The sequence below is a fragment of the Saccopteryx leptura genome, chromosome 1, assembly GCF_036850995.1.
Source record: "Saccopteryx leptura isolate mSacLep1 chromosome 1, mSacLep1_pri_phased_curated, whole genome shotgun sequence".
Classification (NCBI taxonomy): Eukaryota; Metazoa; Chordata; class Mammalia; order Chiroptera; family Emballonuridae; genus Saccopteryx; species Saccopteryx leptura.
In genome coordinates this window covers 197,867,334-198,010,873 of record NC_089503.1, presented here as the reverse complement: position 1 = coordinate 198,010,873, position 143,540 = coordinate 197,867,334, and the positions used below count along the sequence as shown (strand labels likewise).

At 48.4% G+C, this 143,540-nt stretch overlaps 1 protein-coding gene across 3 annotated transcripts; it reads left to right on the top strand.

Moving 5' to 3' along the window:
- Window positions 1-38,457: 38,457 nt before the first annotated feature.
- PDE5A (phosphodiesterase 5A) lies at window positions 38,458-143,289 on the top strand. 3 transcript variants are annotated; one of them, XM_066384430.1, is made up of 21 exons: window positions 38,458-39,303; window positions 58,427-59,015; window positions 66,352-66,441; window positions 78,899-78,970; window positions 80,645-80,734; window positions 92,734-92,871; window positions 94,853-94,920; window positions 99,851-99,959; window positions 100,900-100,987; window positions 106,705-106,880; window positions 109,147-109,206; window positions 117,940-118,086; window positions 119,959-120,084; window positions 122,295-122,389; window positions 123,023-123,110; window positions 129,218-129,318; window positions 130,610-130,687; window positions 132,499-132,562; window positions 134,994-135,068; window positions 136,852-136,935; window positions 139,312-143,289. In XM_066384430.1, the coding sequence occupies exons 1-21, from the start codon at window positions 38,744-38,746 to the stop codon at window positions 139,447-139,449; spliced, it is 3,036 nt and encodes a 1,011-aa protein (XP_066240527.1). In that variant the 5' UTR covers window positions 38,458-38,743; the 3' UTR covers window positions 139,450-143,289. The 3 variants fall into 3 exon arrangements, with proteins under 3 accessions (XP_066240527.1, XP_066240546.1, XP_066240536.1); XM_066384449.1 differs by lacking the exon at window positions 38,458-39,303 and adding an exon at window positions 39,329-39,826; XM_066384439.1 differs by lacking the exon at window positions 38,458-39,303 and adding an exon at window positions 40,172-40,554.
- Window positions 143,290-143,540: the final 251 nt, after the last annotated feature.

Sequence of the window (143,540 nt, the reverse complement as noted above, 5' to 3'; positions counted from 1 at the left end):
CTTTTTGGTGAACTGATTATGGATAATACCTAGTGCTGGCTTATGAATAAGGCAAGATAGTTTATAAGGGATGGAGTCTTCTATGTATGAGTGTGTGTGTGTGTGTCCCCGTGCCTGCGTGCATGCATAAACTGTTTATGATGGAAATGTATCCAGTATAAAGATACAATTACTGGTTGAATTCTTAAGTGACTGAAACTGTTGCTTCAGAGCCTTGGGAAAACTATTGCCAGAGGCTGCCAGGGTTCCAAGAAATCAACCAAGAAGTCTAAGAGAAAAATGTGGGGAAATTTTAATTAATTTCACTATCTAACCTAGGGTGATTTGCATACGTCTATAGATGTTTATGAGATTTTATCACATATCATTAAGGTTCATAAAACACATCATCAAACACACAATAACCACAGAGGAGCTGAACTTATCCCTTTCAAGTTACCATCTAGCTAAAATTGTCACTTACCTTGATGTGGTCCATTGCTCCAGATTATTCTGGATGGAAAAGACTAGCCATTGGGACAGTAGCTACACAATCAAGCTCCTGACCTTCATTCTCTCTCCCTAAGAATCATTTAACAGGACTTACTGTTCCAGACAGGTGTGATGCTGGCTTATATCTATTTTCATTTATATAAAGTATTGAGACCTTAAAATCTGAAAGATCGTGTTGGTCTTTCAAAAAAGAAGGAAAGTGTGGAGCAAAAAGCATTTCTCACATGTGCGCTTTAATCCATTACTTTTGCTACCCCACCTTTGGGAATAGAAGGTGAGGGTCTGTGGAGACGGAGGTTCATCTCACCTCACATACTCCCGAAGTCCCTCCCAATCCTGTGAAGTCTGCAATTCCCTGAGCCCTTGCACAGACCCTGGCCAGAGCAAAGTCCCATCACAAGACACCCTTCAGATAACTCCTGCATGCTATCTGACTTTTCAGGAACTCCTGCATGCTATCTGACTTTTACTCATCAACAGAACACAGGGTGTGAAAGTTTCCAAGGTCCCGCTCTATACTTTGTTGTCCACGATGAACCAACATTCCACATACCTTTAAAGTAAGTCTTTCTTCTTAAGTTGTGGGAAAGTTGAACTGATCCCACCCTGAACATCAACCGCTATCAACCGCTGTCTAGGTGCAATCGATGAGCTGTTAGGTTGCTCAAACCCATCGCCATGTGCTTGGGCACTTCTTGGTCACCTGTGTCAGATGCTTCTATCCAAAGAGATCAATGAAAGAGAGAGAGAGAGAGAGAGAGAGAGAGAGAGATCTTTGAAAAAGCAAATTCACTGATGATCCCCATTAGTTTGGCAGTTCTAATGAGGACAACCATTTGTGGTGTGACCGTGGGCATGTCAGCAACACCGTGAGCCACTCAGCTGGCATTCCAGCATAGAGAAAACCAAATCTGCGGCGTGTTTATCATTGCACAGGTCAACCCTGATAGAAAAAAAAATGCTAATAAGTATCTACATTTAAAATCACACAGGGAGACACACTCTGTCACTTTACCTTTATTTCTGGCGTGATTCCCATTCTGAGTTCTGGTGCGTTCCACCCAGGGGGCTGGGGGGACAAACAAGCGCCCACGTGAGGCCGTGGCTGAAGCCACGGGAAGAGCACAGCCCCGCCGGCCTGCTGATAGGCCTTGGATACGCTAAGAATGGAAAGCAAGGCAGCAAACGATGGTTTGTGCACAAACAGCGGATGTGCACGCGGACCGGGCAAAAGAGGGAGCCCGCAGGATGTGCACATGGACTGGGCAGCAGTGAGCCCGCGGGATGTGCACGCAGACTGGGTAGGAGTGAGCCCGCGGGATGTGCACGCAGACTGGGTAGGAGTGAGCCCGCGGGATGTGCACGCAGACTGGGTAGGAGTGAGCCCGCGGGATGTGCACGCGGACCCGGGCAGGAGGCCCACACCGTCGGGGTCATGGTCAAACTGCGCCTCCTGTCACCTGGCTGACCCTCCACGTCACCCAGAGCCCTCTGCGTCCTCCAGGCCAGCCCGGAGCAGACGCCCCCCAGCCGCACCGGGCTCCTGCCCCTCCTGCGGGTCCCTCTGACACCCCAGGGGTTTGCCACGTGGGCTCTGTCCTCCCCGGACCGCGGCCACCTGCCCTGCCGCGCCCTTCTTGCCAGAACCGCCTGTCCCTGCCAGGTTCCCGTCCCGCCTGTGCGACGGCCCCCGGGGCTGCAGGGAGGCCAGGCTGCAGGGTCCATCTACCTGGACAGGTGAGCCGCCAGGGACGACCCACAGCAGGCCCTCTGCGTGCGACCCTGCAAGGCCCGAAACTCGCCTCGCTGACACCTCTCTGTTTCCAGTGGGACAACGAAGACCAGGCAACACGCTCTCGGCTCTCAGGCCTAAGGCCTCACACTACTGCGCACGCGCAGTCCCACCCTGGCCCTGCGGCTGGTGCGCAACAGGGCCTCTTCTTGTCTGGGCCAGCTCCCTGACCCCGCAACCTCAGCTGCTGCCCGGGATGTAGACAGCCAGGCCGCCCGTGTGCACGTGCACTCGCGCCCAACAGGTTCCGCCAATGGCGAGTGTCCTTACAACCCGATGAGGCGCCTGGACCCCAGTCTCACGTGCTCCCCGCGTGCACATGGGGTTCTCGCGGGGCTCAGGCTCCTCCCACACCCCCGCAGACGTGTGCAGGAGAGCTGAACAGCCGCCTCTACTGCCCCGTCCAGGGTGGGTGCCTGGCTGAGAGTGGCCCCTGCATAGGCAGTGCCCCCCATGCTGCCGGGACAGGCTCCCGCCCCAGGACCTGCGCCGGCATCGTCCGTTGCAAAATCAAGATCTCACTTGCTTTTCATCGTCTTTCTAAAACGTCTGTGTGGTTCCCATTTATTTGCATCTTTCAACTTGGAAGGGTTTGGGGGTCTCTTTGGAGAAGTTGGGTGATACGTTTGCGACCACAGATGTGCCTTGGGGCCCTAACTCTCATTCCTGTCGATCAGCCTCTGGGCAAGGGGGTTTGCTTGCACATCTTGTCACTTGAAGTCACAGTTTCCAGGAACACGTGGGTGATGTTAAGGGAGGACTTGCAGCATACATGGTTTTTGTGCATGTATTTATATACATATATGAAGGATTTTTACAGTGCCTGGGCATCTCCCCCTATTGGACCCCCGTCCACCCATCCGTGGTCCACGGAAAGCAGCTAGGGACCAGGGCAGGGGAGAACCGGGAATCTCTCGCTGGGTGACAGGAGGGGGAGGTAGAGAACTTGACATTCCCACCGTCCATGCCCTGGAGAATCGAGGTCAGCCGATGAGCCATGTGCCACCTCCAGGGCTGGGGGACAGGAAGCGGGTAACCCAGCACAGCTGGGCTCGCTGATAAGTGCTAGCTTGGGTAGGGCGGAAGCTGGTTTCCACATGAAGGATGACTTCTGTCTGCTCAATTCATTGACACACTCAATGTTTAGACTTGTTTAGACGTCCCTTCCTGCATTTCAGTGGGAACTACTTCCAGGGAGAAAGCCCAGGCATAGGTAGCTAGCTCTACCTAATATGTTTTCCCCCCAGGATCACTGCCCTGTGCTGCCTACCATCAAGTATTTTAAATTGTTATTTCCTAAACTTTGTCCACTTTTCCAGCTGCTTATAAAGAAAGGGTAATTCCATATCCTTATCATAGTTCCTGGCTAAGTTATAACATAACTTAGAATGGAGTTTGGTTTTAGAAAATCCTGTGGTTTAGTACCTTCAAAATACAATAGACTTGAAATGTACATTTAACTATATAAAAAAAAAAAAAAAGTAGGTGTCTTTATTATTTAACCTCACATATCCTCTGCAGCCTGATTCCTTCTACTAGCAGGAAAAAATAAAATAAATTTGGCCTAATAAAATGAACTCAGCTTCTTTTGATTTTAAAATGTTGGGGGGGGGGGAGTCAAGTCAATTAAAGGTTAGTCACAACCGTTTCTCCCTCTTATGGAAACTTCTCTAATGCTCCTTCCTCGACACTAGATTCTGGGGGAGTTGTAGGGCCCTAAAAGAGAGTATGACCTCTATTCATATGCTACCTTATGTGTTAAAGCACATACTCTCTTCACTGTAAAAAGGAGATAAATCTTGAACTTTTAAGTAATAAGCGTTGAGAAATAGAAGGCATTTCTTTTCTTTCTTTAAAACATATTTTTCAAAGCCATTCTCATTGACCTCACTGCACAGTCTGTGTAATAGGAAGATAGAGGTTTCAGATTAGAAAGTGTATGCCTAGCTCTAACATTGGCTCGTAAAATTCCCTAAGTTGCATTTTGTGACTGTTGTCAGATGGGTCATTGAAATGGCAGTAGGAGCTTAATCACATATTGTGTTAGCACTTAGGGTGAAATCATTCCAAGGAATATGTATGAATAAATTCTTAGGCATTTTATCTGAAACCCATTCTATAATAATAGTAGGTATGCCCTCACATTTCTCCTAAATGTCCAAATACAAATAAACTACTGAGGTTTCAACGGGGCAAAATAACTGTCTCAAGTCATTCAAAAAAGGGCAAAATTTTGGGGTGGGGCTAGTCTTCTTTCACATAATGAACAACCAACCCTAATCAACCGACTAAGTTAAGGAAAGAAAAACGTGGACCAGAGAGTTTCCCTTCCCATTTCCTCCTGTGAGTAGCAGACACTGAATTCTAACACAGATATATTTTCTTTACATTGTTTAAAGGAGATCAATGTCATCTGTCAGACTTAAATCATCAGATGATTATGAAGCCATTCTGATTTGTATAATCAATGTATTTGGGGGGTTGTTTTTGTTTTTGTTTACAGGGACAGAGAGAGAGTCAGAGAGAGGGATTGACAGGGACAGACAGACAGGAACAGAGAGATGAGAAGCATCAATCATCAGTTTTTTGTTGCGACACCTTAGTTGTTCATTGATTGCTCTCTCATATGTGCCTTGACCGGGGGGCTACAGCAGACCGAGTGATGCCTTGCTCGAGCCAGCGACCTTGGGTCCAAGCTGGTGAGCTTTTTCCTTAAGCCAGATGAGCCCGCCCTCAAGCTGGCGACCTCGGGGTCTCAAACCTGGGTTCTCTGCATCCCAGTCCCACGCTCTATCCATTGCGCCACCACCTAGTCAGGCTGTTCTTTTTGGTTTTTTTAGTGAGAGAGAGAGAGACACCAAGGTTGCTGGCTTGAGCAAGGGGTCACTCGGTCTGCTATAGCCCCCTACCCCCCCCCCATCAAGGCACATATGAGAAAGCAATCAATGAACAACTAAGTTGCTGCAAGGAAGAACTGATGTATCATCAATTTTTTACATATTTTCACAAGTCTAATAAAAAAAGAGAAGAGACAGCATTCAGAAAAACCAAACAAACAAAAAAAGATGGGTGAGACATTCCACAGTTTACCAGTTGAAAGGAACAAGCGCTTCTTTTTCTCATGACACTGAGAGCTCCCGGATTAGAATGTGTCTCTCCCTCCGGCACAGCCATTGTGTCACTGTTCCCAGCAGCCATTGTGTCACTGTTCCCAGCAGCCGGCTGGGTCAGTCAGCTGCCTCAGGGCACCCAGCTGACCACCAGGTTATTATATTCCCAAGACTAGAAACTCCTCCTCCCTTCCTTGCACTTCATGCCTCATTCCTCTCTGCAGAGAGTGGCTCCAGCCCCTCCCGGTCCAGAGGTTGGCTCTGTCCAACGGCAGGGTGGTCTTACTTACTTCCTCTAAGCCTGGAGAGTTTGTGACAGGAGATGTGGAATTCCTGGTGACCCTTTGACCTCCGTTTTCTCAGGCTATAGAATGGGCAGTTGAAATTTTTCCACTGGAAAAAAAAATTAAAAAGAATAACTGCACGGTTATTGTATTTTTTAGCTTTATTTCCAGAAGATAAGCATTCCGTTGGCTGGAAAAATTGCGGGTGACATTGGGGAATCAGGGACTCATTAACCAGGAATTAGGTCACTAACCTAGTTTATTTTCCATACCATACATTCTACAAAAAAAAAAAACAAAACAAAACATTCTGCCCCAGCTCACACAGGGGTGGATGGAAGTGAATATGGGGAGGGATTCTGTTTCCCAGCTGGCACTCCGGAGGGAGGTGCTTGTGGCCTGCGGGGCCAGGGGTGGGAGGATGAGTGGAGAAATGCAGCAAAAGGTACATCGATGTCTAAATCCCATCTATTGCTTATAAGCAAAAATACCGGTAGCGTGAGCTGTGGTAAGGGCAGTGGAAGAGAGAGAACGTTTGGAGAAAAATACTCACCCCACCGTTTGACGTTGACATGGAGCTGATCAAACAAAATAAGGTCGTGAGCCATTTTGCTCTAAGGAAGAAGAAAGGATGTTTACATTCCTTCCTGTTTCTTTTCATCCACAGCCAAGCTTGAGGAGTCCAAGAGCCCAAGGCCAGGTCTGCCTCTGGTTCTCCTGCAGAGAGGCCTTAGGGGAGGGGTTCAGAAAAGCCTGTTAGGGAAAGGCCGCGTTCTGATGGGGACGCAGGAGGCCTGCGAGCATGGGGATGAGGCTGTGAACAATCAAGTCCTCGGGGGAAGTACCTCAGACAACTTGAACATGCTCTGTGGTTCCTGACCAGGCTCAGGGGGCGGAATGACCCCTGGAGCCCTTCCCTAGCGCAGCCGACCTCGCCGCCGCCCTCAGCTTTCCAAGTCAGAGACCCCAGAAGTGGGACCCAGGCCGGGGGGCTTTCCAAGTGTCCCACCAGTGACTCGAAGCACACTTCAGCTTCAGAGCGACCTTTCTGGTGTGCCCCGTGTTGTCCCCAGATGCACAGCACGGGGCTGAAGGCATGCCCCCCGGGGTTTTCTGCCTGCCATCCCTCACTGGGGAACTCTTGTGCCCGGGGAGAGAGAGCCCTGAGACTCTTCTCACAGCCTGTCTCCTTCAGGGTTCGGGTGACTCCCAGGGACCCATGTAGAAGAGATAGCACACTTCCACCCACACCCCCTCCACCTCTGTCTCCGGACGCCCTCCTCTTAGGGAACACTTTCCTACTATGCGGGCTACTTCATCCAAATAGCCCCTTCCAGCTGTACCTGAATATCTGTATCAAGCACACCCCAAAAGTTCCAAATCCCCCCGTAGGTGGGGATGAGATCCCTATTACGCTAGCACCTTGTTTACGACAATGCCCTGACCCCAAGTTCCCTAGAGTCACAAGATGTTAGATCCAGTCAGTCTATAGCACCTGAGAAAATGCAAACCCAGGCATTGCCTGGATTGCTACATGGGTAAGGTGGAGAGGGCGTCTGGTAGAAAACGGACTCTCAGATCTCCAGTCCTAAACATTACTTGAGGAAGTGGCTTATGTCACGTCAACACACGTCACAGTGTCGTTGCTCCCTGCCTCACTGCCACCTCCCAACGCTTCCTATCTGAGATGATCATCCTGGCACATGGCCCCACTTGCTCGTTAATCCAAAGACTGTGGCCTTCTCTTCCCTCTCTTTCCTTTCTTCCTCCTCTTTCCTCTCACCCCCACAATGGAGCCATCGCTCAGTCCCGCAGGTTCCTCACTCTAAATTTCTATCGATTCTATTGGCCCCTCTTCTGCGTCCCCATGGTCTCTGCTCAGAGTGACATCACGACTGGAGGAAACTAAGGTGACAAGCCACAGCTGACTTTCCGCACACCCACTTTTATAAACTGAAATGTGTTTCCTGTGGTCCAGTCAAGAGTAGTTTTCTTTTTATATATAAATGTCTTCTTCCCCTCTCTTAAAAGCCTTTCTAAACCCTCTGAGTGTCAGGGTCTTCAACTATATCAACTGAGGATAACGATTTCTACCCTGAAGGCTACCGTAAGAATTTGAGACAATACAAAAATATGTGCGTAAATACAAAACTTCCCATAACATTGGCACATGTACGAAGTTCTTCTGTTTTTCTCTCTAAGGGAAGTGAGATCATTAGACTAAGTGGAAGAAGAGAAGTCCATTCCAGCCCCACAAGCCGATGCTGGACGTTGCTAAGCTAAGCTGGGGTGCACCTAAAATCTAAACTCGATGCTGTACCCTTCAGGTGTTCTGTTGGTAATAAGACATCGAAGCAGATGGACACAAATATGACCCACACGAGGCAATGTCAGAGGTGACAAAAATCACTCATCCACACACTGCACGTTGCCAGCCCCAGCTCTGTCAGCTCAGGGATCGCTGACGGACTGCGCAGGCTGCGCGGCCCAAGGAGCAGAGTCAGACGTCCACGTAGGACGGGCTCTCAGTTTGACAGGATGGAAGGTTCTGTGGAAGCAGCACCGATCTTCTCTTAGCCTCCAAGGCACAGGGGAGGAGGGAAGGGTTTCCCAAGGTGGAAGTGATGATGGGTTATGTTTCTCAAGGTGACCAGGAACAAGGGAGAAAGAAACAACCAGAGAAGAACATAACAGGTGGTCTTCTGGGAGAGGTAAGATGTTTTCTTCGAACTGAGATAAACCAAACTCAAGGAACACTCCCAGGCTCTCCATGGGAACCTGAGGCTCAAGGCCCTGCGGAGTGCGAGTTGTGGTATTCCCTTGGGCTCCTGGAGCTATTTCATGGTGTGTGTGTGTGAGAGAGAGAGAGAGAGAGAGAGACAGACAGACAGACAGACAGACAGGCTGGCTCCTCAGTGTGGGGTGACAACTGGGAAAGGGAGACAGATAAAGAATACATCATACAGCCTGACCAGGCAGTGGCGCAGTGGATAGAGCATCGGACTGGGACATGGAGGACCCAGGTTCAAGACCCCGAGGTCGCCAGCTTGAGCACGGGCTCATCTGGTTTGAGCAGAGCTCACCAGCTTGATCCCAAGGTCACTGGCTTGAGCAATGGGTTACTCAGTCTGCTGTAGCCCCCGGTCAAGGCACATATGAGAAAACAATCAATGAACAACTAAGGAACCACAACAAAGAATTGATGTTTCTCATCTCTCTCCCTTCCTGTCTGTCTGTCCCTATCTGTCCTTCTCTCTGACTATCTCTGCCACAAAAAAAAAAGAATACATCATACAGAATGAAAACGCCCTATGATGCAAAATGAAGATGTGAAATGTACACCTATGTCTGTCCCCACCGTGCCTTCTCCCAGCTGCATGAGACCAGACTCCGTTCGTTCGCTGATCCCCTTTTCCAGATTCTAAACCCCTCCTGCACCATTGCATCCTTAAAAGGAATCCCTTGGATTAGTGACTGATCACATACTCAGTCATCCTTAGAGCTTCTGCCGACATGGGAATGGCACCATTTCCTTTTCAATCTGTAGTTGATAAATATATCTTTCTCAATGAGAGAAGCATGTGTTTATTTGCTTAAGATAAATAAATAAGTGAATGAATGAAGTTTGAGAACACCCCACAAAGTTGGTTTTCACAGCTTGAATCTAAGCGTCTTCGTCAGCACACTGTGGATAGAATGTCTATCTTGTTGGTTGTTACAAGGAACAGAGAGTTATCAATGAAAAGCCTTGTTTTCTGTTGGCACGAAGTTGGCAATTATCTTTCCCTTTTATATAGCTCGGTGATATCTCAAATTTGGAAATTAAAATTACAGGACAAGCATATCTTTAGGACACGCACCATAAGGATTTTTCAAATAGTTAGTAGCTCATAGTCCCAATATACCATGTTTAAAGATGTCAGATAATGGAGAAGGCCCATTAGAATTCCAGGGATCTATTTGGCTTTCTATAATAAATTTCAACACTTGAAAACTTCAGGGGAAAGTCTTCTGCAATAGGGTCTGTCAAACACAAGCTCTGTTTTTTGTTTATTTGTACTAACTAGCCTCCAACTGCCAGTCCACTTGCTGTGCAAGATTTATTTACAAAGTCTTCATCCAGAGATACAGTTCCGTGAGTTCTGAGTATATGTGAACTTTCCTCCAGAAAATTATTTGGGGTGAGTTTTTCTGATGTGACTTTGCTTTTAGTGTGTTTGTCCACTTAGGTTTCGAAATACATAATTATGAACATTTTTCTCCCAGTGAGAGTTATTTTTGATTAAGAGTATACTAGTTAGGCAAAAAAGAAAACTAAATATATTGACTATATTTTGACATAGGTTATAAATTACATTTGTAGACAGTGACATGATCCTGATTATCTAAGCAAGTCAGAAAGTTATATAATTTTCTAACGTTTAATAAGTTCGATTGATCCATATGTTGAAGAGTCTTCAATCCTTTTTTCCTCATGGAATAATATGAATCACACATACACCCACATTGACCTAACTCTCTTCTCTTTTAAAATGTAGAAAAACTTAGGTTCCTTTTCCCAAGTAAATCACATGTGATTCTTTAAGATAATTGTCATGCAACTGCTTCAGTTGGCCAAACTTATGTTCTCACCGATATATATTATTATTTGACAAGGGATTGTTTTTATAGATGGTTTGGGGAAGGAGTTTCTAAAAGTACAAAATTTTTCTCATCCGGATCTTTTAAGCACAAATAGTTACAAATGTCAACAAATTCTTTGGATTGGTCAAAATGCCAAAAAAAGAAAAAGAAAAAAAAAACTAAATTCATATCTCAAATAACATTTACTAGCATTTACTAATAAGAAAATAGAGCATTTTACCAGAAGAAATAAAGATATGTTTTGAACAAATAGGTCAGAAAAGTGTGGTGTGTTCTGTTTGTTTTTGTTTGTTTCAACGTAAAAATGCATTTAACACAACTACTATCCATTTCATCTAATTCACTCTTAAATGTATCACCACATCCATAGCTTGAATGGGCTCCACGGGGCACTGGCCGGGCACCACCAAGTTTTGGGCCTGAGGCCTGACATACATGTTCAAGCTAGATAAAGAGTTCAGCAAGAAGGAGCCAAAATCCAGAAAGGGAAGAAAGGGTGGGTACCACTGTTCTTTTTTTTTTTTTTTTTTTTTTTTTTCTTTCAGGGACAGAGAGAGAGTCAGAGAGAGGGATAGATAGGGACAGGCAGGAATGGAGAGAGATGAGAAGTATCAATCATCAGTTTTTTGTTGCAACACCTTAGTTGTTCATTGATTGCTTTCTCATATGTGCCTTGACCACGGGCCTTCAGCGGACTGAGTAACTTCTTGCTCGAGACAGCGACCTTGGGTCTAAGGTGGTGAGCTTTTTCCTTAAGCCAGATGAGCCCGCGCTCAAGCTGGCGACCTTGGGGGTCTCAAACCTGGGTCCTCTGCATCCCAGACTGATGCTCTATCCACTGTGCCACTGCCTGGTCAGGCGGTACCACTGTTCTTAAAGCAGCATAAGGAGTCCTTGTTGCTGGGGAGGCCAGGTGTGAATGACAGGACCACAGCCCAGCGCAGGGCTGACCATGAGAGGCTGATCCAAGGGATGGCAAACGGGCCCACTGCACTAGGCTGGGGACACGTGGGAAGTCCGGGTTCCTGGCTGCCCAGTGGGGGTGGGAGTTGGATGTCCTCGTGGGTCAGCTGATCCGGAGGCACAGGCGGCAGGCCTTACTGAACAGTGCATGTTGGGAAAGACAGATGAAATAGATCAAGTTCTGTTGGTCTTCACTACCTGTCTGGTTTTGGTCACAGTGGTTAAAAATGCAATCCTATGGGGAGATTTATTTTCTTACCCGGAATGCTTTCGTTGTCGTCATACAATGGCTGATGTCTCCTTGATTGGAGATATTGTTCAAACTAAGTTTTTGGGAATCAGATTTACTGTTTAATGTTTATAAGTGATTAGAATGATTATTAAATATATACACTCCAGATAAAATTACTGACATGTTATTTTGAAAAGGATGAAACTTGAATCCTTTATCTTACTGGGTAAGAAGATTGAACGTGTTATGTAAAAACCTTGGGCCCAGCCGCCACCGTGAGTGGCACATGGTAGATACTAAATGGTGTGTTCCTTGGGTGTGAAATGTTTCAGATCTGTGGCCATTTGGGGGTGACTCCTTTAATAGTCTTATCACAGCACTGTTAGGAAGTAAAAACATTACTGCAAATCAATATGACATATTTTCTGTTCTCACAGTTATCTAGATGTGATAATATGGTTCCGGTAAAGGCATTTGAATTCTGATTTTAACTATATATATGTATAGAGAGAGATGGTGTTTTTTTTTTAACTAAGTATACTGATTGTTCCCCCTTTTGGCCTTCATAAAGGGTTCTTCTGCCTCATGGTAGTCTGGATTTGTAATGCATGCATTTTCTTGAAAAACATTCTGAGACATTTTTGCGTCTTCTGAGATTCAGGGAAATAAGCCTCCACTAGGGGATGTTGATTGAGGCCAGAAAAATTAAACAGTGACACTGCAGCTCAACGACACGTTTGCCAAATGAACATCTTTATCGACTCTGAGTGAATCTGTCTGATCCACAAAACCAAACTCCGGAACCAGGTTTTGGAAGAGAAACCAGAGAGCATGCAGAAGGAACGGAATATGCTAAGGCCTCAAGGGAAAGTTCAGGAATAAAGGATAACAAAAACCCCCACAAAAGTTATACTCTACAACAGTTTGTCACCAATGTGTGTCTCCAATTAAATAATTTGAAATCGCCTCGTATTCAAAGACAAGCATGTAGATGAAAAAGTACAAGTTCCCATACGGGTACCAACAGAGAAAATTCATTTTCTTTCTCTTCCCCAGACTCCTGCCCCACGGGAGGAGGCTGGCTCTTCTCCCTATTGGCCCAGAGACATCGGACCTCGCTGCAGAGGTTGGCCTTAGTGGGCCGGAAACGAATCTTCAGGGAGCCACGTGGCAGTCATGAGTCTCTTGATACTCGCACCTCCAGTGTGTTGGTTTGCTTCCTTCAGCTGCTATTTTTCTATGCACTGCCAACCTGTGGGGCTTCCTCCCCGACTCCAGGGCGGCAGCGGCGTGGCCACTGTAGACACCAGACGTTGGGGGCGGGGCGGTGGAGGGGGGAGATGGTGATGTGCGTTCAACTAACACCTGATCATCCAGGTCGGGTTTGTGAGCGGGTTTCGGGAGCTGGCTCGCTCTCCTGTACCCGGAACGATCCATGTGCTGCACTCTGAGATGCTGTGCATTAACTTTAATGGGAACTGAATGTTCACCGTGTTTCTGTGTATGGGGCTGGGTGTTTCCTTCTCTCCTGAGAGGCTGTTGAAAGGTACGCATACGTAGACTCTCACACACACTCAGCACAGAGGCAGAAAGACCAGTTTGGTTGTAGAGGTATGCTCAGTGTCGTCCTCAACCCAGAGAGAGAGCAGGACCATCCATAAAAACAGCAACAACAACCGATCTTCAGAGTGAGGAGACTTGGAATCACACCCGGACCTAAGGTTTCCTAGGTGGCAGCCCTGCAGATACTCTGGGAGAGTCTCCTGAAGTTTCCAACTTGCAGCAGGGGCAGTGATGTGAACGGCTAGCTCTTGGCCTCCGTCCCCCGCCCCCTGCCACCACACCCCCTCACACCCTCTCATACAACCGTGCTCGTGAACAGGGGCTGTTTCTCCCGGGTGGAGGCCCCCGCTCCCACACCTCCTTGCCTTCCCCGGGCGCTGTCCTCAGACCCCCGTGTCAGGGTCTGCGCGTGTGTACACAGGAACACACAGGCAACCTCCTAAAATGTTCATTTGGCCAGCAGTCCAGCAAATTCCAGTCCGCTAAGGATTAGACATGTCACTTTATTTCTGTTGGAAGGCTCTGCTGGAACCGAAGCCCAATACTCTGTTTATCTTCCCGGGAACGCGCTGCTATGCTCTCATCATGACAAAGGACCTGTTGTAGACGCACACTTAAAGACTGGGAGACACCGAGGACCTCTTGGACGAAGACAAATTATTGTCCAATTTAAAAAAAAATTTATTTTTTTTTTGCGCATTTTTTTTTCTGAAGCTGGAGACAGGGAGAGACAGTCAGACAGACTCCCGCATGCGCCTGACCGGGATCCACCCGGCACGCCCACCATGGGGGGCGACGCTCTGCCCACCAGGGGACAATGCTCTGCCCATCCTGGGCGTCACCATGTTGCGACCAGAGCCACTCTAGCGCCTGAGGCAGAGGCCACAGAGCCATCCCCAGCGTCCAGGCCATCTTTGCTCCAATGGAGCCTTGGCTGCGGGAGGGGAAGAGAGAGACAGAGAGGAAGGCGCGGCGGAGGGGTGGAGAAGCAAATGGGCGCTTCTCCTGTGTGCCCTGGCCGGGAATCGAACCCGGGTCCTCCGCACGCTAGGCTGACGCTCTACCGCTAAGCCAACCGGCCAGGGCAAATTTTTTTTTTTTGATCCTTGGTTGTTGTGGTCAACCTATAAGATGCAAGAGATTTTAAACAACTTTTTAGTAGTGTTTCTAGCCTTTGTTAAGTGGATATTTGAAACCTAGAAACAAATTTTATTGATTACTGGTTTCGGCCTCCTCCTCCTCCTGCAACAACAGTGTTTTGGGGGGAACTGCTACCACATAGTAAAAGAGAGATTTGTATTTCAGACCCCTTTATTTCTCATAAATAATGCAAAGATTCCCTGGCAGGGAGCCAAAAACAGAATGAAGGAAAGCAAAGATGGAGATTACAAACAATTCCACAAATTATCCCAGGAAACTTTGAATGACTCAGAATGAAGTCTCAGTGAGCTCATTTCTTGTTTGTTTGTTTGTTTGTTTCTTTGTTTCAATTCTTGACTAGAGTGGGTCTCATGATTGAACAGCGGCTCTATCAACACGCTCAAGGCCCTGTTTCTTCCCTAAATGGATGTCAACCAGAGACCCATTGAAAGTAACACATCATTGAGAAAAGAAATTAAGTTGTTTCTTCTTTAAATATATTTTCATGACAGCAAATTGGAAAACAGGGCACTCAGGGGACTTTACTGTTTTGTCTCAATGGCTTGGTTTTTGACATTTACATGTAAACAAATAACTCGAATGGGAAGGCAGACACATTATATCAATAGCAATCAAAATATATCTGCTTCACCCCCTTTTTTTTTTTTGACCTACAGTTTATTCAATTAACAATATTCAACAACTATTTACTGGGTACACATCTGCCGGTTAGTAACATTTTTTAACGATGCCAACCATGATTTCAAATCCTCTTTTCAACCAAGGATTATGAAGTATACAGGGATAAATGGAGAGAGCCTTGGGAAAATGAGAGGGAGACAGAATCCAGAAACCTGGCGGGGACCACAGGTGTGCTGGTCAATGTTTTACAGCTGGCTCTCCAGGAATTAAAAAAACAAAGAAAGGAAGCCTGATTTATAGCATATGCTAACTCATGTGGTATAAACACAGCTACCATGTTTGACTCCAAGCTACCAGCTCGACATCGCTGAACGTGAACCTGGGAAGACATGCATGCAACCATTCTCCTGACCCACAAGAGCCCACTCTGGCACATTGCTGGCCGTGCCCAGTAGACGATGGCTCTCCAGGGTGACCCTGAGAGCCCAGGTATGAATGACTACACTGCAGCCAGAACTGGGAGGCTAAGTCCTTCTGCAGGGTGGCTCGTGAATGCCCCTTGATGGATTTCTAGGTGCCCATGGTTTTTAGCGTTTTTCTTCTCTTGACTGTAGAGTGTCCACTCTCCTCTGCTCTCTCTCTCTTGAGCCCTCCGTTAGCCGGGTGTGTGGCCTCTGCCCCCACAGAGATGAGAACAGCTTCTGCCACTATCTAAAGCTGGCAAGAACTTGGAGCTGCCCCCCCCACACACATGTTTCACCATGCCATCACACCATCTTAAAGAGATGTGTGCTCGGGGACGAAATTTAATAAAATTAATACATGTTCCTGCTTCATCAAGGAAATCCATAGGTCAACAGAATGAACGTCCAAACCTGTAAGGATGTTCATGAGTTTATTGGAGCCAAACTTGATGATAGTTGGCCGGGGAAGCAAAATCTCAAGTGATCGGGCAAAACAGCAGTTTTACTGCTTATTTAATATGCCAGACTCAAAGGAGAAGACGGGAAGGGGGTTATGATAGTATTTCAGGGCATCTTAAATCATTTTGGTGACTTCCTTTGAACTGAGTGAGCCTGAGTTCTATGAACTGTTCCTATGTTGCTTGGTGATGAAAAGTGAAAGTTTTCAGTTAAATGTTTAAACTTCTGGTTTAAAATGTCTCAGCTACATTTTGAAGCATGTGAGAGATTGTTTCCTTTTTCCATTTCCTGCCGTATTGCTCTCAAAGCTAGAGTTTGTTTTAAAAAGACAAAGGTTAAACACTGCAGTGAATTATGGCTGCATTCATGTGCAAACACCGTCTCATGTCTGCTTGTCTTCATGGATTTTTAGAAATGTGATATTTATTTCATTGCATTTGGGCGGGGGGAAAAAGACAGGTTAAAATGCAGCTTGCAAAAGGGAAGATGGTCACCATGAGAGATCTAATGACCCAATGGAACCAGGTCAGTGAGGAGTGAGGGACGATTGTATTCATCGTGGAAACAGGCACTTTGCTAGGACATTTAAATAGCTGACACTGCGCCATTGCCTTGGAAACCCACTTGGATGGGATCAGCCACTTTTTGATCAGGTTTGAGGAAGGAATCCAGATGGGAAAGTTCACAGCAGGCAGTGGGTATCGAGAGGAGCTCGTGTGCCCTCAAAAACTGGACTTGGGGACATTCCTCTGAGGGGCTGCTTGCACAAGACGAAAAGCTCTGAGCGTCCTGGTCTTGCAAGTGTGGGTGCAGCACGGACACATGCCGCGGCGGTCAGATAACATTGCTGTTGAATGGCTTGATGCTGACCCGTGTCCCTTCATACTCGCTGTTTCTAACTTCTTTTTCTAGTTACGCTATTTGATTTTAGGCTGAGCGCCCAGCTGATGAGCTGCAGAGCACTCCATGGTTCTACGATTCTTCCAGGACATTTTTCTCACCAAAATCTGCAAGATTAAAGGACTCACCCACGGTCCTTCTGTTGCCTCACAGGCCAGCGGGGCGAGTCACGCATCCTGCTGCCTCCTGACCTCTGTCCCTGTCCACGTTTTCCCTGTTCACGTTCTCCCTGTCCATGCTCTCTCTGTCCACGCTGTCCCTCCCTGTCCACACTCTCCCCGTCCATGAGGGTCTTTCTCCAAGCGAGAGTCCAGGGCAGGCGAGGCTTCCCGGTCAGGCCCAGCTGCATTGGTGGGGGAGCATGAATCTTGGCTGGTGTGAGAACTTGGAGGATGTGATGGAAAAGAAGAAATCTCCAGCAAAAGTGAGGCTTGTAAATTAATCCTACGACCGTCACCCATCCATGTGATAAATTCTCTTTTTTCTGCATGACAGCACTGTCTGGTGGAACCTTCTGGAATGATGGAGATGGTCTGGCCTGTGCTGTTTGACGTGATCACTGTGCGACCACTGAGGAACTGAGTTCTTCATCATATTTCCTCGTCATTGTTTCGGGTGTGAGTAGCCACATGTAGCTCGTAGCCAGTGATCTCCTCCCAATGCGCCATTCTAGTCATCACACTGAATTACGCCCTTTAGTGATGGAGCTGAGACTCGAACCTCAGTCAGGCACGAAAACCCGTTTCCCCACTGTTACCTCTATGGGTTTTGGGGGGAGCTGTTCTCTGGATTCTTCACAGTACCTACCCCAGGACCATGTACCCAGTAACCCAGTGGTTCTCAAACTTTCTAAGTCGGGGCGCATTTAAAATTCTACAAATAAGCCCTGGCCAGTTGGCTCAGCGGTAGAGCATCGGCCTGGCGTGCAGGGGACCCGGGTTCGATTCCCGGCCAGGGCACATAGGAGAAGCGTCCATTTGCTTCTCCACCCCCCCCTCTTCTTCCTCTCTCTCTCTTCCCCTCCCGCAGCCAAGGCTCCATTGGAGCAAAGATGGCCTGGGCGCTGGGGATGGCTCCTTGGCCTCTGCCCCAGGCGCTAGAGTGGCTCTGGTCGCGGCAGAGCGATGCCCCGGAGGGGCAGAGCATTGCCCCCTGGTGGGCAGAGCATCGCCCCTGGTGGGCGTGCTGGGTGGATCCCGGTCGGGGGCATGCGGGAGTCTGTCTGACTGTCTCTCCCTGTTTCCAGCTTCAGAAAAAAATACAAAAAACAAAACAAAAAAAAAAAAATTCTACAAATAATTGTAGGTGCACTATATACAAATTTCTGAAAAATATGTTATAATAATTAAATAAAATATTAAAGAAAAATAATATAAAGTCCAAGCGTGCTTTTATGGTAATTAAATGAAATAAATATGACAAAATTAAATTTATTCTAACATTAAAAAATATTTTTGTTACATTTTTTGTTATGCTTTTTAGAATTTGTAAAAAAGAGGGGTTAAAAAATAAAAAAATTGACAAAAAAGTTATCTTTTTATATGTATAGATACATTCTTAGTAAGATTTAGTAAATTCGGCAGGTCCTGGCATAAATGTGTTAAGTTTTTTCATTCTTGTGTTTATGAGAAACATGAGTCTGATGTGTCCTAGCGATTTCTTCAATGTCTGGGCATATATTTGAAAGGCAAACTCTCATTTCCTCGTCAATACATTGAAGAATTCCTCTCTTTTACTCTTAATTGTGTTGAGTGCAGAAAACCCCCACCATACATATCATCTTAACTTTACAACAAACAAAGGATAGAAGAAAGACTTGCCTCCAGTCTTTCTGGGGAACATGGGGGGTAGTGTAAATAATCCAGCACCACAGCTTACTAGCCTTTTGCAACCTAATCAGGCAAGTGAGGTGGGGGGTTGGGCAGACTGTCAGTTTACAGCCAATTCCCCACACCTCTGTCCCCCAAAAATCTAAACTCCAAAAACCCTGTTGGTGTTTTGGTCCCCAACAGGCACATATTTCTCTGGAATACCATAAGGCACACCTGGAAATCTTCTAGGGCGCACACTTTGAGACCCACTGCAATAATCACTCAGGAGGTAAGCAGAGAATGAATGAACTGTGCCTCAGGTAATAACAGCGATACAGCAGGTGCTGTCTACAGAAGAGTGATGATTACTTTTAGGTGAAATACACCAGTTCCCCCGGAAGCCAAAGGAAGAAATGAAAAGCTGTAAATCAGCTGCGTGCCGAGTAAAACGCAGATGGCAGTGTCTACACTCTGACATCCTTCACCCTGAAGAACGGACCGGTAAGAAGAGGAGTATTGGAAACTATCAGTCTAAAATAGAAGACACTACCAAACTGAAGACCAAAACTAACATGACAATAACCAGGAGGCCTTCCCACGGACCGATCATTTTCCGTGGGATTAAGAAAAGCACTAGCTAAAAAATAAAAAAATGAAAAGAAAAAAGAAAAGCACTAGCTCCGGGAGGGGTTATTTTCTGATAGAAGCCCGCACACAGGAACTCCAGGCGCCCCGGGAAGCACGGTAACGTTGGAGATCCTTCACAACTTTTGTGTCTTGGGATAGATTCACTCAACAGAGAAACGCGGAGGAGTCCAAGGTCGTCAGTGATGCCCCTGCGCGGTCTCAACGCGCCTCCGCGCACACGGAGGAGGAAACGCCCCCACCGTCCACGCCAGGGTGACAGTGTTGGAGAACAAGGCAGCTTTCTCGCCAGTGTGGACGGGACTGCTGCCATGTCTCTCTCTTGTCTGAGTGGATTAATCCACAAGAACAACCACTGCCGGTCCCGGGCTGCGGAGGGGACCTATATCCAACCTATCTGCCCACAGGCAGCAGTCCGGCGGGATGGGCGCCCCACAGAGCGGGCTGTAGGGGTGCTTGTGACAGCGTGTGACAGCACAGGGAAGGACTTCCCGAGGAGACAGTGGGTGAGGGCTAGGCCCGCCTTCTCACCCGCTCAGGAGTCTCCTTTTACAGACGTGAGCGCAACCCGCCTGCCTCCGCGCGCCTGCTGGAAGTGGATCGTGGGAGCGGAAATAGATTCGGTATCTAGCTCGCAGTTCAGGCCTGTTTCTTCGGTCAACTGAATGTAAACAGCTGTTTTTTATGGGGAAGTAATGCCTAGCAGGTATTTTGAAAGGATTTATAGTCCGTCTAAATATTGTTACATAAAAAGCAAGCCATTTTTGGATAAAACAAATAGCACAGTGCTATCGCATTGTCTGACTTGTAAAATCACCTGGAATAATTTGCTTCATTTTCAGCATCTGAATTCTCCAGCTTGTGAAAAGAGCAACAGTATAAGTCATCTATTTCTCATGTCACCAGGAAAGCTATTTTGCACAAATGGTGTAAAACATCACTTTGGAATGACTCAAGCCTGGAATGCCTGGATGTGGGCATGGGCTGACAAGTGTGGGCCTTCTAGGTAGCCGCTCGGGAGCCAAGGTCAAAGCCTCGTTCTTCTGGCTGCTCTTGTCTATCCTGTCCTCTGGTTTCATTATTTAGCTCTTTTAAGATCCATCCATCCATCCATCCATTATCCATCTGTCTGTCGGTCTATCTATCTATCTAGAGAGATATCTTATTATATGTGTAGTAAGATACCTGCCCCAAACCCTTTTGGAATAAAGTAAGGGTATAAATAATCAAACTATAATGAAAGAGTATAATCATTAGTTGGATATATATATTTTTTAGCATACAGTGGGAAATTATGGAGAAACATACAAAAATCCTAGTGCCTTACTTAGGAACACCAACTCGTCACACATGTAAAAAGCATACATCTCGTACAAACTAGGAAGACTCTCCTGAGCATTTGGGAGAAGCTGTATAATGACAAGAATGCCAGAAGTGGAAATAATTATTGGTGGATACACGCACACGCAGCACGCTACGGGCCAGACCTGTCGTGGCTGCTCTACACGTACAATGCGTGTTCTGTTGTTTCTGTCCCCTTTTCAGATGAGGCGGCTGAGGACCCGAGTGGTTGATCCCCTGCATAAAGTCCCACTGGTCAGCAGTGGTGGTTTGGGGTGTGAAGCCAGGTGGGCGGCTGTGGGGTCTGCAGGACCGTTCGTGGTAGGGGTTCTGCAGACAGCAGAGGCAGGGAGCACGCTGCTCTGTGACTCAACACCCAGAAAATTCTGCTGCAGCACCTTGGGAGCAGGAAGCGGGAGAGATGAAAGACACATGCTGGTCTGGGTCCCACTAGGGAATCAGCATGAGTGTTTTCTCAAAGGCACTGGGTTGAGAAGCATGGAGACAGATGGACCGCTGAAGTCGGTCTGTCCATTAAGGAGCAGCAGGACTTTGAGGGGATGCTCTGTGTTCTGGGCAGGTTCTTCTTCCAAGGCCCAGGAATAGAAGGACAGTTAAATGGATGTAGCGTCACAATCACAAAACAGCCGCGAGAATGATCGTGACCCCAAGGAACCAGCCAGCGATGGGCCCCATGCTGTCACTCTCCCTTCAACAAGGCACCGCGGTGGCAGCGGTCAGGAGTGACGGTCACATTCAAGAAGTCGGAAACGTAAGTCCAGAGGTGGCGGAAGGCAGATGCAGCACAAGCAGGTCATATGCTACATTGATGGGAACGGAAAGGAAGCCCCACTGTGGATGGCCACCCACCTGCTCAGCTTCAAGTGCCGCTGCTGACGCGGTCCTTACCACGTGACAAAGAATGTCCTCTGTAGCCTGTGCCTTATGCTCGGAAACATGCAAACCATCTTTAACCACCTGACTTTGCAACAGAAGGCCGCAGGGATGGGAGGCTCATGCACTGAGTTAATATACTCTTGGGCTCAAAAACAACAATTTGGAAGAGAGATGGCAAGAGGAAAAGAGAAGACAGAGGTGACATGAAGAAGAATGCTGAGTCACATTATTACCGAGAAATAAATTAACACGAGCTGTTGTGGACCATAAATGGCAAAAAGCCATTATAGATTTGAGGCTTAGCAAAAGGCTAAGTTCTCCCCCCTCCATCTCCATATTTGGCTTTGATGCTGAGTATTTGCACCCACTCCACTTGCTTCCTTGGGTTGCTGGAAGCAATATACATGCCCTTCCTCTGACTTTTGGTTTGTTTCAAATGTTTGTAGATTTCACTAATGTATCCTGTTTTTGCCTTGGGAGCATTCCTGTCTTAGCCTTTGTATCAGGGTCCTTGATTTGCATATGTCTATATAATAAAGCGAACTGGGGCTATGAGGCACTCAGATACTGCCAGGCAGTTTGAAGAGTCCTCCCGGTCCCATTGTTTTTGTTTTGACAAGTGTGTTTCCTTAATTCCGCACCCTTATTTGGAGCCACGCTGGTCTGTGGCAATGAGCGAATTTTCCACCGAAGGGACGATTCATTGTCCAGGTCTCAACAGAGTTTATCCAAATTTGTGAGACTTTGAAATAAGAACCAAAAATATAAAATAAAGTCCCAGCTACACTAGTTCTCTCTATTCCTTTAAAATAGTAGATCAAATACTCAAATATCTTCTTTCCTTATTTTTCTTGGGGGGTGGGGAGAGACAGACAGGAAGGGACAGAGATGTGAATATTTGTGGCATCTTAGTTGTTAATTGATTGCTTTCTCATATATGCCTTGACTGGGGGCTACAGCAGACCGAGTAACCCCTTGCTCAAGCCAGTGACCTTAGGTTCAAGCCAGCGACCTTGGACTTCAAGCCAGTCAAGCCAGCAACCTTTGGGCTAAGCCAACAACCACGTGCTCAAGCTGGTGAGCCAGTGCTCAGGCCAGTAACCTTGGGATTTCAAACCTGGGTCCTCAGCGTCCCAGGCTGATGCTCTATCCACCACCTGGTCATACTCTTCTTTTCCATTAAAGGAATTTTACAAACATCAGTATTTCTTATCCCATTTAGGATACAGCTTTCATATGGAAAATTCAAAAGGAAAAAAAGAGAGAGAGAGAGAAAAGAGAAAACTGTAGGAAAAGACACGTGGATCCCACAGGTGCTCATGAAATCAATGAACACCCAGAGCCCGTTGCCTCCAAAGACAGATCGTTGTAAGACTACAAACTACTGCAAAGACATACTTTTGCCTAAGAAGGAAAAGAAGAGAAAAAGAATGTTTCATCTTTTGAACATCTCGATGTGCTAAATATTATGGTGGAAGCATTTATCTATGTCATTGAAATCCTTGCAACAGTTTTATGATGCAGATGGTTTTATTCCCCTGTTTATGGAGAAGTCACTGGGAGTTCAGAGAGACTGAACACCTGCTCAGTGACTCACTGTCGGTAAGATCCGTGTGCTGATCCCAGAACACATGTCTCTCCCAGACCGTTCCCACATGTGCTGCCATGGTGACATGGTGGTAGCAGTGGCTCATGTGAGGTCGTGATGACAGGTCTCTTTTCACTTCTGACGGAATGAGCCCCCCCCCAATCTATGCTTGAGCTTGAGGTCACAAGCCTCACAGGAAGTCCGTGTCCCATCCTGCTTAGGGGCCTGTTGTTTCCTACACGCTCAATGCAATGAGGTCACAGGTCAGGCCCATGGAGACCGGTCTCTGTTTAATGTTTGACAGTGCCTTCGTCTTTGGGTCCAATAGGATTATGACCAGCACTTTATGGAGACATAAAAATCAAATGGAAAAGTAACAAAGCACAAGGTTGGATCAGATGTCAAAAAAACCCAAGCAAACCCCAAAAACATGCAGAACAGATCTGACGTAGAACCTAGGGACAAAAAAACACAGGGATAAAAATGTATTTTACAAGCGTCATAAAAACTTGCTTAAAACACAGATTTCAAGAAAATTCTTGCTTCTTTGCTACAGAGAAAAATACTAAGTGACAGATGACATTAAAAACAGAGAGGCTTGGCCCTGGCAGGTTGGCTCAGCAGTAGAGCGTCTGCCTGGCGTGCGGGGGACCCGGGTTCGATTCCCGGCCAGGGCACATAAGGAGAAGCGCCCATTTGCTTCTCCACCCCCCACCCCCCTCCTTCCTCTCTGTCTCTCTCTTCCCCTCCCGCAGCCAAGGCTCCATTGGAGCAAAGATGGCCCGGGTGCTGGGGATGGCTCCTTGGCCTCTGCCCCAGGCGCTAGAGTGGCTCTGGTCGCGGCAGAGTGACGCCCCGGAGGGGCAGAGTATCTCCCCCTGGTGGGCAGAGCGTGGCCCCTGGTGGGCGTGCTGGGTGGATCCCGGTCGGGCGCATGCGGGAGTCTGTCTGACTGTCTATCCCCGTTTCCAGCTTCAGAAAAATACAAAAAAAAAAAAAGAAATACAAAAAAAAAAACAAAACCAAAAAAACAGAGAGGCTTGAAATAATTCTACTCCTGCATATGTTTGGTTTTTTTTGTTTGTTTTGGTTTGTTTTTCTGAAGTTGGAAATGGGGAGGCAGTCAGACAGACTCCCGCATGCGCCAGACCGGGATCCACCCGGCACACCCACCGGGGGCTATGCTCTGCCCATCTGGGGCATCGCTCTGTTGCAACCAGAGCCATTCTAGCGCCTGAGGCAGAGGTCACAGAGCCATCCTCAGCGCCCGGGCCAACTTCGCTCCAATGGAGCCTTGGCTGCGGGAGGGGAAGAGAAAGACAGAGAGGAAGGAGAGGGGGAGGGGTGGAGAAGCAGATGGGCACTTCTCCTGTGTGCCCTGGCCAGGAATCAAACCGGGGACTCCTGCATGCCAGGCCGATGCTCTACCACTGAGCCAACCAGCCAGGGCTCCTGCATATGTTTTATTTTATTTATTTTTTTAAGTCAAAAACAGGGAAGACATATAAGAAAGTGCTTGCTTTAGCCCACACATACATGGGTATACACCTCACTGAGCCTTCATCAAAGGAATACACCTCGGTCACCTCCCAGCCCACATATACGTTTCTTGCCAGTAACATGAATCCACCTCACATATTATATGTTTTACAGGAAATCTTGAGACATTTGGAAATTCATCTTTAAAAATTCAAGCTGAACTGTATGAAAATGAGGTCATTTTAATTCATAGTTAACCTTGCCAAGAGAGACACTATTTCTTTTTTTTTTTTTTTTACTTTTTTTTTTTTGTATTTTTCTGAAGCTGGAAACGGGGAGGCAGACAGACTCCCGCATGTGCCTGACCAGGATCCACCCGGCACGCCCACCAGGGGGCAATGCTCTGCCCATCCAGGGCGTCACTCTGTTGTGACCAGAGCCCCTCTTGCGCCTGGGGCAGAGGCCAAGGAGCCATCCTCAGCGCCCTGGCCAACTTTGCTCCAATGGAGCCTTGGCTGCAGGAGGGGAAGAGAGAGACAGAGAGGAAGGAAAGGGGGAGGGGTGGAGAAGCAGATGGGCGCCTCTCCTGTGTGCCCTGGCTGGGAATCAAACCCGGGACTTCCACACGCCAGGCCGACGCTCTACCACTGAGCCAAGACGCTATTTCTTAGCATAAAAAAAAGGAATAAAGCTGGAATTAATTTTTTGGTATACTTTTGGGGAGAAAATGAGACAATAGCATAATACACAAACATCATTTGAGATTTGGCTTTTAGAGCAAGATCATAATCTTTTGATATTTAGTCCTTTTTTTTTTTCTTTTGGAAGAACATCACCTTGAACCGTCCGCTGATTCTCTGCCTCAGTAAACCACTCTCAACCCCCAGAGCCTCCGCTGCTAATGTCTTAATGTCTTTGCCCGTGTGATCTGAGCATCATCCTGGCGTGTTTCTTCATCAGCTTCACAAGAGCTGCCTCTCCTCCCAAGTCTGCGAGGATGATCTGTCGCCGCCCTTCACAGTGCTGGGTGTTTGCCACAGTCCCCGGACAGGGAGGGACTGAGCCCTTGGCTCGCGCGCCGGCATTGCTGGCATGCAGATGCAAGTGACATTTGTTCACTTGGCGATCATTCTACACGCGGTCGATTTATTCGTGAGCAGTTCTCATGGCTTTTACGTTCCTCTTAACCACCAGGGCCCTCAGTCCGTGGACACCGAGTCCGAGGTCTCCCTGACTCACTTCAGTGTGTGGTTCAGGAAGCGGAAGGGGGGACTGTCTGGGAGGCACGTGGGCCGGGACCGAGAATACACGAGTCAAGTGCAGGTCTCAGTGGTGTTAGCGTCATCGGTGTACACACGTTCCCCAGCAATGACAGTTTGAAGGGACGGCCAGGGAGGTCTTCGAGGAGATAATGTTTTCATCGTAATGCATAATAATGGGAGTTGCAGGCACACCACTATGGACCTGGATGAATAAACTGTGAATGAGGAAAGCATTTAATCAATGACGAGGCTAAAAGCCTCAAAAAAACCAACCAACCAATTAGCCAACCAACCAAACAAACTCAGAGAAACGGTGAGAGTGTGTGAGCAACAACACCGGGCGAGGGTTTACACAAGCCTGGAAGAGCAGAGCCACCACACGCCGGAATACAGCTGGACATGTCAACAGAACTCTCTCCAAAGCCCCAACTCTGCAGACAACGGCCCGCGGCATCTGGCCAGATCTAATCAGCCTCAGGAATCCATCTGGGCAGTTCACCATCATCACTTTTGTGTGTGTGTGTGTGTGTGTGTGTGTGAACTAGAATAAACCTCTCCTTACTAGAGGCCAGAGTGCCGGCCACAATCACAGGGCCCTCGTTCGAAAGGTTCAACCAGGGGGATGCGCGTGTGATGGTACAAACAGCCCCTCTCACAAAAAGCTGCCCCTCCTTGCCACGTGTTCAAATAAATCATCCACTTTCTAAAGCCCACGATCTATGATGCCGGACAGCAGGAAGGAATATATAGTATGTTTATTTATTAAAGTCCTCAAGTAGTGCTAAGTAGGCTGGGTAAAGTGCAGACAAAAACACAGTAATAGGAAAACTGGTTAAGAACAAATAAGACAAAACAAAAGTCTAAAGCATCCCAAGGGGTGGCAAATTCAATGAATTATCCCTGTCCCTAGCCCCAGACTGTCATATAATGTTTACAACAGAGGATGGATAGGAAGATGGGCACCAGACACTATTTTTCTCTCAAAATGAACATGCATCAAATCTTAATTAAGAGCTTTGTATTTGGGAGACTTCTATTGCCTGAAAGATTGGAAGCAGGAGAGAACCTTGGAAGAAACTTAAGAATAAGAAATAAAGTATTCTAACTCCCATGAAACATTAAAGGTGTTTAGATAAAACAAACAAAAAAGAATAGTTCTGTATTATGAGAGGCTTACTTTCTGTTTATTTCAGAGTGATATAAAACAAAATGCCTGTTTACTGATTCTAGATAGAATGGAGATCTTTATCAGCCTTTTCTGAGAGGGCGGTATCAGACTCTGTTTAACCACAGGGACGGGCCACTTCCTACACACTGGGAAGTGTGATCAAACGGAGAGACGAGAACCAGTGCCGACAGGGACGTAGAGGAGTTGGAACTCTCGTACACAGATTGTGGGAATGTAACATTGTGCAGTCCCTTTAGAAGACAGTTTGGAAGTTCCTTAAGGTAAACATGGTTGCGACCCAGTAATTCTGCTCCTTATAGCCCGAAGAGAATTGAAAACATTTGTCCACACACAAAAAATTATACATGAATGTCCGTCAGAAGCATTATTCATAATAGCCAAAAGGTAGGAAAACTCTGACATCCATCAATGGAAGAATGCACAAATAAATATTGTATATGTAGACAATGAAACGTTAGCGACTCTTAAAAAAGAATGACACAGACTATGGCGTGAATGAACCTTGAGAACATTGTGCTGAGTGAAACAAGCCAGACCTAGAGGCTACACAGTGTGTTACTCCATTTATAGCACATGCAGGATAGGCCGCGCTAGAGAGGCAGAGAGTAGATTATCTTCCCCAGAGAGGCGGAGAGTAGATTATTTTCCCTAGAGAGGCGGAGAGTAGATTATCTTCCCCAGAGAGGCGGTGGGAATGGGGGGTGACAGCTAACAGGTCAGAGCTTTTGGGGGGAATCATGAACATATTCCAGAATCACACAGTGATGACGTGCACAATTTGGTGACGAGAACAAAAACAAGCAGATTGTACACTAGCAGAGGGTTTGCATCGTGACAGAGATTCCATTTTAATTTTCCATAAACCTGAATGTGAGTAACTGATGTTATGAAAATAGCCATTATATTTTATAAAATCTTTTTTTGTTTGTTTGTTTTATAATCTAAACTTTGGTAGTTTAAGAAAGATAGTGCATATCAGCTGCCCTCTCTTCTTTATAAAAAGATGAAATAAAAACAACAGGTCTGAAATTATGAGATGAATAAGCCAGGGTCTCTGCTAGTGTGGATTCCCTATCCAGTGGAATGGACAGACGTACAGACAACTCATCCCACTACTTGAAATACGTGGAAAGAAATAAAGAGGTCTATCACGCAAGGTATCACGGCAGAGGAGAGGAGGTCTAATTCCAGGCGGCGTGGGGGCTTGAGCTGTACTATGTGAGTGCTTTTTATGCAAAGAGGGTGTACGTGGGTGTGAATCTTGACAGAAGAGTGCCCAGACACAGCGGGTGTGACAACCCATGCAGCGACAGAGAAGCCGGCCCAAGCACCTGCACCACGCACCTGCACACCATGGCCTGAACGCACCGTGGCCATTCTGTGGGGCCAGAGCCTCAGAGGGTTTGCTGAAGGGCTGATGGGGCCAAAAAGGTTCTGTTCTTCCAGGGAATGAGTCCACGAGCTTTACTCCGTAGGCAGTTGGAGGGCCACCAGAGGCACTCTTCAAGGAAATGACATACTCAGATTTCAATTCAAGGAGCTCGTGCTGGCAGCTGTGTGAGCGAGGACTGGAGGAAGACAAATGCAGAGGCCAAGAGGTCCTGAGAGAGGGAACAGCGAAGGCAACAAAATATGGGGGGGGGGGGCACTGTTGACAGGGCAGAGATACCATGGCCAGCTGCTGAGATACTGAGAAAGGCACCGTGACCTCAGCGGGGAACTTCAGGATTGCACATGACTCCTCTGCGACTTGGGAAGAGCCTCAAGTTTGGGGTTTTTGTGTTTCTAAGAAAATTGTGTTTAAATCATAATGTTGAACTTGAAGTGTTTGTTCCAGGTTTAGAAATCTATTTCACAGAATTTCTTTATTTTTTTGGTGAGAGGAGAGGAGATAGTAAGGCAGAATCCCACATGCACCCCCACCAGGATTCAATCAGCCACCTCCATCTAGGGCTGATGCTGGAGTATCAAGCTATTTTTAGTGCCTGAGGCTGATGTGTTCCAACAGAGCTACCCTGAGTGCCTGAGCCATGTTCGAACCAATCAAGCTACTGGCTGTAAGAGGGGAAGAAGGAAAGAAGGGGGAGGAGGGGAGAAGCAGATGGTTGCTTCTGTGTGCCCTGACTGGGAATTAAATCCAGGATGTCCACACACCAGGCTGAGTCTCTATCCACTGAGCCACTGCCAGGGCCAAGTTCATAAAATTTTGAGCTTGCAGCTTGTGGGAGAAAGTCTGGGCTGGAGGTATAGATAAGTGAGGGGTCATTCCAACATGCCTGCAATAACGGGAATGGGTTCAACTGATCAAGAAAAGCCAATAGAAAAAGAAAAGACAGAAAAGGCCAGAAACCATTAGAAGCCTTGGTCATGGGTTAGAGAGCACAGAGCCAGGCACATGATGCTCAGGAGGTATCAGTCACATGATGAACAAGTGACCTTCATGTTCGGTCCCAGGAGAGCAGGAAGGAGGAGGGGACGGAAATGGCATCGAGAGAGAGAGAGAGAGAGAGAGAAAGAGAAAGAGAGAGGTCACAGATTCATCTCTGCCAGGAGTCAGTCTTGTTCTACAATGGCAGGGTGGCAGGGCATAGGATCTGGAAGGCTGTCGACTCAGAGATGAGATCGCTGAGGAGTTGAGGATGAACAGGGAAGGGGCTGTAGATGGAGGGAGGTCTCATCAGGAAGGGGAGGTGGACCTGAGAAGGGAGAAGGGAGGGCAGAGAAGATGCCTTGGAAACCCAACGGAGAGAACAGAGAAGGTGGTGGTCACCTGCTCTTGTCAACGCCACCGACAGGTCGAGTACTATGAGGACTGAGCGTTTCACCCTGGGAACCCTGGGAATGGCAGTGAGGCGTCAGCTGTGACCTCAGCACGCGCTCATCTCTGGAGTGGACAGGGGAGCACGCCTCCCTGCCGTGGGTTCCAGAGCAAGGGCTGTGGAAGAGAGAAAGAAGTGGCCTCCGGGGCAAGACCCGGGCAGACAACAAGGACGTGAAGGGCACAGGGGCAGATACAGAGTTGCGAACGGGCAGAGCGCGAGTGGGGCGCAGACTCAGGAGAGGGCCACTCCTGGTGAGCTGGGAGACACTCAGCTCCGCATGCGCATGCGTGTGCTGATGAGATTTCCCCCCAGTGCAGAGAGAAAGAGCAACGCGGGGGGAGTAGGCAGAGACTGGGGGCACCAGGACAACAGGACCTGGTGCACAGTGCAAGGGGAGCAGCCCTGCTCCTGCAGGGAAGGCAGGATGTGGGCCCTGCTGAAAGAATGGCGGTAGAGTTGGTGGTGGGATTTAATTTTGCAGATTGGGGGGGGGGTAATAAATAACTTCCCAAGATCCAGGAAGCCAGGGTAGTTTATTTCATTTCTGTCTCAAAATTATTGGGACGTAGGCTAAATGTTGGCCTGAGTGAGACCTAGCATCATTACTCTAAAAAGAATAAATAGTGTCTTAATAAGTGTAAGGCTAAAATTCTATTAAAGTCTGACTATAGGAGGTAGTTGGTTTTTACATATCAAATAATTTGAAAGCAACTACATTGGAAGAAATATAAAGCCATATTTAACAGGACTGGAAGGTTTCTAGGGTCACCAGACCAGCATGACATTAAACAGGAAGCCATCAATAGCGATATTCACTTGAGAAAGACATGTCCAAATCAAACAAGCTCAGAGGGGTACATTTCCTTATAAAATAAACAGAAAATAAATGGGCTAATAGCTGTCTTTCCAGTAATGGTATATTTTCATAAAATACTTTTAAATGACTACAATTTTAATTTTATATAGCAGGCATTCAGAAATCCTTTGTCAGCCAGTACCTGAATGGATGAGGGACCCTCAACGAATCATTGAGGGGCTTTCTGTATCCTCTGAATAGATGATTGTTCTTCTATGCACGACTTACCTCCCCTACTAGAACATTGCTTGTTTGGGTCCTAAAGAAAAAAGAAAAATTTTATAAGCTCTAAAGCAGTTAGTTTTAGTAGAAAAAAAGTAATATAATGGATACATTTATCTGGGACAAAAAGAAGGTGTGAGCAGTCAAGGTGACAAAGATTTCAAAAGGCAAGGAGATATTACTGCATTTTCTAAACTCAACACTCAGTGAACGTTGGCTATGATCATTAACACCATGTTTTCAGTAACTTGGCTTGCAACTACAGTTTCTCTGTAATTAGTGATTGGATTTTCTTGACTATAAATTAAGCAATTGGGATACTGTCTCCATTTTCTGAGGTGGTGACGTGACTTAAACAACCTGAATTTTTCTGTCCAGGAGAGAAAATAATAGTATTTCAATATAGTCCTTTGCAAATATTAAATGATATTAAGTGATATTAAATAAATATTTATTAATTTGGTTTAAAGACTATAGCTGTTTCACATGAAGTGATCAATCTTCAACATTATAAACTATCCGTCCAAGGAGTTGGAAAAGTCACTTTAAGATCAATTAGGGACAACATTATGATTACATATGAGTAAATTCCAACCAACAGAATAATTGTTTCATTGATGTTAGAGAGAGAGAGAGAGAGAGAGAGAGAGAGAGAAGAATTCATTTCTTGTTCCACTTATTCATGCATTCACTGGTTGATTCTTCTAAGTGTCCTGCCTGGGGACTGAACCTGCAAACCTGGCGTTTGAGGACAACACTAACGAACTGAGTTACCCAGCCAAGGTTACTTAATCAATTTTTAAAAAGCAATAGAACTATTGTTTTTTTTGAAAAATACAGAAAAAGTCTCGTAGGGCTTCCAAAAGTCAATTTTGTAGCTTATGTAAAAGTGGGATTGGTTTCCACTCTTCTACTTCAAATAAAAGTGCCATAAATGCTATTTAAGAAGGAAAAGCAAACAAACAAGAAATCATCTTTCTTTCTTTTTTTTTGTTTTTGTTTTTTTTTTTTTTTTGGGGGGGGGGGTTTGTATTTTTCTGAAGCTGGAAGCGGGGAGAGACAGTCAGACTCCCGCATGCGCCAGACCGGGATCCACCCGGCACGCCCACCAGGGGCGATGCTATGCCCCTCCAGGGGTCGCTCTGCCGCGACCAGAGCCACTCTAGCGCCTGGGGCAGAAGCCAAGGAGCCATCCCCAGCGCCTGGGCCATCTTTGCTCCAATGGAGCTTTGGCTGTGGGAGGGGAAGAGAGAGACAGAGAGGAAGGGAGGAGGGGTGGAGAAGCAAATGGGCGCTTCTCCTATGTGCCCTGGCCGGGAATCGAACCCGCGTCCCCCGCACGCCAGGCCGACGCTCTACCGCTGAGCCAACCGGCCAGGGCCGAAATCATCTTTCTTTACATAAAGAGTAAATGCTTTTAAAAAAATCAGTTAATAATCTGGTTATAGACCATAAATATTCACTTACCAGATAAAACCATTAAAATTTTTAAAGTAAATTTTGGTCTTTTTTTTTTTTTTACTTAAGCCATGAATGTACTTTGGGAATTTTAACATGAGATGGTAATTCATAAGTGGCTCATTAATCTCCCCTGCTAAACCTTTAAACAAAAACGGACATTATGTTGCAGAGATTGCTTGAACCGTCTCCATCTGAAGCCCCATACTGATTGTTCTGTATGGTTTCAACTCAGAATGCTTTCTCACAGTTCAGTCTCTTCCTGATTCTTAAGAGGGAGACCTGAAGGCAGCCTTGGGTGGGAGGTGGGGTCCCCCGGGCGCCTGAGACTGTGAGTTTCCTGAAGCACCTGCTCTCTAAATTAAACCTAGAGGAAACGGTAGGAGTTAGCCAGAAGCCAGTAAGACGACACATTTCAGCCCCACCCAAAGTCCTGGACACGCAGGGCGTGCTGCACCTGAAAGAGGGGGGCACTCATGCCTCTGCAGGAAACCGGGTTCACACGGAAAGGGCTGCCAGCTCCTGCAGAGATTACCCTTTGTCCAGAGGACAACGGGGAGCCAGCCAAGTGCTTTAAGAGGGAGGTGACTCCACAGGGCTCTTACTTGAGAGAGATCCCTGACATGGCACCACGAAGAGTCCTGGGGTTCAAAAGCAAAGATGAGAAGGAGGAGGGGAAAGGGGGTGGGGTTAAGAGTCATGAGGTGAGGTCAGGCTTCAAGGACCCCACAATTGGTCGACTGGTCGGAAGGAAGGAGGGTCACAAAGTGAACCATCTGCACCAAAGAGAGAACGCTGACTTCAGAGCATGGGTGTGGAGTCAGTCCTGAGGGACGTGCTGGGTTGGAGTAGTCTGGTGGGAGGGAAAGGGCTGGACGTCCCTGCAGATCACTGGTCCCCAGGGAAGGACTCCCTGGCTCTTTGCGTGGGGGTGCTGGTTCTTTGGTGACCGCTGTGCGGTGAGCCACTGTACAGGGTCACAGCAAAGAAACTGAGGCAATGGGAGGCTGAGCAAATCACCCCTGGTCATGGCACTGGCAACGGGAACGGATGACACAGACTGTTTTCCAATCCAGAGAACAGAAACCAGCTCCCTCTTACAGAACATGTATCCCACTTCACAAAAACAAGCAAGCAAGCCAAAACAACTGTCACTTCTGAAGAGACGCAAAAAGATGACGGCAGACCCCGAAAGCATCCCAGCAGTCTCCTGAGGAGCTCGCACGCAGCGACTGCACAGTTTATAACAGCTCTGGGCTTCCAAGGGGACGACCGCCAAGGAAAAATCACTCACCTTCATTCACGTCGACGTCTTTTTCTTCAGACATTATTGAAAAACATTTTTTCAGTGTTCCAGCCCTAAGAGGCAAACGCGTTGCAGGCTTCACTCCATCACTCACAGGAACAGGTGTGTCACCAAGCAGAAGGGAAACAAAGGGACTAGGTGGGGGGCGCTCTATGGACAGAGTACCCTCTGCTGCTCATGTCCTGATTCCCCTTCTTGGAAGGAAGAACTCTCACTGACGGTGCCATTTTCTGGAAGCACAGCCAGCAATGTCGCCCTGGAACTTCTAGATGGGCATGGCGTCAAACTGTCCCCTCTCTGTGTCTGTGGTTCACGTCCCCATGAGGAAGGAACAGGGACAGCAAGTCGCTGTGACTGTGTGTATGAAAGGACTGCACTTCTAGCTCTGTCTACAGAACCAGACAACCCTTGTTTATTTGTTTACTTATTTTTTAAAAATGCAGTATTTTCTTTTTTTATATTTATTTATTTATTTATTATTTTTGCATTTTTCTGAAGTGAGAAGCGAGGAAGCAGACAGACTCCTGCATGCACCCACCAGGAGTCATGCTCTGCCCATCTGGGGCGATGCTCCACTGCTACCGGAGCCATTCTAGTGCCTGAGGTGGAGGCCATGGAGCCATCCCCAGTGCCCGGGCCAACTTCGTTGCCATGGAGCCTTGGCTGCAGAAGGGGAAGAGAGAGACAAAGAGAAAGGAGAGGGGGCGGGGTGGAGAAGCAGATGGGTGCTTCTCCTGTGTGCCCTGGCCGGGAATTGAACCCAGGATTTCTACACCAGGCCGACACTCTACCACTGAGCCAACCAGACAGGGCCAAAAATTCAGTATTTTCAAAGCATGTCTCACAGTTGAGTGAAAGTATCTGTACAGTGTCCTAGGGTCCCTAACCTGGGGGGTCTTGCTCGAGCTTTCATGAGTTTTATTAAATTGTCAGGTGCTGATTTCTCCTATTTTCAGAGAAAGGGTTCAAAGTAGTCTATATTCAAAGGCTACTTTGCAAAAGATGAAATGTATTCCTGGCCACGCGGGTCTCTCTTTTTTCTGGGATGATGGTGAAGTGACACGTTTGCTTCCATGCCGGGGAGGAGGCCGCTTTCGCAGTGCCGTGGGTGCCATCCTCGGCGGCCTGCAGCATGCGCCTCCACGCGGCAACCAGGACGTGTTTATTCCCAGTGTCCAAAGGGCAGGCCGGCGGCTCTCTAGACGAGAAGCTAGAGCAATAGGCCTTTGCTTCTTCTCTTGATTCTTTTTAAAATTCACATTTCTGTTCCTGCCGTCTTTAAGAGCCTATCTTTAATGACCTACTTTTCAGCTGGTGTTTTAAGTTAAGCACGTCGCACCTGGATGCAGTTCACTTAAGAGTGTTTTGTTTCTCGAGATTTCTTTCTCAACCAGTTACTTTATTTTTCGTCATTCTGATGGGCCAGGGTTCCTTCCTCCGGGAATGATGGAGAAAGTGCAGAACAGCGGACGAGGAGGGAATGTGTTGGTGTACTCTGGATCAGAGCGTGGTTTTACGTTATTTCACGTTTCTGTGAGTGGTGAGTAGTGTTTATCAAGGAAAAACTACAGAATTCCCCCTGATGAACACATTCCCCACATGCAGGTGAAAGGGCGGGGGCCCCAGGGGCAGACCTGCGTCTGAGACAGGACTGCGGAGTGTTATCCACACAGATGGCTGTCCACCCCATTCGCAGGCATCTCCAGGGAAAATTCCACCGTTGCTGGTCCTCACCAATCCACCTGCAATGCACCCTCTGTTGGGAAACTACATCTAGTATCGGTCCTGACTTCCCCCGGCACCCCATCATCATGTCAGTCCCTTTCCTCAGTGTGTGACCTGGGGTGACACAAAGAACAGCTGGTCATCATCCTCTGGGGGATGTCTCCTCCCAGGGACCGGCCGTTGTGCATTAGGCTGGATTCTCAGGCGGAACGTCCCACGCTCGGCTGGGGAAAGCCAAGGCTTCATACCGACTGGAGCTGCTGCACTCGGACGGGGTTCTGTTATTCATGACTCGGCTCTGACTTTGAAGTCGGGAAGTAGGATGAGAGCCCGATTCGCCCATTTAAAGTATCGAGCTGATCCAGACTGCGTAACAGCCTGAAACGGGCCCTCTGACGCCTTCCTCGGCAAACGGCCAGTTCACAGGCACCTCAGAGAGTGGTGATCTTATTAAGGGTGAGAAGACTTCCAAAGACGATTAAAAGCAGGAGCCCTTGGTCAGAGATCTACGGCAGACACAGTTACGTACAATGCACCAACGGTACCGCCAAAGTGCTCCGAGGAAACGCTCACATTTCCTCTCAAGTTGTCCCAGCAAACAGCAGCTGAACCCAAGCCATGTCCGGTTACTGCCTCACCACACGGGATCATTCCTGAGGGGCCTCCATGGTCCCCGCCTCCTGCTGGGGACCCTGTCCCGTGCGAGAGCAGGACCTTGACAACAGACCACGGCAAAGTGATGGGGTGTGCATGGTTATGTGTATGGGACTGTGGGATTATGTTGTGTAAGACCACAGTGCCCGTCCTGCTGGAGTCCCTCCTTCTCCCGGGCTGCCAGTGGCAAAGCAGGAGCTGTGCTGGGGACCCCCATGTGACAAGGAGATGAAGGTGGTTCTAGAAGCAAAGAGGGGCCATCAACCCACAGCCCACAGGTCTCCAGCCAGCACCCAGCCAGGGACAAAATTCTCCATCGCTACAATCCTCAGGAACCGAATTCTGCCGGCAGCACGAAGGAGTTCCTTCTCCATTTGGCCTCAGAGGGGCCTGCAGCTCCGGTGGACCCCCTGCTCGCCTTGTGTGACGTCCCTGGGCAGAGCACCCAGCTCAGTCCAGCCTCGACTCCTGATCTGCAGAAACTGGCAAAGTGCAATGGTGCGTGGCTTTAAGCCACCGAGATTGTGGTGATATCATTGCATGGCAATAAATAGCTCATACGCAGCTCCTCCGTCTCTCTTTCGTCTTTCTTAATCTTAAAATCTTTGTGGAAAGTCCCTCAATCCGTGTGTGTTTGTGTGCAAGTCCCTCAGCCTAATTGTCACGAAGAGATTCAGATATTTAGCAGAAATGAGACATTAGTAATGTGGTATCCATCTCTGTATTGCCTATTAAAAGGTATATACTGTTGATTTGTCCCAATATAAGTGACTCTAAATTGATCATTTGGTTAGAGTATCCACTGGTCTTTCCTAGCAATAATACCTTTTCTCACAGTAACTAATAAGTAACTTGTTAGAAGATACTTTTTATGTAAATGTCCCATGCATCCTCTAATGCTCACCCATTGGTTTTAGCCATCATTCACGATGTTCCTAACTGCATCCTTCCTTTTATCTTCGCTGGTTGTCACTCCACTGTAAGGAACGTTCCCTCCTAGTTCTTTGCATACCTAGCTAATTTTTTATATCTAAATGGAACCGCACAAAGTAAACGGCTTGTCATTTGTTATTATCTTTATCTATCCCCAGAAGAAGATTAAGGTCAGTAGAGGCCCCCGGTGCAGAAGCAAATATTGGGCCCCTGACATTAGAAAAAAGTATAAAGTTGGGGTTTTGCGGGGCCCTTCAGAAGTCGGGGTCCAGGGCACATGCCTGGTACAACCGCCATTAAATCCACGATATTCACATCATTCCAGATTCGCCCATTGGAAGCTCCCTTCAAACATATTTTCTGTCCTTTGGATATGTTGGCACCGTTTTTAAGCCTTTCTTCTTTTTCTGGGAAAACAAGATTTTCTGAGTACATGTTGTACTTTTCCTGTCCCAAGACCTGGATCAAGACTCTTGATTTCTTTTAAAATGAAGAATTTAGTAACCAAAATATGGGTACTAAGTGTTCTCACTGCCTGCTGTTCTCAGTGAGAGAGCTGAAATACACACACACACACACATTATATATATGAAGAGAGAAAGAGAGATTTAACCAAAGACATGCAAGATATAGACATACATTAAAACTATAAATCACTGCTGGGAGAAATTCTGAAAGACAAAAATAGATGGATAAATATACTATGTTCACGGATTGTAGGATTCGCTAACATTAGAATGTCACTTATGAAGATGTCTTTGCTCAGCATCTCACAAAGGCTGCCATCAACCTATTGGCTGGGACTGGGGTCTTTCTGGGGGCTGAATGGGGAAACACCTACTTCTGAAGTCACTCAGATCATTGGCAGTATTTAGTCCCTTGCATTTAAAAGACCTGAGACTACTTTTTTTTTTTTTTTTGCCCGTTGGAGCTCCCTGTAAGCTGTCCACTCTAGGCTGCCCACAGCTCTTAGACACTGCCTGCCTTTCCTCATCCTGTGGGACTTCCTCCGTTTGGGGGTTTGTTAAAGGTAGGTAGGGAACTGGCTTTTGGTATATCACTGCTAATAGGGTCCTTTACACGTTGTGCAACATACAAGACCAGATTTAATTCTGCTCCCACCCTCCAAATATTAGTTTGTTGAAAAAAGCACCAGATTAAAACGGTAGGTACAGGACTGGGATACAGGGACGAGGACAAAGCAAAGGAGGACACCAATCCCTCTTCGTAGAGCAGGATGGGGAGAGAACAAAGCAAGGCTGGAAGGCTGCAGCCCTTCCAACGGATTCTTTTGAATGGGGGAGGGGGCAAGTTCATTCTAGTTAGACATAAATGATGAATTAACTTAAAATTGAACTAAATGCCTGCTCTGCACAGTTCTGTCGCCCGTGCTCTGGTGGTCACCCTGGTTGTACAGAGGTGTCCTCCTGTTCTGACTTCAAACACAAGCCATCTTGGTTACTACGGTTTACCCTTTTCTTTCAGGGAAAATCTTTTTCCAAGTCATGAAAAGGGGATGTTTGATGCAAAGGCATTTAATTCGTAATGATTATTACTGTTGTTATCATTAACATGGAGCACAGAAAAGGCCATGTTGGAAGTCACCCGCAAGCCCGTCCTGGTGACTTCGCCCCAACTCTCCCTCCCTGGGCGCGCTCAGTGGCCGAGGCGCCCTGAACCACCTCGCGGCCTGGGCTCCGAGTGTGTCGCCGCTGCTTCCCGACTTCCAGCGCAGGCAGGGCTGGAGCAGAGCACGGCACACGGTCATTGTTCGCCCAGGCCCAAGGAGCAGCGCCCAGGGTGGCCCCAGGGTGGCACCACAGCTCCCTCTCGGGGAAACTTCCTCTAGCGACCGCTCTCCGGGTTAGGGATGCATCTCCACGTCGCGACCTCCCCTTTGCAAGAGCGGGACACGCGCGAACACACCCGTCACCTCCGCGCGACCCGGAGCGCACTCAACGCGCAGCGCACCCCAGCGGCCTCGTGCCGCCTTCAGGCCGTGGCCACTGGCCTTCCGCAGAGCTCGCCAGTTGCCGCCGCGGCCGCCTCGGGATCGGGGACTCAAGAGGCGGCAGGAGCGGGTCCCCGCCGGACCGCTGGAGGCGCGGCCGCGGCCCCGCCCGCCGCACCTGGAGCCCGGACCCGGAGAGGCGGGGCGGGACTGCAGGCTGGCCCGGCGCCCGCGCAGCTGGCCAAAGCCGGCCGGACCCGAGCGAGGCGCGGGGGAGGGTCTCGAGGCCAAGGCCGCTTCTCCAGGGAGGGACCCCAGCAGGGGTGGAACCGGCCCCCGCGAGGCACAGAGGCGCGCGGCCCGGGCATGGAGCGGGCGGGCCCTGGCTCCACGCGGCCGCGGAACCACGACTCGGTGGAAGCGTGGCTGGACGATAACTGGGACTTCACCTTCTCTTACTTTGTTAGGAAAGCCAGCAGGTAAGAGGAGGACCCGCGGCGGACCCGGTCGGGGCGCGGAGTCTGACCTGGGCTGATCTCCCAGGGCATGGTCCCCTTCTCTCCCCACTGCACAGCCTCGGATCCCGGGCCTTGATTTTAAAGTAGGTCCTCGGTCCTGCTCCAGTGCAGAGACCTCGGCTTTCAGGCGAGCGCAGTCGAAACACTCAAAGGTGGGACTGGGTCCAACTTGCTCGCAAAGTTCAAATACAAAAATGTCCGGGCGGCCCCCGCCTCCGCCGCCCGCATTCCTGGGAGCTGGTCCCGTGCGCCCGCGCTCACGGTCTCCTGCAGCCCGTCCCCTGCCTGGAGCCTGAAACCTCCGTGGCGAAACCAAAACAGTTTGAGCCCCTTCCCTGCAGCTCCGGAAGCACCGTTTCCAGTCCAGTCCCGGCGGCGGCGCTCCTCCCCCGGCCCCTCGTCTGGGCCTGGCGGGGCGGGGAGCCGGGCAGGGGGTGAGAAAGCGGGGCAGCCCCGGGCCAGCGACATGCGGAGCCTTCCCCAAGTGAGTGCCGGCGCCGTGTCCCCCTCTGGTTCCCGGCTGTCCCACGCGCCTCCATTCGCCTGCTCCTGCGCCCGAGGCGGCGCCGCGGGCTGGGCTCTGGGAAGGGTGGCAACACGGCGTGGAGGGACCCAGGGACGGGCGGGTCCCGCGTGGCCGGGGAGACCCTAGGGCCAGCCCTGCCTGGTCGGGAGCCAAAGCTGGCGGCCGCGCCGGGGAGGCGGGGACGGATATGTCCTCTGGGAGGCGGCCGCGCCGCGGGCATTGGGGCGCGCGTGGGAAACGCTCGCGGAGAGTTGGGAGGAACCGAGGCTGGAGCCGAGGGACTGGGAGGGGAGGGGAGAGCGCAGGGCGGGCGGGTCCCCGAAGCCTGTGGACTCAGTGCGGAGCCGGAGCGCAGATAGAGCTCCTGCGCGCTCGAGCGGGCTCCGGGACGACCCTGGGGGCAGGGCCCCAGCCGGCGCTGGCCTGGGGCCGGGAAGTGATGGTGGGAGCGCTGGCCCGGGCTGGGCGCGGGGCTCCCACCCGCCGGCGCACAGCCGCCGCTGTGCCGGGCGCTCCCCGCCAGGGGGCGGCGCGGCGGGGGCTCTAGGGGCGCCCGCTCCAGTACCCAACTCACCTGGGCGCGCCGTCGCCCCCCGAGCCTGCTGGAGTCTGGCGTCGGCCGGGGCCTCACGGCCCGCTCCTGGCCTGCCGACGTCTGCTATGTTGCCTTTTGGAGACAGAACGAGGTACCTCCCCGGCACCCCCTTCCCACTCCCCGGGGCGCGGCGGTCCGGGGCTGGGTGGCGGCGCCGGTCACCCGGCGGGGGATGCTGCCCTGACAGTGTACCGGGTGACGTGTGGAGCCCCTTGACCGTCTGCGGAGCATTACTCTGCAGTTTTAGAGGTGCTTTCTTGAACCTCGTTTCTTCTAACAAACGTCTAGAGTTGGGGTCGACCTAACTGTTTTCAGGGTGTTTGACAGAGACAACGGTTTGGGAAAGATTTCATCTCTCCTGCGCAATTAGGGCCTCCTCTGCGAGCCAGCCTACTTCTCCCGTGGAGACTCCACATCTGGGGGCCTGGGGGGTTTCTCTCCAAAGGCGCTCTCTTCAAGAGCTTGGCTTTAGCACGAAGGCCAGTGAGGTTTGGGATTGTCCATCGCTGTGGGCGACAGTTTTCAGAGGTCCCCAGCTGCTCCCAGGCCATTTGTCCTATTTCCTTCACCAGGGTACCCTCACCGTTCTGCCCTCAGTGCATTGTGGAGCAGAGGACCGGAAGGAGGCAAGGGAAAGGGGCTAATTTTTTAAGCGTGGGGGTGTTTTTTTCTTTCAAGCAGTTGCCCTTTTCTCTTCCTCCTGCCCATTTAAAGACAAAAACCAGGTTGCTTGAGGGTGGTTTTCAACTAGTCCACCTAACAACACGACTTTCAGAGCCTGCTGGAGCTTTGAAAGTAGTATTTTCGTGGGAAAGACATTGAAAATGTTACTTTTTTTTTTTTTTTTTTACATTACGTTTCTCCCAAGTAACATTGGTTGGAAATCCTAATTCTCAAAATTATGCTTGTCAGTGTAAAATTGAGATCTGAGGCTCTGGCCGTTTTTCCGTTAGGGTTTTTATAGTACAGCTGATGTTGGTGGTGGGCTGCACACTTTCTGTGACCTCTGCCTGTGTATATGTGGGTGCACACGCGCGCACGCTCATAAGAGGAGAGTTTATGTTGAGTTCAAGTCAGAAAACGAAAGTATAAAACAGAGTATCTCAGACCCTTAGTCTGAGGAGTTTCAAAGTGCTGGAAGCTGTTGGTATGTAGCCAGGGATGCATCATAAAACACTAGTTCAGTTCGGGTTTGTATTTGGTGGCCTTAAGATAAGAGAGTAAGAAAGAGAGATTTGTCTCCTAGTTGCTTATAGAATTGCCAAACTGCTGAACCCAGTGTGATTCACTTAGTTGGGCTGCAGACATTTCAACTTTACAACTAATATATAAATATATACAATGTGTCCGTAAAGTCATGGTGCACTTTTGACTGGTCACAGGAAAGCAACAAAAGACAATAGAAATGTCAAATCTGCACCAAATAGAAGGAAAACTCTCCCAATTTTATACCTATTTAGTGCAGTTCGATGTGGGCTCAAGCACAGGTTTTTAGGGCTCCTTAGGTAGCTATCCCGTATAGCCTCTACAGACTCATCACTGACTGATGGCCTACCAGAACAGGGTTTCTCCACCAAACTGCCGGTTTCCTTCAACTGCTTATCCCACCGAGTAATGTTATTCCTATGTGGTGGCGCTTCGTTATAAATGCGCCAATATTCACATTGCACTTTGGTCACGGATTCGAATTTAGCGAGCCACAGAATACACTGAACTTTCCTCTGTACCGTCCACATCTCGACTGGCATGGCCGTGGGCTGCTCCGCTGTATACACGGTGTTACATCATCATCTGCGCATGTGCACATGCTGCCACATCATCCTACAGAAACTGGGAGGGTTTTCCTTTTATTTGGTGCAGATTTCACATTTCTATCGTCCTTTTTTTGTTTGTTTGTTTGTTTTTATTTTTCTGTAGTTGGAAACGGGGGGGGGGGGCAGACAGACTCCTACATGCACCCAACCGAGATCCACCTGGCATGCCCACCAGGGGGAGATGCTCTGCCCATCTGGGGCGTCGCTCTGTTGCTACCAGAGCCATTCTAGTGCCTGAGGCAGAGGCCATGGAAACATCCTCAGCGCCTGGGCCAACTTTGCTCCAATGGAGCCTTGGCTACGGGAGGGGAAGAGAGAGACAGAGAGAAAGGAGAGGGGGAGGGGTAGAGAAGCAGATGGGCACTTCTTCTGTGTGCCCTGGCCAGGAATTGAACCCAGGACTCCTGCACACCAAGCCGACGCTCTACCACTGAGCCAACCGGCCAGGGCCTCTATCGTCTTTTGTTGCTTTCCTGTGACCAGTCAAAAGTGCACCATGATTTTACGGACACACTGTATATTATTTTATATATATATATATATATATATATTTTTTTTTTTTTTTTTTTTTTTTTCCCAACTAGAAGCTCCCATTACTTTGCTCTGTCCTCTTAGTTACACTTTGTAAGGGTAAATGAATACTGTAGGTGACTCAGGAAACCCTACGAAGCAATAGATTTAAAATACATTTAGAGTCCGTTAGTAAATCGGGCTGAGTGTGCCTGTTCACAGGAATGATCGTGGTGGAGCGGTTTCTACGTTCTTTGATGTCATTGTCTTTTCTGACTGTCATGCATGCTTCCCTGTCCTTTACGCAGGCTGACAGATCTGTACCCAGTGGTAGGCACTGAGCAGAGGGAAGGCTCTGGCCTCCCTCAGTGCCCCCTCAAACACCTGTGAATTTGGGTTGACCTTGAAAACCATTGTATGACGCTGTTTCCTGTTGTTATCCTCAGATACAGAGCTCAGCCCCTCACCCACCGTGATAGTCTGGAGCATAGAAATAGATGCTCTGTAGTCATTACAGCCCCTACGTTTGAACCTGAGAGTCAGTGGAGCAAGTCAGGATGCAATCTGTTGGCAGAAAAATTAATTGGAGAGGCTTGTCGCCACGGCCCAGGGAAGGCCGGCACCCTCACTGTGGGAGACAGTTCTGTGGTTGTCCTACAGGCTGCAGAGACAGATAATTAAGAGCTCTAATTCCCCTGCGCTCTCAAATGACACCTTCCCAGTGCAAATGCCACTTTCACAGCTGTTGTTGTTCTTGACAGCCTATTAGAATAATGTTACCTTTCAATGAGCGGCTAACCAGCCCTGTGATCCTTGGGCGTATGTCTCCCTTGGTTAGTATTGGAGGGGTAGTAGCGTGATTGGCTTTTTATTGCTTTGTTTTGTAAGAGGCAAAAAAGCTTGAGAATGTTTTGGCACCTACAGGAAAGAGGAGGTACTAAGTGAGGACAAGTTTTTATGACCGCTTGGATTAAAGTCCAGAAACAGAAGTTCTCCACTCCCAGACCGTTTTCTGTGACATACTTCCTACCCGAGGCTGAAGGGTCGATGTTCCAGGTTCTCTGTTTGGGGCTTTTCTTTCCTTTTTCTTTTTCTTTTTTTTTCCCTTTCTGTGTTTTCTCTCTTTCTTTTGTAACTGTTTTCACCTCCCAAAGCTATAACATTTTTATTTTCAAGGTATTTATACTGCTCACAAAAATTAGGTGATAGTTACAGCTTCATAAGTCATTTTGAAATATCCCCTAATTTTGTGAGCAGTGTGTATTAAAACAGATGATGGAGCGAAAATAAAACATTGCTGTCCCTGTTAAAAATGACTGCTTCGGGGCCCTGGCCAGTTGGCTCAGTGGTAGAGCGTCAGCCTGGCGTGCAGGAGTCCCGGGTTTGATTCCTGGCCAGGGCACACAGGAGAAGCGCCCATCTGCTTCTCCACCCCTCCCCCTCTCCTTCCTCTCTGTCTCTCTCTTCCCCTCCTGCAGCCAAGGCTTCATTGGAGCAAAGTTGGCTCGGGCGTTGAGGATGGCTCTGTGGCTTCTGCCTCAGGTGCTAGAATGGCTCTGGTTGCGGCAGAGCGATGCCCCAGATGGGCAGAGCATCGCTCCCTGGTGGGCATGCCAGGTGGATCTCGGTCCGGCGCATGCGGGAGTCTGTCTGACTGCCTTCCATTTCCAACTTCAGAAAAATTAAAAAAAATTTTTAAAAAAATGACTGCTTCGGTACTTATCCAGGAATATGAACGTCACCATTTCCAGACAAATGATGTGTGTAGCATATTTTGTTAAGCAGTCCCTACGGTTAAAAATAATAAAACTCTGTGGACATTGACAGCGTCTGACTTGGATGTTACTTAATAATGCAGGTGGGGCAAAAGTAGGTTTACAGTTGTTTGTATGGAGGAAAAAAAACCCCACAATAATTAATAAATAATAAGACAAGAATAAACTGTTCTGCATACTCACAATTGTAAACCTACTCTTGCCCTCCCTGCATTTTTATGATGGTTAATTCTGGTACAATATGACCTTTTTATTTTATTTGTACTGCTTATAACCAGGGCGCACATAGCTGCCTTTTAGTGGCCAAAAAGGACTCCTGAGGCTTGAATAAGAATCCCCCGAGGGAGCCCCTGAAATGATGTTTCCCAGCGCCTTTCTATCTTGAGGTTTCCACTTCAGACCCGTGGAGAGCCTGCCGTATAAGATCGTGGTGCCCACAGATGTGGCAGAATGAATGCCGGGGGCTGTGAGTCAGAGATGGGTACTTAGAAAGCTGTCCCTTTGCTCCACATGGCGCAGAAGACTTAAATAGGCAGCTCCCCCCCCCCCAACTTTGTGATTGGACGTCGCCAGCGTTTTCAAAACAAGATCCTGTCTTCAGCGCCTCAAGATGAGCAGTTTTTAGCACTTTATGTTGTGTGACCAAGTTTCTTCTTAAAATAATTCCACCTAACTAGATGGTTGGACTCTGGTCTCTTGACAACGTTTCTTTTAAAGTATTTCAAATTGTTTTTCTGAGTTGTGTCGGTAAAGGTTGTATCCGCCCCCTTCTCTGATGGCTGAGAATGTGTCTGACTACCACGGTCCCCTTCCTCCAGATTTGAAAACACAAATAATCCTAGGACTTTGGTTGAACTTTCCCAGTGGGTTATAATAATACCCAGGAAAGATTTCTTTCATAATTGAAAAGGTCACATAGACCTGTTTGGGTTTTTTTGTGTTGTTGTGTTTTTTTTAGCTTGTCTCCAAAACATTTTTGCAAACTAATAATTTATTTTCCCCTAACTTGTTGTGTCGGGTTAGATTTGTTCTTTGTTCTCAGAGCTGATGGGAGGACGGAGGCAAGCCTCCTCCTGGAATAAAAGCCTTTAGTAAGGCATATGGGACAAATGAACAAATCATGGAGTTGATTGATCGGAGAGGGTTGACAGATGACTAAGTTCTGAATTTAGAATGCAGAATAGCTACGGACAATGCAGGACTTCCTGTGAAATTAGGTTAGCTGGACAGATGTAGATTCAGCGACCTGTGTTACAACTGATTAATGGGCCTTAGAAATAATCTGTTACAGTATCAGGGTCTTAGTAAAAAGTGCCTGTGAGTGAGGTACCTAGGAATAAAAATTGAAGGAAATATATATATACACACATATATATGTATGTATGTATGTATTTGGTATATATATGATGTAAGTGCTCATTCATTTTCTCTAAAAGGTAGGAATTTATGCTTATTGCCAAATATACGTTTAAAGCAGGTAAAGCAAACTGAGTGTGAGGGTCATAAGAGTGATTTTACTAAGTATTCTAAAAAACTTTCAAATGTATGGTATTTTCCTGGTTTTTGTTTGAAGTGAACATGCTTTCTAAAGTCTTACATGCCATTGTTGGCCTCTGTATTTTTGAGACTTTTCCCTTGAACCTGAATGGTCAAGTTAGATTCACTTTTTGCAAATAATTTTCTCTGCATAATTTTATTGGACCCAAGCTTGAGAGACCAGAGAGCCCTGTCTGAGATCACGTCCTTGCTGATAATATACAGTAAGAATCACCATTTCTTCTCTCTGTTGAACAGTTATGCTGAGGTTATAAGAAGATAAAAGATCCTGATCTTTTGAACTGATGAAATAATTCACACACACACACACACACACACACACACACGTTGACTTTCAGGGGCCAAGCAGATCATGTGATCTGGTGTTTCTCTAACTTAAGTAACGTACCCCTGTTAAAGGAAGGCATTCTTACTGGTATCCATTACAGTAGCTAGAAAGCTTTGGTCACAAGTGACAGAAACCCAACTTGAATTCACACAGAATTGACTCACATCATTGAAGCTTCTGGGGATTAGTTCAGCTGTGAAATTTAGCTGATCAGATGATCTTGCCAAGATTCAGTCTGTTTCTCTGTATATCTGTTTAATCCATATGTTTTTCCTCTGTCCGTCTGTCCATTCATTGATCCATCAGTCCATCCATCCATCTATCCGCCTTTGGGCTGTTTGCTGTGTTGGCTTTATTCTCCTGTGTACTTCTTTATAGGCTGGAAAAGTTTCTCCTTGGCAAGTTTATGAAGGTCTTAAACTTCTGATGTTAGAGAAGTTCCCTCCCTTCCATATCCGTCCTCACAAGGACTCTGGCCATGCTTGTGCCCCATGCCTCTCTGGACCCATCGTTGTGTCCAGAATAGTGCAGTCTGACGACTTTGTTAAGGCAGGTCACCCACAGTCTGCTCTGTCCTTGGGGGACGGGGGCATTCCCACGAGAAAGTGATGAGGGCACATCCACCCAGGACTTCCAAATGGCGACCTTACCTAGTGTTGTTGACTTCCTTTTATTTTAACGTTATTTAAACGTGGAATGTTAAAGAGGAGGTATAATTTAATCATAGTTACAGCCTGCATGCAACTGTAATACCAAAAATAAATGCATAAGTTGATTACGAAAAAATGAAAAAACTCAAACCAAATGCCCATTGACAGAGTTTATTACATCCCCCGGCAAAGCCACAGCGGCCCAGACTGCTGGACAAAGGGTCTGGCGGTCAGCTGCCTTCGGCCGCATTGCCTTGTGGTGACTCACTCCGCCCACGGGGTTCTCTGTTGGAACAGTCATGAAACTTTCCTTCTTACAGGCGCAGTAGGGCAGGGCTGGCCCTAGGTCTGCAAGCAGATTTGTATATTGCGGCTTCCTCTTTCATGCCCTCTGCCCTGGGGGGTGCGGTGTGACTGACTGCAGGACGGACAGACACGCAAACACTCGCAGTGCTGGGTTGCACATGGTGACAAGGTGGTCGGTCTTCCCAGAGATGGAGAGTAAACTTCTTCCACCGCTGATGGAAAAGGCACTAGAGAGAAAGCAAAAGGGGTTACCCCTTTTTACATTTTTATTTATTTATTTATTTATTTATTTATTTATTTTTCAGTGAGAGGTAGGGAGGCAGAGAGACAGACTCCCATGTGTGTCCTGACCAGGATCCACCTAGCAAGCCCACTACGGGGTGATTCTCTACCCATCTGAAGCGTTGCTCCGTTGCTCGACAACCAAGCTATTATAGCGCCTGGGGTGAGGCCATGGAGCCATCCTCAGTGCCCGGGGCCAACTCTCTCAAATGAGCCATGGCTGCAGGAGAAGGAGAGAGAGAGAGAGAGAGAGAAGCGAGAGTGGGGAAGAAGATAGGCATTTCTCCTGTGTGTGCCTTGACCGGGAATCAAACTCCCAACCTTGGTGTATCAGGGAAATACTCTAACCAACTGAGCTACTCTACCAGGGTGATGATGTTTTTAATAGTAGACTTAAATACATGAGAATGTATTGTGTGTTTGGTTTATTCAGGGCTTATAATTTTTTTTACCATTATTTTGAGGCATCTTACAAACATCCCCAAATGCTGCTGCTCAAGGGACTTGCTACATGGCCATCCTTGGGGTCCAGGTGTTCACCTACTCGTAGAATTTCCCCAAGTGAACCCCCTTGGGTAGGAGCTAAGCGGGCCAACTGTAATCCCCAAATCTCCTGTAGCAGAGGATCAAAGCCACTGAGTATTATCACCATCCTCTGGATTAGAATGATGGTTATTTAGAAATATTGCCATGGTTTCTGCCATAGGTAGTTAGTTGTATAGTTTCTCACATTTGTTGTCAGTCTTATAGTATCATTGATATCTTGGACCAAAAAAATTGTCCCCTAAATCTACAACTTATTTTTGAAAAATAAATTGATTTCTACGTATGATAAAAAAAATCAAGTTTTACATTCGTCCATTTATTTTTCTCAGCTCAATATTAGGCTCTTGAGCTTTTGTATTATTCTTGATCTTTATGTATGTGGGGAGTCTGGGTATTTCTCTTCTATTTTGAGAAAAGACTTACATTAAAACAACTTTAAAAAAAATAGGAGTCTTTCTGTAGAGAAATAGTGCTTTAATGCACTATTTTAATATTAGGATTTAAGAAGAAACAATGGCTAACATCTGGTTTTTCTATAGAAGCCTTCTGAATAAGTTCTTTTTATATGTCCAAAAAAGAAAGCACTTTTGAAAATACACTCCATTTAATGTTCTATTAACTTAAACACAATAACTGTTATGCATTCAACCGTGGGGACCAGACTCCATACTGTCCTTTTATAGGCATCATTTCCTTTAGTTCTTCAGAGACCTGAGAGAGGGGCCGTTGCCCGTCTCCATTTCATAGGGAGCATAAGTAACGTTCCTGAGGTCCCACCTGCGAAAGGAGGTGTTCTGGGGTTGAAGCCCAGGTCCGCCCCACTCAGGCCCCTGGCCACCACGCCCCACTGAGGGAAGTTCAGCTCCGGCACCAGTGGAAGCAGAATAGAGAGGCTCACAGGTTTACCTGCTGTGGCCTCTCATTCAGGGAGAGGCTGAAGTTTCTCCCGGGGCCTCTCACAGGCAAGCACACCCTGAGTACTGTGCCCGGAGATGTGGCCCACTGGGTCTCGTTCCCATATATAATTTTAGAGTATAAAAAGTGGGAACTGTCCAATGACATTTTTTTTTTAAATAGAGTGGCTGAGAATTTAGGTACGGGGCCATCGCCGTTCTATTTTTAGCCTCAGAACACCAATGCCCTAAGTACGGTATATTTTCAAAGAATTTTTAATCCTTTGATACATTATTTTAGGCAAGAGGACAAAACACATTAAACTCGTGTGCTTTTGCAAGTAGGTTTCATCTAATATTTTTAACTCCTGAGAGCTGTGTTTACATCGCATTTTTACTTAGCCTCGTAAAGTTTTTCTCTCTGCGCTCTTCCAGATGCCAAGAAATATTCCATAAAACCTAGGCACAGTATTGAAATTATTTTCCCTTTTAAGACATTTGGAATATTGACTATGTATTTTTAAGGCATGTCTGTCTTTTTCAAGATTTGTTTTGGAAGATTACTGAACAGTTCAGCTGTGGGAGCAAGAAAACTTACTGCTGCAGGAAGCCCTCTGGACACAGGGTGTACGTGTCTCTTCACCTAATGCCGTATATTATTTGAAATGCAATGTGAGTGCTTGCATTCCCTGTCCCATCAGTAAGCTTTGCACATTCTAGTTATTCCCTCTAGATAGCAGGCACATGGCAGAGGCTGTGACTTCTCCAATTGGTGAAAAGTTTCTAGAGCACAAACTATACATTGTAGTTTTCTTCCCTGCAACAAGTTTACAATAATCTTGAACAAAAGTGAGAAACTGGAAAATGGAAAATGTTTTCATTCTTAACGGTGTGTATAGTTTGAGTGACCTTTTATTTCTTTTTTTCAATAAATAGTACTAATCAATTTATAAAATTTCTAGAAAGTGGGAGATGATGTGGATGCAGTACACAGAACTTAAACTTCTTTGGACATCCGCAAAGAGGCGTTACTGTTTTGGCACCATTACATTTGATTATTAACTTAATGGAATCTACCATTGTAAGAATGATACACTTTTTATCTACTTATTTTTATTTTATTTTATTTTTTTAAGTGAGAGGAGGGGAGATAGTGAGACAGACTCCCGCATGCACCCCGACCGGGATCCACCCAGCAATCTTGTCTGGGACTGATGCTCAAGTACTGAGCTATTTTTAGCACCTGGGTCTGATGCACTCTGATCAACCAAGCTATCTATCCTCAGTGCCGGGGGCCACATTCAAACCAATCAAGCCACTCGCTGCAGGAGGGGAAGAGGGAGAGCAGGGGGAAAGGGAGGGGAAAAGAAGCAGATGGTCACTTCTCCTGTGTACCCTGACCAGGAATTGCACCAGGGACATCCATACACCGGCCTGATTCTCTATTCACTGAGCCACTGGCCAGGGCCATGTACGTAGAAAATAGAAGCACTCAGGGTGTGTAGAACGAAATGCACAGCACTTTATTTCTGCCATGTGCGTAATTTCGATGAAATGAACTTTTTGTGACAACTGTTGTAAAAAAAAACAAGACGTTTCACCTGCCCAGCTTCCGAGCCCACAGAATTCCTGTGACCTCTTGCATCATTGGCAAATGCATTGATTCATCCCTCTGTATCACCAAGAGTGCCAAAGGTCAGACGCTGGAAATGTCAAGTTCAGCCTTTTGCGGCAGCAGTGGCTGCGGCCTGGCCTTCGTCGTAGTGAACTCATTTTGCTCTGTAGGGCGCTCGGCCCGCCTGGTGACAGCATTTCCAACAGAGCCGGGCTGTCAGCCCCGTAAAGAAGCCGCGTGAAATCAAAACATTGTTCTTCTTGATTCGGTTTTCATGCCGAATCGTCACTGCGTGACCCCCTTGAGCGGCAAGGGTCTCCCCTGAAATCGTCCCCTGATATCCCTAAAGATTCCTACACTCCCCAGGGTAGAACAGCAGTAAGACAACACACTGCTGACTGGATTCATCATTTCAACGGATTTGAGACTGAAAACCTGAGTCACCTTTACAGCAACTCATCGCCAAACGTCACGAGGAAAAGGAACGTACCCTGGCCCTGCTTCCCCGTTAGGCGGAGCACGAGGGTAGTGGAGAGAGCAGCCTCCTCACGGAATGATTTGAAATGCTCACACCTGCACTCTCTAATTCGACTTGCCCCCCCCCCCCAGCAAGGAGGGAGGCGTCCAGGGGGTCTTTCTCCTCCTTATGAACCAGGAAGATGGTAGGGCAAAAATGGCCCAAGGGAGCCAACTGACCAAAGGGTGTCCTCCTGGCCTGCTGCTGAAGTCAGCCTTTGCAGGGACCCCACGGTCCCTTTGGCCTGATACTACAGTGGTTCATATCCAGGGGCTGAAATGTCGGCTTTGCACTCCCAAGAGGTTTTGCAGCTGGAACTAGAGTCCTCTTCTGATCGTTCTCCACCATACCAGTCTGGTACCATCAACTTTCCACCCTGCCGGACACAGTCGGTGCCCTGTACTCACAAAGACTTCCGAGCCGGTGCTGTTCCAGTCTGGCGGAGGGTGCCATGTAAACTCAGAGGAAGGAGGTTGTTTACCCCACGTCACAGGTCCCATCAGGAGCAAATGCTAAGATCAGGTGTGACTTAGGGACACGTGGCTGACAGACTCCGCCTCTCGACGATGCTTTCTAGTTCCAAGAATTCTGAGCAGGCTGAGGACTGGTCCGCCCCCCTTTCATAAGTAGATTGCAAGTGGCGTTTTCTCTGATGAATATAGTATATCAACACGGGATGGTTTTGAGAGTAAAAAATGGAAAAGCTTGATTCAAGGAGGAATTGGGATGCCACCAATTATGAACGCAAGAGCTTTCCAAGGGTTGTTGCCCTGCACAGAGTCACAGTGTGGTGGGCCCAGAGCCGTGGTGCCCTTGTGGTGATAATATTCATATGGGCGGCTCGGTAGCCTGGGGCTCATCCGCGTGCTGCACAGAACCACCTGCTCTTTGTCACCGGTGCTCCGAGCAGCGTCATTTGGGGAAAACAGACGCTAGAAGCCTTGGGCAGAGGCAGAGAGGCAGGGCACTTCATTGCATCTGAATTTCAGATGCTACTTCCCCTTAAAATTCACCCGTTGTTTATGGGAAACTCAGTTTTAAAGCTAGCAACTCTTCAGAATGACTCTTCTCTCGCACACATTTGTCACCTATTATTTGCGGTGTTTTGCCTTATTCATAAAACGTGACCTCTTTTCCAAGAAACAAGACATGGGATTCCCTTTTTTTTTTTTTTTTTTAAGGACAACGTCCTGCAAAGTCCTTATTCTCTGAGTCCTTGGAAACAGTGCCTTCATGTCCCACGTGTAGGCTGTCACCCTCTTATGACCTGGTGGGAAAGGGGTAAGCTGGAGAATGTGTCACTGTTAAGTGACAGGCGCCTCCCTGCCTCCGGGCCCGCATTGGGCTTTGGCTCTCAAAGGCAGCGAGCATTGTATCTTCTGTGCAATGGGCGTCAACGGGCCGGGAACACTGATGTTTTCGTGGGCCATGGGGCTCAGGAGAGGAGACCAAGGGTTGAGTCCTGGTGCCGCTACCGGATGGCACAGTGTGTTTGACCCAGCCGTTGACGTTAGCTTCTTCAGGAGGGTCGTTGGTGCCTGCCTGACCAGGTCTCAATACCGTGGTGCTGGGCTCTCCCCAACAGCCCGGAGGTGAAGACTTTTCCACATCCCACAGAAGGTAGGGCAGGTAGATAGATCCTGCCCCGGGCTGTGGAAGCCAGTGGCCCCGGCAGAATCACCTGCCCGGCTAACTGACTGCCACCTGGTACTTCTGACTATTGTCCTTGACCTGTTCACAGTCCCTCTTCCTTATTTATTCACTCATATGCATCCATGGTTAACCTCATGTGACAGCAGAACCCAACGTGTATATCAATCAATTTCTGGTCACAACCTAAAGTTCGACTTGGAGAGATCACTTACTGGTTGGTCTCATCACTGTACCCTGGCGTCCGGCTAGGTGCCCGACACGCTCTGGGATCTTTACCTGAGAGAATAATTCATTATAGCAAAAAAGGTCACCTATTAAGATGGAAAAATATTAGTGAAAAGGTTTTGATTGGCACTTTTCCCTCAAAAAATGGAAACGCAGATTATGAAAGTAAATGTATTTCAGATTTCATAAAATTTAGATTGTCATGAAAACTCAATGCTAATTTTTAGGGGATAAGAAAACATTAATTTTATGGCAAAACTATACCACACACAATATTTTTACTTCGTGATTGACTTTCATAGTGGGATCAAGAGAGTCCTTCCCCCCCTCCCAAATAGTGTTTTAGAAGTAATATTTGAAGACTTCATCAGTTTTTCCAAGGGCCTTTATTAATCTAGAATGTAATTACTCAAATAGAATTCTCTTTTCAAGTATCGGTACACCATTATTCTTCACTTGCTAGGCGGCCTTTCACTGGGTACAACCCTTAATTGTCAGTGGCTTTGTGTGATAATTAGAGCAGTTCTCCAAGATCACTTCTGTCTACTCCACATTCTGTATCCTGTGTAAGAATCTTCATTCCCGTCTTCCGGTGGTTTGCCCTGACATGGAGAAGCGTCAGGAGAGGACAGATATCAGCCTTCAGAGGATGTTGGTCATCCTAGGGTTGTGCACTTCAAACCTTCCAGGGCTGCCTGAAGGACAGAGATGTGCAGGATGACCTCATGCTGTTTGTGGTTGAGGCCTAAGTGATTGCTTTGATGTCCTCATAACCTATCTTTCCTGCACGCACATGTAACTACAGGGACTCTGATAATGAATAATGTGGTTGTGAGAAACCCCATCCCTCCATGATATGGTTAATAAAAGTGGTTGATTGAGTGACTGAATATACTACATCAGCATTTCCTGCGTCCTGTAACACTGAGTTCATCAAGCCAGTAAAATACCTAGAGGTAAGGTACTTGTGAGGTAATTTGATATAGTAATAAAAAAATCATAACAGCCCTGGTCGGTTGGCTCAGCAGTCGAGCATCGGCCTGATGTGTGGAAGTCCCGGGTTTGATTCCCAGCCAGGGCACACAGGAGAAGCGTCCATCCGCTTCTCCACCCCTCCCTCTCTCCTTCCTCTTTGTCTCTCTCTTCCCTTCCCACAGCCAAGGCTCCACTGGAGCAAAGTTGGCCTGGGCACTGAGGACGGCTCCATGGCCTCCACCTCAGGCGCTAGAATGGCTCTGGTAGCAATGGTGCACCACCCCAGATGGGCAGAGCATTGCCCCCTGGTGGGCATGCCAGGTGGATCCTGGTTGAGTGCATGCGGGAGTCTGTCTCTCTGCCTCCCTGTTTCTCACTTCAGAAAAATACAAAAAACAAACAAACAAACAACCCCCCCCCCACCTAACAAAGAATTTTTGAGCACTGGCTCTGTTTAAGACACATACTGGGCACTGCAGGGTGGGAGGTTTACATCAGGAGGGTAACTGAACATCCGTTGCTAACACATAATGTTGATTTTCTGTAGCAAATGTCCAGCATTCAGAGATTCAAAATACTGTCACTCCTGTCAATGTTGTTAAGTTAGGGACTTTCACATATTTGTTCATTCAAGAAATATTTGTTGAGGACATACTATGTGACAGGCGTCTTCTAAGCACAGGAGTGAGCAGGGAATGACAGACAGGTATTCCAGATGGAATCTACATGTCGGAGGAGGAGTCAGACAATACACCAGCAATGGATAAAAAAAACAGAAAGTCTCCAACAGGAAGAATTCAGATGGTGTAGAGTGGGACCCTGATGTGCTAGAGGCCACGTGAGGGGGGTGGTGGTCAGGGAACACCTGTCTGAGCAGGGGGCGTGGAAGCTGTGGTCAGCCAGGTGATGAGGAGGGGACACGATCCCAGACTGGGGACAATTAGAGCTTGTGGGCTTGAGGGACCCCAAGGAGGCCAGCGTGGGCGACAGGTACTGGGGTATGGGTGGGGTTTCACTGAGCTGGGGTTTTATTCTCAGGTTGGTGAGAAGCCATGCAGGGTAGCTCAGATGTTAAGATCTACTTTGTGACGGGATTTGCTGGCCGCTGGGTGGACAGTGAGTAGAAAGGGCCAGGTATAATGTCAGAGGGACCAGGGAGGGGCCGTGGCCATGTCCAGATGAGATATGGCAGGGCCTGGGCCGCTGGTCGGACAGGAGAAGAAAGAAACGGACTGGGATAAAAGGTTTGGCGGTCAAGCTGGAAGGACTTGGACTGGACCTGAGAGTCGAAAGAAGCAAATTTAGAGTGATTCTTAGACGTTTAGTTTGAGCAACTGAAGAGCTGGTTCTGTATGTATCAGTGTGAGGGGATGGGCAGGGAGTGAGACCAGAGCCCAGTGACCGGCGGGACGTTAGCAGTTCCTTTTCTCTCGCCCGAAGTTCTCTTTCCAACACTCGCATGGAGTGCTCACGTAGGTGCTCTGATTAAAAAAGAAAAACCGCCTGACCAGGTGGTGGCACAGTGGATAGAGTGTCAGACTGGGATGCAGAGGGCCCGGGTCCGAAACCCCGAGGTTGCCAACTTGAGCACAGACTCATCTGGTTTGAGCAAGGCTCACCAGCTTGAGCCCAAGGTCACTGGCTTGAGCAAGGGGTCACTCAGTCTGCTGTAGCCCCCTGGTCATGGGACATATGAGAAAGCAATCAATGAACAACTAAGATGCTGCAACAAAGAATTGATGCTTCTCATCCCTCTCCCTTTCTGTCTGTCTGTCCCTATCTGTCCCTCTCTCTGACTCTCTCTGTCTCTGTCCAAAAAAAAAACAAAACAAAAAAGAGAAACTTCCATTTCCGTTTTCCAGTGGGATAGGTAGGAAGGGGTTGTGGCCAAGTTAATTTAGGTTTGCAGCTAAAATAGTTAAAATGCCTATGTGTATACTGACTCAACAATTTAAACTACATGTATGTGTTTTTGAAGCACGTGAACTGTGTCACTGTAGACACGCTGCTTCTCTCTGTCTCGCATGTTACAAGAGAGCTTTGTTCAGAAGCTCCCTGAAGTTCCCCACAGGCATTGACGTCTCTGACCCTGCAGCTGCGACTTTGGAGGGTGATATCAATGTCCCCCAGAGAATGGCGCCCTCTCTTTGGAGTTTTTAAGATAAAGCATGATTTTATTCGATGTATTTTGTTGTCACCGGAAAGTCTGTCCGACACCACGACATGAATTTATAAAACATTGGGACACTTGTATTTTTAAAACTCGGTGTCTTAGGTACATATCTACTTGTGACCTGTACAATATACCTTCCTACCGTGTTACTTTTAGAAGAGACCTTGAAACTGTATCTATTGCCTAATATTGTGAGCCGTCTATAGAAAAATCTATGTTACCTTTTTTTTTTTTTTTACCCATTCCATTCTAGACTGGGAGCATTTCAGAATAACATCTATTCATCAAACAATACATTTTTTTGTTGTTGTTCAAGAGAAAGAAATTAAGGGAACATGCCATAGATGAACATTGTCTTAGTAGAGACTCAGAAAGAAAGGCAACCCCTCCCTTCCTCCTGTATCTACTGTCTTCTTCTTTCACTCAATAAATCCTGGAGATTATTCACATCGATACATAGAACCATGTATCAGGGCCTGCCCAGTGCTTCATTGTATAAACGTGCTGTGCTCTATGCACCCAGCCTTCCACTGGGGGTGTGGGGGTGGGGGATGGGTTGCTTCTCATCTTTGCAACTGCATCCCATGCTACAGTCATTACCCTGGTCCTTCTTTTGCTGCATGTGGGAAATCTCTGCGACAAAGGATAACTGCATTTTAAAATTTGTTAGATATCGGCTGTTTGCCCTTCAAAGAGGTGGTATTAATCATCGCTACAACCCAAAAGATTGTAGTGTGTCAATATCCCAACACTCCCCAAAATAGTGCATCATCCAACTTTCCTTCTCCTGGCCATTTGACAAACATAATAAATACGTTATTATAGAGTGGAGATCGTATTGCTTTTATTAAAGGTGATTTAAAAAGAAAAATTTTTTTTAAATTGCTTTTGCAGGGGTAGTGTTTTTCTTTTAAAGGTAAATTTTAGTTTTGGAGAAAAAGTCTGCATAACGTAGATTTGAAGTTAGCTGTTACTCTTTTTTTTTTAATTTTGTTTATTAGTTTGTTTTGAGAGGAAGGCTTAGTGAAAAACAAGTAACTTTTGGATGAAACTAATATTCTTATGTGGCTTATGAATTTTCTTAGAATTTAGTTCCAAAAGAAGAGTAATGACACTGTCGATTAGTGTAAGATGACTGTCCCAAGGAGAATTATTTGAATTGAGCAGTCCTTGCACGTGTGTGATCTGGTATGTTTGTTTAAAAAAAGAAAAATCACCCACCGTGAAGCCTTTATCTCTAACAGGTTTCTTTCACAAGAAGAACAAAAATTTTAGGGTTTTTTGGGCTGAATTTTTAAAATTAGGTATTGCCTACTTTAAATTTTCATCCTTTATACCAGCAGTTGACCATTTAAAAGAGTTCATTTTTACCATTACTGAACAGGCATTATTGGGGTAATATTTATAGAAGCCTACAATCATTCTATGTACCAGGTCAAATTGTTTATATTTTCCATTTCCTCTTCTAAATTGAATCGGTATTTAGTGATATAGTAGATAAAGCTATCTAAAATCAAGCATGGGAGCTGGCCAAATTTAAACATTTGTTTTTAGCCTGGCCTGTGGTGGCGCAGTGGATAGAGTGCTGATCTGGAATGCTGAGGTCACTGGTTCGAAACCCTGGGCTTGCCCAGTCAAGGTACACACAACAAGCAATCAATGAACAGCTAAAATGAAGAAACTATGAGTCAATACTTCTCACTCCCCCACCCCCCTTACCTCTGTAAAATTAATAATAAAATCTTTAAAAAACAAACACAAAAAACATTTGTTTTTAGCTTTTGCATATTGAATTACAGAACCAATTTTCTTTTAAACAACGAATACATTTCCATATGTATGGTTTCCTAAGACCATCATCAAATGCAGCATCTAGTATCTTAACACAAACTGGCTTTGAGAGAAACGCTGGATGTTTGACGTGTCCTAGATTATGTGTCCCAAAACACATGCACGTGGACATCACACTTCTTTAAAATGTCCCCCATACCCTTCCAGAATGCCGCAGTCTTCGAGAACCGCCCTGGTCTCTATTCTCTGTGACAGCTAGTGGGCTAGGATCTAGTGAGCGGACCCCGGGAGAGGTGTCACGGCTGGCCCGGGAGCCCCACCATAGGTAACGTGCCACCTGCTCTGTCCCACAGAGAAATGGTCAATGCATGGTTTGCTGAGCGAGTCCACACCATCCCTGTCTGCAAGGAGGGCACCCGAGGCCACCTGGACCCTGGCTCTGGCCCCACAACGCCCAGCCCCCGCGCAGAGAGCAGTGTCCCCGCCGCGCCCGCCAGAAAGATCTCAGCCTCTGAGTTCGACCGGCCTCTGAGGCCCATCGTGGTCAAGGATTCTGAGGGGACTGTGAGCTTCCTCTCCGACACGGAAAAGAAGGAGCAGATGCCGCTCACGCCCCCGCGCTTTGACCAGGACGAGGGGGACCAGTGCTCACGGCTCCTGGAGTTAGTGAAGGACATTTCTAGTCATCTGGATGTCACGGCCTTATGTCACAAGATATTCCTGCACATCCACGGACTCATCTCTGCAGACCGCTACTCGCTGTTCCTCGTCTGCGAGGACAGCTCCAACGACAAGTTCCTCGTCAGCCGCCTCTTCGACGTGGCCGAAGGGTCCACACTGGAGGAAGCTTCCAACAGCTGCATCCGCCTGGAGTGGAACAAAGGCATCGTGGGGCACGTGGCCGCGCAAGGGGAGCCCCTGAACATCAAAGATGCCTATGAGGTGAGGGGGACCCTGGAGGGGGCGGTGCTAGAGCACGAGAGGGTACGGGCGGGGCTGTGGGCCGGGGGCACCTGGTGGCACAGCTGTGGGTGGGGGGCACCAGGTGGCAGGCACCAGGCAGGGCTGCAGGCAGGGGCACCAGGCGGCGCGGCTATAGGTGGAGGGGATATTTGAAACAGATGTAACAATTTATACACTTATTTAAAACTGGAATTTATGGTGGGAACTTTTTCATCTTTGAAATGCCACCATTTCTCGCCTGGTGGCTGAGTCAAGGCCGCGGTCCTGAGCAACCCTCCTTTGCTTTGCCCCTGAGGAGAATGTAACAGCCCGTCTCATAGCTGCATGCTCATCTCTCACCTGATCTCTGTGCACACCCCCCTGTGTTACCTCCACCAACCTTCTGAGAACCAATCAGATCCCAGATCACAAGAGCAGAAACTGTCCAAAAAAGCCCTACAAACTTTCCCATTCAATATCTTATTCGTTCAAAGTCCCCTTGACACCAATGTCTGATTTTCTTTCTTTCCATTCTTTCTTCCATTTTTTTAAATTAAGCAAATAAACTTATGGAAGTCTTACAAATGGAAAATTTTACTCTAAAATATTTCAATGGAAGGAATTTGTTACTTCCTCCACTTCCGCTGCAGTTACATACAAGTCTTTAATTGGACTCGGAGATTATACAATATAATTCTTCAGGCTTCACACTTAAAGTGATCCTTTTCATTAATAGAATTACAGGTTTTAAACAAAACATCTTCACTGAATGACACCTTGTTTGTTTATGACATACTTTCTGGCACTTTAGGCACTTTAGAGAGACGACTGTCGTAGCTCCCTGCCGGGCAGGGTAGAGAACTCCACTATAAAGGGTCCACGGTCACCGCGGCCGGCACCTCCTCTATGTGACTCCAGGGTGGTCACCTTTTTATTCACTCCTGTATCCCTGGTACCTAATCCAGTACCTGGTGTCTAGTCATCTTTGTAAGTACTGATTCAACAAAAGTTACAGTAGGCACAGTAGACACGTAGACTAGAAAGCAGACCATAAGAGATGCTGAGGAGAGTGTGGTGGGCTCAGGGAAGCAGGGAATGACAGCAGTTTGGGGGGTGGAGTGGAGGAAGGTTATTTGAGGGGGCAATTGTGATAAGGGACCCTGGACAGGAGCTAAGGTTTCAGCCAATGGAGATGTGTGTTCAGTAAGATTCACTTGTCCGGACAGGCCTCAAGCAGAGACGGGAGACGGACGGGGTGCTGCATGGAAATACGTGGTCATTGCCCACACCGTGGGCAGCTGGAAGAGCAGAGCCTGGCAGTGAATGCGGTCTTGGGTGCCAGGCTGGGGAGTGCAGCTGGGGTCCAGGGCTGGGAGGAGTCACTTTGGTGGTTCCAAAGGCGGGCCCGTGTGAGTCAGACGGTGCTTTAGAGAGGTGAATGTTATGGCGGTTGTAACATGAAGTAGAGGGGAAATTCCGGAACCGGGGAGGAGAAGTGATGTCAGTCGTGCAAGGAAGTGAGGGTCAGAAGCCTTACAGACCAGGAGGAAGTGGGTTCCAGGTGAGGAGGTGGCACTGGTGGGACTCGGCCACCAGGGGAGGCAGAGGTCGGGGAAGAGGGGTCCAGGCTGACCCAGGCTGTGGAGGCGTCCAGGATGATCCGGGCTGTGGAGGCATCCAGGCTGACCCAGGCTGTGGAGGCAAAGGAATCTATGCCAGCAACAGGCAAGGAACACTGAGGGAGGGTAGGAGCTTGGAGAGACGCAGTAGCTTCCAGAGCTGAAGTCCGGGAATATCTCTCAGACTCCATCTGGAGGAGCCTTCTGTTTCAACTGGGTTCTTCCTGGCACTGTACCATGACCGGTTTGACCTCTGCAGTAATGTCACACCCTGGCTGAACCCGGGACGGGTATTCAGGACACAGCTGAGGAATCCCCTTCCTGTCTTAGGTGACAGCTGGGTTTCCACTTCCCAGCAGCAGTCCAGTCCCAAGAATGGCAGGCTTCCTTCCACTGTGCTGAGAACACTTCCATTTGCCTGTGTGGTTCACAGGTCCTCCTGCCCGAGAACTTCTTCACTCTTAGCCATTTTGTGTCGTCTGCTTCCCATCTTTAAGGGCCGGCAGTGTAATCTTTGTTTCGCGGTGGCAGCGGTTTAATTCTTGGACGGCTGTCTGAAAGGGCCGTGTCCTCGACCTGGCATGTGCCCAGGGTGGAGCCTCAACCCCACGATTGCCAGGTTGCCATCTGACCTTTGGCACCCTGGACCTGCTTGTGTTTATAGTGGCCTCGCAGAAGTGATAGGTGTCCCGGGACTTCCATTAGAAGTTGTGGAATTGACCTGCAACCTATAATTTACATTGGGATGAACAGTGGGAGTCAGTCCCCACCAATCATTTCAATAGATTACTATCTCATAACCTTTTGTGAAAGTAGTCAGAGTATGAGAACACAGTCTCATGTTTTCTCAGTCTCTCAACATCCATCTGTAAAAACGATACTCTGTAGCAGTATTTCTTAACCTTATTGGACCCCAGGACACTTTAACAGTGTGTCACCACATGGTAAAAAGAACAAACTCAAAACAGCATGAAGTATAATCATGCTCAGACTGAAGCTCAGAATCAAGTCTCGTGGATAAGTTAACTGTGAGAAAATCAACATTTGATTCACTATTTAAAACTTTGTAGCAGAATGATATAAGTTGGAGACATCAGCTATTTTTATTTTTTTACTAATAAAGTGAAACATTCCTATACTTACAGTGGAAGAGGAGACCCGCAGCTTAGACCAGTCGTCCTTGGTCAGACTGCAGACCTCTGTGGAGGGCGAGCGGGTGGGCGCCGCCCACAGGCCCATGCTCAGTCGCATGTCACCTCCTGCATCAGCCCGTCACCCGGGCCGCTTTCTGAAACATGGTCCAGGGCTTGTTTCTAATGAGACAGCGATGCGGAGTGATCAGAACAGCACTATTTATGTGTCTGGCGTTTTCTTTACACTTAAAACTATGTAGATCTCACCTGGTATCTGGACTCTGGACTGAGCTGTAGACTAGCCTGGGTTCTTCAGAGACACAGAACCGATAGCAGAGAGCCCTGTCTGCCTGTTTGTTCTGCTCAGCACCCCCACTCTGGGTGGGTGGCAGCCACCACACTGGGGAAGACCCACTCTTCTCGGCCTCCTGATTCACACACTGAATCTTCAGGGGACCCGCTCACAGACCCGGAAATAAGGTCCTACCAGCTGTCTGGGCATCCCTCCGTCTCGGTGAATTGACACAGTATTTACCAGCACAGATGGCCTTGAACCTCTAGCCCCTGTCCTGTGGAAGCCTTCAGCCTCCCTGAGATTTCCCATTGTCAGAACAGCCCTCCTTCTCCCAAGTCAACGGGAACACAAACACAGAAGCACGGGCTCTCCTCCTGTTTCCACCGGACAGCCGCTCCACGTATGGGGGAGGGCCCGGGGGTCCTGAGGGAGGGTCGCATGGCCACGCAGCTGCTGTTCCTCCCATGCCCACATCGCTCTTTCCTGTCTGTCCCCCCTGCGGGTCCCTCTTTCTGCTTCAAGAAATGCGGGCTCTCTCAAATGAACTTCTGATGAATAAAATCATTTCCAACATGAATTGTGGAAGGAAGAAATAACCCTAGCAACGGTTTCCGTTTTGATACATGGGCCATCTGTCACGGCACAACTGTGCCCCAGGGAACACAGTTTGGGAATGGCTGTATCTGTCTTTGCTCACTGTTCTTCTAATTAGCTTCAGGCGTTATCTTTAAATGCCAGTCTGTGGAGAAAACCAGCTTCTAATTTGGCAAGTCAATCACGTTATTTCCCTTCCTTGGTTTCTGTTCTTTTTCTGTCATTTCAAATTTACAGAAAAGCTGCAAGACCGCAATGGGAAGCCCCTGCTCACCCGTGACCCGGATTCCCTGGGGAACTTCCGCCCCGTTTGCTTATCAGCGTATTGTTTTCTCTTTTCCTCTGTGCAATGTACAGGAGTCACGTGGGCATGTTATTTTTTTCTGAACCATTTAATAAGTTGGAGACATCTTTACTAAATATTTCAGTCATTTTTCAGTATGTTTTTCAACAAGAACATTCTCTTGTACCATTGTAATAATGCATTTATTAAAATCAGGAAGTGTTAGGATACGATACTATTATCCAAGTCTGCTGGGATTGGAGAAAGGAGAAAGCTCCAGACACAGACAACAGTGGTGATTAGAAGGAAGGGGGGTGGGGGGTAGCAGAGTGTAAAGGGCAGTAAATGGTGACAGAAGGAGACGTGACTGGAGGGGGGGGGGGGTGAACACACCAGACAATATACAGAGGATGTACTGTAGTACTGTACACCTGAAACCCAGATCATTTTACTAACCAGTGTCACCCCAATAAATTCAATTAAAAAATAAACATAAGTCTATAGTCAGATGGGCTCACTTGTTCCATTACTGTCCTTTAGAGTCATGCTTTCCTCTGGGAATGCTCTCATCGGGATCAAAGCCAGCGCACACCTGCCCTGTCTCTTACCCTCCATTAAGCCTGGGACAGAGACAGTGTCGCACTGTTTCCTCCATGACAGAGACTGTGGAAGAACGCAGGCCAGCTGTTTTGTAGCATGTCCCTCCTGTGCAGACTCCAGCTGGGGCATGGTCCTCACGGCTAAGGACTGCAGTCTGTGACTCAGCTGAATGCCCCAGCTGCTGAACGAGGTCCCCTCAGGCTGGGCAGGGACCCCAGGGCCTAACCTTTTCCTGACCGGTGTCACCGTTTTGCTCTCAACCCGCACCAGTGAAAGGAGCAGTCACGGTCCTAGACGTGTTCCATTTTTCCTTCGGAGTCCCCGGAAAGTTCTCTGCATGCTCGTTAAAGGGAAATTCCCCGCGGGGCCCAGGCCCCCCCCCCCGAAGTGAGTGGGGGGCGGTGTGCGGTCCTCCCACCTGCCTGTGAAGAGTGAAACCCAGGCTGCTGTTGATGTTAACTTTCTGTCTGCACCGAACCAACCCGGTGAAAGTTCCTGCAAGTTTCAATCTCTGTAACTCCACTGTCTTGATGAGAGTTGAGTTTGGTCTCGTAATGAAAATATTCATTAACAAAGTAACTGCTGATGATGCATTTTTGCCCACCTTTTGATATTGGCTTGTGGAGTAATTCACTGAATAAGTTAATTTTTTTTCTTCTTTAATTCATCAACATCAGGATCCTGTCCGCTTCTTTTAGATAACTTTGCAATAGTGAACGTTACTTAAGAACGACTTCTTAGAAACACTCAGCTAAGGTTTTCTCTGTGTATCAATATAACTTTAAGCATGTTTGCAGAAAAAGCAAGAATACAGTTGTGGTTACTTTATAATATAAAATATGTATACTGATTACCCACTGTTTTATAACTTTTTAAAAAATTATCTTTACTGCCAAGACTAGTTCTCTTAGGGAAAAACTGGCCTCATTTCTGACCCTAATTGAGTGAATCTGATGTATTCATTTACTGCATTTACAGGTTTGGCTTTGCATGACTTTAGGCTAATTGAAAAAAAAAAAAGAAGAGAAAAGAAAAAGAAATGACCTTCAAAGATGAGGATCTTCTAGTGTGGCTATTCCATATTCTCTGAAGGGAATTCCACACGCAGACTTGCCAGAGCGGTGATGCTATTATTAGGTCGAGCATATAACTTCCCAGGGTGACTGCTCTGAGCACTCATTCCAGTGATTATGTTCTGGTATGCTTGTTTCCGAGCTAATCTTACCCCACATGGTGCTGTACCCATTTCTTCTGGTGTGCTTCACCCCTGCCGCCTACAGGATTTGCTTTAAATAGTAATAAGCTAACAATGATCACATCTGACAACGATGATGTCGTTTGTTCATGAATCGCTTCATTGATTTAACACATACTTTGGAGGTCCTGTGCTAATATCAGGAACGCCCGGAGGAGCCAACAGAAGCCCCTCGTGGAGTCTGCAGCCTACCTCTCCTCTCCCCGGTCTGAAGTCTGATGGGAAGTCCCCTGGATCTTTCTCTCTCTCTCTGCACCCACGGTTACAATTGCCATACCTCATTCTAGCCAGAGGGCTTGGTTGGTGAGAGCATCATCCTGATGCTCAGAGCTTGTGGGTTCGATCCCTGGTCAGGGCACATACAGGAAGACTATATTTCTGTTTCTCTCCCTCTCCCTTCCTCTCTCTCTCTAAAATCAATAAATAAAAATTTAAAAACAACAGAAGAAAAAAAGAACTATCATACCACTCAGAGTCCTTTATGATTACTGGATGTCGTGAGGTATTTGGTAAAAGGGGAAAGACATTCAAAATATTAAGGAGTTGTTTACAGTCTGACTGAGGCCATATGGCTTTTACACATACACACACACACACACACACACACACACACACACACACACGGAAGAAAAGACCAGATTTCAGTTCTTACGAAGCCCTGAGCTAGAAGGACAAAATGCAGAACACATATCTGAGCTGTCATCACAGGGGAGGTAAAGGCAATGTTGGGAGGGTCATTGTGGAGGCGGCAGGGTTTTTTTTGTATTTTTCTGAAGTTGGAAACAGGGAGACAGTCAGACAGACTCCCGCATGCGCCCAACCGGAATCCACCCGGCATGCCCACCAGGGGGCGATGCTCTGCCCATCTGGGGCGTTGCTCTGCTGCAACCAGAGCCATTCTAGCACCTGAGGCAGAGGCCACAGAGCCATCCTCAGTGCCCGGGCCAACTTTGCTCCAATGGAGCCTCGGCTGAGGGAGGGGAAGAGAGATACAGAGAGGAAGGAGAGGGGGAGGGGTGGAGAAGCAGATGGGTGCTTCTCCTGTGTGCCCTGGCCGGGAATCGAACCTGGGACTCCTGCACGCCAGGCTGACGCTCTACCACTGAGACAACCGGCCAGGGCCAAGGCGGCAGGTTTTAAGGGAAGAGGCTCGGAGCAAGGAGGCTCAGATGGCCCAGGAGAGCGAGTCAGTGGGACAGGGACATGTGAGCTGTACCGCAGAGGCAGCAAGTGGCTATCGTCTCCTGCATCAAGGTCGGGCTAGGGAAACTGATTCATCTTTTGAATTTCCTTTATTTATGAACATTTTGTGTGAGCCTGTATTTTTTCAGATTCTCATAAACATTAGCTTCTCAAAAAAAAAAACCCTCCAATTTCTTGTTGTCAAAAATGATATTGAACTGCCACGACTGGATGCCTTTTATAACAATAAAATTGTCATTCAGAGCAACCAGGTAAGTCGAAGGTTAGATTTCTCTAATCTTATAAATCGGGGGGAAAATCAAATCAGTCTATGAACAGGTCAGTCATTCAATTGAATTTCTGTGTCCTTACTAGGATCCTCGATTCAATGCAGAAGTCGACCAAATTACAGGCTACAGGACACAGAGCATTCTCTGTATGCCAATCAAGAATCACAGGAAAGAGGTAAGCCATTCTCCATTTCATAAAAGGTCATTTGAAAATATTTTTCTTTCTTTGGAGAGAACAGTTTGCTCTGCACACTTACAAAGTAATACAACAGTGACAAGTTATCCAGTGCTTCAATGTCCTGCTTGATAGCTGTTAGACGTTAGTTGTCGGGTTGAATCTTGCTGGAAACTCTACTGTGACATAGACATTTCATTTCCTTACCCTCTGGTATTCTCCTCACGGCTTTTATCCTGTCCCAAGATGTAGAACTGTGGTGGTGGCTGTAATCCACTGATGTCACATTATCTAGTATAAGTGTCTAAATAATGCTTTCATCAGGGGTTATCTAGTTGCAACGATCATCAGAACATTTTTAAGGTTCATCTGAAAGGGTTTTTTTTTTTAATTGTTGCAAATCTCCAAACATTTCCCCAGTGTGTGTATTAAAAAAAAGTCCACAGTGTAAGTGGACCAGCGTCATTCACACCTGTGCTGTTCAAGAGTGGGAACTGTGAGATCATATGACAGGTGTCTGTGTAATTTTATCAGAGACTCCCAAGCTCTCTCTGAAAGCGGCTGCACCATGTGCGCTCCTGTCAGTGCGGAATGAGCATGCCGGTGGCTTCATGTCCTTGGCAACATTGGGCATTGTCACTGGGGGAAACTTTAGCCATTCTAGTGGGGATGACTTAAGCTTGGATACATGAATACATAACCCCACTCTCAGCCAAGGGTCATCTGCTCACACGTAGATCTAATGGAAGTGGGTTCAGCCCCACGCCCCTGACTGTGGTTGTCCCCCGGTCTCCTGAGATTCCTGCGGGACCCCGGGGCTCCCTCGAGTCTGCCTGCAGCCTGGCTCCCACGTCCTCCCTGGTTCACCCTGTGATGACTTGGTGGGAAGCCTGTGCTCTTCACTGGTTGCTATAGTTGACTCGTTCCAGGCATTTCCTGGGATAGGAAGCCATCGGGGACATCCCCGGAGACTCGCTAGCTTTACTGAAGGGAGGGTTTCCACATGTGGCTTTTAAACATCTCATGGATCCCTCCTCATTCTCTACGCGCCACCTCTGCCCCCTGTGCTCCCACAGCCCAGCTCGAAAGATGTCCCGTGAGAATTCTCTCTTCAAAGAAAAGAGTGAGGAGAAATGGTCAGACGAGTAGACATACTCTCACATGGTGGCTGCAGTATAAAAAAGTAATCTGACTGCCCAAGAAGCAGGGCCGCGAAGAAGACTCAGCATGTGACCTAGATTTATCTGCACATCTGTAGCTGGGTAAACAGATTCAGGGCAGGGCTGGCTTTTGTGTCCACACGAAAGTGCTCTTTCTTCCACAAAGTGTTTGAGATTGGAATGGCGGGCCACCGTAGGGCTTTGGTAGTGACGGCTGAGATCTGTTGCTCGTGGGTGGAGTCCTGTCTTTACCGCCTACTGGATGAGTAACCAGGATGGCACTGGTCAGTGCCTATGGTGTCCTACAAACATGGGGCATATAAAAAGACCTGCCTCATAGGGCTGTTAAGACTAAATTTCATGCATGCCGAGGGCTCCTCACAGTTCCTGGCACGTTGGAAGTTATTAGTGAATGTCAGCTGTTAATTCTGCAGAAAGACAGAAGTAACAGAGCTTTAAAGACAGACAAGGAATGGTCAGGTTGTAGGAAGAGAGGTTATCAGCCATATACTAACCAGCCAGCTGAGGTCCAATGAGCACCAGCAAATTCCTGGCCAACTGGTCTACCATCGAACAGACATCAAGCTGTAAAGAAATACGCTTTTGCTGTTTTTCCTCATAGATGAGGCAAAATGAATTTGGCATCTTCTCTGCATTAGTCCAACTGCATTGAGTCAGCCAACACCGATCCTAGTGAATTACCAGGCAACCTAACGCAAAATGTGGATATCGAGTGTTCATCAATTGTTTACAAAATGTCCCAGCACCCTTGGTGACACTAATCTTCAGGCATGGGCACCGGCTCGGACAGGAGCAGTTAAATATCAGCTATGAGAGGCTGACTGTTAACGTGGTACGGAAAATTCCGGAGGACTTTTAAGATTCAGTAAAATATGTCATCTCCTCATTGGTCTCTTCTTCTTGTGAGGTACTCCAGCCAATGAAGAATTTTCAGGGGTCTTTTCATTACTGCTATCATCTGACATGTGGTTAGGTATCGCAATACCTTTCTAGAAGCCCGGATCAGAGGTATTATCCCTAAACTTCTGTGACAAACATTTTCTTTAAAAAAATCGTAGAGTGTAACATTTTTTTCTACCTTTCCCCCACGCTATTCCCTTCTATGGGAAGAGGGTTAACGGGGAGAGTGGGGGAAACAACTGGAGAAGCTTGAGAAGGGTAAAGGCATTTATTTTGGAAATGTCAAAGGGTAACTGGTCAGAGAAGATGAAGACAAAAGAACACAGGGTCAGCCGAGAAGACAGCCAGCCCAGCCCGTGTTTGGGGTGTGGAACGTAGGGTCAGCCTGTGGCTATGACTGCCTGTCCTGTGGAAATCCTCCCGAGGACCTGGGTTACCTTCTTGCACTTAACCTTCACCAGATCCACAGGAGGCCATCCTTACCGGTTCCCACCCCACAGATGAGGAGGCAGACATTGAGGGGAGTCAGCCCAAGTCACATGACTGAAAACCAGTGAAGCTGAGATTCTAGCTGGGGTAAACTGACTCCTGGGCCATGCTGTGAGGAGGAGGGCTTCTGACAGTTCTGCTGTGTCTCATGTTGCTCCACGCAGAAGGGGTGGTGGGGACAAGGGGGCCCGCTGCTCTCTGACGGCTCTTCCGCGGTGAGAGCACAAGCCACTAGGCTGATGGACTCTTTTTAAAATGGAAAAAGAAAACAGGAGTGAGAGGGGGAGAGGGCCCCGAGTCACATCCTGCACACTGTCCTTAGAGGAATCCAGCCAGGAAACCCGAGGACATTTTCCCAGGGACAGAAGAGTTGCAGGAGCGTGTGTCCTGTTTATGTGGGCCAGCGAGCTCGGGAGGAGAACCGTCTCTCTCTCATGCACACGCACACGCACAAAGGGAACAGCGGCAGCAAGGGTGTGGGTTCTTGGGGATGCTGTTCAGCTTCTTTCTGACGTAATGCTGGATGTTGGGGACCAGGGCGCCTGACCCAGTTTTTATTTTTGTCACTCACATTAGTTATTTCTAAAACCAGACAGTTCTTTTATGTTCTGTAAAGAAGGGCAGGGGACATCAACTATTTCTCTGCGGCTCAGGTGACCTACTTCTGTTGTGCCGCCTCCCCTGATGTGTGGCGCGCTGCGGACGTGGTGCAGACAGGCGTCCTTTGTTGTTAGGGGCTGCAACCAGTGAGGTGGGAGGCGGGACACTGGGCCGCAGGGCAAGCCCTGTGAATGTCTCTTACGGATCCTCCGATCCTCCGAGCTGCAGGTGATCTCCAGGGATGTCCTTCAGGCTGGAGCACCTGTTTCCTCTCGGTTGAGTGTCAGCTCCAGTTATGATGCAGGAATCGAATCTAGAATCACAGAGCTTTCCTCATTCTCTGTTTTTATTGTAGCATCTTGATTTTACCTTATCCTAGTCAGTATTTTACCATTCTGTGATGCAAATATAACAGGACGTACGATCATTTCTCAACAATTTGAGAAAGGAATATTTTGGCTAACTAGCTATTTATCTCTTCCTTTCAAAAGAAAATCCCACAGGTTTTCAAAAACTATCAGCTGATTTTTATGAGATCATATATATATATATAAAATCTTACAATAAAGCATTCCTGGGATCAGATGTGTAATTCCAGCCACGGTCAAGAAAAATAAATGCTTGCGATACACAAAGTAATGTGCACTATACTGACTCGACTGTTCATGTTTTAATATTCCCCTTGAACGGTCTGGTTTGGATGAGTCCGGGCTGAACCACTGTGACACGGCGAGGGGGTGGAAAGCCTAGTAGCAGGGAAGATGCTTGCTCTAAAATTGTTTTCAGACCCTGTACACCCCAAAATTAAAGACTGGCGCAAGGTGACACGACACGTGTTGAATAAGTCCGGTGGTTTGTCACACCAGTTTCTAGGGCGGGCTGTGGATTTGGGGGGCCAGGGAAATGGCACAGGAAGGATGAGCACTGGGGTGTCTGCAGAGGGTCCTGCTGTGTGGACCCCGCAAGCCCGGATGGAACCTTGCCAGTGGGACCTCCGGCTCACAGAGCCCCTGGGGGCCTTCTTGTATTTGACATGTGAGCTTGGAACCAGGGACACGTTACAGCTTTACGCATGGTGCTTCAGTTCCTGGTCAGACTGGATGCAAAAATGGCTACAAAAAATAAAAAAAGCTGAGCTTAATTGCAGGCTGCTGGTTGATCTATTTAGTCTTAAAGAATTGGCAGGTCCTATGTTTCTGGTATTTTTAAAAAACTTATGAATTGTTCACTGCACATACCCCTGTGTCCCCTGCGCTGTTCTTTCTTGTAGCTGTTTTAGAATCAGAAGTCCTCGCGGAGCTACCGTTCGTCCTGGACTGGGTGTCGTGATGCGGACGATCTTTGCTTTTTCTTTCCCCACCTTGACCTTTAATTATAAACAAGTATGTTTTGTAAAGAAGGAGATGGTTTTCCTGGGGGCAGACGTGTCTTCAGAGCGGCGGATGAAAAATGTCGTGCTGTTGGGTGCTGTCCCCGAGGCTTCCTGTCTGTTCCAGGAGGAGAAGAGAGGGTGAAGGGGAGCTTGAGACGGCAGATCAAATTAGCGGTGGGCTGTGTTTGCCCAAATCTCATTTGTCATGCTCGTGAGATGGGTGCCAGCCTGCACGCTGTGCGTTACATCACAGGAGGTCTGTTTTTGTCCCTACGTCCAGGGGCAGCCGTTTGTGGGGGTGCATTTTCCCTTTAATGTCGAAGATCGTGGATACACTGCACATTGAGGAGTTGTGGATAAGCTCTGAGGGGTGGAGTTAGTGGTCTGGGACCAGCTGCAGATAAGCATGGATAGTCTGACCCAGAGTCACAGAACTAGACCCTTGGATGGATTTTGAGTATTAAATATTTATTTTTTCTTAGAGAGTTAAGGTGGTTATCAATGAAATTACTGCTCTCAATAGATATGTGAGCAGCTAAAGTGCTTTATATAAACTGTTAAACACTGTGTGTAGTTCTTCTTATCAAACCTTCATCTAAACATCTGATCAAGAGTGGAGATGAAGAACCCAGGGTTATATCAAGTTAAAGGGCAGGGGGTGACGCTCTGATACAGTTTATGAACCATATATGTATATTTTTTCTGTGCCTCATTTCTCATTCCTGAGAAGCTACCAAACAATTCTTTCATTTATTTTAGTTTTTAAAAATGCAGCTTACGGCCTGGCAGGACGTGATCCTAAAGCCTAGAGCTATGAACACGTGAGTTCACGCCCGGTGGACTCCGTGGAAGCTGGCGCAGCTGTGCGGGCAGGGCCCCCGGTTCGCGCCGGCGGCGGTATGTGCAGTCCCGCTGCTGGGGGTTTGCCGGGGAGACTGCTGCGCCACGGGCCTTCGCGCAGTTACCTGTTCTGGCTCAGCTTCCTCTTAGAGGGAAACACACTTACGAGGTAAAACTATGTTTTGGCTGTGACAACATGTCTGTGTGAAGGATATCTGAATGTATAAAAATTATACACACACGGACACTCCCCCCCCCCCCCCGCCTCCGATCTGCACACTAAATGACAGGGCACCTGGCTTCTCCCAAGGCGAGGCACAGCTGGGCCAGGCAGACAAACGCAGTGGTCAGCGCTCAGAGAGGAAGATGCTGAGTCCCTGAGACCAACAGTAACTTATATATGAGACTCGGCCTGTTTGGCGTTTGGATGCACAAAACTTGTGTGGGGGTTTTTTGCCTCTTTTTTTTTGGGGGGGGGGCCTTGTTTGCTGTGTTACTTCCCTCCCGTTTGTATCAGGAGCACAGTACAGGCCGATGGGCACCCCCTTTAACCCCTTGACCCTCAACACGTCATGAGCACAGCACCTCCCCGGCAGCAGGGACCTGGACATGTCCTCAAGGCAGGCAGGGCTGGGACACACTTGACCCTGGTTAAGAGAGTCCAAATCCCACAGTGGCATCCAGGGTGGGCCTGTGCTCTGTGGGCCAGCTCCTGGCAGAATGCAGGACACCTCCCTGAAAACAAATCTCAGTCATTAAACGGGACTGAGGCTCCCGAGTCGTTTTTGGCAGCGCCGCGTGTGGAGGTGGGCACGACGGTGTTGGAACGAATGACCTCTATGCAGAGTCCGGTCCATACGGGGTATACTGAGGAGACACGCGTGTTTGTTGTTGTTTTGAACTGATTCCCAATTAAATGGAAAAGCAGCATTTGAAAGAAAGAGCTCTGACTGTGTGGCAGAAATGGTTCCGCCCTGCATGCAGGGCTGTGATCACAGGTCCCTGAGCAGGGTCTGTGCCTCTCTGTGCTGTAGGTGACACATCTGTGAAGTTTCAGCATGAGGCACAGACACCCAGGCTGGCTTTGAGACAAGGAAAGTGACAGGGGCCACCACCCAGGCTCCTCATCCAGTGCGGGTTCAGAAAATGACACGTTGGCTCCCTTGAGGTTGTGGCATGGCCAGACCGGTGAGGGCCTGTGGACCCGGGCCCAGAATGTGCCCACCTCGGGACGGGGCAGGCACGCTTCTGCTGTGCTCTGTGTCTCTGGTGGTTTTTGCAGGGCACCGAAGGGGACATTTCACAATGGCCGTGTGCTGCTTGGTGGTCTCAGAACTGGATCTCTGTGTCCTAAGGGACAGACCAGTTTAAGAAGAAGGCGGCAGGTCCCTGTGGCTCTACCAGCAGGTGTGGCAGACAGTGACATTACTAGTTGGCAGGGAAGAGGAGATTTTTTTGTGTGAAGAGATCAGAATAAACACAAGGGTCAAGAGTTCTGCCCAGCATCCCCTGGCCTGGACGCAACCGTGGGCTCAGGTTGGGGCCACTCCTGCGGGACATGTGAAGGCAGGGCAGCTGTGACCCCAGAGGCAGGGTTTGGCTGGCCCTTCCTAGTGAACATCCCCTTGCGTACATCAGCGAGCAGATGGTCAGACCTCGGCCTGCTCCACCATCATTGAGATAGCCGGGAACTCTTGGCCCATGGGTCACTGCTTCCACACACGGTCAGCAGTCACGTGGGTCATCCCTTCCACACACGGTCAGCAGTCATGTGGGCCACCCCTTCCACACACCATCAGCAGTCACAAGGTTACTTTGAAGATTTTCACATCCTTTTTGAAAACTGAGTTAAACTTTACATACAGTGAAGTACGCAGATTTGAACACACACTTGGACGGGTTTTGACAACTGCAGGTGCCTCTGTGTGACTAACACCCCCATCGAGAGATACACCACTTCTCACCCCGGTCCCTCCCCGCACCCGGGTCGCCCCCACACTCCGCACCCCTGGCCCATCCGTCCATTCACTCTGCTTTTCCTGCGAGAACCTAGAAACTGTATTATTACGTTTTCCCCTGAAACGCAGGACTTTTATTTTTACGTTGCACCTGTGGTCCTTGGCTATGGAAACGTGGCCCGAGATTTATAATCGAAGACAAAACAAGCAGGACTGGGAGCAGCCACGCTGGTGTCTTTGTTCCTTAGAGTTCTGATTTTGAACCGGCTCCAGCTACGTGGGTGGAACTAGGCGTTTAAGCAGATAAGCGGGGGCTGGGCGGGGGCGTTGAAGGCAGACTGGGATGTGCTGGGGAAGCCCAGTCTGCACGGCCCCTCTCAGGATCGGTACTTTGTAGCGGAGCCGGTCCCCCTTTTCCCTGGAGCGGGAGGTGGGGGGTCGCAGGGAGGAGAGGCTCTGGGATCCGGCCTGGGGAGCATCCCGTTCAACTTTTCTGAACGTTAGCTACCCCCGCAACAGTGGGAATGCGGACACGCCCCTGAAAGGCGCAAATCATCGGAGGATGAGCCCATAAGTAGATGTGCGGGGCCGGTCCTGCACCAGGGCCGCCCTTCGCTTGCTTAAAATGGCCAACTTTTTAGCAGAATGACTTTTGCGGGGGGGGGGGGGGGGGGGGGGGGCTTGGAGTCGGTTTGTCTGTGTTGTTCACGCCTCTGTATTCACTAGACTGTGCCTGGTAGGTCATCGGCGGTTGTTGAATCTAATACTTGTTTGGGTGTGGATGACCGAGCCCAGGGAATGTCTGAAAAGAACGCTGGGGAGAGTCCACCACCAGCCCCTGTGGACCTCTCGCTCCCATGGTGCAGTGAGGCGTTCGCCTCAGGGTCCTCGTGGTCTGGAAGCCCAGGACGGTGACGGGACCTCCTGTGGTGGGAGAGGAGGGCTGAGACAGGTAGCCGCCCCCTTCCCTGCTGGCCTCTCCCATCCACGAGCGCCCCGAGATCGAGGAGAGTCGCTGGGCTGAGGGAAGGCCTCGGTGAGCATCTAAACTGCTGCTGTTTGGGGAGGACATGGCTCACTGTGGCTCGGACCCGTGGCCCCTGCGAGGACCAGCTGTTGCATTCCATGCTGCTCACCCAGCCAGAGTTCAGTCTTGCCCTCTGTGTGCCCGAGAGAACACTTGACCCTGGGAAAGCGTGACACCCACATATGCCGTGGAAAGTGCCAGGTACACGGAAAACCGGGACGTTCCTTTGTGCTCTAAAAACACGTGGTGTCAGGTGCTGGTGTCTGAGGCTGCCCACAGGCAGCTGGCAGGTGGGCGGACGTGACCGGGCTTCCTGTGGAAGCCTACGTGTCTCGGCGCTTTGCCTCTCAGGTATGAGGCCGGCGTGGACACCTGCCACGACAGCTGTCTTTGAAAAGCGACGTGTAGAAAACTACGGTTAGCAGTCTCTCGGCTTGAAGAAAGTGAACTGATTTGTGACGGGAGCAGCAGGAGACTGAAGGTTTCAATCCGCTCGAGGAGGGCGGATGGTGCTGGTTTGCAGAGGATCCTGGACATTAGGAGAGTTAACAGGGTTTTTAAAAATTTTTTTGTCTTGACTGTTTTACGGGACCTTCGACAAACACTATACTTTTGCGTCTGTTTTTACCTGCTGTTTTTTATCAGTGCTATTTTTAAAGTGTGGTCCATCACAGGATGGGTGCACATGTACCGTGTTTCCCCTACATGAGAAGCACCTTTTTGAAAAATTTGGGGTCTAAAAACTGGGTGCATCTTATACAATGGTTGTAGTTTTTTTTTTTTACTTGCATTTCCTGCTTTTTTGTGCCTGTCTTTGTTTTTCAAATTTCGGGCCTCAGAATTAAGGGGTGTGTTATACACGGGGGCATCTTATACATGGGGAAATACGGTATGTATTAGATACATTTTGCTGGTCTTACAGTCTTTTGAAAGAACTTGCCTTTTTTGCTTAAAAAAAAATAATCTATTTTATTTGATTAATCCTCCTTTACACAAATTAACATTGACATCTAAGTCTATAACATGATCAGAGAAATAAGTGGTACCAGAAAGGATGAAAACTTTGTCGTTGGAAGCTCTTGTTCTGTGAATTCATGTAACGGTAAATATCTTGTTCTGATTGGGGGCGGGGGAGGCTAAATCTATAGAGATCCGGGATTCAGGGGCCACAAAGGAGGCCTGAGCCTGTAAACCCAACATTGCTGGTCAGTTTGCCTGACCAAATGAATGTGGAAAGGTACCCTGCCTTCCCCCGCCCCACGCCCCACTCTATAAACTATAGGAGATAAAATTTCACCAGAAGCAATTTTAAAAAATTACAGACAGGCTCAAGAAAGGGAAAGGCCCCAGATGTCAGAAACAAAGAAGGGTCCAGAGATAAGCAAGGTGAGACACCCAAGGCCAGACGGGCTCACCGAGGTCTGAGGCTGATGACGGGGAGGTGAATGTCTGAGGGTCGCGAGGGCAGCCAGGTGGGCAGGGGCAGGGAGGGAGGTTGGGCCACACACAGGTGGGGAGCTCAGTGCACACTTCGTGACTCGGGGGACCTGGGACTCCGGGGGAAGGACCCCTGTTCGGGAGGGCAGCTACAGCCAGAACTCAGTCTGTTCACTGTGTGCTGAGGAACAGCAGAAACGAGTACTTACAGGAAATACTATAGAAGGCAAGGGAAGAGGAGGCGGAACTGGCGGGTTTGAGATGAGACTTTCTAGAAATGGAAGACAGTTATTTTTGCCACATAGTAAACCCTGTTTGAGACGTTGTTTTTTTTAACCGCAGAGAAAACTTCTCAGCCACAGTTAGGAAAAGGCTCACCCCTCAGTTTTCCCAAGGGTGCACACGCAGTTAGAAGCTGCAGTTAAAACTGGGAAAGAGGTTTTCATAAAGGCAGGGCTCCGAGCCCCTCCCCATGGGGCCTGGGGAGGGCTGGCTGGTCCAGGGGCTGTTCTGCTTGAATGACCAGACGACACCGCAGACCCGCTGGGGGCAGGCCCGGCTCCTGTGTGTCCAGTCGAAACTGATGCTCAGGGACCCACAGGTGCCCCCGGCCCGCCCACTTCCCTCCCAGCTCGTGGACTGAGGGAGGGGTATGTGTATCCCGCAGCCCGGGGCCACGCCCAGCCCACTGGGCCACACTGACTTCCCGTCTTTCTAAAGGGACCCCCCTGGAATGACCTGAGCCACCAACATTATCACTCTTACTGGAAAGGGCATCGTGTGGCCAATTTCCTCTTTTCCTTTAAGACTTTGAAAGACACTCTCCTCTCCCTGTCAGTTTATGGTGAAATCATGGTGAACTAACGTGGGAATGGAGTCTGATCACAGAGCATTTATTTCACGAGGGGCCGGCTTTCTGCCCCGTCCTGCTTCTGAGTGAGCCAGGCTTTGTCGGGCTTTCTCACTCTACAAACGGCTGCTTGGGGCACACACAGTGTGTCCGTGTGCACGTCTCCACACTGTGCCAGGACCTGAGGAGGTCGGCAGGAGAGTCTCTCTATCCGTGATGACTCCTCTGCCTCAGAATGAAGGTTTGGAGTTTGTCTTTCTCCTGTGAAACCACTAATGAAAGACAAAGAAGGACACATCATCATTTCCGGGAAGCCTTCTCTTTCCCCGTGTCTGGTGTCCCCTCTGTGCTCTCAGCGCTCAGTGGGCACCTGCATCCTAACACTGATTGTGGATCACCCTTTCTCGGTTCTGAGCTCCTTAGGACACAGTAGCACCTCGGTGTCCACTGAGGGAATGCAGGACCCCTAACCAGGGCCTGCTGGTACCACGGCATATCAGGCTGGTGGCCCTCCGGGGACTCCCGCCATTCCAGACATTTTCAGCTTTTGGCGAAACGCTGTGTAAGCACATTGTCACGAGATGGTAGCATCTAGAAATCTGTTCGCATCTTCAAGAGCCAAAGAGAGTTGAACGAAGGACCATGAAAAGGCACAGGATCGGACAGTCCTACTTCTCAGTATATATACATGTATTCATGTCCCTTCTCTCTGTCACGGGCCGGGAGGAATGGTGTCGGGAAGAGCAGAAAACTGCATCCGACAAGAACGTGTCGCCCCCTCACTGTCCTGCTTCCCTAGAGGGGAACTCCTGTCCTTTTCTTACAGTTGAGGGACTAGAGCGAGCTGAGTAAAAAAAGGGTGACCCCTCCCCCCCCACACACACACTGAGGACTTTATACTCCCAGAGTGTCACTGGTCAGGGGAGACTGAACAGCAGGAGGAAGAAGGAGTCCAGTGAATAAGTGGTCAAGGGGAAGAACGGACTGAGTCATGGGTTCTTCCGTGACGGGAGAGGTGACTTTGAAGTGGGAACTGCACTGGTTAGTAAGACGCACCGTGAGGGAAGGGGAGAGAAGGTTCCTGCTCAGTCTTTTGTGGAAACGTAAGACTTATTCCCAGCGTGCAGTGTACTCTTCTTGGGATACAGTTTATCTTTCAAACGTCTGCTGGTCCGTTGGAGGTTAAAGCTCAAGCTGTTACTGCCGTTTTGATTTTTTTTTTCAATAAAACCTCTTCCCCCCAAAATGAGTCTGTTGAAGATGAAATCATTTCCAAGGTCAGAAACTTCAAAAGGGGGTGGACTGTGTTCTTCCACTGGGAATTATTTCCACCCTAATCCTGCATTTTAATTTCTGTGCTTGGCCACTGGGTCCTGTTTTATTCTTAGTCAAAGAACATGTAGCCTGTTTGACATATTTAACCATAATAAAAAAAGATCTTCATTTTGTCATAGAGTTTATTTGAATATGATTTTAAAAAATTGGGTTTTTCTATTGAAAAAACATGAAAAATATTCACTTGACATGTCGTTGCTGATCATTTCTGTCCCACTGCAAGGTGAAATCCCAGAATCAAATACAGTTTGGCCCCCAAGGAGTTAGAAACGTCCAAACCCTCATTAGGAAGAAAGACTGCGGTAAAGGCTGTGGAACTTGTTCCACTGCCGAGAGGTTCTGTTTCGGTTTTGTAGCTTATCGCTGTTTTTAAAAACAATGTAGAAATTCTTCTGTAAACACATTTGGGTGAATTTGTACCAATAATTTTGCTCAGAGAAATGACCACTTTTCTCTCCTTTGTACCAGGTCGTTGGTGTAGCCCAGGCCATCAACAAGAAATCAGGAAATGGCGGGACATTCACTGAAAAAGATGAAAAGGTACCGAAACTTGTGTCTCGTGTGATGTCTGTTCAGGAAGGTGCTTTCTCTTTAGAGTCTGCAGACCTCCAGAATTAGCTGTTGCTGAAATCATTGATCACAAAGAAACATCAGGGTTTACAGTGATTTGAGATGGTCCAAAGTATCTTTGCTACGTCGGGTAGACACAGTTCTGACCCAACTCTGGAGAATCTGTGGTGTGTATTCAGTCAGCAGACCCCCGTTCCCTCCTCTCTGTGTGGCCACGCCTTCTCCAGGGACGTGTGTGTGTGTGTGTGTGTGTGTGTGTGTGTGTGTGTGTGTGTGTGTTTTATGCATGCACATGTTGGAGCCACACAGAGGATACCATGGACATTTAACTCGTCGCTGCTAGTAAGAAATTCCACCTTGAGTAAAACCTTCTAAAGCAGAGCTCCAAGGTGAGCGCTCCAGGTCAGCTAAGCATGGGAACTGCCTTCCCGGTGAAGCCAGTTTCAGTGTTTTATACACCTTGCACACCGACGGTGGGGCGCCCAGGTGTGCAGTCGGGGCTGGACGGTGTGAGGTCAGCTTCAGAAAGAGCACACTCAGCACTGCTTCATTCCCCTTCCCGTTCAGCTCCGAAGGCGCGCCTGCCAGGCACCACATCCACCTGTTTCCGCTGTAGGACAGAAGCCCTTAAGCCTGTTTACAGCTGCATTCTGACGTAGGGTCTGCTTACAGTTATGTACAATCTGCTTACAGCTACATAGGGTCTGCTTAAAGACTAATGATATGTACGCCAGGGGACCCACGAAGTCTTCCTATTCAAACCCACTGCTCTTTCTGTCACTCCCCTGAAAATCAGTAGGAGCTTTTGAGAGACACTCAGACCAGATGGTGATGTCTGTCTCCATGCTGCAGGCTGTGCTGGCCCTTGGGTTGGTCTCCATTGTCTTAATTGCTTCAGAACATAGCAGGTACCTTTAAAAATCAGTGTAATAGACATCAACTCTCCTGTTAATGACACCTGAGGATATTTAGTGGGGAACATGGCTCTAGGTTGGCTTTATAAGCCATTCCTTTCTAACAGTCTGTTAGTGTAAACCCCTTTCATCTCTCGGCAAAAATAAACCCATGATTGTGGATAAAGTAAGCTATGTAAAGATTTATTTTAATCAACAATCAACATAACTCTGAGCATATATATGCATAATGTATATAGTGTAATGAGGATGATAGATACCTGTTAAAAAAACAACATAGTTCAACTAATATTTGCAACTCTCAATAAGCAGGTGAGCTTTATCTGCCCCAGTAATAAGTTAAAAGCTATTTCTGTCTGCTCTGCATAGATCCAAGTCTTAAAGTCCTTCAGAGACAACAGCAGATTTTGTACAGAGCGAATGTCAACTTCAAATGATATGAGGAGACCCGGGTCTTCGTCCCATCCATTTGTCCTTGTCATACGTTTATGCCGAGTGAATGACACAGGAGACTGTGGTGACAGGTGTCATCCACTTAGGGGTGCTATGTAGCTCACATGGGCTCTGTCACTGGCTCCTAATTTTATGCAGAATAAACATCTACACTTTGGGCTTTCTAATATTTATTTAAACTGTGAATAATTTCGGATGTCTGCTGTGTCTCAGGCAGCATGTCCCAGGACAGTGTGACTGACAGTTCTCATTTGGTGTTGTCTTGCCTGTTTTTTAGGACTTTGCTGCTTACTTGGCGTTCTGTGGCATTGTTCTTCATAATGCCCAACTCTATGAGACTTCACTGCTGGAGAACAAGAGAAATCAGGCAAGTCTGATGACCTGAGAAAGAGAGAATACAGGAGCTCTTCTTAAAAATGTTGCTAAATTTTTATCCAGTCGATGTGTATGACTTTTTATCCAATATATGTATGTGTATGATTGAAAATCCAAATAGTAGAGATCCAGTTTCTTGAATACTTTGGCTGATTCTTCCAATAGTTATTTCCATTTCCTATTGTCCGTGCTTTCTCACTGAGACAGTATTCACTAACCTAACAGGTGAGGATTTATTTGGATTACACCACCCTGAGTTTGCATGTGCCATTATGTCAATGTCTTGAGTTATTAGATGGGTTGCATTTGAACATTAAATAAGGCTTCCAGGTCTTGCTCTGTCAGCTAGAGAAGCCTCATCTCTCCATGCCAATCTTCATAAAATGCGGGCCTCAGCATCTCTCTTTCCCAACCACAACTCCTTACCTCTGTCTTTCCATCCGGACTCTGTCTTTTATGTTGCCCACATGGACAACATATATATTGTCTGCAGCCATGATGAATTTTTTTTACCTTTGGTCTAGGTTAATTTTTAAATTGTAACTTCAAATAAGGTGTTTATAAGTACTGTGACTGTGTAAATGCTTTTTTTTTTTTAATAAATTTTTATTTTAATGGGGTGACATCAATAAATCAGGGTACATACATTCAAAGAAAACATTTCCAGGTTATCTTGTCATTTAGTTCTGTTGCATACCCATCACCCGAAAAGAGATCATCCTCCGCCACCCTCCATCCAGTTCTCTCTGTACCCTTCCCCCTCCCCCTCTCCCTCCTTCCCTCCCCCCACCCCCCATAGCCACCACACTCCTGTCCATGCCTCCTAGTCTCGCTTTTATGTCCCCCCAATGTATGGAATCCTGCAGTTCCTGTTTTTTTGTGATTCGCTTATTTCACCCCGCACAATGTTACCAAGAGTCCACCATTCTACTATAAGTGATCCGATGTCACCATTTCTCCTAGCTGAATAATATACCATGGTGTATATGTGCCCCATCTTCTTCATCCAGTCCTCTATTTTTTTTTACAGTGATTAAAAGCCTTTAAGCAAACTCTTGGCCCATACAGCAAGAATCCCTAAAAGAGTAGTGTCCTTAACATGTTCCCCAAGTCCAAGATGGCCCCATCACCATGCCAAATCCCTGAAAAATGCAACCCAACCACAGTTCAGTCTGTTAGGAGCTGTCACAGGGAGCAGGAGTCCAGGAAAGTTCCCCACAGGAAAAGTCCGCATGGCACTGGAATTGTTGTCACCATTCTATACTTTGCAGCTCATGTCCAAGTCCCAATGACCGCTGCTTCTAGCTATAATGATTCAGGTAGACTGGAAAAAGCCATTTGCAGCATGCGTGGATATGGAGCTTCTGTTCTCCTCTGCCTGGAGAGATGAGACCAGGTTGCTTTTCCCTGGAGCTCTGTGACTGTGGCCTGGTAAAGAGAACCTTGGGATACACTAAGCTGGGTGGCAAAGGTAAATTCATAATACAAGTTGGCAAAAGGAGGAAAGAGAGCTCTAAATTAGGAGTAGGTCCCAGCCTGAAATATGAGTGGGGCATTGAGGTAGGAGGGATAAAGGAAACACTATATATTAAGCAAAGCAGCAGAAAATAGGACTATCAACACCCACAACAGAGATCTTTGAGGGAAGAATAAAAAACCTGACTATTCAGGCAAAATATAGTTAAGTGGCCCTTGTGTGAATGAGATCAGTTTACCTGCTTCTTGGAAGAAATACCCTAGGCTCGTCCACAGTATCGTAGATGGGACCCACGGCCCTGGGCACCTTCAGCCTTCAGTGGCAAACCCCAGCTTTCTGCGCAAGGTTAGGTCATAGGTGGCTGGAGCAGGGCTGGAAGAGACTGAACCCTCCCTTAGAGGAGCGAGGGGGAAGCCCACCTTCCAGTGTCCCTGTTTCCTCACAGCAGAGGCGTGTAAGCCTGGCAGGCTTTAGCTCAATGACCTTCCTTTCCACTATTGAAGCAGGACCCAGATGGCATCCTATGAGACCCCTTTGGGGTGTTGGAGCCTTTAAGGGTGTATCCTAAAAGCTGGTAGTTCCCCTGATCTCTATTGGGCTTTTTCTGCCTCTAGGTATCTTAAAAGCCATTCTCAGAAGATCTCGCTGAGGGGTTTGAGGATCCCCATCTGCCTATATAAGTCTTTTCCATATATCTGGAGCTATTTGGAAAAAAGACAGAACAGTGTTATTAGCTAGATCTAATAAAGAAGGTAGTAGTTTGCAGGCAAAAAAGATTTGGTGTCTCCTGTTCAAAAGAAATGTAAAAAATTTTTTTTTTTTTAAGTAAAAAGCATGATATGGTAGACCCGTCGGAGTCATTGGCCTGGTGTGCAGGATTCCCGGGTTCGATTCCTGGCCAGAACACACAGGAGAAGCGCCCATCTACCTCTCCACTCCTCCCCCTCTCCTTCCTCTTCGTCTCTCTCCTCCCGCCCACAGCCAAGGCTCCACTGGAGCAAATCCACCCTGGGCACTAAGGATGGCCCCATGACCTCTGCCCCAGTCACTAGAATGGCTCCGGTCCTAACAGAGCAACATCCCAGATGGGCAGAGCATTCCCCCCAGTAGGCATGCCAGGTGGATCCCAGTCAGGCGCATGCAGGAGTCTGTCTGACTGCCTCCCCATCCCCATCCTCAGAAATATACAAAAAAAATAAATAGCCCTGGCCGGTTGGCTCAGCGGTAGAGTGTCGGCCTAGCGTGCGGAGGACCCAGATTCGATTCCCGGCCAGGGCACATAGGAGAAGCGCCCATTTGCTTCTCCACCCCTCCGCCGCGCTTTCCTCTCTGTCTCTCTCTTCCCCTCCTGCAGCAGAGGCTCCATTGGAGCAAAGATGGCCCGGGCGCTGGGCATGGCTCTGTGGCCTCTGCCTCAGGCGCTAGAGTGGCTCTGGTCGCAATATGGCGACGCCCAGGATGGGCAGAGCATTGCCCCCTGGGGGGCAGAGCACCGCCCCTGGGGGGCGTGCCGGGTGGATCCCGGTCGGGCGCATGCGGGAGTCTGTCTGACTGTCTCTCCCTGTTTCCAGCTTCAGAAAAATGAAAAAAAATAAATAAATAAAAATAAATAAATAAATAAATAAATAAATAAATAAAAGAAAAAATACTCAAAAAAAAAAAAAGGGGGGGGGGCATTCCCTTGTGCTTAAGCTCCAGGGAGCATGGAGTGAGCTTGAGTATGTCCTATGAAACATGGAGCTCTATGTTGACGTATAAGTCTTTGAAGAAGGAGGAACTGCTGAAATAGTTTATCAGCTTTTGTCCCTAAGACAGCAGTCTTTATAGTGGGAACACCATATGTAAATATTTGCTGTCTGTCTATAGATTAAGTGGGGAATATGGCAAATGCTGAAAAGCCATGATCTTTGTGCCCCTCCCCTCCCCCAACACCCTCCCTCTCCTCCCCCCACCCTGTAACCCCAACACTGTTGTTCATGTCACTGAGTCTCATCTTTATGTCCCACCTATGTATGGAAACGTATAGTTCTTAGTTTTTTCTGATTTACTTCTTTCACTCAGTATAATGTTATCAAGGCCCATCCATGTTGTTGTAAAAGATCCTATGTCATCATTTCTTATGGCTGAGTAGTATTCCATAGTATATATATACCAAAGCTTTTTAATCCACTCGTCCTCTGATGGACACTTGGGCTGTTTCCAAATCTTTGCTATTGTGAACAATGCTGCCATAAACATGGGGGTGCATTTCTTCTTTTCAAACAGTGCTATGGTGTTCTTGGGGTATATTCCTAACAGTGGTATAGCTGGGTCAAAAGGCAGTTCGATTTTTAATTTCTTGAGGAATCTCCATACTGTTTTCCACAGTGGCTGCACCAGTCTGCATTCCCACCAGCAGTGCAGGAGGGTTCCCTTTTCTCCACATCCTCGCCAGCACTTATTCTGTGTTGTTTTGTTGATGAGCGCCATTCTGACTGGTGTGAGGTGATATCTCATTGTGGTTTTAATTTGCATTTCTCTAATCATTAGTGATGTTGAACATTTTTTTCATATGCCTATTGGCCATCTGTGTGTCCTCTTTGGAGAAGTGTCTATTCATTTCTTTTGCCCATTTTTGGATTGGATTGTTTGTCTTCCTGGTATTAAGTTTTACAAGTTCTTTATAAATTTTGGTTATTAACCCCTTATCAGACGCTATGTCAAATATATTCTCCCATTGTGTAGTTTGTCTTTTTATTCTGTTCTTATTGTCTTTAGCTGTGCAGAAGCTTTTTAGTTTGATAAAGTCCCATTTGTTTATCCTGTCTTTTATTTCACTTGCCTGTGGAGACAAATCAGCAAATATATTGCTGCGAGAGATGTCAGAGAGCTTACTGCCTATGTTTTCTTCTAAGATGCTTATGGTTTCACGGCTTACATTCAAGTCTTTTATCCATTTTGAGTTTATTTTTGTGAGTGGTGTAAGTTGGTGGTCTACTTTCATTTTTTTGCAGGTAGCTGTCCAGTTTTCCCAACACCATTTGTTGAAGAGGCTGTCTTTACTCCATTGTATTGTCTTACCTCCTTTGTCAAATATCAGTTGTCCATAGAGCTGTGGGTTTATTTCTGGGTTCTCTGTTCTGTTCCATTGAGCTATATGCCTGTTCTTATGCCAGTACCATGCTGTTTTGAGTACAATGGCCTTATAATATAACTTGATATCTGGAAGTGTGATACCTCCCGCTTTTTTCTTCCTTTTCAGGATTGCTGAGGCTATTCGTGTTCTTTTTTGGTTCCATATAAATTTTTGGAATATGTGTTCTATGTCTTTGAAGTAAGTCATTGGTATTTTCATTGGTATTGCATTGAATTTATAAATTGCTTTGGGTAATATAGACATTTTAATGATGTTTATTCTTCCTAACCATGAGTACGGTATATGCCTCCACTTATTCGTATCTTCCCTGATTTCTTTTATCAATGTTTTATAATTTTCCGAGTACAAGTCTTTAATCTCCTTGGTTAGATTTATTCCTAAGTACTTTATTTTTTTGGTTGCAATGGTAAAGGGGATTGATTCCGTGATTTCTCTTTCTGACAGTTCATTATTAGTGTATAAAAATGCCTCTGATTTCTGAGTATTGATTTTATATCCTGCCACCTTGCCAAATTCTTTTATCAGGTCTAGTAGTTTTTTTGACTGAGACTTTAGGGTTTTCTATATACAATATCATGTCATCTGCAAATAATGATAGTTTTACTTCTTCTTTTCCAATTTGGATGCCTTTTATTTCTTTTTCTTGTCTGATTGCTGTGGCGAGGACTTCCAGAACTATGTTGAATAAGAGTGGTGAAAGGGGGCACCCCTGCCTTGTTCCTGATCTTAAGGGGATTGCTTTTAATTTTTGCCCATTGAGTATGATGTTGGCTGTGGGTTTGTCATAGATGGCCTTTATCATGTTGAGGTATGTTCCCTGTATTCCCACTTTGCTGAGAGTTTTGATCATGAATGGGTGCTGGACTTTATCAAATGCTTTTTCTGCATCTATTGAAATTATCATGTGGTTTTTCTCCTTTCTTTTGTTTATGTGATGAATCACGTTGATTGATTGCGAATGTTGTACCAGCCTTGCCTCCCAAGAATAAATCCAACTTGATCATGGTGTATGATTTTTTCCATATATTGCTGGATCCAGTTTGCTAATATTTTATTGAGGATTTTTGCATCTAAGTTCATCAGGCCTATAATTTTCTTTTTTTGTGTTGTCTTTGCCTGGTTTTGGAATCAGAATTATGCTCGCCTCATAAAAGGAGTTTGGAAGTCTTCCTTCTTCTTGAATTTTTTGAAATAGCTTGAGAAGGATAGGAGTTAGTTCTTCTTTGAATATTTGGTAGAATTCACTTGTGAAGCCATCAGGCCCAGGACTTTTCTTTTTTGGGAGTTTTTTGATAGCTGTTTCAATCTCATTTGTTGTAATTGGTCTGTTTAGGTTTTCTGATTCTTCCAGATTGATTTTTGGAAGATTATATGATTCAAGGAATTTGTCCATTTCATCCAGGTTGTCTAGTGTTTTGGCGTACAGTTCTTCATAGTATTTTCTTACAATATTTTGTATTTCTGTTGTGTCAGTTGTTATTTCTCCACTCTCGTTTCTAATTTTATTTATTTGAGTCCTCTCTCTTTTTTTCTTGGTGAGTCTTGTTAAAGGTTCATCAATCTTGTTTACCTTTTCAAAGAACCAGCTCCTGGTTTCATTGATCCTCTGTATTGTTTCTTTAGCCTCTATGTCATTTATTTCTGCTCTGATCTTTATTATTTCCTTCCTTCTACTAGCTCTGGGCTTTACTTGCTGTTCTTTTTCTAGTTCTTTTAGATGCAGGGTTAAGTTGTTTATTTGAGCTTTTTCTAGCTTCTTGAGGTATGCCTGTAATGCTATAAACTTCCCTCTCAGGACTGCTTTTGCTGTGTCCCATAAATTTTGAGTTGATGTATGCTCATTATCGTTTGTTTCTAGGAATTTTTTAATTTCTTCTTTGATCTCCTTGTTAACCCATTCGTTGTTTAATAACGTACTATTTAGTTTCCAAGTGTTTGAATGTTTTTCAATTTTTCTATTGTGGTTGATTTCTAGTTTAATGCCATTGTGATCAGAGAAAGTGTTCGATATGATTTCAATCTTCTTAAATTTGTTGAGCCCGCTTTTGTGCCCTAACATGTGGTCTATTCTAGAGAATGTACCATGAGCGCTTGAAAAGAATGTATATTCTGCTGTTTTAGGGTGAAAAGTTCTGAAGATATCTATTAAAACGAGTTGATCTAGTATGTCCTTTAAGTCTGCTGTTTCTTTGTTAATTTTCTTTCTTGAGGATCTATCTAATGATGTTAATGGGGTATTGAAATCTCCTACTATTATAGTATTGCTGTTGATCTCGCCCTTTAAGTCTGTCAAAGTCTGCTTTATATATTTAGGTGCTCCTGTATTAGGTGCGTAGATATTTATAATGGTTATATCTTCCTTTTGGATTGCTCCCTTTATCATTATGTAGTGACCTTCTTTATCTCTAACTATGGTCTTTGTTCTAAAGTCCATTTTGTCTGATATAAGTATTGCTACCCCAGCTCTTTTTTCATTTCCATTTGCGTGAAATATTTTTTTCCATCCTTTTATCTTCAGTCTGTGTGCATCTTTTGATTTAAGGTGTGTCTCTTGTAGCCAGCATATGCATGGGTCCTGTTTTCTTATCCATGCAGCTACCCTGTGTCTCTTGATCGGATCATTTAATCCATTAACATTTAAGGTTATTACTGATATGTAATTGTTTATTGCCATTTTTTTTTTCTTTAATACTGTTTTTCTCTTTTGCTATATTCTTTTTTTCCTTTGATCTGTTTACAACAGGTCCCTTAGCATTTCTTGCAGCCTTGGTTTGGTTGCAGTGAAATCCTTGAGTTTTTTTTTGTCTGTAAAGCTTTTTATTTCTCCTTCAATTTTAAATGATAGCCTTGCTGGATAAAGTAGTCTTGGTTGTAGGTTCTTGTTCTGCATTACTTTGAATATTTCTTGCCATTCCCTTCTGGCCTCAAGTGTTTCTGTTGAGAAGTCAGAAGTCATCCTTATGGGGGCTCCTTTGTAGGTGATAGTCTTTTTTTCTCTAGCAGCTTTTAATATTTTCTCTTTATCATTTAGCTTTGGTAATTTAATTATGATGTGTCTTGGTGTTGGTTTCTTTGGGTTTCTCCTTAATGGAGTTCTCTGTGCTTCCTGAACATGTGAAATGTTTTCCTGCCTTAATTGGGGGAAGTTTTCCGCTATAATATGTTTGAACAAAGTCTCTATCCCTTGTTCTTTCTCTTCTTCTTCAGGAACCCCTATGATGCGGATGTTATTTCTCTTCATGTTGTCACAGAGCTCTCTTAGAGTTTCCTCAGACTTTTTGAGTCTCTTTTCTTTTTTCTGCTCTGCTTCCGTGCCTTTATTTATTGTGTCCTCTAACTCACTGATTCGATTCTCTGCTTCATCCATCCTGCTTTTAATTCCTTCCATTGTATTCTTTATTTCAGATATTGTATTTGTCATTTCTGTCTGATTCTTTTTTATTATTTCAATGTCCTTTTTTATATTTGTTATCTCTTTATTTAGGTTTTCGTAATGGCCATCTATGGTGGTTCTAATATCTTTGAGCATCCTAACAATCGTTATTTTAAACTCTACATCTGGTAATTTGGTTATATCTGATTTACTTAGGTCCTTTTCTGGGGATTTCTCTTGGTTTATTTGTGTTGTATTTCTCTGCCTCCGCATTTTCTCTTCACAGGAGTGGCTGTGATCATGTGCTTGGGTGCACAAGGGTTGGTGGCCTTGGCCCTTGCCCCGCCCCTGTGTGTGACGTTATGCTCAGTCCTGAGGGCACTGGCGAGCACCTTTGTTCAGCTGTGGGTCTCCGCCTGTTTCCGAGCTTTCGCCCTGCCTTTGCAGGATGATCCCACTCAAGGAACAGCTGCTAGCCTTGGCTCTACTGTCGGGCAGGGCTGCATGCTCAAGCTCAGCTCTGTAGCGGAACTCCGCCTCTTCTGGGTTTTTGGCTCCACCCCCATGGGAGGAGCCGGCTACCAAGTCAGACTGCAAGCCTGGGTTGCACGGGCGGGGCAGGGATGTGCTCCTCTACCCTTGCTCCGCGGCTGGTTTCTACCCTTTCCAGGTTTCCCGCCCTTCTCCCGGAGGCTGGATTACAGGCTGCCGGCAGCTGAGCTTGGCCGCTTTTGCACGCCCCCTTCTCCCTAGCCGGGCAAGATTGAGCTCACACCTGAGCCCACTGGTGGCCAGCCGGCTTCCGCCCCTGCCAGCAGAACCGCGCTTTTGTCTCCCGCTGCCGCCCGCTCTCCGGTGCGCCCTCAGCCGCGTGGATGGGGGCGTTGCAGCTCGGACCCTAAGACTCACTACTGTAGACCCGAAAGCTCCCTCCTTCTATGCTACTCTGCTCTGAATGCTGCGGGGGAGCTTGTTTGGCTGCTCTCCTGCTTCCCTTTGCTGGTATTGCTGTTTCCGGGGGAAATATTCACTTCAGCTTTGGGGAGTGACTCGTCCCAGGGGTTAGGGTGGCTATCTCCCAAAATGTTTCTCCCTATGCCTCCTAGATTGCACTCTCTTCCTGTTACTGTGGTTCTCTCCCCTCTCCTTCCGTCCCCAGGAGCCCCGGGTTAGTGTTTGTGAGAGAGATGTTCTGCGCGGTCCCTTTAAGAAGGATCCTGGGTCTGAGAAACCAGACTCTCTCTCAAATAGTATCCTGACTTGTTTCCAGCTAAATACTGTCCTTACGCTTCTTCTGGGCTCTGGGGCTGCAGGCTGGGGCTTTGTTCCTGGGGCTCAGGACCTTTTCCCCTCTGCTAAACTCACTTCCCGCCATGCGAGCCTCTCCCTGCTACCGTTCGCTCCGAGAAGCTGGGCAGCCCTCTCCGCATTTCCGCTTTTCCTACCAGTCTCTGTGTGGCTTCTTCAGCATTCCTTGGTTGAAGAGTCCTTTTAGTTTAGTCCAAAGTTGGTTTTTCCAGCTGATAGTTCATAAAATTAGTTTTTAATCCACTTTGGTTCTGGGAGGTAGATGCTGGTACGTCCGCCTACTCCAGCGCCATCTTGTCTCCCCAGGAAGGCCTGTAAATGCTTTTGATCATTGGTTTTTCTGGATATTTCTGAATTCCATTCTTTTGTCCTTGAACTGATTGCTCTGCTATAATTGAATGCTGTTTGGTTACCACCCACCCTCCACCCCTGCCGCAAGACTCTCTATTATTTAGCCATTATGTTGAGTTTTTTTCCTTGGAGATCTCCAAATTGATGTTCTCTATCTTTCCTCTTCCAAGCCTTAGGCTATTTTACCCCATGGCTGCAGCACAGGACTCTACATAGAACTTTCCTTCACGGCATTTTTAGAAGGGTTCCTCTGCTGTCCACTGGGTCCCATAACTCCTCTTCCGTTCACACCCTTGTTTTATTGCAGCACATTCTCAACTCCTTGAGAAAGGGCAGTGGTGAGGCAAGTTTTCCAAGTCCCTGCTTGGATGAAAATGTCTATTGTACCATCCTGTCAGTTTGGCTGGGTATAAAATTCTCAAGTTAAAAAGTCAGTTTCTCACATTTTAAAGGTAATGCTTTGTCTTCTAACTGGCATCCATGTTGTTCTGTTTCTTGACTCTTTGTAGGTTTTTTTTATGTCTGTAAGCTTTTTGGATTATTTCTTTATCTTTGCTTTGGCAATTTAATTGCACACTATGACCCCCTCCTTTTTTTTTTTCATTCATCATGCTGATACCGGGTCAGCCCTTTAAGTTTAGAGACTTCTGCCTTTTCAGTTTTATGATTCTTTTTCATTATTTCTTTAATAACTTATATTTTCTGCTTTTTCTTTTTTGAACTTGTTAATAAAATACTGGACCTTCCATTACTTTCAACGGCAGCACAGTGGTATGAACAGACCAACTGTGCTGCCGTTGAAAGATACGAGCTGCATCTCGGTCTGCATTTTTGTTTGAGATCCAAGAGAAATTCTGAGATACGAGTCGTGATTCGGGAAGCTGCCGCTAACTTGTGCGTTGGTGCATGGGTCCAGTATCAGCAGTTTGATATACAAGTTGACTGACTTACGAGCTCAATTACAGAACAAATTAAATTTATATCTCAAGGTACCACTGTATCTCCCTAACTGTTTCCAAGCTCCATTCTTCTCATCCGTTCATCCAGTCCTATTTTTATGAACACTACTGTGACCTTGTCACTTCCTTCTGTAGTCCGTCACTGTCCAGACAACCTCGGGAGACACACAGAGCTTTGGGGCGCTTTCTCTGCTTCACTCTCCAGCCTCTTCTCCCCAGCTCTCCTCTTCACACACCCCACCCACACGAAACGGGATCAACGTTTGTAGTCTTTCTCTCCATTCAGCTCTTTCCGACTAAAATATATACTTTCCTTCCCCACTTCACCTGCATGATGGCTACTCACTTTTCAGGCCTCCGCTAGGATAGTATCGCCTCCAGTCAGTTATCTGTAATACCCTTTCTGCTACCTCATCACACAGATTCTTTGTGACATTAAAAAGAAATTCTGTGGACTTCAAAGGGAAGAGAAAGTCCTGGGAAAACCACAAAGAGAACTCTTAATACTTTCTTTACTTTGCACAATATTTACTGTGTTCTGTGAAAATGTTGACAGATGGTAATAAACATTTACTACGTACTAAGTATGTTTTATGTACCAGGTACTGTTCAAAATGCCTTATAAATGTTAATTTATGTAGTTCTTACAACATTCCTATGATTTTCATCCTACCATTATCTCCAGTTTCTTTTTTTTTTTTTTTTTTTTTTGTATTTTTTCGAAGTTAGAAGTCGGGGGCGGCAGACAGACTCCCGTATGTACCCGACTGGGATCCACCTGGCATGCTCACCAGGGAGTAATGCTCTGCCCATCTGGGCCATTGCTCCACTGCAACTAGAGCCATTCTAGCGCCTGAAGCAGAAGCCATGGAGCCGTCCTCAGCACCGCGGCAACTTTGCTCCAGTGGAGCCTTGGCTGCGGGAGGGGAAGAGAGAGATAAGAGAGAAAGGACAAGGGGAAGGGTGGAGAAGCAGATGGGCGCTTCTCCTGTGTGCATTGACCAGGAATCGAACCAGGGACTTCCACACACTGGGCTGATGCTCTACTGCTGAGCCAACTGGCCAGGGCCCACATTATCCCCATTTTCAAGAAACTTGCCCTAGACCAAAAAGCTGGCAGAAAGGCAAGTCCAGGCTAAAATATGATGACTCTGGGTGCAGAGTCTGTGATCAAACCACTATACTAACTGTAATAACAATGGGTAGGGAAGTGTTAGTAAGCAGAGATTTATACATTTCATATTTTAATGAAATATGAAACTTGGTCATAACTTGTTAGATTAAATATAGAGAAACAACTTAGAACTTGTATATATCATTAGATTGCGTTACGGATCACAAGCAATTACTAAATAATAAGCTCTTGGGGTTTTCTCTTTTTGTCTAGGTGCTGCTTGACCTTGCTAGCTTGATTTTTGAAGAACAACAATCGTTGGAAGTAATTCTGAAGAAGATAGCCGCCACTGTTCTCTCCTTCATGCAAGTGCAGAAGTGCACCATTTTCATCGTGGATAAAGACAGTTCCGTGAGTGCAGACTATGCCTTCTTTATTTTTAGAAAGATAACGCATGCTCCCTAGAGCACTGCTTTTAAACCCCATGTGAGCCTCTGAGCCCTCTTTCAAGCCCCATGTGGTTGTGCCTGGAAGGCGAAGACCATACGAGCTGCCCTGGTGGACGACAGGTGGCCGGGGGGACCGAGGGTCCCTTCTGTGTCCTTCCTATGCTGCTGTAGTCAGTGGCTCCTCTGCCTTGCTGGAGAAATGAATTGTCACTACGGTGCTGACATTCCATGGTCAGGAGTCCTGGTGTCCCAGCTGCTAGGAAGAGGTATACTCACCCTCCCACCTTCTGAATGGGTTGGGTATAAAATTTTCTTTCACCGGAAATTGTTTAAAAACCAAAAGCCATAGCCCAATGGAGGCAATGTTATTAAAGCTGCCTGGATGTCCCCAGTCCTTTGCCAGCAATGGGAAACCACTGAACTGTGCTGATTGAAATCTGTGTTAGATTTCAATCCATGGATCAGTGACATAAACGTGTGTGGGAAGGTTGTTCTTGCTGAGTGCTGGTTACTGCAGGCTGGGCCGGCAGGTGTGTTGTTCGAGTTGGGGCCTCTAGCCGAAGGCGGTTCCCTTCACGAAGGTTCTGGGCCAACCACCGGTGCTGGGCTGTTTATTTCTGATATAATTGTTCATTTTATTTTTCCTTCAGACCCTGAGAATAGGCTCCTTGTTGGCGGGTTAATGGGAAAGAGTGGGTCAGGTACAATCCATATATGATAACAGAGTGAATGTTTTTGGGGGGAAGTAAAAGATATTTAATACTTAACTTTATATTTAAGTTTTTAAAATTGTTTTAGATTGTAAGACTGTACTGTATGACCCAGCATTATCTGAAACGTTCTGTGTAATTCTCATTAATATGGGACCAATTAGGAACTCACTACGCTGTAAGATAATCAGTATTCTCATAGATACACTTCATAGTTTCAACCAGGTATAAAATCTTTAATATGGAGGTGATTACAAGATAGTAGCAATCCTTTTAAAGTTCAGGTCAGAACTCATTAATGCAGTATGTCAACTTATCCTGTTTCCTCTGTGACCTGCTCTCTATCATTTAATTTTTAAAAGTTATGCCCGTGGCCCTCCTTTTTAAAGACCACTTAAATGTCACTTAATTAACATTTAGTGCTCACTTTTCCCGTTAAGACCTGTCGTGCCAGAATCTGATTTCGTTCAGTGGTGCTTTGAAGTAAAGCCCAGAAAAGTAGCCCCTTCACACCTTTGGCTCACTTTTAACAACTTCTTCAGTTGTTAGGTTTAGAAAAGGAATTAAGTAACCTGATTTATATTGCAATTATTTATTGATTAAAAGTATTTCAACAAGGTGAGCCAAAATCAAAGTGTAAGCAAAAAAAAAAAAAAGAGTGCTTTTCCGTCTTTGAGTTGAACTAATGTCACTGTTTAATTACTCTGTTCCCTTCCAACTCTTTATTCAGGTGTAAGTATAGCTTGGTTGCAAAGCTGTACTCTGCTTTTTAATGTAACCTCCAAAGTATTCCCCTCTGTGGCTAAACGCCTCACAGTTATTTTAATGATCTCGTAAAATATTACTGAATGATATGTCCTTTTAAAAAGATATTCTTCACCTGGGATCCAATAGCAGCAATTAATGTATGCATAGAAGCAAAAAAAAGTGAGGATTTTGAATAAATACAGAAAAATTTTGAAGCTAATGTATTTAATTGACACGTGGTAGAAAGAAAAATAAGGACTCAAATAAGCATTCTTGCCAGCAAGGGTCGGAAACTAGAGGAACATGGTTTTAAATCACATGACGTCAGGACGTGCGTACGTGCCCCCCCCCCTCTCCGCTGAGAGTGAATAAAAAGAAACCACCGCCATCAGCATGTCGGTTGCTCCCTGGACATGCATGTCAGCGTGGAGGTGGTGTTACCGCCTGGTCGGACTGACCTCCGCCTTGTCGTGCTTCTCTCTTCAGGACTCCTTTTCCAGTGTGTTCCACATGGAGTCGGAGGAATTAGAAAAGCCGTCAGATGCTGTGCCCAGGTAAGACAACAGTCTCTGTCTTCATTCACAAGTGTGTAATCCTGGCCCGGGAGCAGTCGTGTGGCCCGTTTAACTGAAGACGGCAGTCGCTACGGGGCTGTTCTTTTTCCCACAAATCCTTTTGTTTGTGAAACGGCTTTACAGTGTGATGTGAAAACGTCCTGGCGTTTAGGGGGGTTTGTTGTTGTTGTTTGTGCTTTTGTTTTTGACCACAGTTGAGAATTCTTTTCATAGAGCAAATGAATGGTCACCATGAAGGTCGGCTCGGGCACAGTATTTTTTGTGAGCTGGTGATGGGAGTTTTCGGGCGTCATGCCGCTTAGCCTGTTATCCGTTGTTCATTTCTTCCCGATCATTTCACCAGTAATCATTGATATTATATCTGAGAGGCTCAAGTGATCAGGGATATAGAACACTGCCTTAACTTCCCTCTTTCACATTAAAGTTTTGGATTTTTTCCACTACAGTGGACCTCTCAGGGAAGTATTTCACATAGTGAACCTTGGTGGTCATGCTTTAGAAACGACCTCTGTGCAGAGCTAGACAGTAGGACATTAGGTGGGATAAACTGGCCTGGTCCCTTCAAAGGTCACTATAACTGGTAACATGGAGGGAGGGTGGTCCTCACCACCAGGTGCAGTATGGGAACCTTGAGTAGGTCCCACCTAAAAACAAAACAAAGAGCTATCGAGGACATTTCCAGGGACGACTGAACTTTGACTGTGGACTAGGTGGCGATGGGGAACTAGCGTTGCTTTTCTTTGGAATTAGGGAGACACCGAAGTGAGCAGGGGAGCACTCTGATTCTTAGGAGATCTACGCTAAGGTGCCACGATGTCTGTGCCTTACTTGAAAATGGTTCAGCTGAAGATAAATGAGAAAATACAGCGACATTGACTGTGAAACACACAGAGCAAATGTGGCAGAGTGTTCAAAAGCTATTGCATCCAGGAGTAGGACATTCGTTGCACTTTCAACATCTGTGTATCTTTGAAAACATTCATCACACAAAAAAGAAAAATTGGAAGAAGAGGCTTGGAATGAAAGAGTCGGGAACAAAATGAAACAAGACTGGTCTCTGCGGAGCGGACAGGGCCGAGCAGCAGGGGAGCACACGGGAGCACGCAGCCTGACTGTGTCTGCACTGTGACGCCCGCCCCCTCGGTCCCTGCAGGGCTGCAGACACCGCCCTCTTCGACCTGGACTGCACTGTCTTTCTTCTTTCCCTCCCCTCTGTTCTCACCCTCCCCGTCCTCTTAGCTCTTCCCCCATCAAGATGGAGAAACTACCACGGCGACTAAAAGTTGTTAGTCAAGGGATTGTATTTAAATAAAAACTAATCACGCCTAGACTTATTTTTTCGCAACACGCGACAGTAAAAAAAAAAAAGCCTTCTTCTCTCCTGTGAAAAGAACTGTAGGCATCAGCCAGCCGAGGGGCAGGTTGTAACTTGGGACACCGGGGGATTCCCGGGACTCAGACAGGACCCCTGACTTAGACCTCTGCGGCTGACCTGGGCTGGGGGTGGGTGCCCAGGTGGAGCAGCCAGGTGTCGCCCCCCAGAGGTCCTGCTGCCCCGCGGTCATTTAAAGTTCACGTCATCGTAACTGAGCCTCCGTCCTTGCTTTTCCTCTGGGCACGGCTGGTCTGAACTGAAGTTTTACCCCTCTCTCTCCGTCTCTTCTCCCTCAAGCCCCCGTCTGTGGGTCTCTGGCATAGGGGACACTGTGTGGTCTGTAATGAACCCCTTTTACACGTGGGTTTCAATGTGCCCACGTCCCTGGTGAGGTGAGCGTGCATTCCTCCCTCTCTCATGCTGGTGTCAGGTTTCACTGCCTGGTTCAGTGATGGAATCTATTATTCCTAGTCTGAGCCTCAATATATTGTATATTAGTTTGATTTTTTGATGCCATGACATTTTTGTTGCTTTTTATAAAGACCGTTTTAGATGACTTCTAGAAAAGACATGTAAATACTTGACTATTTTACTTTCCAGCTTGCATAAATAATGCATTTACACACACACACACACAAACGTACATGTATATTTATGAATATAAATATATATATATATACTGCTCACAAAAATGGGATCAGAGAACGTGCAGACACTCCAGTACTTTTAGCTTTTTGTCTGGTGCATTTTTACCAATGAAATAAAAGTTGCTTTTGCCTCTCATTTGCATAATCAAACAACTTTGACTTGTTTGCTTTTCTGATGTTCTTGTTTAATAAAAAAATCAAATGCTTCTTTTTTTAATTGCTTCATATTCATTTTGAAATATCCTCTAATTTTTGTGAGCAGTATATATAGCTATGGGATGGTACGAAATTGTTTTGATGATGCATATTAAATGTATAAAATTATGAACTGTCTAGATTGACCTCTGAACACCTGTGCAGCAGCCTGTCTATGTAATTGTATTTTATATTTTGCATTTTTATTCTTATTATTCATTTAGCCAGGTCCTCTAATTCCTTGTAGTGATAGCTGATAAGCCCAGCGACTTGGTGTAATAGTGGCCCCTGCTGGTAAATGTGCATTTTTTTAATACTATGTGTTTAATTTCTTACTATAAATTCAATTTATTTCCGGTGAATACCACATTGCCTTTCTGTTAAGCAAAACGAAGGTGTCTTTTCATTTTTATCTTTTTAAACATTTGAAACAGTATCAAGATAATTTTTATAAAAGATAAGTAGGTAGGTGTGCCTTCCTTCACAGAGATTAATTTGCATAGATCATTTTAACTGATTCACTCACTGATTTTACAGTAGTGAAAATTATTCAACACTAATGCCTTATGTCTGCTAAACATTTAAAACATAGCTGTTATTCTAATGATACTATTAAGGACTTAGTGATGTGAATTTCTTTTTCTTAATAAAAATTAGATTTGAGGCTGAACTTGGCAAAAACTCTGAATCAAAATGGTGTTTAAGAGCTTCTGCTTTTGGGAGAAGGACTAAACCGATATCCACAGGTTACCAGCAGAGTCTCTATTATCTTTCTGAAATTGCTTGTGGTAGAATTAGGCCTCTCCATTTCTCATTATTAAACAGAGTGTCCGTCCACACACTCTGTGGTGTGGGGAAGGCATTAGCGGTGAGCAGCTCATTCGTTCTTTTTAGGCAGTTCCCGAGCCAGCTGAAAAGTCTGGCTCCTTTGCTATTTTTGCAACCAACCCCACTTATTATTATAAATGAAAACGATCGACTGAAGACAGTGTTTGAAACGTTACAGGTAACACTAAGAACCGCTTGGGGTGCGCATGATGCATAATTATTCACAGCAGATCATCCCTGGACGGAGCACAGCCTGCTGCTGGGAGGCAGGTCATCTGAGAATCCCGGGAGGGGAGCTCGTTTCCGGTGTGGGAGGCTGTGGTTTCTGGGCTTCCAATCAGAGAGTCACCCAGTCAAGGGGGAAACGAGTAGGAGGTGGTACAGTGGATGTTTGCTCTTAAGTTTAGTAATGAGAGCTTTCAGTGCTATGACTCCACATTAGTTCATTTTATGTTAATTTACAAATCCAGAGTTTTAGCATAATAGTCACACATAAAATGACAACTATCTGGGGTGAATCCTCTAAACTCACTTTCCTGAATTACGTATACTAGTTAATGATTACTATAGTAGAAAACATAATTGTAGTTAAACGCAGTAGCACCTACTGCTTTGACAAGCAGAGAAAGGGTTTCTACCCCTTTAAGAAACACCGGGTAGAAGAGTCTAGACTCTGAAATCAGACTCCCTATTGAAGTTCCACCCCTTACTAGCTCTAGGGCTTTGTGTAAATCATTTAACCCCTGGACGCCTCGGTTTCTTCATCTGTAAAATGGGGGTGCTTTTTACAAAGAGCAGGCTGGTGGTTAGCACCAGATGAGATGCTGCACAGAACTCGCTTTAGAACATCTCCGGAGAGAGGTTAGTCCTCTGTCTCCGCCGTTGGGTCTGTGTCTCTGCCGTGCTTTCCTGTCTTGGGCGTCCAGGGCGGCAGTGACTCCCATTCGCCCGAAAGCAGAGGGATGTTTCGGGGTTCCCAGCTCCACACCCCTCCCTGTCTTCCCGAGGATGTTCTCCTGTACCACCCCCACTGTGTAAGAAAAGCAGCCGACTCTGTGTTAGCCGGGCCTCCCAGAAGCAGAGGCCGAGACTGGGTTAGGTACGCAGGACAGTCACAAGGAGAAACTGCTCAGAGAATCAGAACGAGGGGCCGGCAGAGGCCAGGAGAGCCGGCCGACCCCCAGCGCTTACTGTGCCAACCCTGGCCCTGGCCCTGGTCCTGGACTCACTGACATCAGATCAGTCTTTTGTGTCCAATTTGTTAAGCAAGAAACTGGAAGAAAATTGGGAAAGGTAGTCTACATTCAAGAAAACCTTTGGAAGAAGATTTAATTTTTTAATTTAAAAAGTACCATAAAAGATCTTAAAGAAAAGGAGAGGAGAGTAGTTTGCTTAATAAATATCATCTGGTCATGTCTGACTTTCCCCTAATTTTTGAAAGGTGGAAGAGATAGATTACTGCAATGGAGATACAAAGTAAACAGCTGAGGAAGTAAAACAGGCCAGTCCTTAGTCGTTCTATAATCTGATGAAAAATGAGACACGGGGAAAGGTTCATTTTACGTCAAACAGCACGAAAATCGACATGCCCGTTAACGATGGCAATGAGATTACTTGTGGCATTTAAGAATTTGTTGTAGCTAGTGGAAAAATGGAGGGTCTTTGTCTCTTGAAAACATTTCAGTGATAGCAACTACCACAATTGCAAATCGTCAAAGACATTCAAGGCGGCATTTTCCAAGTCAGACAGACACTCTGCCCTGTCATTTGAGGCAGGCTTGTCTCTCTTGTGATCCCTTCTAACCTCTTCTCTGCCCAGGTGTTCTCACTGCCCAGAGAGAACTCACACGCATTCTCTCCACAGGGAACGCGAGGCCAACAGAATCAACTACATGTACGCTCAGTACGTCAAGAACACTATGGAGGTGCTTAACATCCCCGATGTCAGTAAGGACCGGAGGTTTCCCTGGACGGTAAGGGACCCGGCGTTGGACATGGAGCCCAAAGGTGGTTTTCCCATCGGATCTGGGCTAACGGTTACTCCTCACCTGGGGGGGCTGGCCTTGGCATTGCCTGCTGAGGAGTGACCCATGCTGTCCCCTATCTGATGACAGCGAGTAAAATGGCTCTTCACATCTGCCGAGAGTTGGTCGGGGACACCTGGGTGCTTTTCTGTGTGTTTTTCCCAGTTTTACAAACGTGTTAACGAATGATCATAAACTGATTTTGAGATCATTTCTCTATTTCCTACTTAACGTCAGGGATGCTCCTTAGATGGGATTGCTTGAGTCTGTCCTCAGAAATGAAGCCCCACATGGCTTGAGGTCACCTAACAAGGGGGGGGGCTGCGTGGAGTAGCTCTGTGGAAAAGGGACAGTCTGTTTTCCTGGACAGCAGAGCTGCAGAGATGACTTTCTTAGCCCCTGGGAACTTTGAATTCAGGCCTTTTCTCTTACTTGATTCAACAAGTAAGGTGATAGCACGTTGAGGTGGCTATCTGGCTGCTCTTCTTGCATATCTAACAGACCTCTTAGCAGTCAGCAATGTGGGCTTTAGAAACTGGGTGGGCATCACAGAGGGGCCAGTGGTATGGGGGTGGCGTACCTGAGACAGGTACGCAGGTCGAGGGCCTGCCTGTCCTGTCAGCTGCTGGGTAAGTTTAAAATGGAGAAAAAAATAAAAATAAATCTAAAACATTTATTATTTTAAATAATATGAAGGCTAATTGCTTTATATTGCAAGCCTGTGAACTTCATTGTAATTTGTCCATTTTCTGCCCTCTGTCACTCCAGCTAATAAAAGATTGACTTATGTTAGTGGTTTTCAGACGTCTGCAATGGTTTACATAACAGCATCTAACGGGCAGATCAGTCTACCCGTAACTTGTTGCTGGTTTTCTTGTTTTATGTTTAGAATGAAAACACGGGGAACACCAACCAGAAGGGAATTTCAAGTTTGCTTTGTATGCCGATAAAAAACGGAAAGAAGAATAAAGTGATAGGTAAGCCTTTTCGTCGACCCCCCGACGCTGCCCTACTGAAGGAAAATGCATTCCCAGAAACCTCTGTCTTTCAAGTGTGAATTTAAAGAAGAAAATGTGTAAAAGACAAAAATTGAAATGATACAAGGATTTGGAAATAACCATAGGCAGCTGTTCAATATTGACAACTATGTGTTTTTGCAATTATCCTCATCCTACGTTAACAGATTCTGTTTCAGGATGACGCCTTGGAAGTTAGTAGACTGAGAGACATCAAGTTGATAATATGTATCGCCTTACAGTCTCACTTCTTGGTTTCTGATTTTTTTTTTTTTGAGTCTGTGGTTTAAATTGTAGGTTGTAGTCAGTCATTCATCAAAAATACTTGACAAGCCCTGGCCGGTTGGCTCAGTGGTAGAGCGTCAGCCTGGCGTGCAGGAGTCCCGGGTTCGATTCCCGGCCAGGGCACACAGGAGAAGCACCCATCTGCTTCTCCACCCCTCCCCCTCTCCTTCCTCTCTGTCTCTCTCTTCCCCTCCCGCAGCCAGGGCTCCATTGGAGTAGAGTTTTCCAGAGCGCTGAGGATGGCTCTGTGGCCACTACCTCAGGCTCTGGAATGGCTCTGGTTGCAACGGAGCGACGCCCCAGATGGGCAGAGCATCGCCCCCTGGTGGGCATGCCGGGTGGATCCCGGTCGGGCGCATGCAGGAGTCTGTCTGACTGCCTCCCCGTTTCCAACTTCAGAAAAATACAAAAAAAAAAAAAAAAAACTTGACGAGCACTGCGCTGTCCTAGGCACTGGGGATAAATCAGTGAGCAGAGCAGAAGCCCCAGCCCACAGGGAGCTGGTGTCCCTGGAGGAGGCTGGAGGGAGGCACTGATGTCAGGACTGGTGGAAGGTGTATTCTCAGACAGACACAGTGATGTTTCCCGTCACTGACATGTTTGCTTCTTGGCCTGGCACATGATGTTAATAGTGGAGCAGAAAATATGGGGTAATTGGGAAAACAGTCTTAACAGTGGTTAACTTTATCACAAGAGCTTGGAACAGAAAGAGGTAGGAGGGTCCTGAAAGAAAAGTCCAGAGGGAGCCAGGCTTCACTGTGTCGACTGACCGTGAAAAGTCAGAATCATTTCCAGGTTTCGAGACTGGACTGCAGTCTTATTGACGGAGAGTATCCATCAGCAAGGTGACGGAGGAAGGTACTGTCATTAAAATGGGGGGGGGGGGGCAATACTGAAAACTGCCTATCCAGGTTCCATCCAGAAGCCGGGCCATTTGTCCCTCATGTGGGGACGTGTGGAGACTTCTCAGTGTGCCCACTGGAGCCCATCACGCTGGTGCCGATGGGTGCTGCAGGCTGTGGCTGATAACCCCTCACGGTCCAGCCCCTTGGCCAGTGGGCATCCTGACTGAGGTGCTGTCCCAGCTCAGGCACGAAGCGTCTCTGTGTTCTGGTCAGTTTCCTTTCTGTCGTGGGTCAGCTCTTAGGAAGAGAATGCACTGTCTCATCCTCTTAAATGTACTGATTGCTTTGACAGTTGTTCCTTAGCATGGAGCAGTGACCTGGACGCGAGCCACGGGCTGCGCTTGCAGGAGTATGTGCCCTGGGACCAATCTTGCCGGATATGAGCCTTTTCTGGTTTTATGTATCGGTCTTGTGAGCTCAGTTTCTGCGACCAACCCCGCCATAGGAGGCTGTCCTCTGCGTGGTGTTCTAGTGTCCAATCCTGCGTGGCTGGGGTCAGCCCTGGCCACTCTCTGCTTGGTGGTTTGGTCACCTGTGGTCTGCGTAGTCTCTGTAGCCCAGTGAGCATGTACAGGGGCTCTCTTTTCAGGACGGCCACCCGTCAGATCCATCAGCTCTCTAACACAAACAGCAAAAGAAAGCTGATGAGGGTGCCCTACAGGAGGGTACCCAGTAAACACTATGCGATGAGATTTGATCTCCCAGAAGTTCAAGGCGAAAACGCTGCTATAGTTTATAATCTATATATAATATATACAATGCACACATATATAATGATATATAGCATGCATATATATTATTATATATATTATATATATAGTATGCATATATATATTACATGTATATTATGCTTTCTGATATAAGTATAAAGATATATTACAGCCTTGTCTAGGTAGCACGGTTGGTAAGAGCATTGTCCCGACACACCCAGGTTGTGGGTTCGATTGTATGTCATGGCACATATACGAATCAACCACTGAATACATAAAGTGGAACAATAACTCAATGTCTCTCTCTCTCTCCTTTCCTCTCTCTCTAAAATTAATTAAAAAAAAAAAGACTTAAGGATACAAAAAAAAAAAAAGACTTGATTACAGCTGCCTTAGACCTCTCAGAATGTGAAATGAAATCCCAGAAAGGGCATGTTATTCACGAGTAAGTTTTCCTAAGAACCTTGTGGCCACCTGCCACGTCAGGTCTCAACTTCAGCTTTGCTGCGCAGTGTCTCTATGGAACACGACGGCCGGGGGATGGGGGGCCTGAGCGCAGGAAGTGGCTCACGTCACCGGGCGGAGGAGGAGAGCTGGGGGTGTGTGCGTGCAGAGGGAGAACCCAGGTACAGTGGGACTCACAGCCTCCGCTGCCCTTGACCCGTGTGAAGGTTGTGGCATATCACTTACCCCATCACACCTATTCAAAAACCCACAGTCTACCCTCCTGTCCCTGTTTCAGACAAGTGCGCACGCGCATACACACACACACACACAAATTGAAGCGTGCCAATAGAAACAATTGGACTTTCCTCGGCATCCATTTCCTGTCCCCCTAACTTGAGAACAGAGCCCAAAGTAAGCAAGTGTTGTTTTTGGAGAGGAAAATTCCCTGTAAATAAAAAGGAATAATAATAATAAGAAGAAGAAGAATGATTCCCGTAGTAGGTTTGTAGGTGGGGACTCCAGTTGATTCCGAGTATGAGAAGGAAATTTCCAGCTGTGCCTGCAGTTCTATAAGCGTGACAGGGCGGAGAATCTGTGTTCCCGACTGGACTCTGCACCCTCGGACGCAGCATGGAAAGGGTCATGGCTGTGGATCATTTCTGTCACATGTCACAGAGCAGACTCTGCCGTTACATAACTCTGATAGAGAGTCCCCGTCGAGTCACACGCAGAGAGACGGATGGGCCCACGTGTGTTTTGTGATCGTCCGTCCCCCTCATCGTTTTCCGTTACTGACATGGAGATGGAGTTGCAGACCTCAGACCGGCATGGGGCCTGTTGTAGCATCAGATGTATCCCCAGGGTTGCGCTTCCTGTCACGTGTCTTCCTTCGTGCTCTGGCTGAGACAGAGCATTTCCAGCACTTGGCTTCTTCCAACAAGATGAAGGGAATATTTTTCCCATTCCGCATTTATTTATTTTAACCAACTACTTCCCCTAGTTGTTAGGCTAACTATGCCTTTTTCCCATATCGTGTTTACTGGAAATTCTTACGCCTTTTTTTCATGCCAGTTCAGGGCGTATTTTGTAGGAATGAATTCCCCAACTCCCATCCAAAAAAGAAGAAGAAAGATGAGAACATCTCCTCTGTAGGAACTCACGTCTTTGTTAGTGAGGAGCACAGTGAAAGGGATGGCACGGTCGGTCCCACACGGGGTTTAACGGGAAGTCTGAGAAGTGGGCGCTGGTTACTAGCCGTGTGTTCTCAGTGTAGCCCGATCCCCTGGGCTCGTGTCTGTGTAGCTACCTGATTCTGAAGCACAGACATTCTAAAATTACTTACGTGTAAAAATTTGACTCCCACTTCATTTTATTTTTCATCCTGAATTTTATCACCTGGCTATCTCAGGAGCTGCTCGTTGGTGCATAAAAATACCTGCTGGGATTTTCGAAGCGCAGGTGTAATGAAGCAGCGTGGGGCCTGCCGTGGAACACGCCAGCTGGTTGTAACGCTTATGACATCCGGTTCCTTCCCCACTTGGAGAAACGAAAATGACACCTGGTCATAATGGGCGCCAGGAAACAGGGCCGTAAAAGTTGAAGTGAAATGAGACAAAATAAAACTACACTTGATCTTAGCCAAAAGGCCGAGAAGCGATAGAGGCAAAATAAAACTAAGAGAGTACAGCTTAAATTGATAAAAAGTGAAAATCTGCTAAGTCAAAGCAAATGGAAGTATTATTCTTTCAAACCCTGATGGAAGATGCAGAAAAACGTCATGGCAACCCTGGGCAGCAGAGAAGCTGGCCTCTGTTGGACTAGAAACGCTGAGGAACTCCGCAAAGATAGGAGGGTGTAAGAACGCATTTTACATAAAATGGGCAAAATTTGAATAGAGGTAATCATATCAGACAAAATGGAATTCAAGGTAAAAACAACATTGCCAAGGGTCACTTGGCAATGATGAAATTTAAAATCTGCGGAGGAAAGTGTGAATTGTCACAAGTGCTTCTGACAAACTAAATAACATCACGGACGTGTGAGAGCTGAAGCTAGTAAAAATAGAAACAGACAGAATGGCAGTCCATACGCTATTACAGGACGGGGGGAAGGAACCATTAGAACTGATTAATATACAAATAAAGTGGATTTCATTGGCATATACATATCATGTTTATATCTATACTTTTATATTTCACAATTTTAAGATACAAGTTCCTGGTGGGAGCGGCTGGCAGGGAGGTAAAAGACACCAGGCGGTACACTGTGGCAAAAGGTGGCCTTCGGGGCCAGGCTGAGCTGGGGTTGGTTCGAGTGGGACACCCACACACACTAGCTAAGTGGCCTTCAGCACACGACTTCACCTTTCTGAGACTCAGTTTCTTCATCTGTAAAATGCACCGGTCACACCTCCCTCACTCTAAGTGGTGAGACCATCTGCATAGTAAGGCATTCGGCACGAGGCCTCCCCTCCAGGGTGCGGATGGTGCACGGCTGTTGTTACAGACTGAGAGACAGCAGAGATAAGGAATTTAATAACACTGTGTTACCCAGAGGTAGGAGGCCACCTGGTCCCCGCAGACAGACCGCGAGGCTCAGAACCTCACAGAACAAATGGCTTAGTGGAGATTTATCCAAATGTTGCTGTCCCCTTCCATTTATGTTATTGGTGACATGCTGGACTTTCAAAGAGAGGCCAGGGTGTAGGAGGTTATGGTTTTCTTCAGAGATTAATTCCACTTTTATTTCTGAATGAAGCATCATTTTTATGTGCAGTATTAAAAGTCGTCTGTAGACATGACTCTCCTAGACGCAGAGGTCCGTGTTTGAAACGGAAGACCACCTGCATGAATTGTCTGTTTTCTGCGTGAACTGTTTTGCATGTGGTCATGCTTTTTTAACTTCTGGTCTCTCAGTAAGGACAGGCAGTCTTCGTGACCCAAAATTCTGATGTGCATCAAAATCGTTCCCTTGGCAAGTGTGCAAAAACCCAATTAGTCTCCAAAGGACAAACTAGCTTTGGGGATTCAAGTGACCTAAAATTCACCACAAGTCTGGAAGTAAACAGCAGTCTAGGATTTTCTGAACACAAGCAGCCTTACGTCTAGGACTGTGAGGAATGGGTTTCCGGGTACATAAATTCCGTTCAGTTTTTTGTAGCTTATACTGTATTTGGGAGGATCTGTTTGCTATTTTGAGAGGTCAGGCATTCCCAAGAGAAAAGAATAAGACGGTCTCTTTCTGGGGGGTGGGGGTGGGGCTGTTAAAGTCAGTACAAACGATGACCATGACTAGCAACATCTGCTCCTTTGCTTTGCTTGGGCCGTTCCAGGGGTTTGCCAGCTCATCAACAAGATGGAGGAGAGCACGGGCAAGGTTAAGCCTTTCAACCGGAACGACGAGCAGTTTCTGGAAGCCTTCGTCATCTTCTGCGGCTTGGGGATCCAGAACACACAGATGTACGAAGCTGTGGAGAGAGCCATGGCCAAGCAGATGGTCACACTTGAGGTGAGCCGCCCGGGGGTGTGGGGGGCTCCTGGTGTCCACAGCGGATGCTCAGTTGACTCTCCCCTCCCCTCCTCATGGCTCACCACTCCGTTGTGTCACCACCCTCATGGCATCATGTCCCCATTTAGATGGCCAGGGAAGCAGACCCAGGATACTTTAGAGCAGGGGTCCCCAAACTACAGCCCGTGGGCCGCATGTGGTCCCCTGAGGCCATTTATCCGACCCCCACCACACTTCCAGAAGGGGCACCTCTTTCATTGGTGGTCAGTGAGAGAAGCACATTGACCATCTCATTAGCCAAAAGCAGGCCCATAGTTCCCATTGAAATACTGGTCAGTTTGTTGATTTAAATTTACTTGTTCTTTATTTTAAATATTGTATTTGTTCCCGTTTTGTTTTTTTACTTTAAAATAAGATATGTGCAGTGTGCATAGGGATTTGTTCATAGTTTTTTTTATAGTCTGGCCCTCCAACGGTCTGAGGGACAATGAACTGGCCCCCTGTGTAAAAAGTTTGGGGACCCCTGCTTTAGAGACCCGTCCAAGGTCCCATGACCAAACCAATGCTCCGGCACACGGTTTGTCCCATCAGTCCTCTGCTTTTTCTGGCAGAAAGCGACCCTTGACCCCCGTGTCATCCATTCAGGTCGGTGTCACTGCCGCCGCAGCCCACCGGCCCCATCTCGCCCTAAGAACAGCTGTCCTCAGTCACGTGGTTTGCAAGACAGATGCAGGGCCCTAAGTGCTCTCAGAGAATCAGCCACAAGGAGGAGAAAAGAAAATCCATGCAAGTCAGGCACAGGTTCAAGCCCCAGACTAGCTACTCATAGTCTCTCAGAAACTCAGTTTAGAGGTTAATGGACCGACTCCTGAAAATTCTGATTGAGGCCCCATCCATCATGGACCACTATGGGGAAAACAGGCCACAAACAGGGCCGTGTCTCCTCTGAGTCATCCATACGTTGGTGTGGAATGCAGGTGAACACCTGCCCGCCCTCGTCTAGCTGAGATGAGCCCAAGTCAGCGGGTTAGAACTTTTCCTCGATCCCCTAATAAATAAATGCCCAACCTGAAAAGCTAAAAGGTTATGCACTATACGTCGAGCTTTCCACATAACCAGGATGGTTCACTTTGCTTCCTACAGTGGACATCCAACACTCACTACCTTGCTGTCATAGTAGATGAGACCTCAGATCATAAACCCCAGGAGATCCCAGCTCCAAATACACATGCAGAAACACACACACATACTTCAGTGCTACATATACATACATGCATGTATACATAGAATGTTCAGAAGCCTGAAAATGGTTACCTTTCTAACAACAATTCTAAAACTTTGGGGGAAGTTTTGGTAAATCTGTGCTGTCTCTGTCCAGAGTTAACTCTCGAAAACATGCTATAAAACTATGCTAGACATTTTGAATACAGCCACTGCCCTGGTTAAAAAAAAGTGTCTGAAATATCATTCCATTGCTCAAAGGCCCTTCTCACTTTTGAATGTGGGAATTGAGGACCCTCGTGTTCAGTTATAAGAGCTGCAGAGCCCTGACCTTCGAACCCTGCCGGGGGAGGGGCGGTGACCCAAAGGAGAAGCCGCGGGAAGTGTGTCCAAGCCGCCCCACCCCCACCCCGTCCTGTCACCGGGTGTGAGCTCACAGCCAGGTCAGGACAGTCCCTGCGTCTGGCTGTCCTCAGCTGTCACTGGGTGGACTCCTAAGCCAGCATCGCTCTGCTCAGCTCTGAGTCCTGTGAGTGTCAAAGGGTCCACGACTCTGTGACACTTCTACCCCAGCCATTAAATTTTTCTCATGAATTCTGCGGCGGTCACAGGCCTCCTTTGCGAGCCACTTCCAGACTACGTCCTTTCCAAATATCAGCACTAAAATGTCAGCTTATGCAAAGATGGTTTTCCTAAGTCTGTACACAAGCATACATAAGAATGTGTTTTAAAAAAAATTGAAACTAAATTTTCTGCCCAGTCTGAGCCTATACTGTGACTTTTACATAATGTGTCTGTTACAGTAACATTGTCAGACTAAAAGCAGTATTTCTTTGAAGACAGGGAGTGTAACTTTGTGTCCTGAGATGAACACTTAAGTGGAAATCTGGGATTTTCTCTGCTGAAGAAAGCAGAACACAAAACCAGTGGACATTCTGAGAAGTCTAGTTCTCCTCCCAGGAGGTTTCAGCAGAATCCCAAGCGCAGAGTTCTCGTCCGCGAGGGGTGCCCCTCTTGTATGACCTGTGCCCCGTGTCTCCCGTAGGTCCTGTCCTACCACGCATCGGCGGCCGAGGAGGAGACTCGGGAGCTGCAGTCCTTGGCGGTAAGCCCCCTCCTCTATGGAAATGAGTAACCACAGCCACGCCATTCTCAGGGTATCTGCTCCCACTGGCAACGGCCCCCTAGAGGGTGACTCCAATGTGGCAGACATTTAGATGGACACTCAGAAAGATATTTTATCAGCTCCAGCTTCCTGCTGGGCTGCGAAGCCACCGATAACACAGGCAAAGAGGATAACTTATATTGACTTTGCCATACATGATATGATTCTGTTTTTTTCTAAGAATTGTCCTAATCTTTGCCTCTATCTCAGGCCAAAATTAAATTTGGTTTTCAGTTCCCAGGGAAACGGGGCCGGGCGACAGCAGAGTGGTTGTTTGGTTAGGGTCCTGGCAACAAGGTATTACGGTTTGCTCCTGAGAGCCTACTCAGTGGTATTGAGAAGTAAGAGTGACTTTTATTTCTGACCATGTGGCTTCTGGAACACTGTTTAAAACTGGGTTCTGGTCAGGCCAGTCCCTGACGTCCCGTTCCATTCTGGTTTCGTGTGCGGCGAGAGAAAACCGCCCTGAGGTGGAGGTGGATGTCACGTATGCTGGGTGTTGGCCGACACTCATGTTGAGATCTGTGAGAAGCAGAGGCAGTTATACCTTCACAACCACAGCTGGCCTTCTGGGTGTCGGTGTGGGGTGGCCTGGTGCAGGGCTGTGTGACACATGATGAGGCATGTGACACGTGACGAGTTGTGTGAGGAACAAGAAGGGCGTGGCTGGACCATGGAGATTCTTTCCTGGCGTCATCCTTGTTCTGGCCACTGCATGCTAGCCCTTGGAGCCTTTCCGGGCATCTCCCCACGTACACGGGACAGCGGGGTCCTGGAGGCCACCCCGACGCCCCAGAAGCTGGGCCCTGGCTCAAGGCCCGTGGCAGGAGGCGGGAGCCAGGGTGCACAGGGTCGATGCGCCCCCTGAGCCCGTGCACAGCCCCATGGTGCTGCATGCTGGGCCGGGAGAGGCAGGGAGATGGGTCACAGGAGAAGGACAGGGCCATTGAGAACAGAGTGGGAACAGGGAAGAGGACCGGCTGCCTTGACATGGAGCATGCTGAGCGGGAGGTGCTCGTGGGGCCGCCAGGCGGACAGTGGCACGCAGGAAAGGGGATGGGGCTGCAGTGGCAGGGCTGGTGCTCGGAACGAGGGGCAGTGGTTCCAGGATTCGGGGCCGGGGGCCCCGCGGCTGTGGGACCATGGCAGTGGAGCAGCTGGCAGGGACGCAGAGAGAGGGGGCGAGATGGAGGGCGGACCCCGGGGGGAATGGATGGAAGTCAGGGAAAGAAAGCTGAGACAGAAACAGGCCAGTAAACAGGGAGGCAGGGGGCCTCCTGTTCCTGAAGGAGAGAGTCCCGGGGCCGTGGGCGGGGGACAGCCATGAGGACGGGGAGAGGCGGAGGGGGGGCTCTGTGATGAGGGACTGTTGACAACGCAGGGTCAAGGTAGAACGGCCCGTGGTAAGAGGAAACAGGAAAAACAGTGGACATGAATACAGACTGTTTTAAACACAAGTTTCGCAGAAGAGAGAGAGTGAAGAAGTAGCGAGGTAGGTAAGGGTGGTGGCTGATTCCTGGAACATTTTACCGTTTGGTTTGGTTTGGGCTTGTGAGCGGGACTTACAGACAGGAGAGCCAGCGTGTTCTGGGGCAGGGAGGGAAGGGCAGGTGGGTGACAGCACAGTGCAAGGCAGGGAGTGATCTAGACCCCAGGGGGGCTCAGCGTGGAACAAGGGGACAGGGGCTGTCCTAAGAACAGCTATGTTTCCGGAGCACCGGCCACTTAGTGGCATGCGTGAAGCTCTCCATGTGCGTTAACTCAGTGTGTGTGGTCCACGACCACTCTGGACGCCGGCGGTACTGGCGTTCGGACATGTGACTCCAGGTTGAGAGCATCTAGGTTGTCCTACTCAGGATCTCCCAGGTGGGCAGCGATGGGCCAGATAGGTCCAGGAGGCCCAGGGCAGGTGCCCACAGCCCACGGCCCAGCACAGAGAGAGAATGTGCTAGAAAGGCAGGGAGGAGGCGGTAGACTCGTGTTCTCATTCACATCACTGGGTAGCAGCTGAGCATTTGCCGAGAGAAATGTGAAGAAATTCAGATGATTTTCCCCCCCGAAAGGTTAGGCTTCTTTTGGGGTTGGCCTTATTTGGAATTGGCTGCATTTATTTTGTTCTCAATGGTATTTGAAGGACTGAGCTTTTTTTTTCTTCTTCAATTTACAAAAGTTTAGAGGTTTTAAAGTATCTTCCACGTCAGGTTTAATTGATTCATTTGTCTGACCCCTCCTAGAACGCCAAAGTTTGGAACGAAATGCACATTGTGAGTTGGAAACCATCCCATGGACAGATACATTTTTAAGTGCTTGTGGGCGCTGTGGGATTATGAAGTTGGTTCTCAAATGAGGTCTGGGTTGCCCCTGCCATGTGCTGTTTTAGACAAATAAACACGGGCATCCAGAGTCATTTCTAAAGATAATGCTGAGAAATCACCAGGCTGTTAAACTCTATCTTTTCACTTTGAAAATAGCACAGTCTTTCAGAAAAATCTGAAAATTATCTCCCCAATTATGTTTATAATTTTAGCAAGAGAAAAAACATGTTGGATTAGTGGAAAATTGCTGTACTACAGTATTGTTTGAAACCATCTGTTGTTCCACTTGGAAAATAGATTTCTGGCAGCTGCATTGAGAAACTTAGTGTGAAACAGCTTGTAGGTCAAAGCATTCATTTGAATTGTTTGAAATTCCACCACCAAATGCAATTCCTGTCTCCTGTCAACCAAATAAAAACTCATTTACCTCCCCAGCTACACAGGTGCCTGTGTCTTCCGGCAACAGCCACGGCGACTGCCTTTGTCACCCGTCTGGTCGTTTATCCCAATTCAAAACCCAAAATAAATTGAGAAGCAGCCAGATGTGTTCTTAACTTTTACTTTTAAAAACAGCTCTTAAGAGAATCATGTCCTTAAGTCTACTAAACATTTATACCGTGGCCAGAAAAGTTCTCTAGTTCTACAAAAGGGATTTTGTTGGTGGGAAATTCAGAATGCTTATTACCACACCCCTTGCTTTCTTTGAGCTTTTTAAAATTTTATTTAATTGAGCTTATTGATCATTCTATTTTTAATCAAATCATCTCTTTGCTTAAACTCGGGTCTCACACAGACAAGGCCTTAAGCTGAGCATTTGGCTGTGTATGTTTTTAATAATCTTCAGTCACGAGTCACTGAGCTGAAAATAGATGGAACCCGGCCGACCTGGTTATGGTTCCTAGTGAGTTATCAGAATGGAACTGGTGTTTCTTTATCGGAGGGAGGCGAGCACTTGATGGATTGGCTGATGGACCTGTCTGCTTCCTCTCTTGTTACAAGAGCCGTGAAGAAATATGGGTCAGAGCTCAGCTATTTAAAACAAGCTTCTGTTTTGTCACGGGGTCAGTGCTGACCCAGTTCAGTTCCTATACCTTCTGCTCCACGGGTGGTGCACCTGAAAGCCAACGGAGACCCTGTGGTGAACGGTCTCCGGTATCCAAACAGCCAGAGCGGGAGAAGCTGACCACTCAGGCAGGGTTTCCGGGGTCCGAAGGTGCCTCACCGTGACCTTCCCGTGAACCGCTCGATCGGGGCTTGGTGTGATGGTGGCCGGGCATGGAGGTTAGGGGCAGAGCCAGGTCCCAACCTGAATCTCAGACACCTACGTCAGTGTCAGCCTGGGCTCCAGTTCCTCCTGTCAAGATGGTCACATCCTCTCACTTTTTGGGAAAATTTATATTCATAGCAAAATTATTAATGGAAAAATATTTGCGCAGAAAACAATGAAGACGGGTCAGCCCTCTGATCTTAGGAACCAGTGTCACTGAACTGGAGGAGCCTCCGTCCTCTGGTCAGACAGCCTCTTCCTCCGACAGGGCTAGACGCCCTCTCTGGGCCAGCCTGGGCCCTTCCAGCCTCCTGAAGGCCATCGTGGGTACGTTCGTTTTTAGAAATGTCCCCAACGTGGACTTGGCTGTGTCGAGATCACATTGATGAGACTTAATAGAGCATGGGATGCCTGCCTCCTGCTTCAATCGGCAAGCTCGTCTTACCTGTCCCGCTAGCAGGTGATTTCTGACGGCATCCTCAACTCTCCTGGAGCCGTCGCCAGACACCTGACTCATCCCAGCTGCCGTCCCACGTCTACCCTAAAGTTTACTTAGCAGCATCCGTGTATTTTATCCCCATCCTGACGTGATAACCTGCCTTCTTTACATGGATTGCAGAAACTACACTCATTGTCCAACTTTGTGCAGTCTCTGCCTCCTCCTCACTGAGGTTTAAAGGAATCCACTTGCATAATGTTAGAAAGAAGGGGGGGGGACCATAAAACATGGCGCTGTAGCGACTGACAGAAATGTGACCAGCCCAGGCTGCTCTCTCCCATCACTCTCTGCGAGGTTTGGTTCCACAGGAGGCTAAGCGTTCGGCTCCCTGTGTCAGTGGACTTTCCCTTCACCCACACAGGGACGCACTTCTCTCTTAGAGAGACGCATGCTAGCAGCTTGGTAAAGTAGTGTGTACATTCCTTTACAGGCGCATGTTACAAGTGGGGCAGGGAGACACCAACCTTCTGCAAGATGCAACGTGAGGGCTGTCAGGGGGGCACGTCATTCAAAGACCCATAACCAAACTGCTCTCCATGAGAGAGGGCCCTGACTGGGGGTGGCAGCGGTGGCAGTTGGGGACGGCAGAGGGGGATAAGACCCCCGACTGGGGCGCTCTGCCTATAGCTGCCAATAAACTCAGCCAATACAGCCTTTTGATCCCTGACCATCATTTCCTTAAAGAAGGGATCACTGAGGAAAAATCTCTTCCTCTGAACTTGCACCTTGAACAAACACCAAGGAATTATGGGACGAAATGCTCTACACACGGCACGGAAGCCCACGGAAGCATCTGACATTGTCCGAAAGCCCTGCATGCAGACCACGCCATTGAGCAAACTGTGGAGCCGTGCGGCCCAGTTCCGGTCTCCCCTAAGCTGACAGGCTGCGTGGCATCCTTGACCTTCCCTGCCGGGTCCCAGGCCCCCTGCCCACTCCCTTCGAACAGGGAGCACGCCAAATGTAGACGCTCTCCTGTAAATTAGCCGCAGGAGAACAGGCAGGTGGAAAGCTTACTAAGGGGGAAACACCTTGTCGTGCAGGAACCGTGTAACCTTCTGTTCATAGAGTATAGCCCGTTCTCTTCTTGAGCGGAAAAACCTAGAACTGACCATTTTAAGTAACCACCCAATACAGCAGCTGGAACAGGAAAGCCTTGTGTGTGGAGCCACGCACGCAGCATAGCACGGGGCAGCCGGGCGCTCGTCCACCTACCTTCATGGCAGAGTCAGAGGCGGAGCGTGGACGCTGTCCTGGTCCCTCAGTGTGGCGTCTGGTTCCAGAGGGAGAAGGCACGGCGAGGTCCTGGAGCCCTGTGGACACAGAGATAAACAGGGGTCAGCTCAGGCAGTGAAACCTCAGAGACCTCCGACCTGGTCGCCTTGCTCTGAGGCTTCCCATGCTGGGGTCATCCCTGCTGCCCAGGTGGGCAACGTGGACATGGAGCAACGGTCCTATCGGCGGGCAGTCGGTCAGGTTCACGTTCACACCTACCTGACAGCTGCTATTCAGGACAATAGCCCTCGGTTAAGGGTCACAGAGAAAGCAAGATCTTGTTATAACCCCGAGTCCTGCCTCCTCTAACCCCACCCAGCCCTCCCCCAGAGATAGGTCCTGTTCCACACTTAGTCAGTGGACTTCACTTCCAGAGTTTTTCTTTTTCTTTTTTTAATGTTCACAGGAATAGTGTGAAGGGGCCAAGGCACTAAGAAAGAGTCCCAGACAGGTGACTTACATAAAGAATTTTCTCTAAGGAGTTATGAGAGGCAAACTCGGGTCTTTCTTGGTTTAAGAGCCCAGAAGGAAAATGAGGTGACCTGGTCCAGCGTTTCTCCAGATGGAACCGTTAGCTCAGCGAGTTTTGTGCATGTCCTTCGTTCCACAGTGGGGGTGTGTGACACAGATTTAAACTCCCAGCTCTAGAAGGGGCCCAGCAGTATTTGAATTAAGCCCTGAAATGAAGTATCTCAGCGGGACTGTCTGACGGTTCGCAGCGCCGCGCCCTCATGTGGAGCAGGTCTGAGCCGGATTATTCCATGAGACACAGACACGTTACAGCACTGCATTGCTTTACAGAACCCGTAAAGCATGTGACTTCTGTTCATCTCCGACACTGCTGTGCAATAAGTCACCTTGTCCCCTGGAGAAAAAATGAACCCAGGAATCTCACTTTGCAGAGTCTAACAAATCAAACCGTTGCTGAGAGCAGCTTGGTGTGTCCAGCGCCAACCCTGGAGATGGCCCGGGCTGTGTCCACTGCCTTGAGGAAAATTCAGGCTGTTTTATTTTAGAACATGGAATTTAAAAATCACCTTTCTAAACCTGAGCAAAGCGAACAGAAAGCTGAACCCCCCGGTGATGGTAGGAGAGCTGTAAGGGACATATGACCTCCTCAGGCATGTGAGTCATGAGTCCCAAAATTCTGAACCTCTGTGTCACCGACCACAAGGTTCTGAATGGTTGCGTTTACCTGTTCGCAGGCGGTCGGCCCGGAGGGCTGGGCCAGGGGGGTGGTATGACCCAGCAAGCGGAGGAAGAGACGCCACTCTTAGGAGAGCGAGGCTGGAGTGAGGGTCAGTGCTGAGGCCCCAGCTGCGCTGGCCTTCCAGCCTGTGGTGTCCAGACTGTCCTCTGCGAAAGGAAGGGAAGCAGAGGCTTCCTGCTGCAGAAGTAATGATGCCTGGAGGAAAGAGCATGTGTTCTCTCTGGAGGGCGGAACTCGGATAGGAACAGCTGGTCTGTGCGGTGAGCTAGCTGGAAGGTGGCTGTTCTCACTTCCTCACTTCCCTCTCCAACGTGGGCCACGGCTGCTGTCAGCACAGGAGCCCCTATCCAAACACTCTGGGACCTCTTCCCCTCCCCGCAGCCCCCACCACAGTGTGTGGGACCCCGTGAGGTGCCGGCTTGGGAAAAAGTCTGTGTTTGGACTAGAAAGCTGGTGACATGCATTTAAAGTTTAAGCACATCCGTCTGCTTTATGCGAAGTCAGGTGTGACAGTTGAGCTGAACAGGAGGGGGTGCCCATGCCCTCCCTGGCAAGGAAATGCTAGATTGCTCCGCACAATTTTATTATTTCTTGACCTTTTTATTTCTCCGAAGATGGAGGTCCATGGAGTCTGTGGTGACATCCGAGATCTTCACAGGAAGCTGAAGGGGTTTGGGGAGAGTCAAGGAAAATGCCTCAAAGGGAGGGGACCGGGCTCAGGTGACACCCCACACCAAGCACTGGCTCCATCCATCAGGTGCTCTTGGCTCCACCTGGCCAAAGTGCTGGCGTGGCGGACGGTCCCAGGCGGGGGAATGGGGTTCCCACAAGTGCTGGCCCCCCGAGAGATTTGAGGATAAACTCAACCTGTCTGTGGAAGCCAGGGCTCCCTGGCCTTGGCTAGTGTTGGCTGCGTGGGAGTTGGGACTCATAGTGGCCTGCATTTTTTCAGGAGAAACCAGAAATCCATTCTTTTTGCTTAATCTCTCCCAATTCTGAACCAATATGGCAAAATTTGGTGAAGCATTCAGGACCAAACAAAAGAGATCATCACAGGCACGTGCCAAGTCAGCTAGTTTTCCAACCCGGGTTCAGGGCCTCCCCCTCCAAAGAGGTTTGGGGTCCTCAGAACCGGAACTTGTGACTCAGCTTAAGTGAAGGAAATGAGAGGTTTTATTTCCTTCCATTCATTTAATAAACGTTCATGTTAACACGTTTCAAAACTGTATCCATTTGTAGTCCCAATGGATACAAAGATGTGTAAGACACAGCCTGCCTAGAGACCCAGAGTAGTTAGGAGGAAGACAGGACGGTACATCACAGTGAACTCCGTGTAACCCAAAGGGCATTCCCAAGGCGGGGGGGGGGGGGGGGGGGCTCTGAAGGCATGTCAGCCTTCCATAGGCGGGAACTGCCCTTAAAGGGGCTCCTCACATAAGCAGAGCGAGTGCTCCAGGGGAGAAGCAGGGGTGTGAGGGGTGCCGAAGAGAAGAGCGAGGTGTCTGACGAGACGGCTGGCATTAACTGCCATTAAGTGATTGTCGAGTCCACACCAAGGGTGGGAGGGAAAACACAGACCCCTCAAGGAACAAAACCGGCTTCTCAAGACCCACCCAGGCCACTGAGGCAGGACCCCGAGTCTCCCCAGCAGGAGCCCTAGCAAGTGCTAGAAGCAGGCCTGGCTGAGGGGGGCACATCTGCTCATCTCCCGGGGGTGAGGAAATCCACCTGTTTTTACGTTTCCGTGCCTGGAAAACAGTGGTCTGAGAATTCAACGTAAAACACGGAGAACGTCGTCACTGTCCACTCCCCGAGTGACGCCCACCCCAAAGCCTGGGGCAGTGCAGCATGGTCACGCAGTAGTTATATCTGTGAGCCAGCCTGGGGGGCACAGGGGCCAGTCGGGAGCCTTCGTCCTGCAGCCTGGGCTTGGTCCGGTCCCCAGGCAGCCACCCGTACCCACCCCCTGGCCGCCCAGCTGTGAGGTCGCCAATGTGTTACGTCCAGGAGGAAAAGCAAACCCAGGGCGCTGCCTCCCACTGCGAGGCCAAAGGGCCCGTGCACTGGCTGGCTGTGTGAGTGACTGGACCCCTTCCTCCTCCCCCAGGCCGCAGTTGTGCCATCCGCCCAGACCCTGAGAATCACCGACTTCAGCTTCAGCGACTTTGAGCTGTCGGACCTGGAAACGGCACTATGCACGATTCGGATGTTCACCGACCTTAACCTTGTGCAGAACTTCCAGATGAAACACGAGGTGGGGACATCCTTCCAGCATGCACGTGTGTGTGTGTGTGTGTGTGTGTGTGTGCGCGCGCGCATGCGCGCGCACACACACGCGCACATGCACATGGCACTGTAGGTGTCATGTGTGTGCATAAGTGCCATGTGCACACCTGTGTGAATGTGTGTGCACATGTGTTTGGTATTGCATATCTGTGTGCATGTGTGTCAGAGGAAATTGGTGTTGGGTACGTCAGAGGAAATTGGTGTTGGATGGTAGTGTGAAACATGGACTTTAAGTCTCGCAGTTGCTATACTGTCACCTAATGCACACCAGAGAACTTTAAAGAAAAATGACCATTGTAACAGCATTAGCTGGGCTCCTACCCTGTGCCCAGCACCAGATAGTGGGCGAGAGGAGAGCTGTCCCAACAGTGAGAGCAGGATGCACAAAAGCCTGAGGACGGGGAAGGGGACAGGGGTGGGGGACGCTTTGCAGGGGCGAGGCTGGCGGGGAGAACACCGTCACACAGACCCAGGAAGCTGCCAGAGCACTCTAAGCTCCCTCGACTCAGAGTGCTAATCCCAGTGACTGGGCACGACACTTCACTGCAGGGTTTGGAGCCCATCACAAGGAGGTCCGTGTGTCTTTACTTAAAATTCTCCTAACAAGACAGAACTGCTTCTTCCTGGCCAGCCCCGTTCAGAATGGTTTCGATGAAAGAAGCTGGGCGTGCACGGGGTCAACACGCGCATCCTCCCCGAGAGTGGGGGCCGGGAGGGAGGGGAGAGCGGGGGACATAGGGTTCCCTGCATCAGCCCTCCCTGTGAGCAGACCACAGCACAGGAACAGGAAGGCCTGAGGACAAGGGGAGGGTGCGGGAGCCCCGCCTCCCACCACCCAGCCCCCGGGTCCCCCACGAGCCATGTCCACCAGCAAGAGGAAGCGTGGTTTGACCCATGTCAGCGGCAGCATAGGCGATGGTCAGAGCACCAGCCTGTCCCTGCTGCTGTTCCAGCCCGCAGGGCAGAGCTCTCTGTGTTTGTCCCGGTAACGTGTGTGCAAAACAGCACATATTTGTTATCTTTCCAGAGCCCCAAGAGCAGTGTAAGTCACTGAGAACTGGAAGGAGGCAGACCTGAGTCTGACGCTAAGCCAGACCCAGCCACGCAGAGGGACCTTTGGTCCCCGGGGTTTCACTGAGCACACCGCTCAGAAGGTGAATGAAACCAGCTCTGAGGTTTCTCTCAACAGTCCATCCCTTTTCGTCCCGTATTTAAAATATCTGTGTTTTTTCATATGGACCTCAGGACTTTATTTTGCATGTATCATCTTTTTTCATTACTTCTTGGTAACCAAGTAGTAACTCTGTTGGAAGACTGAAGCATAGTTGAAAAGGGACAGGGGACCAATGACTGCATCAGGACTGGGAGCCCACCTTGAGCACGCCCCGTCACCTTGTCCCCAGGCAGCCCCCAGAGCCTTGCACCAAATACCTTCAAAGACAGATGGAACCCAAGAAGAACTTGGCAGTGATTGCTTGCATTCTACAAAGTGAACTCACACGTGTGTGACTAATTGAACACTCTTAATTGATGACGCGTAGCAGAAAGCTCATCAGGGCCCGCCCTGTGTCCCAATACCTTAGCACTGTGCTGTCTTGCATCTCGTTCAGTGGGTGTGGTGAACGGGGGGGAGGGGAGGGCTGCGGTCACACTCCTCCAGTGTGACGTCTGGCCCCCTCTGACTGTCGCCATCCTCACCTGTGAATGAATGGCTGCACCCTAGCACCTGCCCCAGAGTCGGGAGGCTTAGGTGTGGGGGCTGTGGCCAGTGCCCGGAGCAGAGCGGACGTGTGATGAATGCCAGCAGTAGTTGTAACTGCTTCTGCTCCTTTCCCGAAAGGTTCTCTGCAGGTGGATTCTGAGCGTGAAGAAAAATTACCGGAAGAATGTTGCCTATCATAATTGGAGACACGCTTTTAACACGGCTCAGTGCATGTTCGCGGCCTTGAAAGCCGGCAAAATTCAGGTACTTTTTAGAGCCTCCTATATATCTCAGATACTTTGTGGCTTTGGTAGTAAAACTTAATGGCAGGTTCTTTCAAGTTTTTTGCTTTATGTTTTTAATGTGCCCTCACAATGATTAAGAATAACATTTATTTAGAACTACCTTATGACCCAGCAATCCCTCTACTGGGTATATACCCCAAAACCTCAGAAACTTTGATACGTGAAGACACATGTAGCCCCATGTTCATTGTAGCACTGTTCACAGTGGCCAAGACATGGAAACAGCCAAAAAGCCCTTCAATAGAAGACTGGATAAAGAAGATGTGGCACATATACACTATGGAATACTACTCAGCCATAAGAAATGATGACATCAGATTATTTACAGCAAAATGGTGGGATCTTGATAACATTATAAGGAGTGAAATAAGTAAATCAGAAAAAAACAAGAACTACATGATTCCATACATTGGTGGAACATAAAAATGAGACTAAGAGACATGGACAAGTGTGTGGTGGTTACCAGGGGTGGGGGGAGGGAGGACAGGGGGAGAGTTAGGGGGAGGGGGAGGGGCACAGAGAACTAGATAGAGGGTGGCGAAGGACAATCTGACTTTGGGCGAGGGGTATGCAGCATAATTTAATGACAGGGTAACCTAGACATGTTTTCTTTGAATATATGTACCCTGATTTATTAATGTCATCCCATTACCATTAATAAAAATTTATTTAAAAAAAAAAAAAAAAAAAGAATAAACACAGCAAATAAATTTATGAAATGACATCCAAATTCACTCATAGTTAGATAAATGTAAAGTAAAATAACATTGACAAGCCAGCTTTAGAAATCAAGATTAAAAGAGATGTATAAATTGCAGCGTGAGAAAGTCTGGGAATGAGGCCACCCCTTAATTATCATTTTGGAGGGCAAATTAGGAGTATCTAGCAGAATTTTAAATGCACATACTTGTTGTAATTTCTTTTGGCTGTAAATTTTCAACATTTTCTACTCTCAACATGACCCAAAGGATGTTTATTTCCTGGTATCAGAAATTTTATGAGCAAAGGGACTATTTATTTCCTGCTAAAGTCCAGAAACAGTGTGCAATGTTTTTATGAAATCAATGAATCAATAAGCAAACAATCAACTACAGCATATTTGCATAGCAAGAGTTCAAAACAAATGTCTATTAAATAAATTATGACACCTTAAATGATAAAAAAAAAAAAAAAAAAAAGAATAACATTTATTGCCAGTTACAAAATAAATTATATTTCGATGAAAGAAGGCTAGCATGGCAAGACACTCAGGTTGCTAACCTTTTCCACCTATAGCGTGTATGGCATATTAAAATAAACTTTAAATAATTTCACGTTAAATCTAAATGGTGCTTGGGAAAAGAAATATTTCCTTCAGAGGAAAACTCTCCAGTACATGAGAAAGTTCCACGTTTCTCATGTTCCCATTCAACCTGTTCCATTGTAGAAGTCCTCAAAGCCCAGACCACGCACACGCAGGTCCCGAGCTCCGCGGGGTCTGGAAGTGTCATGAGGATGGAAGCACGGACCATTGTCCTGGCTTTGGTGAAGGAAAACAAAATGCTGACGTCTGTGCAGGTCGGGACAGGTGTTCAATTAACCTGCTGAGAACTCCAGCAGTGCAGAGCTGATACGAGCTTTCTCACTGAGGAAAACAGAGCGCAGACCACACAAATGGCAGCCACTTGGAGATGAGCTGGTGGGGAAGGCTGGCTTTGGGCTGCCTGACGCAACATTCAAGCCAGGTTCTCGTCCCTCGCGCTCTCTTGGTCTTTGTCTTGCGGAGTGTTCACAGTGTCTGAGTCTTCCGGGGCGTGGCCGCTGAGCGCAGAGTCTGCAGGGAACTGCAGGTCAGGGAGGAGACGGGCGTCTGAGCGGATTATGACTGTTGCACAGCCATAGATAGACAGATCGCCAAGAGTGAGGGACATTCTCTGCGGCGGACAGAGGACCGGCTGGGGCATAGCGGCCCTCCCTGCTGAGAGGTGACGTGAGCATTTGTCTTGTGCTGAAGGCAAAGTGTGGCTGTCCCCGGCAGGGCAGGGCCCTCGCGTGGGGTCCTCTGTGCCGGCCAGGCGGTGTGGGTATGTGTAAGGCACCGGGGAAAAGCTGCGAGACGGGACCGCGGTGGTTGAGGGCCCTCACCGGATCTCTCCTCTTTCTCCCTGCATGTCGCATCGGGCCGTGCAGAGCAAGCTGTCGGACCTGGAGGTGCTGGCCCTGCTGGTCGCTACCCTCAGCCACGACCTGGACCACCGTGGCGTGAACAACTCCTACATCCAGCGGTGAGAAGGCATCCACAGCTGAGTGGCACAATCTGTGTTTCTGATCGTAGGGGGCGTTTTGTTTTTGTTTTAAAGCAAAGGCGACAGCAAAATTGCACAGTACAAAATTTCAGTTGGTCGAGGTCCCGTAACCTACTCTGGTTTTATTTAAGGGAAATGAGGGGAAAATCACAAAAAAACAAACAAACAAAAAACCCCAAGGCAAATCCAGTACTGTTCATTGGGAATATTTCTGGTCTGAAGTTGAAAAATATTTATGTTGAGAATCTTATTTCATGAGATAATGAGCAAGAGTTTTAAAGTGAACTTAAGAACTTTGTACAAAACTATACAGAGGAACTCAGAGAAGATAAAATTCCACCCTCACAGGAAAGACAGTAACTCGAGACGTGCTCAGCGCCGTCCTTGGTGCTCAGTGAGCACTCAGGGGATGGGGCTCCGGTCTTGGTGAAGGCACCGTGTGTCCTGTGGGGACTTCGGTCTCTGCGGCTGGACTTGGACTCAAATCCCACCTCTGACACTTTCTGTGCAACCCTGGGCAAGGGCGCTGCCCCTCTCTCTGCACCTCAGGGTTCCGGTCTGTCACTGGCCGTGATCTCTGAGCATTCTCTGTCTTCGGCACGCTGTCTGCAGGAGCGAGCACCCCCTGGCCCAGCTGTACTGCCACTCGACCATGGAGCACCACCACTTCGACCAGTGCCTGATGGTCCTCAACAGTCCGGTGAGCACCCCACGTGGGAGGGGTGTGAGGGAGAGGAGAGCTCCGTAAATTCAGTCCTGCTTTTATGTTTTGGGTTCATGCCCAGGGCCGAAATTCTTTTTTCTTTTTTGGTATTTTTCTGAAGTGAGAAGCGGGGAGGCAGACAGACTCCCGCATGCACCCAACTCGATCCACCCGGCACGCCCACCAGGGGGCGATGCTCTGTCCATCTGGGGTGTTGCTCCGTTGTGGCCAGAGCCATTCTAGCACCTGAGGCAGAGGCCATGGAGCCATCCTCAGCGCCCAGGCCAACTTTGCTCCAATTGAGCCTTGGCTACAGAAGGGGGGGCAAGGGAAGAGACAGATAGAGAGGAAGGAGAGGGGGAAGGGTGGAGAAGCAGATGGGCACTTCTCCTGTGTGCCCTGACCAGGAATCAAACCTGGGACTTCCATAAGCCAGGCCAACATTCTACCACTGAGCCAACCGGCCAGGGCCCAGGGCCAGAATTCTTGAGTGAGCTTCATCCCTTTTCGGATGAGGAAGGCAGAGCCGAAACCCTGAGGTCCCCACGGCCTCGCTTCTCTGGACAACCAGGCCGTCTGGTGCTGCTGGTGAGGGAGGTCGGGTTTCTCATCTCTACATGATGATTCCATATGAATCCGCGTTAGAAACAAGGCTGCAGGATCGTGGCTCTCAGGTCACGCTGCCTTGGGGGGGAGGTTGCGGGGGGGGGGGGTCAAGTTAAGTGGTTGATACAGCTCTCAAGTACCTGTCCTCTGTCTATGGGAGGTTCTGGCCACACACAGGCTGTTCGGGTATGAAGCTATCCCACAGCTTGGTTAAATGAACATTATGCGTGTGAGAAAACATATGGCATGTTGTGCTCAATGTGTCTGTGTTAAGGAAAATAAGATTAAGACACTGCATACCAACAGGTTAGCAATGGCTCTTTTTTTCCTAAAGGGGTACTTTCCTTTTCTTATTCCGGTCAGTTCACTGCTCGCACTGTTGTGTGAGCTGTGACGGCCGTGGTGAACAGCACAAAGCCGGGAATATAGCCTGGAAGTGGTTTACCCACCTGATCATGGTGACCCGTGGGCTGCTTCTCCCGAGTACCAGAGGGAGTCTCAGGGGCGGCCCAGGACCTTCCCGGTCACGGTCTTGAGCCATTTTAGGTCCCAACGCATCACATACGGTTCTCGGTTAGAAGCCCAAACACCCAGTCCTGTCAGACGTCGAGTCTGACCTTGACTTCATGTCAGGTTCTCTCGTCCCTGCCTGGCTCCTTCTGCACCCCCACGCCCCCAGGGCAGGAGGTCAGCCGGGAGACCAGGGGAGAGAGAGGCAAGGAGCCTTCTCTCCAGAGGGGCACTGAGTGCCTCCCTCCCAGTGCCAGGTGGGTGTGTCCACCGAGGTTTTTTTTGCTGGGCGATTTCCTCATCCAGGCTGAGCATCCTCACCAGGGAGCTTTTCCATGGGGTGTGTCCTAATATGTGCGAGCACCGCTGTCCTGTTTATCACTGCCCGGCTCCTTCCTCAGCTCCTGGAAATCTGAAAGGACCTGTCAGGTTTGGTTTTGTTTTTTCTCCTCTCTGTGGTCCTTTGAGAGAAGACAGGATGTCTTCTGACCTGACCCTGGGCCGCCCAAGCTCAAGGACGCAGGCCATCCCGCAGGGTAGCACCCTCTCTGCTGTAGTCCGAGCAGCTGCAGCCGCGTCTGGACTTCAAGCTTTTCCAGACAGGGCTCGGACACAGGTCCTGGAGACAGGCAGGGACCTCCAGCCGGTCACTGCAGGTGGAGGGGGACACAGTCGCACCTCTCCCCCAGCCTCGGTGTGCTCCCCTGGGAGTTACGTCCCCAGTCTAGCAGCCTCCTGATAAATTCCGAATGCGGTCCATCACAGTGAGGCTGCTTCGGCTGAATCCGTTCCTGTGTGTCGGGAGGCGGGATGATGCCCTGAGTGTCGGGAGGCGGGATGATGCCCTGAGTGTCGGGAGGCGGGATGATGCCCTGAGTGTCGGGAGGCGGGATGATGTCCTGAGCGTCCGGAGGCGGGATGATGTCCTGTGCGTCCGGAGGCGGGATGATGCCCTGAGTGTCGGGAGGCGGGATGATGCCCTGTGTGTCGGGAGGCGGGATGATGCCCTGAGTGTCGGGAGGCGGGATGATGCCCTGAGTGTCGGGAGGCGGGATGATGCCCTGTGCGTCCGGAGGCGGGATGATGCCCTGAGTGTCGGGAGGCGGGATGATGCCCTGAGCGTCGGGAGGCGGGATGATGCCCTGAGCGTCCGGAGGCGGGATGATGCCCTGAGCGTCGGGAGGCGGGATGATGTCCTGAGCGTCCGGAGGCGGGATGATGTCCTGTGCGTCCGGAGGCGGGATGATGCCCTGAGTGTCGGGAGGCGGGATGATGCCCTGAGTGTCGGGAGGCGGGATGATGCCCTGTGTGTCGGGAGGCGGGATGATGTCCTGAGTGTCGGGAGGCGGGATGATGTCCTGAGTGTCGGGAGGCGGGATGATGCCCTGAGTGTCGGGAGGCGGGATGATGCCCTGAGTGTCGGGAGGCGGGATGATGCCCTGAGTGTCGGGAGGCGGGATGATGCCCTGAGTGTCGGGAGGCGGGATGATGCCCTGAGTGTCGGGAGGCGGGATGATGCCCTGTGTGTCGGGAGGCGGGATGATGCCCTGAGTGTCGGGAGGCGGGATGATGCCCTGAGTGTCGGGAGGCGGGATGATGTCCTGAGTGTCGGGAGGCGGGATGATGTCCTGTGTGTCGGGAGGCGGGATGATGCCCTGAGTGTCGGGAGGCGGGATGATGCCCTGTGTGTCGGGAGGCGGGATGATGCCCTGAGCGTCGGGAGGCGGGATGATGCCCTGTGTGTCGGGAGGCGGGATGATGCCCTGTGTGTCGGGAGGCGGGATGATGCCCTGTGTGTCGGGAGGCGGGATGATGCCCTGTGTGTCGGGAGGCGGGATGATGCCCTGTGTGTCCGGAGGCGGGATGATGCCCTGTGTGTCCGGAGGCGGGATGATGCCCTGTGTGTCGGGAGGCGGGATGATGCCCTGTGTGTCGGGAGGCGGGATGATGCCCTGTGTGTCGGGAGGCGGGATGATGGCCTGAGTGTCGGGAGGCGGGATGATGCCCTGAGTGTCGGGAGGCGGGATGATGCCCTGAGTGTCGGGAGGCGGGATGATGGCCTGTGTGTCGGGAGGCGGGATGATGCCCTGTGTGTCGGGAGGCGGGATGATGCCCTGAGTGTCGGGAGGCGGGATGATGCCCTGAGTGTCGGGAGGCGGGATGATGCCCTGTGTGTCGGGAGGCGGGATGATGCCCTGAGTGTCGGGAGGCGGGATGATGCCCTGTGTGTCGGGAGGCGGGATGATGCCCTGAGTGTCGGGAGGCGGGATGATGCCCTGAGCGTCGGGAGGCGGGATGATGCCCTGAGCGTCGGGAGGCGGGATGATGCCCTGTGTGTCGGGAGGCGGGATGATGCCCTGAGCGTCGGGAGGCGGGATGATGCCCTGAGTGTCGGGAGGCGGGATGATGCCCTGAGCGTCGGGAGGCGGGATGATGCCCTGTGTGTCGGGAGGCGGGATGATGCCCTGAGTGTCGGGAGGCGGGATGATGCCCTGAGCGTCGGGAGGCGGGATGATGCCCTGTGTGTCGGGAGGCGGGATGATGCCCTGTGTGTCGGGAGGCGGGATGATGCCCTGTGTGTCGGGAGGCGGGATGATGCCCTGTGTGTCGGGAGGCGGGATGATGTCCTGTGTGTCGGGAGGCGGGATGATGCCCTGTGTGTCGGGAGGCGGGATGATGCCCTGTGTGTCGGGAGGCGGGATGATGCCCTGTGTGTCGGGAGGCGGGATGATGTCCTGTGTGTCGGGAGGCGGGATGATGCCCTGAGCGTCGGGAGGCGGGATGATGTCCTGTGCGTCGGGAGGCGGGATGATGTCCTGTGCGTCCGGAGGCGGGATGATGCCCTGAGTGTCGGGAGGCGGGATGATGCCCTGAGCGTCGGGAGGCGGGATGATGTCCTGTGCGTCGGGAGGCGGGATGATGTCCTGTGCGTCCGAAGGCGGGATGATGCCCTGAGCGTCGGGAGGCGGGATGATGCCCTGAGTGTCGGGAGGCGGGATGATGCCCTGAGCGTCGGGAGGCGGGATGATGTCCTGTGCGTCGGGAGGCGGGATGATGTCCTGTGCGTCCGGAGGCGGGATGATGTCCTGAGCGTCCGGAGGCGGGATGATGCCCTGAGTGTCGGGAGGCATGGCGTAGACAGGTTCTCCTGGATGTGACGCCGGAATGACACGAGTTGAGGTTTGACCTTCACACAGAAAGGAAGAGTCATGCACTGGGCTCCTGCCGTACAGCACTTGCCATTCTAACTGAGAGCTTAGAGGATGGACAGGCGCGGGCCCCCGGTGGCCCTGGCTCTGTTCTGCTTTGGGCTCCCGGGGGGTTGAATGAAGCCCCTTCTCAGCAATCCGGTTCCACCTGCACCGTCTCTGGGCCAGCGTTTCCACTCGGTGGTTCTCCTGAGTCTTTCACGTCCTTGGGGGCTCGACCTGCAGATGCCAGCCCGCCTGCCGGCATCGCCCCCAGAGGGACCCGTTTCTGGCCCGGCCTGCGCGCTGGTTACACAGCTACATCACAGGCTTCCAGTGCTTTGCCCTCAACACTGCTTTTCCCATAAACCAGGCTATTTTTAGTGTGTGGTTTCTCAGAACTGAGACTTTTCAGGAATGTATATGTCCTGTTATAGCGGAAACATCTGTCCTTTCTTTGGGATTTACTATCCGTGTGCTTTGGGTGAAATTTTCATTTTAATAATCCTATTTGCTTTTTGTTAAAGAGAGAATACAATGAGTTCTTCCAAAAGTCACGACAATATTCCTACCATAGCTGCTACTGCTGTTAGATAACGTAATTTACACCATTTATTTTTTTCTTAACATACGAGGGCTCTGGTGGTCTATGTGGCCGATCTCACATGAGCCCCATCTATATATTCTGTCCCTGGAAGCCCAATATACAGGCATTTGCAGCTTTTGCTTTAGGAAGGGAAAATAAAAATATAACACCAAAAGACACTTCCATTCCCCCTTGAAATAGTCTTATTTTATAATAAATGAAAACATCAGAGATATTTTCTGAATAGTTTTGTTTGGCCCAGAATCTAAAATGACTTAACATTTGACACTAATGTCTCCTGTGGAAATCACAGATTCAGTCAGTCAGACAGATGCCCGATTTCTGCATCCGGTCACTATCCTCTAAGCGCAGGTGTTGGGCCCGGCCCAGCACACAGGTAGTGCTCCTGTCTTCAGAACTACCCACTGCGTCCAGACCCCAGTCCCGGCCTCTGGGTTCTCTTCAGTCCTCGGATTTAGGAAGCCCATCTGCTGCAGTATTAGAGACGTTGAGTGTATTCTGAGCACCCAGGTGTGTTTTACCTACTCAAGATTAGAGGGGTGTACTTTAAACTGCAGGCAAGAAATACAGAAGCATTATGTCATGAGCACATGGTTATGCCACCTTTTAAATGATCCTGACTGGTGTTTTGAACCATGCTTGCATTACCCCGTGAAGCCCAGTGGGGGCTCAGGCCCCAGACCCGTCTGCATGGGCGTGTTCCTCCGGGATACACACTACGCTCAGTGTTAAGCTAAAATGATGTCGTGTGCACCACAGTGCCATTGGAATCAGTGCAGAAGCCACAGAGAAATGATTTCTTAGTAATCGGTGGTTTAAATGTTTCACCACTCCATTCTTCAGTAACGTGGTGTGGATTTTTCACAATTCCACTTGCAGCTAGAACGCAGAGATGAACCCACTCTGTGGCTGCCCCGTGCAAGCAGCAGCCTGGACGGTGCCCAGGGTTAGCGCTGGCAGAGACGCACAGGCCGGCAGATGCATGGCTGGGAAGCTGCGTCTTCTTACCTGACAGGGCGTGGGAGCAGAAGGGAGATGCGTTTCAGGGACCCAGCGCAAGCCAGCGGGTGCCCCCGCAGCCTGTGCTCAGAGCCCCAGGCAGGGGCTCCAGCTCTGTGACTGCACCGGTCATGTGTTCTGGTCAGCAGCTCCTCCCGGTGTGGGACTGACGGCGGTTTTCTTTCTCTGTGAAGGGGAACCAGATCCTCAGTGGTCTCTCCATCGAAGAGTACAAGACCACGCTGAAAATAGTCAAGCAGGCGATCCTGGCGACCGACCTAGCCCTGTACATGAAGTAAGTACCAAGAGCTGCCCTGAGATCAGCTGGCCGGGGAAGGGCTGGCACGGTGTCCACCTCCTCACGTCCACGTCGGGGAAGGCTCAGGTGGACCATAAGGGCGGGTGCCCTGGCAGAGCTGTTCCTCAGACTGGGCACGCCTCCTTCCAGGAAGAGATGCGGCACGTTGAGGTCACTGACTCAGAACATAAGAGTATGCGTTCGAGTGCGGCACACACGTGCAAGCTGTGGGCAGGCTGCAGTCTGCACGTGAGACTGAGGTCTCCGTGGCATGTGGCCATGAGGAGAGCGGGCGGCCACGCACACGGGATGTCCCTGGAACACAGAGGCCTCTCTGTCTCCGTACAGAGAGTCACACCTGTGCTCTTAGCCAATTACAAGACGTAGAAGCGACCCGAGCGAGCACGCAGGGCGCGTGCCCGGGGCCAGAGCTGAACGTCAGGAGGCAGCTGCCCCAGACGTCTCCACTGCTTTGAATCTCGGAGCACTTTAAAGTCAAGTAGGGTCATAGGACATTGAATAAATTTCAGTGATTCAAAAGGATTGCCAAATAAAGCCAATCAAATTACCAAGGATTTGAAAAATACCAGTAACCAGAAAGCCTTCCCAACCCTCCCGGGCCACACGAATCTCTCCCGTGGATCCTCCGGAAACCTGCGTCTCCTCGCTGGTACCGAGGTACCTGCCATCCATTTTGTCACTTAGGTGACCCTGTTTTCCTGGCGTCTCTGGTGCCCTGTGACTTCCCGAGACGCTAACAGTGGTGGGCATGTAAGAGGTGCCTGCAGCACGCCCTGTACACACACAATTCCGATGTTCTTGGCATTTCTCTGCTTCAGAAGCACGTCACAGCTTTGTACGGAGGGAGAGCGATGGTCAGGACCTTTTATTCTTTTGACCCTATTTCATAACACACAAGAGTTATAGGAAACAAGGCTGAAACCTATAGACCCTGTAATGCCATACAGTTAAAATTCCTTCTTGGCCTCACGGGCCTCACCCCTGTTGTTTTGTCGTCCTGAAATCGTGTTTGAGAGCTGAGATGACACCTGCTGGTGATCTGTGTGAGGTGCGGTTCTGTCACCCAGAGACAACAGGACGGGGGAGAAGGGAGGCATTCACGATTTTTGAATGGTGATTTTTATGTTGAGTTCTAAGACGAGTGAAAAAAAAAACCCATTGATCTTTTCCCACCTAAAACTGAGTCCATATTTCTTTGTGGACAAAGGGGTAAGACGAGAGCCCGGGGAACTCCTCATAACACCAAATATTTTGCTTTATTTTCAAGGAGGCGAGGAGAATTTTTTGAACTTATAAGAAAAAAACAGTTCAATTTAGAAGACCCTCACCAGAAGGAGCTGTTTCTGTAAGTAGCCTTCCTCTCCCTAGCGCTCGAGTCCGCTCCCCGGTTAATTCTATCATGGTCAGATCGTATTGCGATCGTTAGCTGCGCCGTGACAGTGTCAGATGCAGGCCAGGATTTCCCAGCGGCGCGCAAAGTGCTGAACGTGAACATTTGGTAGAAGAAGAAAGGCACTTGCAAACTGAGGTGAACAAATCGTTCCTTTGTTCTGGAAAGAGCAGTTAAATGGTGGAGCGTCGGAAATGGCCCCCGGTCCCCACGTTCCTGTCCCCAGCTCTCGGGGATGAAAGAGCTGCACATGGTGCCCTGAAGACTGGGGGTGCCAGTCTGGCCGTGAGGCACCTCCTGCCCTTGAACGACGCTGGCAGAGTCACACGGTGAGGACGGGGCATGTCCAGACGTGTTCTTCCTCACCCAGGCCCCGGCCAGCCCCTCTGGCTCTGAATACCACCCCTTGTCTGGTACCCCGACTGTCTTTGTGGAGCAAGAATGGTACCAGTGAGAAAGAACCAAGAGTCAATAGTAAGACACAGCGATGCTTAGGGCGGCGCGTTTCTTGAAATAGACTGTCAGTACGTGACGCGAAGGTGCCAATTATGAGGCAGCGATGCACAGACGCCCTGCCGTCTGTCATGGGGCCGTGCTGTGCTCGACAGTCCCGGCCTGGTGCTCGGCACACTGGCTTAAAGAACCGCAGAGCAGCTGCCGTGCCCAGCACAGAGTGACGAGCTTTTCTCATCGCAGAATTGAAGCCGGGCACAGCGCCATGCCCTTGCCTCTGCTCCCCTCCCGCAACTATGACCACAGAGCTCCCGCGGGTCACTCACTGTCCCTCCCGCACTCTCACGGTGCTGGCCAGACTGCAGTGCCTAAGAGAGTGCGGGTTTCTATCGGGAAGGCTGTTACTGGCAAGTCCTGAGCTCCTCCGGAAAGGGGGTCTCGGGTGGGATCGAACGCTCTTCAGGGCGCCCCTTTGTAGCAAGAGCGTTGGTATAAGAGACATGAACAGTGGCAGAAAGCCCTTTTCCGCGTGGCCTCACGTCATTAGGAAGAAGGTCCTCTCAGGTTGGGTTTCCCCAGAGGGACAGAGGACGCAGCCCTTTGCCTGTGTGGTTCTGTATCGCGAGCGATGACCGTTTGCCTGTTCCTTCCAGCCGAGGGAAAGGGCTCAGCGGCAGGTATCTGCATCGGGCCTGGGAACACCCGGTGCTGTTGAGGGCAGAAGCCACAGTGCTGAGTTCCGGGGTACCTGGTTCCGGAGCCCCGAGCCCACTATGGTCTCTTCCTCAACAAGGGAAGGACTGAGGGCTCTGCCCTCTCGGTCCTCAGACACTGTTTAATCGTTCCAAGTCCCCACCCATGTGAGTGAGTTAGGGGGACCCCCCGCAAGTCTGGCTCTCACAGGCCTCTGACCAGCAGGCCATGCTGCCGTCTGCTGGTTAACCATCAGTGATCGCTGTGTTCTCATCAGACGACCCCTGAGAACGGGACACCAAAGGGAAGCACAAATAATAACAACAGCCCAGTTTTGCCCAAAAGGTTAATAATTTCCCCCCTTTTGCTGCCGAGGGCTGACGGAGGCCGTCTGAGGGCGGATCCCGGCATTTCGCCAGTAATGGAAACAGTGACCCTTGGAAAGCATGGGGTCAGTCACATGTCTGTATATGTTCTGTTTCTGTTGCCTTAGTCTTTACAGAGTGCCGTCCCCATAGGTGAGAGGGCTTGAATTTAGCTTCTGTTCTAGTAACGACTTACTGAGAGCGACATTCTCACCAGAGCCAACGGGGCTGTTGGGCTTCTTTGTCCCTGAACAGAGCGATGCTGATGACGGCCTGCGACCTGTCCGCGATTACGAAACCCTGGCCCATCCAACAACGGGTATGTCGCTCGGTGACGGTACGAGTCTTTACTCTCACAGGGAGCTTCTGGAGTGTATGTGGGACCTGTTATCTAATTTTTTAGTAGTATCAAAAGCAGGTAATTGGACAGGAACAAGTTTTCTTTTGTAGAAGATCATTAGCACCTAACGCTCTGTGTAAGCGTATTAAGAAAGAGGGCACCTGTGTTATTAACATGGCAAAGCCCGAGCGGTTGGTCAGTTTTCCTTTGGTAAGCGCTGCTCCTGGCTCACTTGGAGATGTTCTGGGCACATCCCTTTAATAATGGGACAGGGAAGAACTTGTATTTTCATGTGTCCTTTCTTTCTTCCCAATCATTCCCTAAAAAGATAGAGTAGTGAGGTTGTAGTACAGGCACAATAAAAGCAATTCTGTGAAGCCTCTAGAATCAAAATGGTTTGGTGTGGGTGATGGACCAGCGGAAGTCAAGAAGACACTGGAGACTGCATAGAACGCTTAGTGAGTAAAGACAGCATCTGAAACAGCTGGGCAGACAGATTTTAACTCAATCGTTGGGACGCTTTCCCCTTCTCCACCACCAGGGGGCAGAAGACAAAATCAGCTCTACTTGGCAAACTCAAATTCCCAATGGAGCAGGGGGGGTTCGGTGCAGAGGATTGAACCAGCCAGATACTAAATAAAAACATGAGTGGGTTCTTCTAACAACGCAGCGTTTATAATTATTTCTATAATTATAAGATAAAACTGAACCTTTGCCCTGACAAAGCCTTGGGAGTGAAAGGACACACAGCTGATCTGGGCTGTGACACCACGCTGGGACGGACCGTTTCATTCCCAGTGACGCTAACACACTCCTGGGACCGTGTCTCTCTCCTGGGATGGGCCTTGACCACAAAAAGAGTGAGCCGGAAAAGCCCCTAGGATTGTTTTCAGTGACCGAGTACGGGGGTGGGGGGGTGGGGGGGTGGGGGGGGGTGCTGTCTAGATCGTCAGTTACCTGCAGTGGGCGACGAGGGGTGAGAGCAGGCAGGAAGGATGCTGGGGTTGTTGAGAAAGGGCTGTGAGCGTGAGTGAGGATACAGGTCTGCCGTGGGCGTGGTCAGGCAGAAGTCCTTCCTGCCGTCCTGGCCCTGAATCTGAAATAGGGTGTGAGCGGGTGCTGTGCCCCAGCTGCGTCCCCTCGGGGACTCAACATCATGATCAAAGATCAAGGGGGTGATGGACACACCTAATACCCGACTGAGGTTTAAAACACCTCCAGGTGAAGGAGGGCGGGCCCCACAAAGACATGGCGGACAGCAGTTCTGTAGCCGGAAACGCACCAGGGGAGCCCAGGACAGCTTGTCACGGACAGCGAGGAGGCGGTGACGACTGGGAGGGGGGTCGGGGCAGGACAGAGGAACCCACTGAATACTCCCCATTGCCCAAAATGGAAGAGTCTGGGCATCAGTAGGGATCGAAATACATTACATGCATTACAACTGAAGAGTTCAAAGGAGTCATCAGGAGACGAAAGCAAAACCTTCCCTGGTCATCATTGGTGGATGCTTTGGTGGTGAAACAAGTTATTTTATTTTAATGGTAAGTAAAATTAGATCAAGCCTTTCTCCTTTTCAATTACCAGTTGTACACCCACCCACGTAGGGCACTTTTTCTTTATTGTATTGCAGCTAATAAAGGAAAAAGCAATAACTGATTGCTTGAATGTCAGCTTTGCAGCCCCTAAGTAACTGAATCTAGGCAGAGACCATGCACAGTTGCTAACATCACAGAGAGTCAGCCAGGCATTAGACAGACAGCCCTGGTCAGAAGCACACAGCACTGTTTATATAAATTAAAATGGAAAAAAAAAAATCCCTGTTTCAGCCTAATCAAGCCTCCAGACTACATTACCAGGGCCTGGAAATGAAGGGCCCAGAGACATAAAACAACACAGGGCTGGGGGGCTCAGCCAAATCTAGACAGGGACAGCAGATGGACAACCCAGTGTATTCAACAAGAACCGACCGCAGACCATAGAAGGAAAATTGAGAGAGAAAGAGAGAAGAGGATCCCGCTGATCAATAAAAAAACTTGCCAGGCCTCCGCGCCCATCACGGTGTGCCCAACCCGTGTCCTTCCCGGCACTGGTGTTACCAGAGCACGGTCCCTCCCTGATTGTGCACACAGACAGGCTCCCTCCACTTTCTTGTCCACTAAGTGCGGATGCTGAGATGACACCTTACCACCTTCTGCATAGTGACAGATTATAGACTCCAGCCGGCGTGATGAGGCGCACGTCTAAAGCCAACAAGACATAATTTCACTCACTCCTTATTCCTGCGTCATTCTGATTTTATGGGAGCGTTTGAAAGCTACAGATTAGACAGATTTTTGTATCTTCATTCAAACTCTCCTTTGCAGGGAGACATGCTCCAAACTGCCAGAACTTGACCTGTTGTTTGTTGCAGATAGCAGAGCTGGTGGCCACTGAGTTCTTTGACCAGGGAGACAAAGAGAGGAGAGAGCTCAACATAGAGCCTGCGGTGAGCATGAGGCTCGGTGGGTGGGACTGTGCAGATACTTATCCAAAAGTTTTTTTTGTTTTTTTAATTGTAAACTTTACGTGTCACTGAGATCTTCCCTTAGGAACACAATTTCTTCTCATTTTTATTTTTCTTTATATTAAATTATACATTTTTGTAATTTGCTTTTTCTTTTCTATTTTTTTTTTCTTTATTAAGTGACAGGCAGGGAGACGGAGAGACAGATTCTCGCCTATGTCCTGAACAGGAGCCACTTCGCAAGCCCTCTACCTGGGCGATGCTCTGTCTATCTGGGGCCACTACTCCGTTGCTCAGCAACTGAGCTATTTTAGTGCCTGAGGCAAAGCTATGGAGCCATCCTCAGCGCCTGAGGTCAACTTTGCTTGAACCATTTGAGCCATGGCTGTGGGAGGGGGCAGAGGAGAGAGAGAAGGAAGAGGGGAGGGATGGAGAAGCAGATGGTCACTTCCTCTGTGTACCGTGACCGAGCGAGAATCAAACCCAGGACATCTACACACTGGGCCAATGCTCTACCACTGAGCCAACTGGCTAGGACAATAATTTGCTTTTCTCATTTAAATTTCATGAGTCACTTTTCATTCTAACAGAGACCTTCGACATGTTATTCATGGTGGTTACATAAAAGAGATGTATCTATAATGTGCCCACTTCCTCTGGTGTAACATTTGCAACGTTCACTGTTCTAAACAGTGCCGTGATGAAAATCTATGTTGCTAAATGTTTTCATCATCTTTTGGGGATAAAGTCCCAGGACTGCTGTGTTGGAAGACATACAGATTTTGAAGTATTTGCTTGTTTGTTTGTTTATACATATTACCTTTTACATAGAGTGTGGATCTCAAATACAACAGAAAGATTCCTCGTAAACCATTTCTATCTTTTGGAATGAGTTTCTCTTGAAAATGAAGCGTGTGTGTGTGTGCGTGTGTGTGTGTGTGTGTATTATATATATATTTTTTTGGTTTGTTCAAATGACCGTTTCTTGAGCTCATATTAAACAGGGCATGGTGAAGAGAGGCCCCTGCTCTGGGGGCAGTTCCACCCCTCTGCTCTTTGTCCTCAGCTGGGGACATCCTGAGTTTCTCACAGTTGTTCAGTCTTCTGTGGATGCCCAGAATCTTTGTAGAAAGCGGTAAGGCAGAGGGATGGTGATAGCGAAAAGAGAAGTCACTTGACGTTAAACGAGCTCTGAGACAGACTCGTTGCTTCCTGTGACGGTGCCAGGCTCCTTTGGGGCTCTGGTCATGAATTCCTGACATCTTCACTCAAAATGCTCTGTGTGAACTGGACTGTCATCAGCTGTAGCCGCAGCTCTCTCTTTCACAGGGGGGAGGGTGTCTGACTCCACAACGGAAGACAATTCAGAGCGTGTGTGTGTTCTCCTGATACACATCCGTGGTTGAGTCTACATCAGCAATGAACCGTAGGCCAACAGTTGACTGTAGGCCAGTGGTGGGTTTTAGGCCAGGTCACTAAATGAACTTGAGGTCAGGGGTCAGCTCTAAGTCAGTGAGGAGTTCTGGGTGTTATGGGGAACATCACAGCCAGGACAAACAAAGCCGAAGACAAGGCACGTTCACTCCCTGAACGCGGTCCTAGTGGGCAGTGCCGGAGGCCACTAGCCAAGGTCAGGAGGCTGGCGAGAATGTAGCAGGCTTTCCTCGGCTGGCCCAGCGGCCCCTTTCTAGCCAATGGATGCTGTGTTCTTTTTGTGACTACAGATCAGTGACTGTCTCTTCTGTCCCTGTGTTTGTGTTTCCAGGACCTCATGAACAGAGAGAAGAAAAACAAAATCCCCAGCATGCAGGTGGGCTTCATAGACGCCATCTGCCTGCAGCTGTACGAGGTAATTCCGTGAGAACTGCCAGCCTCGCCCAATGCGGACTGGCGTGAACTGAAACTGTGGCTCCACGGAGGCTGGCATGGGGCTTCTATTTCACTGTTCTTGCCGCCGTCGGCAGTGAATGGGGAATGCATTTTATATATATTTACAATACAATCTCTCAAAAACTTTAATCTGCCCTGGCCTGTTGGCTCAGCGGTAGAGCGTCGGCCTAGTGTGCGGAGGACCTGGGTTCGATTCCCGGCCAGGGCACACAGGAGAAGCGCCCATTTGCTTCACCCCTCCGCCGTGCTTTCCTCTCTGTCTCTCTCTTCCCCTCCCGCAGCCAAGGCTCCATTGGAGCAAAGATGGCCCGGGCGCTGGGGATGGCTCTGTGGCCTCTGCCTCAGGCACTGGAGTGGCTCTGGTCGCAACATGGCGACGCCCAGGATGGGCAGAGCATCGCCCCCTGGTGGGCAGAGCGTCGCCCCCTGGTGGGCGTGCCGGGTGGATCCCGGTCGGGCGCATGCGGGAGTCTGTCTGACTGTCTCTCCCTGTTTCCAGCTCCAGAAAAATGGAAAAAAAAAAACAAAACTTTAATCTACCAGAGTACAATTGTCTGTGGAGCGTCCACGGCGTGCTGGGCTCTAAGCCGGCACAGGGACACTCGGAGCAAGGAGCCAGGATTACGAGAAGCTGTACTGGGCAGGCTCTAGGTCTGCGCATTCCCATTCAGTGTCAGTTTTGGCCTCTATAAAGATGACCAATTACCCAGCTCTTTCTCAGGGTACAGTGTAGCTTTGGTATTGTTGACACATTTTTATGAGAATCGATCAAAAGGAGGAGGCTGGAAGAATACTGCAAGTTCCCATTCCCATGCATCTGCTGGCAAGGGATCCCTCCCCTGACAAAACAAAACAGAACATCTCGTGTGCCAGTTGAGATAGATGTGTATCCCCAAGTCCAGAAAACAGATGTTGTCCCTATCTTTAGAAGTTGGGACGGGAGACTGTCTCAGGTTGCATCTGGGAAAGGAGCTGGTAGCCTGGCGCTGTCCTAGAGAGTAGAGGCCACAGGGAACCCTGGGGTCCTGCGATGCAATCATGGCCAGAGGCAGTAACTTGAGTCTGTGAAGGTCATCTCCCTGGATGCTGGGACATGGGCCCCAGTCAAGCGGGGTCATGACGAGCCCGTTCTCTCCCGAGTCCAGAGGTTCAGAAGAATTTCTCAATGTGGCGGGGGTGGGGAGGGGGTGGGGGGGGGTGGGGAGAGGGTGGGGGGGCAGCAGGGAAAAGTGGATGGAGCACCGCGCAGACACCTGTGTTGTCTCCCACTGTGGCTGGGTCCACTAGTCCGCTCCTCTGCGCAGGCGGGCTCGGAGCACGGCTTCTAGCACGCGAGGTTCTCCTTGTCCTGCGGCAGGCCCTTTCCTCCGCAGAGTGAGGTCCTCAGTTCAGGGTACTGACGTGCCGGCATCTCGTTCTTTCCCCGTGCCCGTAAATACGGCCCAATACCAGCCAGATCTCCCACGATGCAGGCTCCTTCTGCACGTGTGCGCACAGGGAGCTCACTTCAATCACTCTGCCCTTAAACTCTGGGCACACGGAGCGGTACATGTACATTATTTTTTTTTTTTACGGAAGGATGCTCATTAAATCAGAGAACGCGGAGAAGCAAACAGAAAAAGTGATTTTTGAGCCCACGACTCAGAGACGAGTCTGTTAACCTACTGGTGTATGCGCGCTGTGACGTTTTCCCATCTGTCCATTTAACAAAACTGCTTGGTGCAACTCACAGTGTATATGATAACGTCCATCTTTCTGTGTCAGAGGTCCTTCTGGGACAGCAACAAAGACTGTAGACTAGGACACAGATTCCCTAACCCTGTCGCTGCATCTCTACTGTTAAGAACCCGGTGGCGGACATCCTTTCATCTGAATGTTAGGCACTGCGGTTCTACATATAAATATAATACCGCGGAGGGATACAGGTGACTCTCCGTCCCGTTCTTGGAGAGAAACTGATTGAAGTCCCTGGTGTGAAACCACTTTCTGGAAAGACACACCAAAACCCAGCTGACCCCGTAGAGTCGCACTTGGGGGTGGGGGGTGTCTGCACCACATAAGGGCACCGCGGACTGTTCCCCCGCCACCGGGCTCCCCCAGGGCCATCTCCCTAGCGCGGCGCTGTCATTCTGGAATGCATGTGATTGCTCTGTGTCTCGGAGTGGACTCACTCCGAAGTGGACCCGCGTGTGATCACGGAGCTTGTGAAGGCCCGGCCCAGGGTCCTGCCCGGGATGAGTGTGGGTGGAGACGGGGACCCTGGCACAGCTTGGGGACAGGGCTCCTGCCTGGGCGGGCGTCCCAGTGGCTGACTGCTTTCTCTCGCCTCCTGCAGGCCCTGACCCACATCTCACAGGACTGCTTCCCTCTGCTTGCCGGCTGCCGGAACAACAGGCAGAAGTGGCAGGCCCTGGCCGAGCAGCAGGAGAAGACGCTGGTGAACGGGGACAGCGGCCAGGCCCAGCGGAGCTGACGGCCTGCTGGGGGGTGCTGGTGCCCGCGGACCATGACCGCGGTCTGGTCCGCGGGTGCCCTGCCTCACTGGACACTGGAAGGCTGGAAGTGCCCTTCCCACTGCTGTATTGGTATTTTTGCACAGCTTCTGACAGCACCGCGGGAATGGTCTCTGGGGGACAATTCCGTGTCTCTGTGTTTTGCGCCACTGAGCTGAGGGCGGGCGATGCCGGCTCTCGGCAGGCGACCACGCCCCTGCGTGCGGGGCTCGGGGTGCTGGAAGGGTGAGCTGCCCTCTTGCACTCGGGTTGCTTGGTTTTGCTTGGGAATTTTATATGATGAATTCTGTGGTTTGGGAATTGCCAGTATTTCAAGAATGTCTGGGATCTTTTCTTTCTCAAAGATAGGCTAGGAGCAGATTGAATGTATTCTGTGACACTTAAAACCTCCGTAGGGTAGAGAGAAATCGTGGGCTGCTAAGGGAAAGGGTATTGATGATCAGGGGTCTCACTGAGTGTTGGGTGTGGTCCGGAAGTGGAGCCCCAGTCAGTTCTGCTCCTTCTCTGTGTAACTTCATCCTTCATCTTACAAACCACAGTTGATAAGTGGACAGTTGACATCTGAATGGAAAATGGAGAAAAACGTGGTGATTGGAGCCCAGGCCTGACAGTGACCCGTGACTGTAGATAAGTCAGTGCAGCCGAAGGCCATCTGTGACGTTGGGTTGGCAGTTAAACCGACCCAATGCGGTAGGGTAAGAAACAGGCCAGAGAAAATTTAGCAGGATTGACTAATTGAGAACATGCCTAATTTTGGTTGAAAGGACTGGTCCACCTGGAATCACAGAAATTTGGGTATGTGCCTTATACATACACACGGGCCTTGGCTTGCCAACAGTGGCATGTACTTCTCGTAGCCACTTGTCTTAGAATGTGAGCCCCTGCGAGGGGCAGTCCACTAGCACACGTGTTCCTGAACACATCTGTTCAGTGATAGAGGAGCAGTTAGGGCTCAGGCGGCTGCTTCCAGGAAGGAAAGCCCCCAGGGATGTGGACAGAGAATAGGAAGACAGGTATTTGATTTGTGAACCCCTCCTGCCCTCCCCCCCCCCAAATGTTTCTGAGTTTCTTGCAGCGACTTGGATACAGTAATGCGGCATTCTCAAAGACTCCTCACTGAAACGTGTTTTCCATTTGTATCCTTTTTCTCTAAACTGCCTAAAACTCAATGTGTTTGCTAACGTTTTTAAAGTGTGTATATGTATCTTGAAATGTTTATTCTTATCATTCAGGTAAAAAGTAATAATAAGGCAAAATAAATCATGTGGCCTTTACTCTGTGGTGGTAACGGCAGGTCTAGAGAGTTACTGACTGTGTCATTGCTGGGTGTGTTCTTGTTGCGAAACTTGTATTTTCCAGATGTTGTTTTATCCTGTGTCATGCAGAGACCTGTCAGACTGCCTCTCGGTGGCTGGCCCTGGTGTGTAAAGTACAGGCTGTCATGACGATGACTTGTCCCCTGCTGGTGTCCACCTGGGTAGGCACATGTGCTTCCTCAGTGCAGAACACCGTGTCCAGAGTGGCAGTCTTGAACAAGCGGTCTTTCTGTCGCACGTTGTGACGTACACTGAAGTCTGTAGTCACGGGCTGCCGTGGTTTGTTTTGACCCCTCTGGTACATGTTACCGAGATTTTAGAAGACATCGTAGACGATGTGTGGAGGGTGTGTGTGTGTGTGTGTGTGTGTGTGTGTGTGTCTTTTTAATAAGCAAAAAGATGTTATTTAGATGAGAAATTTGTTTGGTTTACCTTTAGATAGATTTTTACTGTTTTAGAAATTAGAAGTTAGGCAATGTCACACCTATTTTAGCTCAGAGAGGAGAATGGCATTTCTTTAGGACTAGTCCATTGGTTCCAATAATTTTAATTTTCTTGAAAATCATTCCATGCATCAATTAATGTCTGGTATGTGGGCACAAATCAAAGTTTTTATTCTTGTGTGAATATTTCCTTCCCGATATCTCCTTAAATTGGAAATACATATGTACAGGGCACTCTACAGTTCATACGGAAAATTATACAGTAGTGAATAACAACATACAAGAATAATCTGCGTGTTCACAGTTGCAGACCCCTGTTCCCCCATGTGCAGTCTTCTGCACCCCCTGCACTGTTACCCATCACCAGCAGGACGGTGTCTATTCCAGATTCATGGAGTTTGTTTTTGTTTGTTTTAACTGAGGAATGTTGTACCATTTCATTTCAATTTTCAGCCCACCAAGGCCCCACGTTTTACTGGGTGGAAGATGTCCGTGGAATTGCCCGGCCTTGTAGCTTTCAGAGCCGTGGCCTCTGCCATTCCCAGTCCTGTGTGAACTTGAGAAGGTCACGACCTCTGTGCGCCCAGACCAGCCGAAGGCATTCTGTTTGGGCAGAGCCCCTATCTCCACGGAGAAGGTCACAGAAGGCAGCAACTCTGTGAGCCCCGACGGGCCCCGGAGAACACTGTCGGCATGGGCGCAGGGCCACGGTCCACGGTGAGCAAACCCTACGTGCCACCTTGTAGGCTGAGCCCCTGGTACTGAAAGAACAGTGACCACATCACCGGGCGACTCGCGCAGACCACCAGTGAGTGCCCGGCCGCCAAGTACAAGCCCTGCTGGCAATGCTGGTACCATCAAGCTCTTACCGGAGGTAACAAGCCACGAAGGGAGCATGGAGATGTGCGGGCCATGGTGGAATCTGGGAGGAAACGGGTTGCAGGTGCGTCCTCGCCTCACTCACGGTGAAGTGCCTTTATTTTCAGCACCGAGCTCACTCATGTGTCCACCCAGCCTCCGCTTCTCTCTGGTCCTACCCCTAAAATGTCATCAGCAGCACTGCTGTGCTGTGTGTCCACACGAGGGGAGGGACAGGTGCTACTGCTGTCCTGTCCTGGGAGCAGCTCTGGTGACAGGGTGATGTCCTGTCCCTGCCGTCTCAGACCTGCCTCGAGCTGCTGTGTCCCCGCGTGTGCCAGGCAGACACTGCAACCACTGCCGGGGGCCCCACACCTCCTGGGCAGAGCTGGGAGCATGCCCAGCTCAGTCCGGAGCCTGCCGGTCTCCTGTGAGGACAGAGGACACAGTACGTCACTCTGTCTCGCCTGTCACGTGTGTATTCCACGGTTTCCAAGGACCTCCCGACCTGGACCCTATTACTGTCAGTGCCCACCCTGTCTTCTTGAGAGCATGCGTCATGTGGGCCATTAGGAGCATGCGGACCGCCGGTGTAAGGGGTCACGCCTTGCCTTGGGAGCACTGCTTCCCACATGCCAGCTGGGGAGGGTCCTTAGACTGTGCGCGTCAGCGCGCCATCCTGGGCCCCCTTGCGCCCTCGCGGGGAGCGAGGAAGGAAGGACTGAAGCTCACATTGCCCATCCGTGTACTTCTCAAGAGCCTGTGTAACCATGTCTGAATGGATGCTGTTGACTGTGATGTAAATAGTTGAAAATGTAAGTTTCCATAATGGTTAAGAAGAGGAAAGCTTATGAGTCATCACTAGCCACTATTTATATCTCTGCATTCTTATACCTTTTCAATACATTTGAACAGATAGTTTCTGGCACTATTTTTGTACAAACATGAAGGAAGGAGTTACTTTGCATATGTTTAGCTCTCAGTCATTCTAAATGACCATGAATGGTGACTTCGTGTTTCTCCGCCCCACCCTCACCCTAGAAGCGTTTCAGAGACGAGCCACGTGGACAGGCCACAGCCGCCAAGCGGCGGTCAAGGTGGTTTCCCACTGTGCGAACTCTTCACCCACCAGCTGTGTCCTCGTGTCACCGTGCTCTGTAAAAATAAAAAGGCAAGCGGACAACCAGGTACAAGTGTGAGTGGTCATTTGTGGGCGTTGAATGTCAGGCAGAGAGCACACGGGTCTGACAAATTGGGCGACTTCACGCCAAGCTGACCTGTGGTCCTGTTAGCTGGAAAATGTCCGCTCCTTAGCCGAGACACCTCTCAGGGACAGGCTTCTTTTCATCGTACCCTTTGCTGCCAGTCGGAGAACAACACTTCCCACGTGCTTCGCCTGAAGATCCCAGCGAGGCTGTGGCAGGCGGGCACTAC

Coding starts and splice junctions, on each gene's coding strand:
- PDE5A (XM_066384430.1), top strand. CDS start 38,744: ATGCATCTCCACGTCGCGACCTCCCCTTTGCAAGAGCGGGACACGCGC. Junction 92,872..94,852: donor TCGTGGATAAAGACAGTTCC/GTGAGTGCAGAC, acceptor TTCTCTCTTCAG/GACTCCTTTTCCAGTGTGTT. Junction 122,390..123,022: donor AACAACTCCTACATCCAGCG/GTGAGAAGGCAT, acceptor CGCTGTCTGCAG/GAGCGAGCACCCCCTGGCCC.